Raw genomic sequence first — 106,058 nt, forward strand, 5'->3', positions numbered from 1 at the left:
AGATTTGCTGCTGTGCTTGGGATCATTGTCCTGTTGAATAAACCAATCTCAGCCAAGCTTTAACTGTTGAACAGATGGGCTCATAGATGGCCTTTGTGAGCCTCACATTTGTCTTTCGAATACTCTAGAATACTTTGGTACACAGGGGAGTTGCCAGGTCTTGTGGCCCCAAAACAAGCCCAAAGTATCACTCCTCCACCACTGGCTTGACAGCTGGTATGAAGTATTTGCGCTGATATACTGTGCTTGGTTTGTGGTGCTCTGCACTATAGCCAAACATCTCCATTTTGGTTTCGTCTATTCCAAAGCAGATTGTTCCAGAAGTCTTGTGGTTTATTCACATCCAACTTTGCAAACCTTAGCCATGCTGCCATGATCTTTTTACAGAGAAGAGGCATTTCTCCAGGCAGCCCTTTTCAAATCATATTTGTTTAGTCTATTTCTAATTGTGCACTCATGAACATTTAGCATGCTAACTGAAGTGCGTAGAGTCTGAGATGGTACTCTTACCTAGCTCTGACACAAACCCCCTTTTTTTTTTTTTTTGCAGTTTCTCTAAACACTGCAATATCTGACCTTGAGGTAATTTTGCTGGAACATCCATTCTGGGAAAGATCAGCAATTTTCTCAAATGTTTTCCACTTTTGGATAATCTTTCTCACTGTTATTTTTTTTTTTTTTTTTTTTTTTTTTTTTTTTTTTTTTTTTTTTTTTTTTTTTGCCTGTCCCGTTTGGTTCTTTTGCCATCAGAATTATTGTCTAAAGGCGAAGAAAGATGCCCAACGGATTTTCTTTACCAAATTGACCATCCCAGCTTTGCCGTAATGGTCCATTTGATTCACCTTTTATTCTTTATTTTATTTTCACTTGCTGAATACGGGACAGACTTGACTGGGGGAAAGAAAAGGGAGAAAGAAAGAGGGGAAGAAAAACAGTTGAGAAGAGGGACGGGGGAGAAGGGCAAAAAACAAAAACCAACAGAATAAGCAGAAGAAAAAAAAAAAAAAAAAAAATACATATATCGATCACCTGGATCACCTGTTGAGAAAGAAAAAAGAAAACAAGCAGAAGAAAACGAGAGTAATACAATAAACCACATCACAATGATATATGGGAATATGACAGTAAATACTAAATATTAAACATTATTGTGCAGCACGTAAGATCGACAGCACAGTGTGCATTGAGGTAGGAGCCAAAAAGGGTGTAGTTTGTGTGTGTGATCACCCGTGTGTACACCTGTGAGCATGGACGCGCTTGTTTTCTTAAAAGGTTCCCTCATGTAATGATCTGCTAGAGGGTGTGGGGGGCCACTGCCCCGTCCTCCAGGGCATGAAGCAGGTATGGAGGAGATCAAAACCCCAGACATCCAGAGGCCCCCAGAACACAAGAGACCAAGGAAGACCAACAGAGGGGCAGCCGCGCCACTGTCCCAGAAAGAGCTGAGGAGAGTCCCAGATGAGGGGTCACCCAGCAGCCACGGAGCAGAAGCCAGGGGGGGCTGCAGTGACGTGCCCGTGAGCTCCGCCGGCAGCCAGCTGTGCCTGAGTGACCGAGCCCCAGGCCGAGAGGCCGGGGGCACCCCACCTCCGAAGTGGCCCAAGCGAGCCCCAGGCTCCAGGCCCCGATAAGCAGCCGCCAAGGAGTGAGCCGGTGTGTACCCGGACGCCCACCCCCGGACACAAAGAACCACCAACGCACCGACGTCTGAGGGAGTCCGCCCCCGGCAGGGGAAGTGGTGGGGGGAGATAGGCCTCCAAACCTTGGAGGGCCTGAGCTGTCCTCAGAGAGGTGGCATCTGATACCCAACCTGACATACAGACACAGACATACAGGCACACACAGATACAAACATCCATTCCCACCCTCATGCTCTCATATGCACTTACTCCACACTCAACCAACGTGGAGACAGACATAAAGAGACGCTGTACACACAATCACACTCCCCAAGCGTACTCTACGAACCGGGTCTAGGTACCCTTGCCCCTGGAGGGGGGAACTGCACCCAGACCCAGGTTGTGTTACCCTTTTCCCTGCAGTGGGGAGAAGCAGACCGCCCCGACTCCGCAGCAGCAGGGAGGCCCCACACTCCGGACCCCAGTCGGACGGCCAACTCCTCCTCCTAGCCCCCCTGCTCCAGCAGAAAGCAGAGAACGAGGGTGAGAGAAGACTCCTAACCTCCCTCCACCCGCTCATTGTAGTGTTGATGTATGTGTGTTCTAAGGTGCGTTTAAAACCCAGGAGGGCATGGAGCTACCTGCCAGAGAGCAGCAGGTAAGCGCATAGTCCCTCCTGCTAGCCCTCAATGTCTACGTGTATTTAAAATTGAGAGGTGGGCAACGACGCCGGGGGTGAGGTGTACACCCTGATGGTAATTGGGATTCCGTGTAGCGTGCCCACCCCCAAGATCCTATATTTATGTGTAATGAGAATGTGAGTAATGTGAATGTCTAAGTTGCGGGATAAAATTGAGGCAGAGGCAGCCAGAAGGGGACAGAGGGGGGGGGGTTACCTCCTCTGCACCCTGGTGACACACCCCCACTCCAAGGCCCTGCATGTGTGGGTGGTTGTGGTGGAGCGGGAAGAGGGAGGCAGCTGGAGATGGGGAGGGAAGGAAGGGAGGAGCAAGTGACCCCTCCCTGGGGCCAGCTCCCCCGCTGACCCCAGTAGGCACCCCCATACTCCGCGACCCACCAGGGAAGGGGGGCCCAGGCCCATCCGAACCGGGGCCCAGCGCAGCGGCGCCGCCCGGCCCCACAGAGCCCGGGGCAGTCCACTCAACCCCACAACAGAGAAAACTGCACCCACCCCATCATCCACTCATCTTCCAGACTACATAAGACAATAGACGCCCAGGCTGAGATCTTCCTCCACCTCTCCTGTATCTCCCCCTCTTGCAGAGAGAGTTCCTGAGAGAGGAAAGCCCCTGCAAGATGTGACAACCCCCCCCCCACCAGTTGAAGAGCCCCCCAGCTGGCTCGGCGCACCGGCGGCACCCTGCGCCAGTGGCGGGCCCCCATATACCCACCAGCCCACAACCCCGGCAACACACCAACCAGGACCCAGGCCCCCGAGGCCCGGCCAGGGCCCCAGGCCAGAGCCGGAGCGCCCCCAGAACCTCACGCCCGTCCCGGACCCACCCAGGGGCAGCCAGGCTACCAGGTCAGTAACCCCCGTCCGTCAGCACAGACCCTCCCCTAGCCCCGCTGCACGTAGCCACGAGGAAGCCGTCACCTAAGAGCCAACAGAGCCCCTAATTGGCCATGACCGCTACCCCGGGTTGAGCCCCCCAAGGAAGATGCTCCTGGGGAACCCCCCGACGCCCCAAGCCTGACCCTACCCCCACACCAATCACAACAGTGAAGGCGAGACCAAAATATGACCCCCCACCCCCACTAGGTGATGGAGCCGATCAGAGGAGCCCAGAGCGATTGATCTGATGTGGTGGCAGAGGCTGTATCAAGACTAATGTAATCTAATAGATAATTTCTATATTGGTTAGAATTAAGATTGTTTTTATTTTTCCAGTTCATGAGGACTGTTTTCTTGGCTATGCATAGAGCAGTGAAAACCATATGGGCTATATTCTTTTCTGAAGTGACATTATCTAAGCTGCCCAACAAACACACTAAGGGGGAAGTTGGAATGTTACATTTCAGACACTTTGATAAGTCTTCACATATCTCGCGCCAAAACTTCTGAACTGGTGGACAGAACCAAAGAGCGTGGATATAATTGTCCGGTGAATTGGTTTGGCAGTGTGAGCAGTTGTTGGTAGATGCAAAGCCCATCTTGAACATCCGATGACCTGTATAGTGCACTCTATGTAGTATTTTGTATTGAATTAATTGAAGACTGGGATTTCTGATTAGATGAAAGGTTTTTAAGCAAATCTGAGACCAGAAGTTTTGGTCTAAGTTAACTGATAAATCCGCTTCCCATTTTGCAATAGGAAGTGATATTGATTCATCTGTTTTAGAAAGCATTCTGTATATTTTGGATAGTAATTTGGGGGTTTTAAGAGTAAAAAATTGAACCACACTTGGTGGTGTTTGTAGTTCAACTTGACCCAGTTTAAATTTCTTTTTTATTATGGATTTAATTTGTTGATATTCTAAAAATCTTTTCTTGTTGATCCCATATTGTGTAACTAGTCTGTCAAATGAAATAAATTCTGTTCCTTCTAGTATATGTTCTACATATTTGATTCCTTTACCATTCCAATCTGAAAAGTTTATCATATTATTGTTTTGTAATATGTCAGGGTTGTTCCAGATAGGTGTACGTTTGCATGGGATTAATGAAGACTCTGTCAACTTCAGAAACTCCCACCATGCTGTCAGAGAAGAGCTGATGTTGATGCTTTTGAAGCATTCATGTCGTTGGATGTTTGAGCTGATAAATGGTAGATCTGAAATCTCTAGATTATTGCAAAGTGCTTGTTCTACATCTAGCCAAGGTTCATCTAAGAGGGTATGTTTTAGCCATCCTGAGATAAACTGAAGCCTGTTGGCTAAGAAGTAGTGCTGAAAGTTAGGTAGTTCTAATCCTCCTTTATCCTTGGTCTTTTGTAGTGTTTTTAAGCTTATACGTGGGGGCTTATTTTTCCAAAGGAATTTGGACATATATGAATCTAGAGATCTGAACCAATCTTGCGGCGGTTTAGTTGGGATCATTGAGAATAAATAATTTATTTTTGGTAATACCATCATTTTTATAGCAGCAACCCTTCCCATGAGTGATATGGGTAGACATTTCCATCTAGCCAGATCACCTTCTACTTTCTTTAAAAGTGGGGTATGGTTTAATTTAGTTAGATCTGCAAGCTTGGGAGAAATATTAATACCTAAATATTTTATATTTCCCGATTGCAGTGGAGTAGAAGAGGAATTATGGAAGCAGCAATTAATAGGAAGGACTGTAGATTTTGACCAGTTAATTGAGTAATCTGATATTCTTGCAAAAGAGTTTATCAATTCAATCACCCCAGTGATATTGGTTTGTGAATTTTGGAGAAAGAGTAACACATCATCAGCATAAAGGCTGATTTTATGTTCTACGTTCTTGCATTTTATGCCCTTAATTGCTGAATTCTGTCTAATTGCTGCTGCTAGTGGTTCGATAAAAATTGCAAACAGTGAAGGGGAGAGTGGGCATCCCTGCCTGGTGCCCCTCAGGAGACATAAGCTGGAGGATGTCTGGTCATTTGTTCTGACACAAGCTGTTGGGGAATTATATAATATTTTTAACCAGTTGATGAAAGAAGATCCAAAACCAAATTTGTGTAAAGTTGCAAATAGAAATTTCCAGTTAACTCTGTCAAACGCTTTTTCTGCATCTAAGGAAAATATTGTAGTTTCAAGGTTTTTACTGTATGAGTAGTCTATCAAATTAAGTAATCTACGTGTATTTGTTGATGAGTGCCTACCTTTTATGAAACCAGTTTGGTCAGGATGAATTAAGAGGGGGGTTATTTTCTCTAGTCTCTTCGAGAGAGCTTTGCAGATTATTTTGAGGTCTACATTAATAAGGGATATTGGACGATAGCTTGAGGGATATACAGGGTCTTTGCCTGGTTTTAGCAGGAGATTAATGTTTGCAGAATTCATATTTGATGGAAGTCTGCCCTTTTCTTTGATTTCTAACAACGTTCTGTAAAAAACTGGTGCTAGAATCGTCCAGAATTCTTTGTAGAATTCTGCAGGAAAGCCGTCTGGACCTGGAGCCTTATTATTGGACATATTTATCAGGGCTTCCTGGAGTTCACCTGATGTCAGTGGCGAATCCAGTGCCATTGCTTGAGATTCTAATAATTTTGGGAGAGTTATGTTGTCTAAAAATTGATCAATTTCCTTTTTAGATGGGTTTATTTGTGGTGAATACAACGTTTTATAGAAATCCCTGAAAATGTTGTTTATTTGTTTCGGTTCATATATTGTGTTCCCAGATGAATCTTGAACAGCACATATAGTTGTTTTTTCTTTATTTATTTTTAACTGGTTTGCTAGAAATTTACCGGATTTATTACTATGTTCATAATTTTGTAAGCGTAGTCTTTGTACTAAGAATTTTGTTTTTCTATCAATTATCTCATTTAATTCTAGTTTTGTTTTGCGTATTTTGTTCAATGTTTCCTGATCTTGGTGGGACGCGTAGGCTTCTTCTAGTGATTTGATGTTTTTTTCTAATTCCTGAATATTTTTGTTTTCTTTTTTCTTTTTATGTGATGAGAAAGAAATTATTTTACCTCTCATCACAGCTTTCCCTGCTTCCCATAAAACAGAAGCTGATGTTCCGGGAGTGTCATTAAAGTCTAAATATGAAGTCCACTCTTTTTTAAAATATTTAATAAAGTCTTCATCATTAAGCAGTGATGTATTAAATCTCCAGTTTTTACTTGGCATAGTATTATTCTTGTGCATTAGTGTTAGAGATACAGGAGCATGATCGCTGACAGCTATAGGATGAATCTCAATGTCTGAAATGTCGCTCAGCAGTGAGCTGCTGACCAAAAAATAATCCAGACGAGAGTAGGAGTGATAAACATGTGAGAAAAAAGTATATTCCTTACTGGTGGGGTGAAGGGAGCGCCATGCATCGCAAAGACCAAAGTCGCTCATATACTGTTTGATTATATTTGTGGACTGCCAATTACGCTGAGTTCCTGCTGTATTGAGCCTATCCATTTCTTCATTCAGTCCAAGGTTGAGGTCGCCTCCAAGCACAAGTGTGCCATCTAAGTGTTCAGAGAGTGCACTGAAAAAACCGTGAAAGAATGAGGGATCATCAACATTTGGACCATATACACTTACAATACATAGATTTTTATCAAGTATAGATAGTTTAATGATTAAGAATCTGCCCTCTGGATCTATAACTGTATCGAGTACTGTGAAATTAATTTTTTTATGAATTAAAATTGCTACTCCCCTTTGTCTAGAATTATAACAGGCTGAGAACACATTAGGAAACTCAGGTGTTTTAAGTTCATTCGAACCTCTAAGAGGTCTGTGGGTCTCTTGTAAAAGGACAACATCTGCCTGTAGTTTTTTGAGTTGGTTAAATATTTTTAACCTCTTTTCTCTGGAGCCAGCTCCATTTACATTCCATGTAACGAATCTTAGTGCACCCATAGATGTCTGTGCATAACTAGGGGTGTACTCTGTGTGTGTCGCTTAGACAGGTGGAGAGAATATATCACTTGTTCATAAATAAGGAGAGGGAGAGAGAGAAAAAATGTGTGGCGAGATGCTCCCCGAGTCTGACTATGTGTTTGCATATTTACTAATATGAGTATGCTTGGCTTAAGTGTGTGTATCCTGTAGGTCTGTGTGCGCTGTCTGACTGATGTAAATGTGCTGCCGTTGAGCGCATGACTGTGCGTGATCGTGCAGTGAGTAAGTGTCGAAATAAATGATGTTGTTTGTGGAAGAGTGTGGAAGCAGGTGATCGAAGCAGTGAAAGAAATAAAGAAAGAAACCAAGGACGAGGGTGAGCAGCATAAAAACAAGAGGGGGAAAAGAGAGGAAAAAAAAAAAAAACGAGAAGAGAGAAAAGAAAACGTAAACATTCCAATTAAATCACTGACGGAGAGTGACGGTGTTAATATTGCTATGAAATCACACTTAAGATGTGATTTGATACCGGTAAGTTAAACAAATGTTAATCCAAGTTAGTGTGAGTGGATAGGGAAAGGGTGTAGCGGATTCTTATCTGGTCTGAAGTTAATACAGCCACGGAGTGATGTTGGGGTCGCGGTGGAGCTGTCCGTCCACGTACAGCCGGTCCACAGCGATGACAGCGCGGGAGCCTTTCTGGATGAAGCCGCGTCGAAGTGGGAAGAGGACCCTGCGTCGTTCCAGGATCTCTTTGGGGAACTGATCGTTCACGCTGAAGTCCGTTCCTTTTAATTCCCTGCCGCGGCTTTTCACATGTTGTTTTTGTTTGAAGTGGCCGAATTTGGCCACGATAGGACGTGGTCTCCCGGCCGTAGCCCGAATGGGGCCGAGGCGATGCACCCTATCGAAGACGATGTTCTTCACCATGTCCTCCGGCAGCTTCAGGTGGGTTTTGATGAAGCTTTTTACCGTGGTCTCCGCGTCCTCTCCAGCGGCTTCTGGAATACCAGAAAATACTAGATTATCACGCATGCTACGAGCTTGTAGATCAATAACCGTTTCTTTTATTTTTTTATTTTCTCTATTTAGCTGAGTAACATTTTCTGTGAGAGATTTCACCGACTCCCTTAGCGTGGCATTTTCAGCAGCGAGCGTTTCCACTTGCTGCTGGCTGAACTCCAGGGATTCTCGCAAGCATTTAAATTCCCGGTGAAGAATCTCCACCAGGGACAGCCTTGCGTCGAAACTGGACAATCGCTTGTCGATTGACTCCAGTATGTCGGCAATATCTTTGCCAGCTGGCGATGTTGTGCCGGGGGAATCTGCCGGGCGTTGTCTTTTCGACGACGGCGTCTCAGATTTGGCCGGGGAAGCTGTACTCTGGGCCTTCTTCATCACGAGATCCTGAAAGCACTGATCAATATAATCTTGGAGAGCGTCTAAACTCTCCCCGTTGTTCTCCAGGGTGTTGGAGATAATTTAGACAAATATTGTTAGTTATGAGACAATTGATAAGTGTATTTGGTAATACTGAAGCTTAAAGAAATTTGTTCAAATCTAAACTACCATTTGCTTTAATTTTCCGCCAAAATCTCCGGCGTCTGACGTCAGTTACAACATTAGTCGCTTACCTTGACTGTCACTTCCGCCTCTGACTGCCCTCTTTCTCACTGTTAAATGATGGTTCGGCTTTTTAAGCCGGCTGCTACTTTCCATCTTCATTCTTGTGGAATAAGTTACTTGGTTTTTGAGACACTGCTTTTGCATTCTAGCGTATGTAAAAATAAATAAATAAATAAATAAAGACACGGGGTAATAGGTCATGTGAACTTGTATTTACCCAATTTTAAGATCTGCCAAAGACCAGATTGTTTTTTTCTTATGTTCATATAGTACATAAAACCTCAGAATTAAAAGCAGGCATACTTTTCCACTCAGAGGAAGCAGAAGCATTCTTTAAAAACAACCCTGACAACCTTTTAAGGTTGTTGAGGCAAATTTTGCCATCGATCATTAATAAATCCAACAGTTATTAAGCAGCACATCATCAGTTTGAAGTGATATTTTTGGCCACCTCATTAGTGAAATATACTTTTTTGGGGGGGGGGGGGGGGGGGGGTAGCTCTGATTTTGGGTGGCATCAACTGCCAGGGGATATGTATGGTTGTCAACATTTTACTGCAGCTATTAAAGAAAGCCAAAAAAAAATTTTTTTCAGCAGTGCAAACACGAAAAAAACATTAATAGGAAAAAATGAATTTGCCCCACAGAGAGACGCTTCGACAGACAAGAATTGGATATGGTTTGATTTCAGATGAAATGGGAGGGAAAAGCAGCAGCACATAATCCGATAACTGTCAGAATGAATCAACTTTATAAAATGACAATGTAAATTTGCCACTCTGTAAAATGCTTGAAGTCTGAGCCCACTGTATGAATAATCTGACCAATATTAGAGTGAAGTATGAAGTGGAGGTGGTCATTCGGTTTATTTCTTGCATTTTTCCAAAGCCAAATTATTCATCTAAAGGCAAAAAAAAAAAGTTCAAAAGTATCGATTTTTCTTCTAACCTGATCTAAAACTCCAACTAGGCTTCCACTCAACTTGTTTTATTTAGCTATTTATTTCAGTTACATCCCTTTTACATGACTTGTTTACACTTCAGTTTCCCAGAGCATCGACTTCCTGCTGGTTCCATTTATTTGCACTCAGTAAAGAGAGAAGTGGGAGGGAAAGACAGGAGACAAGACTAACTATTAGGCTGGTCTTGTCGATGAGACAATTACCCTCATCCAACGGGAAGGTGTCTGGTTCGACCTTCAGTGCCACCTCCCCACCCACACGCCATCCTCGACTCCCTCATAGCCTTCCTCCAAATTGTGTCACCAAGGTAACGTAGGAAAGTAAAGTAAAAGGGAGCACATGCTGCTTTCCTTGATGATGTGGCAGGACCTGGGTGATCAACGGGTCACGTATATGTTTTTTCCTTCCCTTTCATTGTCTTCTGCTGTGAGCACAGACAGAAAAAGAACAAGTAGCTGACACACTGACTGCAGAGGAGTAATGAAATGGAGGCAAAGATAAATTAGGAGCCATTCATCAGCAACTGACACGAATGCACCGAGTTTGCTGGAGTTTCAGGTCTGGGTGTGGATCCATCAAGTTTGATGCTGGAGCCCAAATTGATCTGCTTAATTCTCTCCCCGGGAGTTTTTTTTTCTCCCTCTATTATTGAACCATTCTATCTCTGTTTGTTTCAGTTACCACCATGAGTAACCTCAATAAACAGTGTTGTGCAATGAATAAATAAATAAATAAATAAATACAATTTTATTTATATAGCACCTTTCAAGATAAAATCACAAAGTGCTTTACAGAGGCAGAAAACAGACATTAAAATCTAAAACAAAACAAAATAAACCAAAAGCGAATGCAGCTGGAGTATAGCATAACCTTCATTCTTCAGACATTCATGCTTTCAGATTTTAAAAAATGTACCTCTAGTCTTTTATTTTAGTGCTGCCAGCGTTAATCTCGTTACAATGCGTTAACGCGGGGCAGCCATATGCATGCCATTGCATGGGGCGATCTGCGTTAACTCACTAACGGAGATTTGCGGCGTTAACGTCATTTTAATGAGATTAACGCTGACAGCACTAGTTTATTTATTTATTCATTTTTGATGGATGGAGTTCTCTCATTGGACGTACAGGATGTAGTGTAAAATACATTGAGTTACATCCCTTTCTCAATCCCTGGGGTTTAATATGATCTTGTCCCACCCTTTGCAGCTAGAACAGCTTTAACTCTTCTAGGAAGGCTTTCCACAGGTTTAGGAGTGTTTATGAGAATTTTTGACCGTTCTCCTGGAAGCAAATTTGTGAGGTCGGACAGTGATTTCTGACTCGCAGTCTCCAGTCTAATCCATTCGAAAGGTGTTTTATTAGGGTTGAGGTCAGGACTCTGTGCAGGCCAGTCAAGTTCTTCCACACCAAACTCACTCATCCATATCTTTATGGACCTTGCTTTGCGCACTGTGTGATAGAAAATTTGTGCCTCACCTCATCTAACCTCTGTGTACTATTGATATGTATTTGTAACTTTCTTGTACAAAGTAAGCGTGTATGTAGATGGGGAAACAACGCACTGTAAACTTTGCTCAAGGCCATGACATGGTTCATTATCAGGCTGGTGCCCACATGATGGTGAGAATTTCACTCCCAACCGCTGAATAGACAAGATTGTATCCACACGATGGATGGATGGATGCAAAGGACATGTTGTAGTTCTGCCTTTTTGTAAGTTCTGGTATGAAGAACCCCTTTCGTGTTGTATTGATCCATCTCCAAATGTTTTAACTTTCTTTCAGTAAATCTCCGAGAATCTTTTTGGTTTTGAAGCTCAAATATTTTTTCCACAGCACACTGGTGTGCAGCCTTGCTGGAAAAGGAAGGGGCATCCCTAAACTGTTCCCACAAAGTTGGGTGCATGAGTTATCCAAAATGTCTTGATATGCTGAATGAAGCATTAAGAGTTTCTTTCACTGGAACTGAGGGGCCGAGTCCAACTCCTGAAAAACAACCTCCTCCTAAAAACCCCTGCTCCATCAAGCTTTACACACAATGCAGTCAACAACAAGTACCATTCTCATGGCAACCACCAAACTCAGACTTGTCCACTGATTTGCCAAACAGAGGAACATGATTCATCACTCCAGAGAACACATCTGCACTGCTCTAGAGTCCAGTAGCAGCATGCTTTACACCACCTCGTCTGACATTTTGCATTGCATTTGGTGATGCAAGGCTTGGATGCAGCTGCTCTGCCATTGAAACCCAGTCTATTAAGTGCTCTACGCACTTTTCTTGAGCTAATCTGAAAGCCACATGAAGTTTGGAGGTCTGTAGTGATTGACTGATTGCTTACTGATTGATTTTATGTGGCTCTGGCTGATTCTCAATCACTTCCACTTTGTTATAATACCAGTAACATTTACTCCTGAGAATCACACCCCTTGAGGGCAACCCATTCTTTCGCCAATCTTTGTAGAGGCGGTCTGCATGCCTAGGTGGTTTATTTTATACACCTGTGGCCATGGAAGTGATTGGAACGTATTTTGAATCATTTGGATGGCTAAGTGAATACTTGGGCAACACAGTGTATGTTTGTGTTGTGTCATATTTTCCACAGACCTATATGGCAACTTGCACAGCTCTGACTCCAATCACGTAATGCTGCTTTGTTTATCAAACCAGCATTTTGTTTTAACTCAAAACCACAGAGGAAGGTATTTTATAAAACCTGAATCTGTGGAGTACACTCACTCATGACATCCTTTACCAAATAGTTACCAAAGTATCTCTATGTATACAATTTTTATGTGGGACCTCTAAATGAAGGTTCGTGGGGAAACAAACAAACAAACAAACAAACAGGACATTCACTGGCCAATTTTTAAATTGCATTTTACCTCAGTTCTTCATGACATAGATTAAATAAGGTGTTGGAAATATTGCAAAGAGATCCCAAAAAGTTGATTCTGTTCATCGGGACGTAGCATTTTCAGTGGGAGAAACGTTTCATCACTCATCCAAGTTCTTCTTCTTCAGTCTCAGCTGACTGCAGGTTTCTCCAACCTTACGAAAATGATATTTGCATAATGACTGAAACTAGCGCCACTGACTCTGGGGTCAGTTTCTTGATTATTAATATGCAAATTGTCATACCTGTTAACCAACAACCGCCGATCAATGACCATTATTCAATTGCCATGAGTACTATTCACAGAGAGTTGGGGGATGGCTGCAATCACAGCATTGTAAGATGGTGAAAATGTACCCTTAGGCCCCTCCTCGATTCAGAGATGGTCTTTCCCTTTTCACATGATCAGTGGTTATTGGTCAGTGGCTTCCTCTCAGCTCAGTGCAGTTTAGCCACTCTCCTTTGACCTCTGATATCAACAAGGTATTTTCATCCAGAGACTTGCTTCTCGGATATTTTCTCTTTTCGACCAATTCTCTGTAAACTCTAGAGATGATTGCGTGGAACATCTGAGATGATCAGCAGCTTCTGAAATGCACCAACAATCATGCTACCTTCAAAGTCTCTTAAATCACCTTTCTTTCCTACTCTGATGCTCGGTTTGAAATTCAGCAGCTCTTCTTGACCATGTCTACATGCCTAAATGCCTCGGATTGCTGCCATGTGATTGATTTGCATTAAAAAGGGGTTGAATAAGTGCATTTAAGAAAGTGGGCAGTGAGTGCATAGCCTCACGTAAAAATAATCGATGTGAAAATTTAATCTGATGGGAAAAGAAATGTCTAAACTAACTTTTACCGCAGTCCAAATATTTCAAATATAGTCAGTCTTAAATTAAATTATGTCATCACCAGTGAGACTGGCCAGTGCTTGCATTGTGAAGGGTCTAAATAATAAACACAAATAGCATGACTGAGTATATTAATATGTTATGATGTCCCATAACACTCATGGTAATAGACTTGTTAATCAGCTGTCACTGTTTCAACCAAACGTGAAGATTTGGTGCTAATCCCGTATCACAGAGTGGTAATGTCAGACTGTTAGACTGTCAGACTAGCACTGTTGAGCTGCTGTAACTAGAATAGAAGGAAATAGCTGGATGTCCACCCTCTGGAACTAATCACAGTTAATGAGAACAGCCCAATAAAGCAACAAATTAAAAAAACAAAAAAAAAACATGTTCAAACCAGCTTCACTTTATGTGACAATATTATGTTGCTAAAAACAACATGAATGCTCTGCTTTATCCTATATTTGCTATGTGAAAATATAGACATCATGCTTAGCAAGAATCATTCTTACAAACTGTGTCTTCATTTCATCCTTAATTGCATTACTTTATGCAATTTTCTGGTTGCTTATTACACTTTCGAGTGTAGGGTGGAAGGTTTTTTGTTTGTTTTGTTTTTGTCAAAAATCGTTTTGTTTCCCAACCTAAAAAACTAAAATAAAGTAAATTATACCTGGATAGTAACTGTTGTCTGGATCAGCTGACAGTATTTTGGTCTGACTGCGTCAGATATTTGATATTGTCACTGCAGGCAGTGCAGACACTGTTGTCCAAATTCACCCTTGTCCCCAGATTATTTTGGACAATATATGTGCTCACTTACATCTGGACGAGAATTTCCCTAAAATTTGAACATTACATCAAAAATACCATCATATGCCGCATATTTATATTTGGTGTCCACAGCTGTAAGTTGTTTTGGTAGAGAATTCATGATCCCCTTAACTTCGTTTTTTTCCCCCAGAACCATCAATTATTCAATTATTTGTACTTTTTGCTAGTAAACTGGCCAGCATAGCTACATACATTCATTAATGAATTTGTACTTGCTGTTTCTTGTTTTGATTTCTATTATTATGTCTTATAGCTCATAAACAGCTTATAGCCACACTTTGTGTAAATATTTGAATATAGAATATATAAAAGTTTATCATTCTGAATTAAATGACCAAAAAAAACTTTTTTTCCCTATTTTTTGTGATGGCGTAGTACTTAATATACAGAGTGTATTAAAAAGAATGGTCTGATTTCAAAGTATAATTCAAAGTGTTTTACAAACAATGGCATTACCTGCTTAGAATTAACAACCATTTTATGTTCAGTCCTGGTTTTCAGTTAACTGGACATACATTTATTCCTCTGGCTGTGGTATGGGGCCTCTCTTCAAGTGTTCTTGGCTTCACTAGATGTTTATTAGAAGTTAATTTTCTTAACCATAGAAATCATTCTGAGATCATCAACTTTCAGGTCTTTTGGTCTTGCTGAGCTGGCCAGTGCATTTATTCTTTTTAAGAATTAACCAGTTAACCAAGAAGTTTGTTTCTATCTCTGTTTTTTTCAGCAAAATGATGGCCTCCTCTTAATTTCATACTGTATTTAGAGTGCCTCTGACATGATACCAAATACAAGTTAAACACTTGAACTCTACTCCAGATCTTTTACCTGATTAATTCATCACAGAATGATCAGGGAGCAGGCCTCGTCTGGTCAGAAAACTGCTGTCAGTCAATCATGCAATTAGTTTTGTGCCTCTGAAAATGGAGGACTGTGTAAAAAATGTCTCTAAAACAGTTAATCAGATAATTAGACCTTGCTTTACAGCTGAATTGCTTAATTGCTGGGACAAACTGTAGTGGTGCACAGAGACAAAATCACAACAACAAAAAATCATTAAAAAAAATGCACAGAAACATACAGCAGATGACATACTGTAAGTGGTTTCTCATAATTCAGTTAGATTTAGTGACATTTTCAAAAAAGAAAAATAATAAAAATAAAAAAACACACACAGGGACCACATTTAGATTTCATATATTTTAATTGATGATCACCAGGCTGTTTCCCTTTTACAATGAATCTGCAGTAGTTCTAGTTTTACCAGTTAGATTTAAAGAGACAGAGAGATATTGAATATTGCGCTGCGGAAGAAACCATAAATTTAATACAATGCAAAAAAATAAAAAAATAAAAATAAAATAAGAGAGAGAGACAGAAAGAGAGAGAGAGAGAATCAAACAGAACTACCAGTACAGTGTCTTTTTTACAACATGTTAATAGGGCAAGCAATAAAAGCACAGCCCAGTTTTATATTAGGTCAGTACCAGTTAAGACAATTAGCTTTTTTTTTTCAAATATACTTCTTTAAAATAGCATTGTATTTTTTTCATTATAATTATTATTGTTATTATTATTTCAATGTTAAACAAGTACATTCAGGATATAACTAAATAAATCACATGCAGAAAGATTAGATGGACAGATGACACCATACGCTGATTGCGATCATTTTAATGCAGGAGATGAAATCGAACTGAAAGATGCACTTTTTTTTTCTTTCCATATCTTATCAGCGTTTTGTGTAGCTTCAGCTGTTTTTGATCATCCCGTCACATAAAACTGCCTAAAATAAACAAGATTCGCTTCTTCATTGTATCTTTCAGATTTGCTCTTTCCAGAGCGATATGTACAAATCTGTGTACAGCACACAAGTGTGCGTGTAGCATTTTATTGAGTTTATCAATTTTATTAATGGTGTTTTGAGTCTGCATGTGTTTCAAGTCATTTTCAGGAAAAGGAAAAGTTGCAGCTGCAGTTAGTACTATGTTACTGTGTTACTGTTAATATGTTGCTTGTGGGATCTCAGTTACTTTCTTGAACCTTCCTCTTTCTTTGGAACAGAACTGAGACTGCAGTGTCTGCTCGCCTTCTGCACGCCGTTAAATTTATTTCTGTCTAAGTTGGTGTGAATGTTTTTTTTTTCTATTTGCATTTTTTCTTTGTTTTTGTCTATTGTTTTTGATCCAGCAGCATTCATATGGTAGTACCAACTCTACATTCAGAAAAATAGATCTCCTGTATAGTGCATTCAGCTTCTGTATAGCAATACAGTTCAGTATTAAGTGATTCACAGCGTTCTACTTAATGCCTCGGGAAAAAAATCTCAAGGCCGGGTATTTGGAATCTGCCAACTTAAAAACATTATTCAAAGACAGTACAACAAATCAGACCATCCATAAAATCTGATTCCCACATTTAATAAAAAGCTTTTTCCTGCTTTGATCCCAGCTCAGACAGCATCGAAAGGAGAAGTGAAAAGGACTTTTTGCTTGCTTGATCGGTTCACAGACATTTAAACATGTCTTCAGGGGAGTCATTTTAAAACCTTCATGCTAGGCTGGATATGTACTTGTGCGTACGCAGATGTTTGATATACAACCTGCATCAAACTCAGAGATTCTCTGCAGGTGTGATTTTTTTAAAAGAAAGGAAAAACACACAGAAGCCATGTCTGCCTCTGAAACAACACAAGCATGGGATGCATATCAAGGCTTGTACAGTGCATAATGGATGAGGGTTATGATGAAAAGAAAAGGAAAATAACATTCAGTGGCAGCCGTGTGAGTTCGCCATCTTTGATTTTAAAACTAAAGTAGAGCGGGCAGAACAGAGAGGCATTGGAAGATGAGGTATAAAGTAAGGAGTCTTATGAGCAGCAAGATATTGGCACTGGTCCCAGGCTAGCCCGAGGTGATGACGCGGTCTAGCCTTAGTTTCTTCCGTGTATTGAATCCAATTGAGGTAAAGGACTGACTAAAGTTTAGCTGTGAAAGCTTTTAATAGCAACATCCTGACAATAATGACTTTTTGGGAATCAAAACCAGCCATGCGTCCTCCATCCTGGCCCTCCTTTTTAGCTTTAAATCAGCCAACAAAAGAAACATAACAAAAAAAAAAAAAACATAAAATATTTCTTGATTTTATATCTCAAACAAAGAGCGAATTAACCTCTGAAAAATAAATCAGAATTGGATTTGCTTTGCAGCACAAAATTTAAAGGTTAAATTGTGAATATCTTTTAAAAAACGTGCATATAAATTAGGAAATGAAACATGGCCCAATGTGAATATGAGCTGCTCTCGAGTCTGGCTGTAAACAAGCAGAAAGACCTTTCACAGTGAACTCGCAGAAAACTCGCCTACAAAACCAAAACCATGCTGCAATTAAAAACAGCTACTCAGAGCGTACTGTATACTCAAGCACACAAAAAACTACTTCTAAAACATTCCTACAGTATATCTGGGACCATAATCCACATTCATGCTCATTCTCTCTATATATATATGTATATATATATATATAAATATATATATTACTGTGTGACTAACATCAGGCAATTGCTTCACGTTGATCTCGTCCCTCGCTATTAGCAAGCTCAGTCTGGAGGAACGTCCTGTACATAGTTTCATTCATATTATTGAAAACTTCCTCTCTGCTACTACACAAACTCTCTGTGCTTCGACTTCAAACAGTGCCCCATCCCTGCCTCAGAAAAGTGCATTGCTATTTGGTGCAACACGTTGCTCTCAGACATTCATATTGGTTAGAAAGTAGTATTTCGATATGAGGATTTAATGCTTGGCTTGAATTATACGGTTCCAAAGTGTGAGCAGTGGGAGAGTACTATATCGCAGTGCAATTTACAACTTTAGTGTATGAAGAGATTGGTCCTCAGTTTTAAAGTTTTCTACTTGGTTTCTTTCATTTTCTTTTTCTGACTCTGCTTCAAAATGGCTGACATGTCCATAAAACATCCTCCCCTCTCTAAAGGCACGTGAAAGAAACCTCCTGTAACATGTTTTTGTTGTGAAAAGTACCCCCCCCCCCCCCTTAATAAATAGAAATACTGCAGTTCCCGCTGACATATCGTTACCTCTGAAGGGACGAGCAGGCAAGCTTTCGTTGCTACATTTGCCACAGGTCACTGCTTGCTGTTGTTTTTTTTCTTTCCCATCCCTTTGTGATACTAACAGAGACGGTACATTGTAGCTAAACAGGAGGAAGTGACAAGAATTAAACCCTCTCGCTTAAAATGCTGCGTTCGCCTCAGGATCAAATCATCACAAAATATATCATTTATTCAACAGAAACTCTGTGTTGATATGAAACATTAATCTTATATGCATACTGGAGTACACAGAACCAACAAAGACTGTGATAAAGACTTAAAGAAGAACACCCAGCAGCGATGTGATTACTGTAGAAACGTCGTCCCTTTTGCCTGGCGCCTACTGAAATCACTTGAGCGCAGACAGCCAACAGTGTAGTAGTCTATCCACACTATACTGCATTTCACACTTGAAAGGCCGGCTAAAGAAAGGTTTAACCCTACGCAGTTCTCTCCAGAAGAGTCCGAGCTAAAACACAAGCAACATGCACCAGCTAAGCTGTGAGAGCCAGAAGAAGAAAGAGTTTTCCAGGCACCTCCTAAAACTTCACCACAAATCACAAGAAGGAACTTTTTTTGTTGTTTTGTTACATAACATCAATTTATGCCGTTATCGAGTTAATCAAAACACTACTGTAGCATGAGCTGAATTGCAAAGGATGCGTTTTGCTGTGTACGCCGAAGGAAAAGAAAGGTTCGGATTAAGAAACGAAAGCTTTTCTAGTCTTCTAAAAACACTTTGCGTATGATCTTAAGAAATAATTGATCACGGATTCGTTTAGACACCATTTTGGAGATGATGAGAATTCCTAGTTCAGTAGTGTTTTGGCACTTGTTTTGACCACTTGGAGGTCTAACTTTGCAATGCAATTTGAGTCACCTTTGTAAGAGCTACACGTGACTAATCTTGATCTTTAACTGTGGCATTATTATTCCTTTGTGGGACAATAATCTATGTTTATCTGTCAGGTGTAAATATGTTTTTGAAAAGTATTTAAATTTGTTCCACAACTGCTAGCGCCTGTATAAGAAATGTGTAAGGGCAGACATTAAACTCACAGAAGAAAACAAATATAAAAAGTACGGTATTATTTGCGAGATAGCCCCACTATCACAAAGCATATACCCAGAATTTTGACTAACAGAATCTAGTGTATTGAGGACTGCAGCAAATGGGTCTGAGACTGGTACCATGAGAGAATGAGAAGCTTTGAAGAAGCAGAGTACTGTTCGCTCTCGCTCTAACGTCATGATGAGGAGGAAGGGGTTGTTGGCGGTGGGAAAAGCGGAGCGGTGCCCTCGAAGCTCAGAACTCGATCTTGCAGGCAGGGAAGGACTCATCCTGCATGACTACGGTGCTGCTGGAGGCCAGAACCATGATGTTCAGGTCCTGCTGCCTCTCGTGCGTCTGCTGATACCATTCCCGGGTCACCTCTGTGTCATGGGTCGGGATCAGAGTAACCTGACAGAGATATAACAAAAGGAAATGAGAGGCGAGCTGGCAGGAAGGGAGTAGGACAGATTGATTTGGAGAGGACTCTGGATTCAGAATTTGTACAGATCCATTGGCTAGTGTTTTAACTAACAGTACATAGTCTCCAAACCATTCTCCAGACAGATCTACCTGCCAGAGATGTCTTATATCATCAATGCTGTTCATACGTGCCACAGGGCCACTGACTGTATAAGACAGCTTCCAAACCGAAAGTACTACTATTGATCCACTCAGTTATGCTCTGCACTCTTCTATTTTTGACTGACTGAGCCTCTACCTCTAAAACAGTTCTTATAATTCAATTCAATTTTAGTGATATAGCGCCAAATCACAACAACAGTCGCCTCAAGGTAGACTCTGAAATACAAAAAAGAACAACAGGAAACCCTTTTCTTAGAAATACAATAGACATGTGATATAAATTTTATTAGCATATTAAAGATACTCCCTCCATATCACCCTTCTGCCTCTTGTGGATGCATCATATAGTGCTTAGAATTTGGATGAGAAAAGGTGTCTAAAAAATGCAGACTTGTACATGGATAGTAATCTTCTGACAATTAACCAGTAATCTCAGATATATGAGTTTTGTCAAAAATATTTTCAAAAGCATGCAATTAAAACATCTGATATCATCAAAATATAGGCAATGTGAGCTGCCATGATCCCATCTTGGGGACTCTATTCTTCACAATAAGAACAGCCTTGTTTGTTGCATGGTGGTAAATCCAGTACTGACATGTGTGACAGAATACAGATGAAAAGGAGCGGGAACGGGTACGCTTAAAAACCAAATACTTAATCTATTCAAACTAGAACAAAACTGTTAACATACAAACTGCTGATGAGGAATTATATTGCACCAGTGAACATTTCTACACAATTAACTGTGTGAGATAAATAAGGTTTACTTTGAGCTGTGACTCACACAAAGCTACTCTAGTAGAGTATATAGGAATACAAAAAAGGAGTCGGAAATGAAAATAGCAAACCTTAAATTTTTTTATTACAATTTGATAATTGATATTGTGCTCACTTGAGCTATAGCTGTCTTTTCTTTAGAGACAAGAATGACGTTCTAGTTATATTTGCTGCTGTGGGCCACAAGGTCAAGTAAATGTACACATTAGGTGCTCTGTGGTATACAGTGAAGTCATCAGCCTTATTATGATTACTATCCTTTTAGCTCAGATATCTACCAACTTCTGTAATAAGAAAGTGTTGATTCCATGATTGACATGGTTTCCCAAAGTAATGAATCTATGCTGTGCACTTCATATATGTAATCCAGCGGTCCCCAATCTTTTTTGCGCCACAGACTGGTTTATGTCCGACAATATTTTCACGGGCCGGCCTTTAAGGTGTTGCGGGTAAATACAGCAAAATAAAACTAGTACTGGTACCAGAAAAAGAACATTTATTCATAACACATGGTAAAAGACCCAGGGAAACAGTTAATGATAAAAACGATTTAAAAAATAACGATAAAAACCCTGAAAACCATAAATTTCACACCCGAGCCTCAACTCTTGCTGATGTAATCTATCCATATATTATAGAGTACATATACTATAGTCATAGAAAACGTGAGAAAATATCAAAAGAGAACAAGATGCTGAAGCTAAGGCAGTGAGGCGGTAAATACCTGCAAATTGGAGCCCCACTGAGCTTTGCCTTCCAGCAGGGCATCCAGGACTCCACGGCTAGGCTCTCCACTGCTTGGGTCATTCCCACTCACAACGTAGTATGCAGCCCGCACTCTCTTGAAGAATTCCTGGTCCACATTCTTGGCACTGCAGTGGTTGGGCACATAGGCCAGGTCAACATAGACAGGTGGTCCAGGGGGGACAGTCGAACTGGATTTCTGGGCGTTATTACCTGGAAGTGATCAAGGATACAAAATAAGAATTCAAATATTAAAAATGACTCTCCTGAAAATGCACAAAGGAATAAGCGCTTTCATCAAGTGAGATAATTATCTAATTCATTCATATGATGAAATTTTTTTTGCAATATATGACTGTAAGGTGGCTCAGGGGGTTGGGAAGCGTATCTGTAACCGGAATGTCGCCGGTTTGATCCCTGGGCTCTCTGTCCTGGTTGTTGTGTCCTTGGGCAAGACACTTTACCCTACTGCCTACTGGTGTTGGCCAGAGGGGCCGATGGTGCGATATGGCAGCCTCGCTTCTGTCAGTCTGCCCCAGGGCAGCTGTGGCTACAACCGTAGCTTGCCTCCACCAGTGTGTGAATGCGAGAGTGAATGAATAGTGGCATTGTAAAGCGCTTTGGGTGCCTTGAAAAGTGCTATATAAATCCAATCCATTATTATTATTATTATTATCGCAACACAACAACTGTGTGCTGCATTTCCATCACTCTAATGTGCTCTTCCTTACCCACGCTTTGCTGTTAAATGTTTGATTGTAACTGAGCACAGTAATTTCCATCATTACTCCCTCACATAAAGATTAGTGTAACTATATTATATTCACAGACAGATGAAAAGAAGCAATACCAGTTTCATGCAAACACACACGCAAACAGAACATATCCACCTTTCCCAAATTATATCTTTTGAGGGCTATAACTGAAAGCTTTGAGATTTAAAATTGGAGAATGACATTTAAATCCACTTCTGCTTGTTCTGCTTCTGCTTAATTTTAAACTTAACAACTCTCTTTAGTCTTTTTATCAAATCCATTACAGAATATTTTGTTTGGATTTTTAAATGTGATCCGATTGGGACCTGAACATTCTCCATTTTCTTTGAAGTGCTAATGTTATCACCACCTGAGGAGTTATCGCTTGAAGTGATTTTTCTTAGAAAATCTTTGCAAGTAATGAGTTCTATTGTTATACAATCAACCTTGATGTCACTGTTTTGTGTGCAACAAACATAGACTTAAAATTCAAGACAAACATAGCCAATAATTTTTCAGCTGTGAAGCCTCAATTTGAGCATTTTTGCCATTGTCACTTTGGCTTTTTGAAAGCAGATGCTACAGGTCTGATGAAGCTTGCCCGGCTTAATCATTCTTTTTACTCTGATGAAGGCATACAAAATGAAAAATATGAACATCATGTTTCATGGACCCCTTCTGGCCATTATAAATAATACAGGTTAAAGGAACCTTTTCACTGGCATCACTTTTCAGACCCAGAAGCTATTTCCATCAAACAGTAATACAGCAGGTAAATAAGTATTAAAAAACTCATACATTTTCTAAGAAAAGAGGTGCAGAAAGGCATTGAAAGTCACGACACCCACTGAAATCTATCAGTAATTAGATAATGAGCTCTCTCAAGACCTTAACCTTATTGTTGCAAAACATACTGATGGCATTGGTTACAGAACAATTTCTAGACTACTGGATGTTCCAGTGAGCACTGTTGGGGCCATAATCTGGAAGTTGAAAGAACATCATTTCACCATAAAGTGGCCACAACCAGGTGCTCCCTGCAAGATTTCAGACAGAGGATTGAAAAGAATTATCAGAAGAGTTGTCCAAGAGCCAAGGAGTACTTGTGGAGCGTTACAGAAAGACCTGGAATCAGCAGGTACAATTGTTTCAAAGAAAACAATAAGTAATGTATTCAACCGCCATGGCTTGTATCATGGCAATGGAGTCACACAAGACTCCATTGCTGAAGAAATGTTAATGCATGTTAAAGCACATTTCAAGTTTGCTGAACAACATTTAGACAAGTCTGTGAAATACTGGAAGGATTCAGTCTGGCTAGATGAGACCAAAACTGAAGTCTTTAGATGCCATGATACGTTCCACGTTTGGAGATCAAAAGTCACTGCATTTCACCAAAAAACACCATACCAACAGTGACGTCTGGAGGTGGGAGGTGAAATCTGTTTTTCAGCATACAGTACTGCTTCATATAACAGATGGAAGGATAAATGGGAAAATGTACCAAGACATTCTAGGTATAAATCTGGTGCCATCTACCAGGAGGATGAAGATGAAACAAGTGAGAACATTTTAGCAAGACTGTGCGTGTGTGGATTGGATGGGCTGTTACTGACGTCTGGTGATAATTTTATGTCAACAGCACCTTTAGAAGTATATTTACTTGGAAAATTGGTGACTTGTTCGATGCTTATTTTCCCTGTTGTAAGTGTGCAAAGTTCTTAAAGTGCTCCTTCTGAATATGCATTACACAGTAAAGTGAAGGTCAAATATCTAGGGGCAATAATGATAATAACAGCTCTCCTGATTAAATTTAGTTTTCCAAAAGCTTAGTGTTACAGAATGTTAATGATTAACCTCACCTGAACTGCTCTTGATGCCATTGACCAAGCCTTTCCCAGGGTTGAGGATCTCGCTCCTTGAACCATGGGTTTCAGACATTTTGATGAGCCTGGAGCTTCTGTCTGTGTCCTTCCTCCTGAGGGAGGCTGATCGCGGCGAGGCAGAGTCCTTAGACTGTTTCACTGGAGTAGAAGACCTCTTCCTGACTTCCCCCTTTCGAGCAGGAGAGGCTGACTTGGGTTTCCCCTTTCTCAGGCCCTTGGTGGTCTTGTGCTCCTTCTTGAGAATTTTCTCTGTACTGCTGTGATCATTGAGAAGAGCCTCTGGATCCACCATGCACACATCTGGGTGAGGTGGGTGGGGTAGAGGGTCCTTCATCGGAGCGGGAAGGGGATCGTGAGTCTTCTGAGATGACCGTGGTGATGAAGGATGGTGGCCACCACCAGCTCCAGATAATTTGTCCACCGGCAGATGCTCAGCATCTTCGTCTGAGTCCAGATTTCCCTCTGCCGTTATTGATGGACACTCCTCAGTTTCTGGAGGGACATCAGAGTCGGACTGTGACGGCAATGACTCGCTCACTGATGTCGGTGGTGTCTCCTCACCAGCTAAAGTCACAGCCAAACCAGATGACATTGCACCAGGCAGCTGGCCTTGTCCCTGTCCGGCATCTCCATGGTGACTCTGAGCATGGTGGCGCCTCTGCTTGTGTGACCTCCTTTTCACAGAGTGCTGCTCTTGATCATCCTCACCCCCTTCCTGGGAGTGGCCACTGCCACAATCATCTTCACCCTCATCACTGGAGAGCTGGTGAGGGCTGGGGTTGATGAAGGATGGAGAAAGTTCACCTTTGCGATGTTTGTATTCACAGGAGGAGAATCCTGGCGGGGATTCAGAGGAGGAAGTTGCTCCAGTGTTCAAATCCGAAGGGCGATCAGTCTTTACATCTCCTTTGCTGGATGTTTCTGTGTGGTACGTGTCTTTTGAGGTACTGTGGGCACTTGCCATCCACTCCATTCCTTCCTCATCATCATCATCACCATAACCTGGAGGGGGGGCACTTGGAAAGTCGTCCGGCCTTTGTAGAAGCTCCCAATCAGATATACTGCTCTTTCTCCTTACCTCTAATCTCTCAGACGGCATCTCCAATAAGCTTTTCTCCTCCGCTATTTTGGCCTCCCTTTGTTTCCCATCTTCTACCTTTTCACTCAGTTTGGGATCAGAAGTTACTTTTTTCTCCTCTGTGATGTCTTTAATGCTCTTTTCCTCTGGTTTCTTTTCTTCTATTACCTGTTTGAATTCAGTGTCTTTCATTTTGTCTGCCTTTTCATCTTTTTCACTTGATTCTTTTTCTGACACCTTGGCATCATCCTTTAGTGGTGCAGTATCCCCAGCACTCTTTTCTTCTTTTACCTGCGATTGGTTCTCTTTCACCTCTTCTGATTTGGGCAGGTCTGTTACGGCACATGAGGTTTTGGTAGTGTCAGTGTCACTCACCGAAGTGACCGATGCTGCCTGTTGAGCTGTTTCCACCGTTGCATCAGGTTTAGACACAGCGGTTGCAGAGGTAATGGCGACTGTCTTTGTTTCTTCAGAGGATGTTGTACTCTGTGCAACACATGATTCAGTTATTAATGAGAACGTCTGTTTTTGCTCAGCTACTTGGATTTTTTGACATTCGATACGACACGGTAGGGTGCCATCCTCCATTTCAAGGGTATCAGGTTCTTGGGACTGTTTGTCAGAAGAGTCAGCCCTTTGGAGGGGAGAGACATCAAAGCATGCTTCTGATGTGGATGAACTCTCCTTAATGTCTCCTGTAGTTTGTAAAAATGGTGCTGTGGTGGATGCTTTTAACACAGGTTCAAACATATGAAAGCTGTCAGTAGAAGATTTTGCGTCTGGCTTTACAGAACGACTTTGATCTTCTGGCTGCTTGGCAGTAGTAGACAAGCCTGGAGATGATGGTTTGCTCTCTTCAAACTGACTGGGCAAGGACTCTTTTGTTTCAGGTTTTGTCATTACCTCCATGTACTCATCTCTTTGAAACCCTCCAAAGCAGGAACTTGTTGATGCTGCCGCAGTCGATGGTTCCTCTTTGGCCAAAGATACTTCAGAGGTTGATAATTTATAAGGTTCATCTTTGCCTCCCAGCTTTTGGCTCAGATGGGTAGACCCTGAATATGAATAACTGTACGATGTTGAGGAGTACGTCGAAGCGGAGTATGTTAAGCTTGTGTATGGGCAAGGTGATGAGGTAGAGTCCTCGTGTTTTTCTGTGATACCAGAAGTATGCCTCACATCTTGACTTCCTTCTTGGACATCTCTTTGGCTTAAATACTTATCCTCACTTAGCTGGGAGGCATCTGAGAGCACAAGGGTGTCTTTCCTGTCATCCTTCAATGCTACTCGATTCTCTTCATTGTAGTAACTCTCATACCTACTATGTCCAATATCAGCATAGCTACCTGTTAGCGGTGAGGATGGACTGGACGTAGGCTTTGACATAGAATCAGTTTGGTCTGTTGCCAAAGAGCTGCCAGTTAAGCTACTCGTGGATGTCGGGTGACAGGTTTCCTTTGTTGAAAGACTTGACTCTGGTGATGGAGACTCTTTATCTTCAACTCCTTTCTTTGATTCTAGTACATCAGATGAAGAAACACCCTCTGCTGACGACAACCTCCTCTTTGTGGATGGCTCAGGGGACAAATGCTTTTTGTCAGTATCCTCTAATTTTATTTCTTCAGTATGTTTGGGTGTAACTGTTGGAGCAACAGAGCTTTCATCTATTTTCTGTGCACACGTGTCTGTTGATGAAGTTGTTCTGCCTTCGTCTTTACTTGCTGCTTCAGGAGGTTTGGATGTGCTTGTATCTCTAGCAGTGTCCTCCTCTTTAATTGGTTTTGGTTCAGGTGCTTTTTTACTTACATCCTGGACTTCTTTATCCATGGCTTTAAAAGCTGAGGCATCATCAGGTGTCATCTTACATACAGTCTCCTCTTTAGTTGAGTCAGGGACCTGTGACTTTTTATTTGAGTCCTCTACCTCTGCTAACCCAGCACTGTCACCAGAGCTACGTCTGCACATTTCCTTCTCAGACTGTTCTCTCGCACCTTTTTCCATATCTATGTCACTTGACTCTTCCTCTTCTTCATCCTCCTCATCATCCTCATCTTCATCTTCGTCATCATCAACGTTAAAATCTTCTCCCTCAACAAGTAATCTTTTGTCTATCAGGCTCTCTTTTCCTTCAGCACAACTTAAGGATTTAGATGTAGCAGAACTGCTAACTTCGCTATAATCAGATGCCAAAACATTATCATCAATTTCATGTCCTATAAATGTGGCCGAAGAGGGACTCCTTGAATCACTTGATGCATCCTCTCTCTCTAACACCGATGGCTGCTGAGGTAAAATGTCTTTTTCTGCAGGCGAGTACCGACCAGACGGAGATCCCTCTCTATGGTCACAGGAGTCAGTTTTGTCTTTGAGTGACTCCTCAGATTTTACTTTGTCTTTTTCTGTTGCTTCCTTTTCTCTGAATTCTCCAAAAGGTGAAGCAGTACCTGATGCTTGTGCATCAAGATCTGTCTGGCTCCATGAGGGAGAGGGTATTTCTTGTCTTACGCCTGCTGATTGAAGAGCAGCACTGCTGGACTCTAAATCACTTTCTACAGGTGCCTGTGTTTGAAAGGCTGCTGCAGCACCTTCCTTTATGTCATCTTTCTCTTTTTCTGACCTCTCTGGTTTGTCTTCTTTTGGAGTGAAAGAATAGGCCTCAGCAGCTTGGGACATTTTGTTGTCTTGCACCTCTAAAGCTGAAAAGCTTTTGTCAACATATGGTGTGTCTGCCCTTTCTTCTCTCTCACTCTCTTCCTCTTGGCCTTTCTCACGGTCTTCATATCTCGGGGAGGCACTTCGACTGTGGTGGCTGCTTCGCTCGCTCTCTGTGAGGGAAACTGGGCTGTAGTCGACTCTGCTGAATGAGAGAGGTTCTTCTTTGTACTGCTCATCCAGGAGGAACATGGCTCCTCCAGCTTCTGCCTGGCTTGATCTTCTGTTATCATCAATACAGATGTCAGAAGCATGATCAAAACCAAGAGAAACTTCTCGTGAGTCCAAATCGTGATCTCCTGGAATAGGTTTTTCATATGGATCGTACTTAGAGGCGCCAAAGCTGTGCTTCTCGTCTTCAAGCCTTCCACTGACAGTCTCCTCTGTGCTCAGTTTTTCACTTTCCACTTTTGCTGGGCCAGCCGTGCGTCTGACATGTTCAGAATCTTTGTCCAGCATAAAATACGAACAAGGTTGTGATAATCCCGGAGACGCCACCTCTCGTTCTCCTTCCATCTCTCTCTCTGTTTCTTTTACTGGTTTCTCATCTAGTTTTGTCTTCTCTGGAGCACTCTGGATTCCTGAGCTCACCCCAGCTGGCATCTGTTTCTCTTGATGTGGCATTTCCTCCACGCTAGATTGGCTTTCAGTACTTGAAAGTGTGGAGCTCATAGGTTGGCTGTCTGTGCTTGATATTGCTGACAGTGCTGGCTTTTTCTCAGATGAGTCTGACACTGGTTCTGTTTTGGCAGAGGTTGTCTCCTTTGATGTGGGAATATCAAAGGATGGGTCGGGCTTGGCGAGTGGTGCAGGTGTAGCTTCTGTTTTTGCAATATTTTTGTCTGCTTCAAGGAAAAGCATGGACTCCTCTTTCCCAAACTCTTTGAAGTCCTCATCCATAGAGGGTTCCTGCATTGTAAGTGTAGGTATAATCACTGTGGGCTGTTGAGATGTAGGTGATTTTGTTTGATCACCCATCTGTACCGTTTGGGCTAAAGGCAAACCTGCAGAAGAGATGTCATGGTCAGATTTTCTAGGCTCCACTGACAAAGGTCTGGAACCTGCTCCTCCCATACAAATGTCTTCATCCTCTTCATCTTCTCTGTCTTCATCAGATGACTGAACCACAAATGCAGGTTTGTACTCTAACTTGGATGCCGATACTTCCTCTCCAGAGAGCACCAGAGCAGGTTGCTTAATGGTTTTGTCCATGTCCTTCTCCTGTAATTCCTCTTTCTCCCATTTCTCCTCTTTGGTGTGGTCTGCATCAGAGACATCTTGTTTTTCCTTCTCTGAGAGCTCATCGGTCTTTACGCTGGCAGAAACCTTTTCTTTAATCATCGTTTCGTCCTCTGCCATCTCTTTCTTTTCTTCTGTGATGCCTTCAGGTTCGTATGTGTATTCTTTTTCTTGCTCTTTTTCCATTTTCTGTTCTTTGCTCAGTTCCGCAACATGTGCATCATCTTTTTCTTTTCCCATCTTGTCTTCAACACCAATAATGATCCCTGATTCTATATCTTTTTCTTTTGTATCCTCTAAAATTTGGTCAGGAGATTTACAAATGTCATCTTTTACTGACGTTGCTGCCAAAGAGTCTGGCTGCTTTTTGACTGATGCAGCTCCAAAAATATCCTTCTTATCTGCTTCAGGAAGCTTATCAGAGGTCACTCCATGTTTATCACTAATATCAAAAACATAATCTTTCTTAGTCTTCTCCTCTTCCAAGATCCAGGTCTGTGAAAGACCTAGTTTTCCATCATCTTTCTTAGATTCTGGCTCAAGAGGGAAATAATCCTTCTCTTCTTTAGAAACTGTTGGAGTGTACACCTCCTTCTCCGGTTCCTGTTTGATAGATTCTGCATCACAAATGTGATGTTTGACCGTATCTATTGTTTCATCCTTAATGGTTTCAACTTTAGATGGTTCTGTTTTTTTTGCATCTGTGGGTTGCTCGTCAGTGGTGTCGGCTTCTTTCTCTTTTGTTGCATCAACCTTAACAGTTTCTTTATCCTTCAAATCTTCCAAAATAGCTTTGTGGTCATCAGTATCACTCTTCTCCTGCTCTTTAGGCTCCTGCTTTATTTTTTGTTTCTCAGAAATGTCACTTTTCCCCACAACTTTGTCATCCTCAGTGGGTTGAAAGTTGGTATCATCAGTGTCTTTTTCCTTCATCTCCTTCATGGGTGCCCCTTCAGAAATAATCTGTTCATCCTCCTTTTGAATATCTTTATCACAAGTTTCCTCCTTTGGTATTTCTTTTGCCTCTTCCTGGATGAGTTTTACATCTGATGGAGCATCTCTAAGTTCAGCATCCTTTACCTCGTCTGTGAGGGACTTGACACCAGCTGTGTCTTTGGTTTCCTCCACTATGGAGGGTTTTGCATCAGAAATTACATCTTTAATAGCATCTGTATCTTTTTCTTCTTTCTTGATGGGTTTGATAGCAACACTATGATCCTGGATTGTCTCTTCTTCCTTGGACAGTTTGACAGTCAGCATTTCTTCCTCACGTGTCGTCTTCCTTTTTCCTTCTTCTGTGGCTGATTCCACAGCACAAATATCTTTACCATTTTCTTTGTCTTTTTTGTCCTGCGCTGTTGGTGTAGCACCAGCTACAACAATCTCTGCACTTGTTTTGACAGGAGGAATCTCTTTGCTCATCATTACATCCTCTTCCTCCATCTTGGCAGATATGACAGAAGGAGTTACGTCTTTACTCAATACTTCGACAGTCTGAAGTGTTTTCTTTGTGTCTGCTTCAGTTGGTGTAGAAGAGAAAGTATCAACTTTAGACACGGTCAGGTGATCTTTTTCCATCTCGGTAGGTTTAATGGTGGCAGCATCTTTACTTTCCTCTTGTTGCTTTTCTTCTTCACCTGCTGGTTTAACACCAGAAATTTCATCTATACTAAGTTTATCTTTTTCTTCTGCCAAGGTAGGTTTAATAGCAGGAGGAGTCTCATCTTTACATATGCCCCCCTTCTTCTCCTCTTCTACAGTGGGTGTGAAGATGTAAGCGTCGTCCTTGTTTGTTGTTATATCTTTAGCCAGTTCCCTGGGAGATGTGGTGTCATCACTCTCTTTTTCGCTTTCTTTTTTGTCCTTTTCTAGCTTTTCTGTGGCTGGTTTAGGCACAGAGCCATCTCTACACACTGTTGCATCCTTTTCCTCTGACTTGGTAAGGCTTGGTGTAATATCCATACTAATCTCTTGCCCCTTTTCTTCTTTTATAGTAATGGCTGATTCATCTTTTTTGCTAATACTTTCTTCTTCTTTGCTGACTTTAGGAACAGTAATGTCAAAAACCTCTTTTTTCTCCTCTTTCTGCTCAACAGTAAAGGGCTTGGCAGCAAAAGAATCTATCTTATCGATCTCTTTTTCCTCTTTATTATCTTTGAAGACTTGACTAGTATCAAATGTTTCAGTCTCCTTTTTCTTCTCCATGAAAGGGAGATCTTCTTCCTTTCCCTCTTTCCCCATGTCTTCCTTCTCAGGCTTGATATCTGAAAGGTGGATTTCTTTGACTTCTTTTTCTTGAATCTTAAAAGTGCTACTATCAAGGGTGTCACTCTTTTCTGTCTCTTCCTTCTCCTCCATCAAAATCTTGCTATCAGACACATCCTCCCTTTTAACCTCTGTCTCCTTAACCTCACCTGTGGTTTTGAGGTCAAAATCATCTTTTTGTGTTTCGTCTTTCTGTTTCTGTTCATCTGTAAGTTTTTTGTTCTCAGGAGCACCAGTTTCTACCTCTACTTCTTGGGCCACTGGGGTGTAGTCTTTTTCTGGCTCCTTGTATTCATCTTTAATATCAACAGTCAATGTGTCCTTAGCCACTTCCTCTTTGACAGGTTTAGCATCAGAAGTATCATCTATCACTGCCTCTTTCTGTGTGTTCTCATCTGTGACAGATTTAATGGCTGAAATGTCTTCCTGAATGACAGATTCCTGCTTCTGTTCTTCCTTGATTTGTTCAGCATGTAAAGTATTGTCATTTTCCATTTCCTGTTCTGCCTTGATGGTTTTAACTGCAGGTTTATCATCATGATCGTCATCATCTTTCTTGTTATCATCATCATCGTCCAAGAAACGACTCTCCCTGTCTGGAAATTTACCTGTTTCAGGCACTTTAGGTTCTTTCTCTGTGAGCCTGTCTTCAGATTCCAGTGAATCGCTCCCTAAAACTGGTAGTTGTACATCTGTTACAGGTTCTGCAACAACAGGTAAAGTTTCTGTCTGTTTTCCTTCATCTTTTGGCACGAATGAAGCGTCTTTTTCTTGGTCTTTGATCACTGGAGCCTCTTTCATGTCTTTTTCAGATAATTTGTCCAAAGATTTTGCAGATTCTACTTCATGCTGATCTGCTTTCTGTTGATCAACCTCTTTCTGTGTCTCAGTTTTTGCATCATCTTTTGCGCCTTTTTTGTCCTCAGTTGTGGTCACTATATCGCCAAATTCCTCTTGCTTTTGCAGCTCCAAATCAGGGAGCTTCATCTTGTCTTCCACTGGTGACTGACGAAGTGGAGAGTGAGCTGCGCTTGAGGGTCCAGACTGCGGAGGAGAGGCCATTTTCACAGTGACATCATCCGGACTGAAGCAATGCTCCTCGCTCTCTGAAGTCACTGAGTCGGATCCGAAAGGTCTAGTAGGCACAACAGATGAAATGTCTTTAGGTGTAACTGCATCAATATTTTCCTCTTCAACTGGTAGATGGTCAGGTTTGAGGTCTTGTAGAGACTTTTCAGGTGACCCCGAGCTAGCAACTTTTTCAATGTCTTTCTCTTTACCCTGCAACAATTGGGTTGAAGCGTAGCCCTCTTGGAGTTTTTCAAGTGAAATTTCAACATTAGGAGTTTGGTCTTCTTCCTCCTCCTCCTCTTCCTGCTCCTCCTCCTCTTCCTGAGTATCTACAACCTTAGCTCCCATTTGCACTTCTGTAACAGGAAGTTGTAGATCATCAGATGGAGACTTGGACTGTTTGTCTTCTTCCAAAGAAGGTGGTGAAAGAGTTCCTGCAGAAAGTGGCTGCTCTTTGCCTTGAGTAGAGTCAGGCGGAGTGGACAGGGGACCTGGAGCTTTAGGCAGCTCTTCAGATTGAGGTGCTGCAACGGATGTCACCGACTGATCTTCAGCGATAGATGTAGGAAAGGAGGATATTTTGTCATACTCTGTTATGGACGTTGCAGAAGATACATGCTCTTCTTCTGCCAGAGGAGCAGTGATGATGTTGGTGAACACCGATACTTGCTCTTGCACACCTGGAATAAAACCTTTCTCTGTCATGGCTGCAGCTTGCATCTCCCTCATGCCATGGATGTTTACAAATGAACCCGTCTGATCTGGAACAGAGATGTCGTAGGCACCAACATCATACTGAAGATGTGGTATTCTCTCCTCTGCCTCCTCGTGAATCTCCTCATCAGAGATAGTCTGTTCTGTTTCAGAGTAACCAGGAATAGTTTCATCTTGGATGTAGGACATGGGTTCAGCTGCAGCAGCACCTTGAGCTACTGAGGTTATAGGAGCAGTAGCCCCTCCAACATGTGATAGGTAGCCTTCCTCCTCTTCTTCTTCTTCTTCCACTTTGACGTCAGTCAGAATTTCTGTGCTTTTGCTTTCATCCATATGTTCAGGTTTGATCTCTTCATCAGCTATTACATCTAAATCTTCCACCTCCTCCAGTTCAGCCTTCTCCACTGCCTCCTCCTCTTCCTCTTTCTCATCCCTTGATGGAATCATCTGTTGCCCCTCTTTAGTCACAACCTTGGCTAAGAGAGTTTCTGACTTCTCCATTTCCTCTATCTCGTGTTTTCTATCAAATGCTTCATCTTTTGCCTCCTTCCATTTTGACTCATCTTCCTCCTCACCTATTCCCATGTCTTCTTCCACCTCCTCCTGTATTTTCTTTACAGCAGCTGGGGGCTCTTCCTCTTCTTCCTCATCCTCATCCTGAGTTTGTGCTCCCTCATCTTCAAACTTTTGAGCGTCTTCTAGCTCTCGCTCCTGAGTCACTTCCTTGTCTTCGTCTTTAGCTTCAGCTTTGACTTCTGCGGCTGGTGATTCCTTTTCAGGGGACTTTGTTCCAGGTGGGATTTCAGACACTTCTTCGTGTTTTCTTTTCTCTTCTGTTCCTGCTTGTGGCTCAGGAGAGACCTTATTGCTGTCCACCAGCTCTGCTGAAACAGTTTTAACTTGAGTCTTTTTAAGTTCTTCAAACTCCTTGGTGAGGTCTTCAGGTGTGGAGGGAACAGATGTTCCCTCAACAGCTCCATTTTCTACCGGTTCAGGTTGTATAACTTCAGGTTTGGACACCTCTGCTTTGGGTTCAGCGGGTTCAACCTTCACCGTTTTGCTTTTGCCAGTTTTGGCTTTACTTGACACTTTAGCTTTATGTAATGTCTTCCTTACCTCTGGTGTAAGTGGTTTCAGGTCAGGCTTAGTAATTTTTCTCAGCTCAGGTTTGGATGAGTCCTTCTTCTTGTCATCCTTGAACTTTGCATCCTTCTTGTCATCTTTTTTGGCAGAGTCATCCTTCTTCACTTTCTTGATCTCCTTTTTTTCCTTGTCCTTTTTCTCATCCATCTTTGACACTCTTTCCTTGGAATGTTTTTTCAGTGATTTTTCTTTCATGATTTTTTTCTTCTCTGGCACTTCAGTTTTAGATTTTATAGTCTTAGTGGGCTTTTTCTCCTCTTTTTTCTCTGATATGTTTTCTTTCACAGAGTCACTCTTTGCCTCTGTGGTGGCTGACACATCATCCTGCCCCTCAACTTCTTTCTTTGGGGCCTTTGCAGTGGTCTTAGGAGAGGATTTGAGACTCTCTTTGCTATCCGTTCTTTGTTTTAACTTGGTTTGTTTTATAACAGAGGGAGGAGCTCCTGAAGCAATGTCCTTTTGTGTGGCGACAGGATAGCGCAAGAAGTCAAGGTGCTTTAATTTTTCGAGGCCCTCTAGGATCTTGTTTTGTGGCGCATTCCCGGGGAACAGCACCCTAACAATCTTTTCTGTAGGGCTGGCAGGAAGCCATACAACTAAGGCTGTGACTGATGTCAGGTAGGGCACAGATATTTCTCCTTCTTTCCCATTGGGCAGCACAATGCCAGTTTTGGCCTTGCTGTTGCCAGCCCACTTCTGCATTAAAAATTGCATCTCTTTACTGTCTTTGACGGGGTTGAGAATGTACATGTCTAACCGGCCCACTCCCATCTTGTGGAAAAGTGTAATGGGCTCAATGGTGTTGCTGACAACTCGAAAGAGAGGCTCCGGCTTGATACCGAGTTTGTTAAGGTACTGCAAAGTAAGCGAGGCCTCTTCGATGCTACGTTTCACTTTAAGATTAGATTCTGGCATGCGAAGCTTCTCTGGCACGTTGAAGAACACAACACCTAGTTCAGGAGAAATCAGGTTCTTCATCCAGTCACTATAGTTGGTGGAGCCTTGTGACTGCTCCTCTTCCTGTTCTGCTATTTTCCTTTGAAGAAGCCCATTGATGCCCGGGAGATTGTCAGCGCCGATGTGTGTGAGGAGTATTGAGTCGATGCGGTCTAAGTGGCGGACCAGCTTCCAGAAGCAGGACTTTCGATCGGAGCCTCCATCCACTAAGATGTTGAAGCCATTCACAGCAAACAGAGCAGAGTCTCCTCTTCCGCCCGGAAAGATGTAGCAGCATGGCTTGGACAGTTTCAGGAAGCCTCCAGAAGTGGGCGGCTCCAGGAGGTCAAAAGGTGAAGGGACATCGACGGTTTCAGAGACGTACTCTGTGAACTCTGTGACGCCCTCCATCTTGGGCAGAACAGGTTCAGGGTTTAGTTTGTATTCAAAGAACTCCCGCAGGGTCTGCTGCTGTCCCAGGGAGCTCCAGCCCACCTCCCCGCGGCAGGACACAGTAAGTGTAGCCTGCTGCTTGGGGGCTGATGTGCCCAGCAATTCACTGACCTGCAAGAAAAGCACACCCAGACATGTCTGAGTCAGTGATGATATGCATAGAAACAACACAAACTCTTATGTCAAGGGAAGAAATGACATATTTCAACTAAACGAACTACCAAAACTGCCTAAATAAATAAATAATACAGAAAATAAAAATAGGCAATTGGGGATTTCAGTTTTTAATTTGATTTTGTATTATTTTTGTGTTGTAATGAGATGCTTAGACAATGACTTGCTTGAAATTATTTAAAACTGAAGGTTCAGCCGTGTGTCCATGTATGCTGCTAATTGAAACAGACGGTAAGTCAGAGCATCCACACAAAAAAGTAAATAGTCCTGACTGACAGCACTATTTTCAGCTAGATTAGCTAAGCGCCTCAGCTCTTCAGCAATCTCCCGACTAAAGGAAGTCATTTCTGCTGTGAGCCTGGCATTGATCAACAAAGGTGACACCATGGCACACTTTGAATGACAAGCCCTCATTTCCATAATGCAGAAATGCAAAAAGTGTAAAAAGAAATAAATAAACATTCAAGGAAGCAAACAGGAAACAAAGTGAAGGGTAAATAATTAGCAAACAAATACATTATAAAATACTTTATAATTAAAGTGAACTTATGATAAAACAAAGGTAAATAAATATAGAAGTAAATTATACAGATCTTTTAAATATAAATTAATAGACGACTTTATTTATTTATAGTGCTTTTTATTTAATAATCGATTGACTTATTTCTTCTTCCTCTTCTTTCAGCTGTTCCCTTTACGGGTGTCCTGTCACACTGCATGTCCTCCTTCACTACATCCATGAAGCTCTTCTAAGGTCTTCCTCTTTTCCTTCTACCTGTAAACTTCATCTTCAACGTGCTTTGTCTGCACATGTCCAAACTACCTCAGCCTTGTGTCTCTAACTTTGTCTCCAAGCCGCTCAATCTGAAACGTCCCTCTGATGCACTCATTTCTAATCTTGTTCATCCAGGTACTACCCAATGAATATCTTAAGATTTTCAACTGCCACATCCAGCTTGGCCTCCTGTCTTTTTTTCAGTGTCACCATCTCCACACCATACTTCATAGCAGGTCCCACTATCATCTCAATAAACCTCCCCTCTCACTATTGCTGATATCCTTCTGGGACAAATCACCCCTGACACTCATTTCCACCCATCCAGTACCACAGTTCTTCTCTTGGCACCCTACCGTCTGCTTTCACTGGACCTCTAGTCCTTCTGTCTCTATCACCCTAACTTTCTGCACATCCTTTCCAAGTCCTTTTCCTCTTCCTTAACCTCCTAAGACCCGAACTCTTCCAGAGCATGCATTTTTAATTTCTCTTTGATATTTGGGCATATTGGGGCCCAATGAATGTAAAAACAAAGAATTACCAGATTTTTTTTTTTTTTTACCTTATTTTTGTTTTTAAGAATAATAAGAGCCACATATGAGCATATTCGTTTAAAATTTTGATAGAACAGAGGCAGTATAATGTTCTTGTAAGTGGATATCCGGCCCTTGTAGAGCAAAATTGAGTATTTTGGTCTAAATAACCCAAAATGTGATGTCCACATATGTGGACGCCAGGTCCTAGGAGGTTAATGTACAGCCTAACATACAACTCACGACAAGCCTTTCTTTTTGTCACTTCTTTACACCTAGTCTCACTACTTTCTCTTTCCCTCTCTCTACTTTCTTCATCTCCCTAACTATCCGACTTTGTTTTGTTTTTTTGCTAATCTTTTCCTTTAACTTACCTCCTCATTCCACCACCAAGTCTTCTTCCTCTGCCCAGAAGATCATACACATCAAACACCTTCTTCACCCCTACAGCTGTGTTTTCCCAGTCATCTGGTAACTCTTCCCTACTACCCAGAGCCTGTCTGAACTCCTCTCTGAACTCTGTGCAACACCCTTCTATCTCACTTAATTAACATATTTATTTGTTTAATTTAATTTTGCGAGCTTTGATCTTTTTTAAAACTGAACGTTTAGAAAGTTGGGACAGGAATACTTTCAATTCTCATCATCTTTTGTGAAATATACAGTTATACATATTGTTTGTCTTTGTAGTCATTTTACAACTGATAAAAATTTGCATTTGTCCTTTAAAAGTAAACAGTTTTTAACCACACACATAACTGTGAATGCAAAATCTGAATGTTGTTATTTGTTTCATTATTACCAAAGAACAGTAGATGGCTTACCCCAGGATCAGTAAAGACACGTGAAAAGGTCTGGGAGGTGAAAACACCAGTTTGAAGGAGGAGGGCACCGTGATCTGAGCTCTGCCCACTCAAGACCAGAAGCTTGTGTCCTGCTGAGTCTGTGACTAAAGACTGGATCTGGGACACACACAGAGGAAGAAAGGACAGAGAGGGACAGAGGACAGTTAAAGGGGAGCCAACACAGTCAAGATAGATAGAGAAATACCTGCATTAGTGATAAATAAAGATTCACTTAAACTGTGTCAAGGTTAACAACATTAAGCATTAATGGCCTGATTTTTTTCACCCTTCTTTCCTTTTAAAAGGACAAAAAGATAATGCCGACTACTTGACTTAAGCAACTGAAATCAGGCCTTTATTTTGTGTCATAGAAAGTCATAGAAACAACTCAAATTTGTGTGCAATAAAAAGATGAACGTAACTGTGAGGAAAATGACATGGAATAAAGAATTTGAATTAAGTGTATTTGTGGCCTCACCACTATGCTTTAGCTTTGCCCCAGAACCTTTGTACTTTTTGCCAATTCTACCAATTGGCAACTCTAAAGCAGTCATAACCTCGCCAATTCCACACTACATTTAGGTAAACATGTAATATGGCTTAACATCTGTGGAAAGGTCTGCCATTTTAAAAAGGACTTTTAAGAAGAAAGCAATCTCCATCTGTTAGCATAGTTTAATTTCAACATAGTTGTTAACATACATCTGCTCAAACATGTCTGAAAACCATCTGAGCACAATGAAAGCAGAAACCTCTGGAGCTGAAAACAAAATGTGACGCTGGTTCCAGAACATAGCTAATCCCCAAAGACTCCCGTGTTAAAATGTCAGACTTTACTGCAATAAAAAGCTGGCAAGGTTGAAATTTTTTTTAAGCGGAGTAAGGGGAGTGGTCATATTGACACGTGTCAGTAGAACAAGCACAAATGCAACTGTAGCTGATTGTGTGTCTGCTAAGCGTCATCTGGTGGTGGTCAGAGGGCCCGGTGGCGCCTGTGTCCGGCAGCTTCGCCTCTGTCAGTGCGCCCCAGGGCAGCTGTGGCTACAATGTGGCTTGCCATCGCCAGTGTGTGAATGTGTGTGTGAATGGGTGAATGACTGAATGTAGTGTAAAGCGCTTTGGGGTCCTTAAGGACTAGAAAAGCGCTATACAAATGCAGGCCATTTACCATCTCTGCTAAATGGTGTCGCTGAACTGGAACTCTACTGTTTTGTGCATTTTTGGAGCCTTTTTAATGGAATTATCAGACAAATAATGTGGCTTCATAGATGCTGACTGCTAACTAAGTTTGCTTGCACTGGCTGGTAGCTTAGGGCTTCATCTTCTCGTCCATATATGGTAACTTCTGCCTCCAAAAACATGGGGCAGCCAAACTAGTCGGTGAAATCGACCCCAGTGGGTACATCCATATTTTACATCACCTATGGTTCTGATAAACTATGGAAGGAATAGTAACAGCTAAAACCTAAACCAGAAGAAGTTAAAAAGTTCATGAATGTCATTATCCTCAAAGAGGTTTTCCATAAAGGAAAGTTAGGTAAAATAATTAGGTAAAATAGGGCTGCTAAACACAGATGAACTCACTGTAAGCATCTCCTTTTCTCACATCAATAAACGTAAACCAGCAAAGAACAGTAATTCAGAATATGCTGCTCTTACCTCTGATAAAACAGTGCCTTCTGAAGGGTTGACGAGCACTACGGTCTCTAAGACATCACTCCTGTGGTGGAGAGTCCTTTGTCCTGAAAGAGAAGATGGAAAACCTTTTAAATATTTTTTTAATGTAACAAATCTGAAGAAAGGTTATGGAGGCCGGAAAGGTCGAAGGAGGTAAACGACTTGATCGAAAATGCTGGCAGACATTCAGCCATCTGGTTTGAAGACATCCTGTTTGGATTGCATCCAGACTTGATCTGGAAAACCTCTTTGAGTCAGAGAGATTTACTATACTGCATTCTCTACTATATGTGGGGCAGTCCCTTTATAGAGACAGGCAACCCACTTGTGCATCAATGCAAGAGCAAAAGTTGGAATAAGAAAGAGGTCACAAATGTCTGTTGGGTGAAGTTTAAAATTAAACCCTCGAGATTTTATTTGTTGTTTCTCTGCACTCGTCTTTCCTCCCTTCGTTCTCTCCTCACCACAACCTGGTGAGGGAGATGCTCCCCTCCCTCAGGCTGGTTTTGCTGGAGGTTTATTCCCATTAAAAGGGAGATCTCCCCTTTCTGCTGCAAAGTTCTCGATTAAAGGGAACTGCTGGGCCATGAGCTTGCTGTATGCAAGTTGCGCTAGGATGGCTAACAGCATTTTATACAGTGCATTACAGAACTTGGGAACAATGTCTGTAAATTGGACATCATTTTTCTCTATTTTTTGACTGAATAGAAACAGTATTTGGACATGGATTGAAAGTAAACACTAACGCACTTATGCATAGAGGACATAAAACAAGCAAAACACAAGAAAATTTAAAACACTTCCTTACATTTACATTTTTGATATTATGTGTCTCCCCCAAAAGTACACCACAAATTAAAAGTTAGGTTTTATCTCACTTATTAACAGAGAAACAATCAACACTTTAAATTCAAAGATTTAAAACAGCAGCAGCACGTCAGAGTCATGTCATGTTTAGCTAGAAACAAGCCACTAGAACAGAGGCTGCTGTCCCATCTTAGAGAGCTCAGCCCAGAGTTTATATTTTAGTTAATGTGCAAATGTTACATATGGCAAAATTCCTATAGCTGCACAGGGAGTCTATGGAGATGCTGAGATCTCCGTTGCATTGAGGTTGATCACAGTCATCTTGACTATAGTATGAGTTACAAAATCTTTACATGGATGATGAGCAAAATATTGTTTTATATTCGTGCAGATCATTTCATCAAAAGTCTTTGAGTGAATGGGAATGAATGACACAGGGACAGTGGTCAGCTTCCCTGCGTTCTCGTCTAACGTGTTAGGCTGAGGTCTGGCATTTTGTTAGCAACTGACAGCTCTACTCACATGATTGGTAACCAATGTATTGTTTATGTAGTACCAGGTGACCAATCCAGGGCAGGGATTTTAGAAAGGTCTAGACAGGAGCTAAACGTACAGTATGTAAAAACAAAATGACATTTTAAACATTAACATTTAAAATAATAAAAAAACCACTTACTTACTAAATGAGCATAAAAATGGGAACTATCATATTTGTTATATTATGTACATTACTCATTTTAGAGGTGGTGTTAAGCTTTTAATTCCCCTTTGTTTCAGGGAAAATTAGATATCTCAGAGCTCTATTAATAGGAGGATCTCAGTGACTCCACCATCCGCTGGGATCTTCAGTGCATCCCCCGAGTTTGCAGTACTTTGCCTTCCTCTTTGCAATCTGTCACGTGTTTTCCATGAAAAGACTATAATGTAAATCACTGCCAGCTTAAGATACCATGCTGCAAAAAGAACAGCATTAAGAAAAAAAAGGACTGTTAAGATGCAGTGGAGTTTATATGAAACAAGTAATTTAATACATTAAAGAGAAGCTCTGAAATTATTCCACTTGAATATCAATAATGCAATCAGTGTGATATTAAGTCTAGATCATCTGTGATCACAGGGAGAAGCACTCAAATATTATATTGCACACAATAATCACAGACATATTATCTGTTTTCAGCTGATCTGATTCATCCATTTATATCCTTTTTTTTCGTACCAAATGACATTAGTACAATTTTGGAAAAACCAGAGTGAGCTGAACTGAATCATTTTGTATTCAACCACATTTTTCTCTTTTCTACACATCATCTGTGACATTTTCAGAAAATGTCAAGAGTTATTTTCTCTCCTCACAGTGATTCTACCTATTCTCAGATCACGAACTCATTCACACATGTGATCTTTTTGTGGTGCGTCATAAGAACTAAAAGCTGCATATCACATTTTCAATAGCAATAACAATGGTTCAACATAGAGTTAATAAACGTTTTATTCTAATTAAGCTCCCACAGTTTTAACACCAAAAACCACAGCATATATACTACTATTATCAAGGAGAAGACAGGTTATCTGGATATTTACATTAAATTACAGATGTTGGTTGTTACTTCAGGAACTGAACAATGAACTTTCAGACGGTCTAATTGCTTCTTTTTGATTCAAATGTTCTGGTTCATTAGGAGTTACACAGGGATATGGTTGATGGTTTTTGATATCACCATTTCATAAACACAATATCCTTTTTTATATTTGATTTATGTCATTTGAGAGTAATAATTGTGTTTAAATGACTGGCACACGTACGTCAGCTTAATCTCTCTTCTGAGTGGTCTTGGAAACAAAAGCTTTTGGACTTCTTTAAGTTTCTTGAAGATGTTTCATCTATCATCCGAGAAGCTTCTTCAGTTCAGCTCTGAGTGGATGTTGGAATGTCTGAGGTATTTTTTTTACATGTAATTTATGTGCATAATTTAATAAACGAGTACATGCCCATGCTACGATACTGGTTGACCTTTTCTTGGAACTGGATAAATGCAAAAACTGAGTCATTTTAGCCCATTGCTAGGTGGTTGCTAGGGAAAATGATGACATCATGCTATCTGATATAGATGAGACCCTTATAGTTGCTGCTGATTTTTAGCTATCATCTATTTCCATTTTTAGTCATGCTGATATATTAAATTGTGTCAGTGTCCTTATATAGAGCCCTTAAAACTGGCTAGTTTAAAGTAGCTATACAAATAAAAAAGACTTCTGCTTGCATTTAGCATTCATTATGTTTTGATTCGTTTTAGCATTTTAAGCTAATTGTTATTGTTCATTAAGCTCTCCTGTTACTGGTGCATTAAACTACAAACAGGAAATGTGAGCTAGCAATACATCTACCATAGTGAAAGACTATTTTCATCCAAAACCTCTTGCATCTTGACTGATTTATCACAACTAAGGAAGCAAACAGTTTAAATTATGAAACCCATGTGAACCTATAAAGTGGATTTATTTTCATATTGCAATGTATTCTTCATAAGGCAGCATTCAGCCAGCATCATTCAACCAAAGTAGAAGATGTGGCTCCTTCTGTTGATGTTACCATAGGAACACACTGCAGACCAATAGAAAGCAACTATTTCTAATCAACTGACAGCTTCATGGGGTGAGTGGCGATGAGAGGTCACTGAAGGATTTAACTGAAGAACGACACCCCTTGCTGGGACAGCAGTCAGAAGTTCTAACACTCCAGCAGATCTGCCCACAGACGCGTCCGATTTCACAGCGCGATGACTAAGCTGCGAGGGTGAGCCATGATTTGCAAGTTTGCTTTGATACTTTAATCCCTGGCAAGAGCAAAACGCAACACCGAGCAGCCTCATCGATATGGACAATAGAGACGCTGGAACCACACAGCTGCAGGATGAATTTGTTAATTTGCTCTCACAAGAACGAGGCCCATACACTTGGTGCTTTCCTTTCACCTCCAGGTGAAGCAGATGAGGAGAGACCCCATTAGCTGCTGCCGATGGCTGCCCACAAGCTGATTGTTCGCTGACACTGCAGACTGGTACGACAAGATACTACAACAACAAAGACACTCTCTGTCAGTGTGAAATGCTGATGTTTCTCCTCGGGGTCACAGCAAATCAACAAGCCTCTCAGAGGGCTCGTTGTCACTGCAGGATAAGGTTTCTCAGACCACGTCACCTTTACTCCTAATTACTGCTAATGGGGATAATTCTGTGTAGGTGACAGTGGTGCACTGGCAGGTTAAAAGGCCCTCCAACGCTCAACTTTTAGCATTTTGTTATTATATTTACTGTAATTCAGGTGAAGACCCCTCCCCTCTTATGTTTTAACCCTCTCAGGCCCAAATTAAGTTTTTTGTTGCTAATGCACAACCAAGTCCTGCAGTGGTACTTCTGAGTAAAAAAAACCTCATAAAATATGTATGTGGGGTAATCAGGTTGTTAGGTCTTAACTGTTGCAAATCTGCAACGTCTGCCTGGAGAGGGTTAAGGGGAGTTAATTAAAAGAAAATGAATTTCAAACAACATTTATAATCATTTCATATTTGGAGGTATTTTTTTTAAGATGATAAACGTTTTTTAAAGCTTTCCATATAAGAAAATGTGCAGCTATTTTTTGTTTTAACTATATAAAATATAAGATTTGGGTGGTATAAACTGGAAAACCTGTGAATGGGGTACAGCAGCAGAAGACACCAGGTCGCTCCTTTCCGCTGAGAACAAAAAACTGATGCTACAGTTCATAGAGGCTCACCGAAACTTGACAATAGACTGGAACTGGTGCCAGGTCTCATGAGTCTGATTTTTTTTTCTTTATGTTAGAATCAACAACATGAAAGTATAGATCCATCCTTCCTTGTGTCAACAGTTTATGCTGGAGGTGGTATAATGATGTGTGGGATGTTTTCCTGGAACACTGCCTCTTAGTACCAACTCAGTATTGTTTAAGATTACAGCCTGCCTGAGTATTGTCTTCCTTAGTCGTCTTTCAGTGACTGCCTCTGTCACAAAGCTCAAATCAGCTCAAACTAGTTTCTTGAACGTGACAGTGAGATCACTGCTTTAAAATGGCCTCCACTGCCACCAGATATCACTTCAGTAGAGCACCTTTGGGATGTGATGCTGGGAGATTTGGATCATAAATGTAGGGCCATCAAATCTGCAACAGATGTTATCATGTCAGCATGAATCAAAGTCTCTGAGGAATGTTTCCACATCATTGTTGAGTCTATGACATGAAGACATTAAGGTAATCTTAATGCGCTAGACTTAACATACAGACATGCACAAGGTAAAAAATGTGAAACGAGTAGCAGGCAGAGGAGTTTAGATGGTTGTAGGCAAGTGAAGGTTAGGGCACCGAGTTAGTCATCCCTCCTACTGAGGAGCTGGAACATCAGTAATGAAAATTTCTTGTCCTTTAAAAAGACAAGGTATTACTACTACTGCACTATACCAAGTCACTGTTTTATCATTATCTTTATTTATTTATGTTTTTACTTTTTAACCCAATGTATCCTAATACATGCTGTTTCTCTGTGAATTATAAAAATTCTCTTCACATACACAGTGAAACAACCGGGTCAGCATCATTATATTCCTGTCTCCAAAATAATGATGTAAGCTACATTATGAGCCAAGGACAAATGTCCTTGGCTCATAATTTATTTCCAGTGTCATCTATATCTGTCTGAACATGAGACACATCAATGCATCAGCAGGACTTCTTCAAATAAGATGAAACTGACCAATGGCAGTGGCCAATTTAGTAATGGATAAATGACTAAATCTGAATGAAACCGTTATAATAACGATTGTTTTGTTTCCCAGTAAAAAAAAGGGTAATACATAAAAACAAAATAAACACACAAAAAAAGAAATATTGTGAATAATGCTGTCCCAGCTTCCACAGCTATCCAGCCTGTAGTTCACTCCAAAACCACAAATACCAGCATGTTGCTGTACATTCAGGGCACACCATTTACCTTCAGGACAATGTTGGTGTTCTTCATCTAACTTCAGTTTTTCTTTGTACACAGGCAGGCTCACCTGCACACAAACACACCCAGACACCTCGACATTCAACACAAAATGTCAGCTTGCTCCTTTATTTTCTATCCTGTCCTAACTTTTAATTCATTGTCCTGTACTGATTGTTTTACTTTTGTTTCTCCTCTGTGTCCTTGTCCATGTCTCCTGTTTTGCAGTTTTAAAAACACCCAAAATGAAGCTTTCACGTTCAGTTGGGTAGGTGTGATCTCTTACATTATGTCTCTATTCCTCCTGGTGATTCAGGCTATTCCTGAAGCTCTATTTTCTCCCACACTTCTGATTTCCCACGCTGTCAGAATCACCTCATTCTCAATTTCAGCATCACAACTCTTGTCCAGCGAACTTTCTGCCCACGCTCTCCGAGCCAATCAGCACCCACTCCCTGTTCTTTAAATCCATTCTGCAGTAACTCTGCCTTTGATCTATTTTGTATCCATTCTCATCTCATCCAGGTTGTTCAGGACATCCATCATTGATTAATGAGCTCTTCTTATAGAAACTGTTGTTGTCAAAAAGACAAAAGTGTTACACTGATCGGCCACGTGGACTACGAATCTGCAGGACAGTGACAAATGACAAAGTCATGTGCAAGTCCTGCCAAAGTTTCTCACTTATCTAATGAACACGATCAGCATAAAGAAAGCTGTCAAATGCTGGTGGATTTTTCAGTGGTTTAAATTAACACACAATTAACACACACAAACACATATATAAATTTAAAAAAAAAGGTTAATGACAAACATCCATTGTTCATATCAGCCTTTTAACCCAGTGCCCTGTGATAAATTCCTATTGTAATAAATAATGAGACATTTACTGGAAATTACAGCCCGGTGATGTGAGTCAGCCTTGTGGGTCTCAGTGCACCGAGAACCAAACAGTGCGAAGCTAAAGGCTCCTCAGGCAGGCCAGCGTCTGCTCCACAGCTTAAATATGTTTGTTTAAAGAGCCCTATTGAAGACAGCAATGTTCAGCCAAGTTGCCCTCATCTATTCATCCCTGTGGCTTTCTTTTACTGGCATTGCAGCCAGCGAGGAGGCATCATCCTATCACATAAAGTGACGTCCAAGCAAAGGCAGTAAAATGAAGACTCGCGCTGTTCAGACTGGCTGATTTTCACTTTTTTTTTTATTTTTAAATAACTCATATCTCTGCAGAGGCTTTACTGCTTTTAGAAGGTCCCGGCTTTCCGTCTCAGCTGAATTTGTCTCAAGTACTAATGACATACTCGTATCAAATCAGCTCTCAGGCTTTGTGATATGTCTGCAATTTTAACATCAAAGCAGTGCATTAGAATATCATTGTCACAGATTTTACTAAGTCCACAACAAAGACTGCAGCCAAAGCTAAATCTTCCTATTTGTTAGCAGTCGCTTGGTGAGTGTCGAAACTGCAAAGCACAGTTATTTTTTTTTAAACAAGAGCAATTTTTTTTTTTTATCATATATAGTGTAACAACGATGGCCAAATGTAAAATAATAATAATAATAATGATAATGTCAAGTAATCCCCATTAACCAAAAGGTTCAGGCTTCAGGCTGCTCTAAACTCTCAGTTGGTTTTATATAATGATAATGAGAGTGGATACATGTTGTCACCTCTGGCACGCAGAAGCCCCGCCTAACACAGTGGATGAATTGAGGGACTGGTCCAGGGCTATAATTAAGGATTATTATGAACAGTGAGTCATGCAAAGCTACTCAGTCTGAGCATAAAACTATGGAGATGAAAATGAGCAGATATTGAAGGAAATATTCAAGGAAAACCTTTCTCCTTGGTATAGATGGGCGTTCTACTTAATCATCTGTTAAGCTTCTTTTTAGGTAGACAGTTTAGATGATGCCACCATTGTTAAAAAAAAAATCATCTTAATAATCATTTAAAACAATCAAATACAGATAGACTGACCGATGTTGTTTTTATTTCACATTTTACAATGTTACTATTTTACATTTGACTATTTTACTAAAACTGGCCTATTCTTTAAAACGATATATTAGAAATATAACCAATAATGAACAAGATTGTACATTTTATTGTATTTGGTGATTTTTTCGTGTTTTTTTTTTTAATTATACCTTATCTAGCATTGTCTTTTAACTTATTTTGTTTCTATATTTTAACTTTATTATTATTTGATTAAATGTATTTTACACACTAGGCTGCTTTATTTGATGTTTCATCTTTGATTGTTAACTGCTGCACATTATTTGTTTTGTTTCATTACATTTCGCTCCATCTGATTATCCAGTTGTCACCGTTAATTGCACTAACATGCAAGAAAGGTGTTAGACAAAGAGTTTGATTAACTAATTGAAACTCTGCTCTGAGTTGTTGTTTCTTTTGTGTTTTTTTGGTTCTTTTAAACAACAAATACCTCGCAGGGCCAAAGTATTCACAAATAAAGTTTCCTTTCTTATGAAAACTTTGTGATTACTTGCAGCATCTGGGTACAGTGGTTAATATTCAAATAGGAGCACATTAATTCAGCGGCTTCATATTTTTTGACAATGTGTGACAACAGTGTCTCTAAATAAACAATCCATTGAGTGGATTTTGCTTAGAGGGCTCACTGCAAGGTGCAAATCTGTTAAACTTCTGTTTTTACCAACTTTCTCCATGTTTGTTCCTTGTTTCACCGTGAACTTCAAAACTGTTACATATAAATTTCATCAGTTCAAAGAAGTACTCTGTAATCCATCAGAGACATTCATACTAACACGAAAAAAAATAACTCTGGCAGCAGGTTACATGCTGGGTGTCATCTGTCCTGCTTCCATCGGTTGACTTGGGGATCTTGGGAGATGTGAACTCTTCACTTCCCCTCAGTTCTTGCACGACTCTGCTCGTCAGGCCCCGAGGAAGGAAGGTCATTTGTTAGACAGGACTCAGTGTTTCAGCTCTCGACTCTCTCTTCTCAGCTGACCTGCTTGATATAAATATCCACGTCTGAACTCCCAAAATGAGAACGCTCCGTTTAAAGGCGACTAAAACGGAGCACTGATCGACCGAGGCCCAGCCACTGCACTGCTCCATATAACATGTTCCACATTTACAGCAGCGGGCTGGCGTGAGGGGGGGTTCAAGGAATTTAAAGACAACAGCTTAAAAAAAAAAAACCTTCTAGGGAGATCGGTCTAACAGAGCTTAGAATATTGGGTTTTATTTACAGTGGAAAACAAACTTGAAAAATGGACCACAGCATTGGATCAGAGGCTTTGAAGCATTCATGAGGAAAAGAGTTGAAAGTGATTCAGGAACAAGGATCACTACTTTTTTATATTTAAAAAATAAACATAAAATATCTACAGGGAGATGTTTTTGAATATAAAACCACTGAGTTTGAGAGCGTAGCTACAAACCTTGCTTCTGTACCACCCATGCAAATTTTTTACCTCGACCACGCACATTCTTTTAATCAATATGATGCATAATTTTTTACCAATTAAATTATTAAATTAACAACTTAATTTCTATTACTTAACATCTTTCATGCCTATGGCGTTCAAAGAAGTAGCCTCAGTTATTAAGAAATATAATAATGTTAATTTAAAAAGAAAGCCATTAGATCATGAGAGCCACTGCTGGAGTTATTTTACAGGATCTTTAACATCAGATCAAATGTATTTACCAAGCATGACTGGAGGTGACTAAGATACCGTAAATTTCAGAGCAGCCATCAGAAAGGTGTGTGAAAATCTAGGATATATATTTTATGTGACAAATTAAAATAAATTCAAAAACAGCACTTGAACCCTACAGTGAGGGGATATGGTGGCTCTGTTATGTGGTGTGTGGGGGGGGGGGGGGGGGGGGGTGTTGGCATGGTTTTGATGCCCTTGTTCCCTTAGCTCAGTGTTTCTCAAACTTTTTTTCTGGCATGCCCCAGTTTCCAAGCCTAAAAAAGGTTTATGCCCCACAACCCTCACTGTTTAAAATGAGTAACAATCAAAAAGGATCCACAATGAATTTCACTCTAATGCTTAGCACAGTAACACTTCATATTTTTCACCTGGTTGTTCCTGGTTGCTTAGAAATTGGTACTGCAAATCACTACAGTCACTGTTGGTTCTGAAGGATCACCTTTGTCATACAATCAAACACAGGAAGTGAGTAGACATTCAAAGTTCTTCTTTGGATGTTGGCTGGCTTCAATAATAATAAGGTCGGGGATCTGGGGAGGCCACTGATACTGCTCCATTGTGTGTTTTTCTATCCAGGTATGCTTTTGCTGCACTGACAGTATGTTTAGGATCACTGTCTTGCTCAAACATAAACCTTTCACCATCAGACACTTTCCAGATGGTATTGCCTGGTGGATCAAACTCTGTCGGCCGTTCACCGAGTTCATAATACAATTAATGTAGACAGGAGCCCCCAAACCACTCACTGAAATCCAGCCCCAAAGCATCACAGAGCATCTACAGTGTTTTACAGATGCCTGCAGATATCAGTGTTGTACCTCTCTCCTTACCTTCTCCATGCATATTTATGATGATTTCAACCAAAAAGTTCAAATTTGAATACATGAGTTCATAAGACCTGGGCTGAAATAAGAATTTTCATTCCAGGCCTACAGTAATGTGTAATGTGTCAGCTGTTTCTCTCTTTTCCCCTTCCTTAAGAATGGTTTTGTGACAGCCACCTTTCCACTAAGACCATTTCTGTGTTCAGTGAACAGTAGACGGATCATGTGAAGGACCGGATACATCGCTCAAGTCCTCTGTCAGATCTTTATTTGATTTTTCTTCTTAAGGACATGGCTTGTAGATATTGCTCATCTGCTGTAAATATTTTTCAGGCCAAACACCATTCTGAGATATACCAGGTTTTTAGGTAATAGCTCTTCGGGCATCACCTTGTTCGTACAGATATACTATTGTATGCCTCTTAGACTGTCCTCTTTGTAATTTTTGTAGATTCAACTATAGAAATATTAGACTGTTAGTAATAAAATGCCAAGAGACAAAACTTATAATTGGTTATTTGCTAATTTGTCTGTTATGTGGGGAAACAATACTGGTTCATGCTTTGAGAACTGGACAGAACAAATGAGTGAAATAACAGCCAATGTCCAAAGAAAAACTTCACAAAGACCTTCACAAAGCCTGAAGTTCTATTGCTTAACACCATTATTTTGGCTATAGCCAAAATGTATAGCCAAAATAATCGTGTGCTAGCTAGCTAGCTAGCAACCAGCCAGCCAGCCACATAGATTTCATACTCAAAAAGGTAAAGAACAAGCAGTGGTAGGAAGACTTCAAAATCTGTGACGTGTGTTCATGATTATTTGTACTCCATGAACATAGGCAGAGAGATGGGTCAAAAAACCAAGCACTGGCAAGAAAGCGGCTAGAGTCTCATTAGCTGAAAATGTTATGCAATTTAAGCAGCAACATTTTTGATTTTTCTGCTAGTTATTTTCTCCACAAACTATCGTTTTCATCTATGGAAAAAAGAAAGATCAGAATTAACAATTTTTCAAAGACCAAGATGACATCTTAAGATGCATGATTTTCTCAAGCCAACAGATAGAAGATACTGAGTTTATTATCGTGGAAGATGAAAGAAATCAGCAGAAATTAGCATTTAAAAAGAGTCAGTTCATTTTTGACACTTCTGATGAATAAACTTCTTAAATACTTTGTCATGACAGGCCGGGACTTCTTGCAGCTGTAGCCCTGGACATGATTTCTCCCGAGGAAAATAAAGTTAAAAAATCAGCGAGTTAATGAGGAAGAACCGATGCTTTGGGCTTCATCTTTATATCCCTGTCAGGACAGCAGAGGTTGACTGAAGCAACATCACAAAGTCATTACCCTGCTTTTAATCTCATTTGCCTAATGTGAGCTTATTCCTTCCCTAGGACCGAGTACTATTGTCTGTACTTATAGATAAAGAGGTGTGAAGTGGGCTGGAAAATTAAAGAAGTCAATACAGACATTGCTTTTTCCTGCTCATTTCAGGACTGTGTCGGCTTTGAGCAGTAAAGCCATGCATCAACACTACAAGGCCAATCGTCTGTTTGTATCTAAAAGCAACGAGTGACTGCTGAGTCAATGTTGCAGTCTGCAATCCACTGAAACAGAGCTGCTATAGCTGTTTAAGTTTTAGTAGGTTTTCATCATTTCTAAAGAGCGCTAACTGAATGGCAGAAATGAAAATTATGGGATGAATACTGATGAGAATAATTAGCTTCACACACAGAGATTTGTCCTGTTCTTTGAATCTAATAGCTCAAATCAATGTCATATTTCTACACTGCCGCTTACCGTGTTTAAGCTGACTGTGTAGTTATGACTGCCTCATCCACCTAACCAGCCATTACCCCTAACCTCAGCTGCTTTGGGTTGTTCTTGTTAATATTTTCAAGGATTTCCAGGCATCAAAGCTGAGGTATCAAACCAGCTCCTCGAACTATAGTCATTATCATCAGTTTACAACAGCCACAGTCTTTGTTTCTGATGCTAATCCAGGTTCTGTGATTTAACATCTGAATGTTTGGGATGATAAGCCAGATAAGTGTCTGTCAGTGACAGCTGGGTGTCAGTGTTGGGGATTCACTGTATTTAATTTGGACAAAATCATAGATATTTTCCACAACTTGCACATTAATGTCTTTAGGTCACTGGATTAGGTTCTGTTATAGTAATTGTTAATCTTCCTGGAGTCACCACTTTAAAAATGACTAAATAGAAAATAACAAATGAAAATATAGACAAAACTGAACTAACAAAAATTAAAGCTAAAGCTAATGTCATATAAAACACATAATATAAAATGCAATATTGTGTCCAGGGGCATAACAGTGTGCTTGAGCATCAGAGCTCAAACTGATGGCTGGACATTCTCCTTCAGGATTTTCTGGTACAGATCAGAATGGTTTCATCAGTTGAGACAAGTCATCCAGGTCCTGAAGCAGCAAAGCAGCCGCAGACCATCACACCACTACCACCATGTTTGACGGCTGGTCTGATGTTCTTTTATGAAATGAAAAACTTCCAGAAAGTTTTGCTTTTGTCTTGTCAGTCCACAAAATACGGGATCATGTGCATCATTTTTATGACTTTTGAGACTGTTTATTTTTAGTATTCAGACTATGTTTCATGTATGTGTCCTACACGTGGACTATAAACAGAAACCTAAAATGAACATTTAGCTCTTTGCCAGCAGATTCTTCTCTTGTAGAGAACAAAACTGCAAAAAACAGTACTACAGCACTTAGTAACGGATGGATAATGGTAATGGATACTCAACACAACAGAGTCCACTCAACTTTGACTTGTAATGCAGTAAATCCTTTGCAGCATCTTTTTCGAGTCAGCTGGTTTAATAAGCGGACCGTGTGTGAGCTACCAGATATCCAAATCCCTGCAAACTCTACAGATTTCCCCACAGGGATCCATTAAAGTGTATCTTGTCTTTAAAAAAACACTTAAGTCCCACTTGTCACAGCCTAAATATGTGCACAGAAGTGCCAGTATTGGATTGTCTCAAAAGTAATCTTCTACTGAACTCATACCAAGGCCCATTGTTGATGATAAATGGTCTATTATAAAAGTGCAAAGCCAGCGCAGTGATGGCTTCAGTAGACTTGGCTTGCTTAAGACTCCAGTCAAACAATAAGCCATGAATGTAGTAAAATGCACCTTTAACACTCTGAAAGTGGTCGAATGCATCACAAATCTGGTTAAAAAAAGGTTTTGTAACTTCACACGGGAACAATAAATGGCATATGATTACAACAAAATTTTAACTTCAGTTCAAAAGATTCACCTGCCTACTTTACCTGTTTTTTTCTAAATACCTGCAAATCATTATCACCATATGAGTCACTTCCAAGTCAATAAGGGAGATGAGAACATAGAACATTAGGCCACCAATTGCAAAGTGCTTCACTAACTTTCCCAGTGTTTCTGAAGTGGTGAAGCATTAGCTCACTGTCATTATGTCTGAAACAGTGAAAGGAAGAAATCAATGGGAAGAACAGGAGGAGACTGAACCATGAAGGAAAGAGACACAGCTCATTGGTGCTTCAGTATGTAAGTATTGCAGCGTTTTGAGTCTAAACGTCTTCAGAACTTAGTTTCATACCAGCCTTCCTTTCTGCGCCCTCCTTGAAGCGCCTCTGAGCTGCTTTTGGAAGCCTATCGTTCAGTCTTTGTTTCTGCAGACTGCCATGGTGATGCCTCGCAGCTCAAACATCCACACACAAACACACAGTACCTGCGCCACATGCCTTTATGTGAACACTGGAGTATGTATACTAAAAGTCTTTTTTTAACTGACATTGCAGATTCACTATCTACAAATACTGTTTTTTATTTAGTAGAATATTGATCATAACATTTGCTTCAAAACACAAGGCTATACTATTTTATTTACCCAGAATTTCACTTTTTATTCTTGTTACAGAGAAAAGCCTCTGAATGAGGCATTTATAACAATAATTAAATGATGGATCAAAATAGCAATAATAATAGCAAAGCCCCGAACAATCGCATGCCTATACAACATACTAAAAATAGCTATTCAGGGATTAAAGTAACATGTTTAAATTGTTTACGCAGCAGTGGCACAGCCTGCACAGGCACATGCCAACACAAACGCTTTAGATTTCAACCTTCAAAGTGAACTGTAGGAATGATGCAGATTATTTAAACCATTTTAATAAGTCTAGCTTGACAAAAGACCTTTAAGGCAGACTTTATAGGACTAACAGAGAGTGAGAAAAACAACCAGGCCAACACGCCGACTGACCACCCTGAAAGTGAGGAGTGGCGTGAAAAAGCTGCTGCTAGAAAAGGGCAGCAGGAGGATATTGGCAACGTGTCATCGTCTCTTAGAGTCCAGTCCACACTGTGCCAACTATGACATCATTGCTACCCCCGGTACTCAGACCATCTAAATGGTCCCAAATAGGTGCTCAAAACAGTAAAAGTTCAAACAACATACACACATAAAGAGACACAGACACACACACATGCTGCCAAAAACATCACACCAAAATGTGTCAGTCCATCCTTTTCAGGCCACCACAAACAGTTTCTGTTCAAACTGTGTCCAGCAGAGAGGAAGACCCATTCAAACATGTCAGTATTATTTGTCCTAAGTCAGCTTGTGTGGCAGTGTGTAGGTTGCAATGCCAAACTCTGGGAATTATAAAATCCAATTAAATCCAAGCAGCAATCCCAATGCTGAAGTGATAAAACTGCAGTTCCTATGAATGACCACTTGAGGCTGGCTCCAAAAGTGAGCCATCATTGACTCCTATGTTAAAAAGCCAGAATTTAATGCAAAAATAAAAATGTTTGTATCTTGCTACAAAAAGCAGTTCTGATCTGTACAGTGGGTGATATTTTTAGAACTTACTTTAAATTGTTTTAAGGTTTAATGCACTTTGAGTGATATATACCACAATGGGTGGTATATGTCAAAGTAGCATCCACATGGATGGCAGGACCCAAGGTTTCCTAGGAGAACATTGCCCAAAGCATCACTCTGCCTCCACAGGTTTGCCTTCTTCCCATAGTGCATCCTGGTGCCAGGTGTTCCCCAGGTAAGTGACGTAGATGCAGGCAGCCATCCACGTGATGTAAAAGAAGACATGATTCATCAGACCAGACCACCTTCTTCCATCGCTCTGTGGTCCAGTTCTGATGCTTACGTGCCCATTGTTGGAGGTTTGGAGGATGTTGGAGGCGGACGGGGTCAGCAAACTGTGATGCTCCATGCATTCTGACACCTTTCTATCAGAACCAGCGTTAAGGCTGGAAGGGTGGTCTGAGCTAAGTTGCTAAGTCTGAGTTAAGTAATTGAGAACACCTTTCACTCCCCTCAAGCATAAATGAGCCTTAGCTGCACAGTTTGGCCCTCAAACTCGCTCAAACCCTTAAACTTGTCCATTTTTCCTGCTTTAAGGGCAAAATGTTCACTTTCTCCCTAACATATCCTATCCACTAACAGGTGCCATGATGAAATCAGTGTTATTCCCTTCACCTGGCAGTGCCTGTCCAACAACTTAATAAACATTCATCTAATATCATATACTTTGTGATTACAGCAAACATCTGTATTTTTATCGTTTGTTAAAGATACATATTTGCACGGTACTTTCATTCTACTTCTTTCTCTTTGAGCATAGTTAATGGCAGCTTTGCATGTAGTAATTCTTACTACTTTGTATTTCTTTTCAGAACAAAGTGAAATATTTTAAAAACATTTCATTTTTCATCGTGGCATAAAAATATATGCACATTCATGCACAAGCTCACATGATTCTGGCTTGTTTTTTAAAAGGACACTGCTTATTTTTCTCGCTCAGGTGTCAGGAGGTGAGGCGCATTGATAATAAACTAGCTGTCAGCAATATATTGAGAAGATAAGGCATCTCATTCATCATGGAGCTGGCCACAGGACAGGCTCCCTGGGTCGCATACATCCAGGTGAGTGAGAAGGCAGTTTGTAAAAAAATGTGTGTCGATGCGACCTTACCTCACACAAGGACAGTGTATTTAATCCTCCAAGGTGGGGAAAGACAAAATGAAGGGCACGGGAATGACAAAGCATTCCTTGTCTGTTTGAGAAGACAGGCCTGAGAGAGAGTAAATGGGAATGGAGAGGTGGGAGAAAAAAGTGTCATTCAGAAGTCACAGGCTGTTAAATTGGCTGCAGATAGACTGCTATTTGTTTGGAGCTCTTTCTGCGGCAGCTCCTCTGTGAGAGGCTTTGGCCCTCAGGGATTTACTCTCAGCTTAAGGTGCTTTTCAAACCACCAGAGTGCAGGTTCAAGTTACTGGCTGGTTGCTTGGTAATAACTTGTCGAAAACAACAGCCCTGTGGATAGATGTCTCTGGGTGGAGGATGACTCACATGGTGATCCAGTCTAACACACGTAGAAGTTTCTCGAGCTAGAAGTATATACGATGACTCTGTATCTCAGAGCTTTGCCAGGAAAAGCTGATGGAGATCCAAACTAGATGAGCTTGAAAGAAAACTGGAGCACACAGCTTCTGCTTCCACTGTTATTTATTGCCTCCATTGATTTCAAAGTAATAACGAAAGAAAAAAGAGGTGTTCCAGTTTCTTTATCGACCCAGAAATTCATGCCTTGAGAGCCTATGAGGAGTAACGCTTGAAGCTCTTTTCTGAACTGTATTCTATCATATTTCAGGCTTGCTTATAGAACAAAATGACAGAGTATGCCTCAGACATTAGTGAGAGTGGTCTTTGCCTATGCAGCTACCCTTGGAAATCCCCAGAAACTATTCATCTTTACTGATATATGTTGAGGTGACAAAACTCGTCACTACAGGGGAGATTGTCAAATGTTGTGTTTATGGGGGGGAAAGAGTTAAGTCTGGAGAAACTTCAAGATTTAAATTAGAACTGTAGCTATTCAGTATTTGAAAAATTCAGTCTTCTAGTAAAGACTTAAAGACATCAATTACTCAAGGCCTGTGGACAAATCACCTTCAATTTCGAATGCAACAGAAGAGAAAAGTTTGTTTCTGAAGTGAGTATTTTTAATCCTCACCTTTTTTTTTTCAGGTTAGCTCAGCTTTCTTATGAAACATAATAAACCAGTCAAGCTATTTCACATTACAACAGGGTTAAGTGAAGGACAGGTTGCCATGGACACCTCATTAGTTATTGTCTCCCTCCTCATTTGCATCTCCTCGTTGCAAAGCACATTCAAACCTGCAATGTTCAGCAACATGAAGGTCCTGAGGTTAAGCTTCGTAATTTCTTACTTGCAGCGTTTCTTGTCCTTGTACAGTCTAATGACTCACTGTGTTCACTTCAAGTGCAGGAGCTTCATAAAAGAGAGGCGGTAAAACACTGCTCTTTGAACTGCTGCACATTTAGTCCAAATTTAAAGAAACAACCTTGGCCACAAATATAGCTCCTAACTAAACTTCTCAGTTTATTAAAAATGAATTTGCCAAGTGTGGTAATCTACTTCACTGCTTCTTCCAGCAGCCTGCATTTTGTACACCTACTTAAAACAGCATTTCCTCCAACTCCCAAAAACGCCCTTCAAAAACGTCCAGGAAAAAGCAGACACATTTGAGCTTAGGGTTATTACTACAGGTGGTAGGCAAAGGCTAAGGCCTGGGTGTGTGGGCACTCAGCATCATAGGAACCTGAGCTAGAGATGGAGTGCTATTGACTAGAGACAGACCTCGAACCCACTGGAGAGATTATCTCACTCATCTGGCCTGGAAATGCCTCAGGATCCCTCAGCACACAACAAACCCTACTGTTGTGTGCTACATATGAGAAAGGAAAACTGCAGACAAAATTAAGACCTGAATCTTCTAACTTTGTTAGAGTTAATTTATTAAAACTATAGATATAAAAGATGGACGTAGCCATAGTGATATCACTGTTTGGACTGTGCATTTTGAAGGCATAAGGTCATGACTGACCAACACTGTTGATTTTTTGGACATTGATGTGACCATATTTGGATGAGAGGGTGGATTGCTATGTTATTTGCTAAGAAATTCTATGGATGCACAGCAGAGACACACATTTCTGCTAATTAGTGCTAAGTAGCAGACTAATAAAATACTAGAATGGTACTCATAAACACGAAAGCCGAAACTATTTGGATGGGCTAGACCCAAAGACAGACATATTCATTTAAAATGAATAGTAACTACAACAAAGAGGTCCACTTCTGTGAGGTCTAAGCAGCAAGCAACTACACACCATACCTGCCAATCAAATGTTAATGGACTGGTTCTTATATTGTGCTTTTCTAACCTACTGGAGCACTCACAGTGCTTTATACAGCTTGCCTTATTCACCCATTCATACAAGTACTTTTCTCTACACCTAAGTGCTTTCCATCTAACATTCACACACAATCATTCTCCAGTACAGAAAGAGCAACTTGGGGTTCAGTATCTTGCCCAAGGATACTTTGGTCAGGTATTGAACCACCAACTTTTCAATTAATTAGTGGGTGACCTGCTCTACCTCCTGAGCGACAGCTACCACTAATTTTAAGCACAATCCAAATGTATGACCTATAAAAAATAATAACAACATATTATGAAGTCTGCAACTATCCTTAAAGCATTTTATCTTTGCAACATTTTAACTGTCTACAGAGATTAACTCACTTTGGAGCCGGCCACGAGTGACCACTGCAGGAAATGCAGCTTTTCGTACTTTTGTATTCACTAAATAGTTGCTTTAAAGTGACTTAATTATGGCTTAGTACAACTTTGCTCTTTTAGATGCCCGTCTTTTTTTTTTCTCAGAGCATGAGATGGAAAAGAGTAGACTGGACAGCACCTTCACTTCACAGCAAGAAGGACCAGTAGGTCCTTCCTATGTTCTTTCTGTTATATGGTTACTCCCACAGTCCAAAGACACACATGTTAACTTGTACAAATCTCATTTCAAGTTCAGTAAGAAAGATGTTTAATCAAACATCTGTCTACTACCTTTGATGTTTGGTGGCTAGTCTATGATTTTCATCACTTCCTCTTTCTCATTGCTGACATCATCTGTACCAATCCTCTTTCTGCCCGCCATCTTCAAATCAATTAGCCTCCACTCCACGTACTTTAAATCTCACTGCTCACAAGTCATTCTCCCTTTCAGACTCATTCGCCCAATCCACTTCCTCCCCATTTCCACCTCTTTTACATTCCTCAGAGCTCCATCTCAGCCTCCATCTTTATTAACACCACCAGCATCTACACTCTTGGGGGTCCTGTCTAATTCCTATCACCACTGGAATTTGTGGTGAAAACCCTGCGCTGTGGCCAATCGCCAAATAGCTTGACTGAATTCTGTTTATCAATAAATCGTGTTAAATCCATCCTAACAATCTCTCCTTATTAAACTGTTAGGGTGGACCTTCTTTTTTTCCCAATGCCACATTTTGCAGTGAAGTCTGATGAAGCACAAAGCAAATGTGGCTCATTGCAAACTTATCCTGCAACATCTTACATCTGCAATGCAGCTGCATCAAACTAAAAACACTTTTCCACAAAAGAAAATGAGCCAGACAACAAGAAGCACAAGAAAATTTCTTGTCTTGTTTAGAGGTGTGCTAAAACCCATGGTAAAAAAGGTAAAACAATTTATTCAGATTACACGGCTGAGAAAATGGGTGTGTCAGGTGCACTGCACACGTGGAAGCTCTGTCAGCAGTTCAGAGGGGACAAAGAGATGGAGGATGAGGCGAACAACTCCTGAAGGAGGAATCAATGTTTACTGCTGCTCTGCACCATCAAGAGGCAGGGGGAAGGCAGCAGACACCGTGGCATCACCAATATGGCTACCCTCAGCATGAACTGACTGTGGAGTGACAACTTTCCCTTACCCTGCCCTGTTTTTGTCATTCAGGTCATTCCCCGTCAGTCTGTTGTTGTCGTTGTTAGTCAGGCCATCTTTCTGTCAGTTTAGAACCATCTCCTTCTCTCTCTTTCTCTCTCTCTCTCTCTCTCTCTGTTGTGTCATATAATTATTTCTGTCCTCTTCTATGCTTTTGCTTCATCATTCACACTCTTCGGTCTTTGCAGCGTTTTAATGAACCTTCAAGTGACATAAGATTTTCCTATATCTGTTCCTCTCTATTTCTGCTCCACGACCCCCCAGGGTGCATGGAGAAAAAGATGAAAACACTTGGTTGTTAACCCTCTATGTGCCTGAGCTGCTGGCTAGTGGACTGCATGTTTCAGAATGTGGGATGAGGGTTGCACAGTTCCACAAGTATAAATATATATATATATATTTTTAAAAACAACAGATTTTTTTAATGTTGGTAAAAAGGCAGGTGGAAAGCTTCTGCAAAAATCTCGTCAAGCAGAACGAAGCAGAGGTAGAAAATGAACAGAGGGACAGAGACGGTGATCTACATTTCCTTCAGAGCAGAAGACATTTTTGTCTCAATGGGAGACATCGTGAAGGGTCAGTCGCATTGGTCTGAGCTGAGGGTCGAAACGGTCTCTTTTTAGACAAACGTAAGACAAACACAGCGAGGAAAATTTCTGCATAACTGTACATTGTCTCTCTGTTTCTGTGTGTGTGTCACACACTCCAGCAGCAGAGAGAACTGGCAAAAAAGCAGCAGAGCAAACAGGGAGGTGCAAAAACACTGCAAAGACTGCTCACTGCTGCATTTTCTGAGCCAGAGCCTCCCTTCTTTTCTCTCCATTGTTGTCGATGAGTCCCGAGACTCTTGCCTCAGTACCCCTTCTCTCCGTGCTCCTCCTTTTATATTACTGACACAGCGCAGTGTTTTCACAGGCAGAATAAGATACAGACTTTCATGTTTGCACGGATGGCCATTTGTGCTTGGCTGTCATTCAGGTACTGAGCTCTTCTATTTTGGACATGAATGTCATAAAGAGATAGAACTTGTATTTTTTGCTGTGAAAAACAAAGCAAGGCCATGCAGCAGTTTAAACAAGAGGAATTTTGACAGTCTTTTTAAAATTAACATGTTCTGCATGTTAATGGAAATTTCATGGCCCCAAAATAACAAGTACAGTACTTCATGTTCGTTCGTAGAGTGATTTTTCTAAGTCTCTGAAACTGGAAGATTGGAATATTAATCTTTCTCATTTGGTGTCTTGATGCTCCTGTACATGTAGGTATTCATCTGGATCTCAATCTGTGATTCACATCATTATCAACCCCGTCAAACAATCCCTTGGCACCGTACCCTTGTGCCTTATGGGTGGGGTTGTCGTCCTGAAAGAGACCACTTCTGTGAGGGAGTGTCACTTTGTACTGATTAGCAGTGACTGTTTCCCCCAAAGGAGACCATCAAAGTGTCCACCAACAGCATAACATAGCCACCAGATGCGTGCATACCTACTAAACAACCATGCATGAATAGAAATCTATGCCCTACTGGTTTAACATCACTCTGCACTAAACAGAATCCAAAGAAAATACTATATATGCAAATGCTGACAGCCAACATCACCGTCAGCAGTTTAAATTTGTTAACTGGTAATAAAACTTTCACAGACAGCTTCAGTGTGAATTATTAAACACCCTAATTTCATATTTATACAGCCATTCATTGGATCTTTGCTAGCCTTCAGACTTACTCTATGCCAAGCAATGTCCACCCAAATCAAAGCCAAACAATGGCTCTGTCACAACAGGACAAAGAGTCTACAGTCACACTAGCAGCGCTGTAAAGTTGTACTTGGGCACAGTGTTGCTTTCAGCTATATATTCACACCGGCATACTACTAAGACCATAGTAACAATAACACAGTGTTACAGATATTTTTTACTACATCCACAATGTTTGTTTAATGTCTGAACATGCTAGCATTCGAAAACTGGCACCAAGTGGCTGACAGAAATCTAGTTAATGGACCTGATCATGAAAAGTCAGAAACTCACCAGACATAATCATGGTCCCTTCAGGAACAAATTCTATACGATGACATGAATACACAATGTAATTCAATGGTAATTCATCATCAAATTGTAAATGGACTGCTACCAGTAGGCCATGTTTCTACTCTAATTGAGCACTCAAAGCACTTTTCACTAAAAGAATCATTCACCCAATCACACACATGTTCATTCAAGCACTTTTTCCAGACCTTAGCAACTTGTCTAATATTTGTGCTACACTCATACCTCAGGTCAACTCAGGGTTCAGTAACTTGTCCGAGGACATTTTGACATGCAGATTGGAATAGTCAGGGATCGAACGGCTCCCTCTATTACCTGAACCACAGCTGCCCCTCTAAAGTCAAATATTCCCAAAGAACAGTTCAACTGTTATCATCATTACTAAGATATTCCAGTGTTTTATCAAAGTCATGGACTCCCACAACACGCTACCATCCTTAGAGCTGCTACCAAGGCTACCTTTGGCGTTTGTCCTGTGTAGTTGCCCCACACAACTGGCACTACCAAACCTACTGTTTATAATTGAAATTTAGTTTATTTGAGGATAAAAGTTTCTATATAAAAGCCTTAAAGCATCTGTGAGGCCAATGAAAAAAATATCCTGACCCTTAAGTTTTTTAAATTAATCTCTGACATGTTGTGTTTCCATATAGCACCTGATTCCTCATGCATGCTTACAGGGAAACTGACACATCTGGTGTGGAGAAAAATAGGCAATGTATTCTATTTACATTTATTTTTAAATGACCTGCTGGAATATAAGCCAAAAATAACTCTAAAAATTGATTTTTGGACACATACTATAACCAATTTTGTAATGGCAGTGAGCCAGCAGCATAGTGATGCCAGTTTTCTGGACTGCCCTTTATGATGTCGACACACTTCATCTAACAATGCAACACAGTCCTGGTATTTCTGAACATACTGTTGAGGATAGTGAATGCTCTTATCTGAACTGAGCAGGTAGGGGCTCAGTGTCTGCAGAAATCATGGAAGCCGCCAACAAAGCTGGGACTTTCCTGCTAGACATCTGCCTCTCTAAGAAGTCAGCTGGGCCTGTGGAGAGCAGATAGTAGTAACTGGATTCCTCACTCTGTGAGACAGGAGAGAGGGGGAAACAGAGAAATGTAGAAGTAGAAGTAATAGTAGTGGTTGTAGTAGCCCAATTAGCAGATCAGTGGACTTCGTTGCATAACGAAATAAGTGTTTTGTTTTGGGGGGTTTTCTAAGAAACAACAGGTTCTTTCTACAACCCAAGAGGATTGCTCAAAGTCCAGTTAGTAAAAGAACAAAAACAAAACAGGTTCAAGCTGATTTCAGCTGCACTTACATAATCTGGTTGGTCACTAATTGGAAAGCTATCTAATGTTCCCAACCGAGCATTTACCCAGTGACATAAGACGGCTAATACTTTAATAAGATGGCCTAATGAAGTGTGTCAACGATCACAGTGGTCGCCATCTCGGGCTCTGCCAAGTGGTCCTGCGAGAGTCACAGGGGCTTCGGGGGCTTCATAATGGCCTGCAGTTAAGCCTTTTAGAGACATTAAATGGGATCAAGGTGGGTGGGTGTGTGCCACATATGCGTGAAGCTCATGTGTGGCACACACATGTATGTGTGGGTGTATGATTTTAATCAATAACATTTATATAAATGAGGTGTTTGCTCTATCATGTGATCTGCCCCAACCCCCCCCCCCCCCCCCCCCCCCCCCCGCATTTCCCTCCCCTCTGTGTTAAGCTGGCCAGCAGCTAATCCGTGAGCAAGCACAGCTCATTGTCTCCATCACAATCCCAAATCCTCACATTTTAACAAGCAGACACCTTCTCTTTCGGCTGAGAGTTAGTGATTTGAAAACATACAGTGAGGTAAGTTGTGTATAATAAGTAAATAAGCATAACTGCATTTGAATAAACAAAGATAAACTCGCATTCACAGCTTTGGTTACTTTAGAATCACCAGTTAACCTAACATGGGGGTCTGTGGACTGCAGGAGAAAGCCAGAGTACCCAGAGAGAAGCCACACAGGTGCAGGGAGAACATGCAAACTCCAAATCCAAAGGCCACAGCCAGCCGGTGGATTTCACCCCAAGCGTTCTTACTATGAGGGAACAATAGTAACCACTGCATTGACCTTGTGTAGCAACACAAGACTTAATCCCTTTACTTACAACAAATTCAGATAGAACTCTTAAGTCTATTTTTTATGCATGACTCTCAAGCATTCTCAAGCTCCAGCCAACTATGAGAAACTGTGAGAATTTCTGCTTTTCTTCAGCAACCTGAATATCTTTGGAGTTTTTGTCAGAGAAATCAAGTTTGTTGTGATGGACACTATCCCCCCCCCCCAAAAAAAAAAAAAACAGAATAAACAAATAATTGTTTTTCCTGGGCTATCGATGTCATTGCAAAGACTACTGAAGGTTAAAAAGACAAATTCCTACTTCCTACTTGTTGGTTGCAAATTTGCTTCTGTGATGGCTCAATATAAATAATGGGGAATTACAAAACATGCAATTTTGATCAAACAACTCTGAACAGCAAGATTATAGTTTTGTTATACTTAGTTTTTGACCCCTTTGCTCAGAAACAGCAGCAACTTCTTAAGTGTGTTGAGAAAGCCACACACATGAATAATTATGTGCCCGTGCGTCCTATCAGCAGCTCAGGTGAAGCAGTTGAGAAATGATTCACTTTATCAGAGGAAGCTGATGAAACGCACCAACTGCTGACTCATTAATTTTTCTTTCCCAACACAGATTAATATCATGCAGTCTGCTCCTCTAACCTGGCATAGCTCCAACATATTAAACCAGAAGACCAGATTCAGAGCTCTGAATATCGACTTTTTCTTTTACAATTAAAGATTCAAACAACCGACCAGCATCTAAGACATCATTTCATTTGACAGCTCATCTAATGGGTTTTTTTCCTTCACAGGTCATCACAGTTTTTAGAGTTCATGTAGAAGCTCTGAAATTATGTAGAGGCATGTGAAGACTGAATCATGTGAAACAAATGTCACAAAAAGTGATTCAGCACTCTCACCACCACTACTTACTGTTGATTCCCTGGTAGCCAAAGTAGCCAGGACTGTATGCTACTCCTGAACTTCACTGATCAGTGACTGAGAGAAGCTCTGAGGATTTAAACCATGCAGCTTTAAGCATATTTTTCATTGTCACCATTGTATAAGAACATGGATAGAACCAGCAGGAATGTTACTTTAATGTACATTTAACCAGGTACTTTCAGCTACTGAAATACAGGTTTACTGTGCAGTATTTTATTGAACTATTTCTATATTATGCTACTTTCTGATACTAAACAAAGAAAAAATGTAGAACCAGTGGGAAAAACGAACTAATATTCAGTAGCTTGTAGAACTACATATAGCATCAATAACTTTAAGTAATCATCTTCTGTATGTCTGTCACATTGTTATAGAGGAATTCTGGCCCACTCTTCTTCAGCCAAGCTGTCAGACAGGTGGTCCCACATTTTAGTCTGGTAAACAGAGGAATTCATGATCTACTCAATGATTGGAGATCCTGTGTCTGCAAAACAAGCCGCCACCGTGCTTTTACCATGACCGTAATTACAATTGCATCACTAACTGATAAATATAACCCATTCTTATTCATCATAATTAGTGTCTTTACTGTACTCTAACTTTTGCTCTATGAAGATACTTAATTAGGATTAGAAATTTGACTTAAGTGAAAAGTAAAAAGAAAATTTCCACTTTACAAAACAATTACTCAGCATAGAATGACGTTTAAACTCTTGTGGAGCACCACTTGTACACAGGGCTGTGCATAAACCTGAAAACCACGCCCAAAGTTTTGTAGATGATTTTCTACACAGATTTTACTCCTGATGAAAAGTTTTGACTTGCTGTTAGAACGTCCTTCCTCTTGCCCCCGCTGATGCGACCTTATTTAAAATCATGCATTATAAATCTCTCTCTTACTCCTCTGCACTACATAGTCTGTGGATTTTTGTATACTTGGAAAGTTAATCCATGTGCCTCCACTAGAAAGCACTTTGGTTCAACTCCAGATCTCTGCCAAGGAGTGTTATGTGATTGGGTCAGTCTGTCTGTTTGTTTTGTCTGTTAGCAGAATTACTCAAAAAGCTATGGATGGATTTGCATTAAACTTTTACCAGAGATGGGACTTGTTCCAACTTAGAAGTGATTAATTTTTGGAGTTGATCAGTATGTGCATTTTGATTCAGGAATTGCTTCCCATTGTAAGATGGACATAATTATATCTTTTGCATATTAAAGTAAGTAAAATCAGAGACATTTATTTGATGTTCCACAGAAAATACCACAAACTAATTAGGATGCAGATATCCAGGTGGATCCAGGGATTCATTTTAAGCACGGCATGGAGAGAACTTGGAGCTGCTCTGTTTAAATGTGGTATACATTTATAAAAGTGGCTTTACTTAACTTGGCCTGGTAACAGCTGATTGGTTTGGCAGTCACGGCTAAAAGTTTAGAGTAGCCTGGCGATCAAAGCAGTGCGACGGATTCCCAGAAAATTGCAGATTTCTAATTCTGCTTAAGAGAGCATCAAGGTGTCTCAGTGAAGATGTAAGTTTTGACACAAACTTTGACACACACACACACACACACTACTGCAGGACAGCAGCAGCTGTACGTCTAGCTACTCCGAGATAGCAGCTAGTTAACGTCAAGCAGAATATTGAGATATCATCTTCCTATGACTTCATAACTAATGCAAAAATAAAATATAAAGTAATGCTGCGTTTTACAAAGTCACTAGCTGATGGGCAGCTTGACCAACAAAAATCAAAGCTGCACATCAGAGGAAATGTTTCATGATACATGATTAGAGAATCTGATGGGTCAATTTTACCCGAAAATGAAAGTTGGGATTATTAAACTGCAAAGTAATTACAGACACAGCCATGCATGCAGACAATCACAGTTCAGATCGCAGAGTTAAAATCATCCTGCATGCAGACAGACACTCATTTAGATCAGTAACAAACACACACACACACACAAACACAGATACAGATACACACAAAGAGCCTGGGTCGAACCACCTTTGCTGAGTCACTGGAAACATTCAGTACCAAACCCGGTACAGGAAACTGGAGCAGACTATTACATGATGATAACTTAATAGCACAGGATGAAAACTGACTAATGGGGAAAAATAGGAGCTTTTCCATCTGTCATCGTCACAGACAGCCCACAACACACACGCAGACACCATAGAGGAGGATGGCTTCAGAGCAACGGCAGTGGCAAAACGCTCGGCATGAATGAATCATCAGAAACACAGTTATCTACCCTAGAGTACAAATGACTGGTTGGTTGTTTTGCCACCGCAACATATAACCCTTACACACACACACACACACACACACACACAGTCTCAATCTCCTTCTTTTGTGCTCTCAAGTTTGGTTTTGCATGGTCATTTGTCCCGTTCTGGACAAACACGCAGACAACATCAGTCTTCCCAGCATGCCAAATGGAAACCATAGCAATGTCTCAACTAACACAATACAGGCTCTTTGTTATGTTTTGATTTTTTTCCACCCCTCTGGGGGAGGGGGGAGGGGGCAATGGGTTCATCTGCATCACCTGCATGTAAGGTGTGTTTCAGATTTACGCACTTTAACTGGCAGTGACAACACAGGAGAAAGTCATTTCAGGGAATCAAACCTGTGTCCCTGCATATACAGGGCAGCTGCCACATCCACCACATCACCCTTTAAACTCTTACGTTTTGCCTACCGTTCTTTTGATTTGTATTTCACAAAGAAAAGTAGGTCGCTGTGTTGGCTTTTAATGATCTAGTGCCAAACAGACGGTGTATTTTTACGAACAGGTTAAAGGCTCGGCTCTCCTAAACACCTGCATTAATCCCGTCACTTGGATAAGGAAAGGACTTGCTTAAATCCCCGACTGAACCTTGCGTGCTTCTTCTTATGTCAAGGTAGGTAGAGGACCGGCTGGTTAACGAGTTTATGTGCTGTCTCATGCCCTAATTTCTTCCAGACATTTCTCTTTCCCCTGTTACGCACCACCAAAGGTAAAAAATAAAAAATAAAAAAAAGCACTGCGCATAAAAGTAAATATCTGGCTACCGGGTGATGTATGCTGGATCGGAATTATGCAACAAAACCAGACGAAACGAAAAACCAGCTCACAAGCAGTGGCTTGAGAAGAAACGTCACGTCTGTGCGGAAAAGAGGAAAAAATCTTAGTTGAGGACGGAGGGGAAAAAAACAAGCAACATATGCAGCAGTCGCTCCACAGCATCCCACTCAAGCAATCTGTCGCTGTAATCAACTCCGAGAAGAAGAAAACAAGGCAGAAAAACACACAGCATACATCGTTTTTTGGTTTTTCACAAACACTTTACGTACCGTTATGGGTGACGAGCCACTTTAGCGGAGTGTTGTGCGTCTAGAAACCGGAGAGGAGCGTCGGCGGTGCTTGCGTGTGTGTGTGTGTGTGTGTTTGTGTGCGTCAGGCGGAGACAGGAGGACAGAGGAGGAGATTTGGCACATTTGGAGAGGAACGCAGCCTGGTGGCGGAGCGCAGAGCACCGGGATGCGGCAACATCCGTCTGCAGACGACAGACCAGCGGCGTGCGCTCCTACCAGGGAGGGGCGCACCAGGCGCACACACACACACACACACACACTGCACCAGCAGTAACTCATTCACTGCCAGGGCGGTGTGGGTGGGTGGACTGCTTTTGCAGAGACAGAGAGAGAGAGCAGTTCGCCGTGTCTGTGTGTGAGTGTGTTCATATGCGCCATATGTCACAGCTCTTTATCAAAACACCAGCTCGGTTTAACACTTGTAAGGTGATATTCGCTGACAATTACAGAAAAAATACTTCTGGACGAAAAAGCAGCAAATATAAAGTATGACAGTAAAAATCTCATATCTGTAAGGAATAAAACAGGACAAGTTCGACATCAGGCCTACAAAAGTGATCTTTTGTTTCTGTAAAAGTTTAAAGTAAGGTTCTGGCTCTATACTTCTACGCAGTCTTTAACAAGTCGAGTGCTGTCTTTGAAAAATAAATGCTTTTTTTTTCGGTGCTACAGGAAAGATCTGAGTCACCCAAACTATTGTAAATCGGGAAAAGAAAAAGACTATGAAATCCAAATGCCATGCCCACAAGCACAAGAGGGTTACAAACAATTACCAAAAGGAAAAAAGCAGCTGAACACACAGAAGAGTTTGGAAACAAAAAGGGAGGCCCCATGCCCCTTCACATTTTTCCTACACTAAACACAGATTAATAGAGAACATGCAGTTTGTAGCACAAACGCCTCTAACTCAATGACTTACTTTGAGAGACTGGGTCTTGAGATTGCTTTGAAAGTCTATATAGTGTGTGATTAAACACACGAAATGGAAAGACATGTTGTTCCTGCCATTTAATCAAATCGCCACAGCTCAAAGCACTTTAAATTGTAAAGTACAACAATAGAGATATAACCCCAATGATAAAATGCCCCCTATGAGCAAGTACTTGGTGACAGTGGAGAGGAAAAACTCCCTTTCAACGGAAATAAATCTCTGGCAGAACCAGACTCAGGGAGGGGCAGCCGACTGGAGTGACGAGAGGGAGGAGGGACAAAAAGACACACTGTGGATCACATGACCGTTTTGGACAATGCTCAGCTGGCCAATCGTGTGCAAGTAGGAGTCGCAAAAGGAAGCTAACTGCACTTAAAGCCATGGATGTTTTCTGAAAGTTACACAGAACTCTAAACTTAACTTTGGGGAAAATTGCTTTTTAAAAAACTTAATAAAGTTGCTTATCAAATTAAATTGGTGATTCGATGTGGAGTTTATGTACTGGTGACCGTTTGAATTACAATTATGATTTCTCTCTATTTATTTAGAGGAGGCTTTTAAAAACCTGCCCTGGAGGCTTTAACATGATGGTTGTTGATGAGGGGAAGGAGAACTTTTGACAGATTCCAACATCTCATACAAGGACATGCTTTAGAATTAGCTATGAAAAAATGTAATGATTTGTAATGACTGTGTGGTCTGACCTAAACAGGCATAATCATAATCCTGCATGCATAATGTACACCCACAATACTGATGAGTCTATATTTAGTTGCTGAATACGTATCATGTTGTGTGACAAGCAGGACCAGCCTACCCTCGTGTCGTTCACGTTTGAGCTTTTACACCTTGCTCTGCCTCTGTGCTGTTTTATTCTTCGCTCCACTCTTCTATATAGCAAAAATATCTTATAGTTATTTATAAAAGTGATGACAATATTTACACTCCAGTAAAGGGGACTGCGAATGTGTTTGCTTTATAAGCTGGATGAATAATAATGTTTGGATCCTGTTTTAATGCATGCCAGTAGAAGCTGGCCGTTCTTCTGTGCACTCCTGTACTCTTGCCATAAAAACACGGCACAAACTGCAGTCCGGTTTTATCTCATACTTTAAAGACCCACATGCCATCCTTTTCCAGACCGTATATAAATTTATCACCAGAGTAAATTCTGTCAGTCGATCAGGTCATATTTCACAAAGCCCATTCTGGAGACGGTGAGACTGCGCCGCTTCACCCGGCATGCCCAGCCAATCGAAAGAAGCTGAGTGGCTGCTGGATACGTCCCTGAATACATATAGGGGAGCAGTTTTGAACAAAGTTTCTCCTTCCTGTTCTTGGCAAGAAAGCAGCTTAGTCATGCCCGTAGGTTTGCTGTAGCTCTTCCTAATACCCAAAAGGCTGTAGCCTGTAACTATAAATACACGTTAGCATTTTCATGATTGTTTTATTTTGTAAGAGGTTGTTTTGCAGTATTGCCACTGAGAAACTGAGAGCTCAAAAAACATAAACACCCAACAAACACACTTAAACGTCCCCCCCCCCCCCCCCCCCCACACACACACACACACACACACTCACACACACTGTTAGCTATGAGGTCACTATGAAGCTGCCTTTCAGTTAGTAACTTGTGAAACTTTGAGCAATTTCAAAGTTGCCATTTAAGCTTTTTAAAACAGACATCAGGGACACTGGCCTGCACACTAATTGGCTGATGACTTTTCAGTCACAAAACAAAGCCTGCTTTATCGTCCTTTTTGACTACCGACTTAAATTCATGCTGCTTTCAACAAGCCTTAAACCTAGTGACTAAGACCATAAAACTTGCCATGAAAATGTTTACTGAGGTCACAGAGCACACAAAGTGAGGGATATTTTCACAAAGGGTTCTGCACAGCTGGACAACTCTTTGCGCAAACAGAGGAGTCGCCCCCTGCTAGCCATTAGAAATTATAACACATAAGCAACTTCCACGCTGACCCAAAATTTACGTCCAATCACAAGTCAAGGAGTTAGGAGATGATACTTTTGTTTTGGGAGAAATTTCCAGATCATTTCTTAATAAATATTTTTGTGTTTTTTTTTTTAATTACCTAAGCATGTGTTTTTATTATTAGCCATTTGATTGTGTTTATGTGCAGCCACACAGCAAATTCAAAAGTGTTAAATGCTTTGGTGTTATTAGTCTTAGAGTTAATTTTACTCTAAGTAGAGTCACATTCTTTTAATGTAACTCTGAGGTGTAAAATGATAATAGTTAAAATCGAGTGTTAAAAATGAGTGTTTCTATTTCAAATCTGGAGGTGTTACAATGGAAACATTAACTCTTGACCTCTTAACTCTGAACTCCTACAGGGGTTATGACACTAATAGAGTAAATTCACAGACTCCGCCCCCAGCACCATATGCTCCAATCGAAGCTGAAGTGAAGCCGTTTCAGAACATTTTGCTCTACATATTTGAGTTGTTTGCCATGCTTGGTAAGTCATTTTTTTCAAAGATTGTTTCAATTATTATTATTAGCTTTTACTTCTGTGGCTCTTTGGAGTTGAGACAAAGCTGTGTGGAAGGCATTAGCCATGTTGCTCGGTGATAGCATAATATTCTGTTTTAGCTAGCTGAAAGGTATTGTTTGCAGGCAAATAGTACAGCCTTGAAAAAAGCTTGCAGGTGAATTTTCAGTCAAACCTTTGGTCAAATACACTTAAAACAATGTCTAGAATGTGAAATGTTGGTATAATGGTGCTACTTGAAGCCTGAAAACGATCTCCCATAAAAAAAAAAAACAACAACGAGCAAACAGCAGTAGCAGATGTCCCGACTGAGTTCTACGTTAGCATTTAGATCCCTCCAGAGTTTTGTGCACACGGTTTAGGTAAAAATGAAAAAGGTTGAGGTTTTACATTTAGTTCAGTATTACCTGTTGCCTGTGTCCTTGTCTTTTGGCAAAATATTTTACACAAGTAATGGCTCAAAAAGGATTCTTTTTTTTTTACTGTGCTGCAATTGATTTGTGCCATTAATTAGTGTCAACTAATTTTTATTCAATCTCCACATAGGATATGCTTGTGAAGATGGATTAAGGGGGAGAGCAGAAGTGCGTTGAAGTTCCACAAAGTGATGAATGAAGGACATGCATATTGTATTGAAGAAATAAGTGATGAGAATGCTGTTATTTGCATTTACCACCTATGTCAGACCTTTTGATAAACGAAATTCTAATGAAAGTGAGAACGTGTACACTGTTACATCTTTCAGAAAATGTTTTGAAATTGTGGTGCACAGTTCAGAATAAATGTTTTTCAAAAACCATTGCGTCTTTTTAATAAATGTTTATTTCCAAAATAAATTTCTAGAAGTTCAGAACAGTAAAATTCCCGCTTTTAGAATTAATTAGAAGATAACTCTTACGTAGTTAAACTAAAATACTCTTGGAGAGTTAATATATAAACTCTTAACACCAAGTGTTAAATTATCAACTCCAGACAGATTTGGTGTTTAACACTAAATCAGAGTTAATGTACCAACTCTCCAAAAAGAGTTAAATTAACACTCTCTGGTGTGGACCCATATAGACACTTTAATAGTGTTGAAATCAAATCTGACAGTGTTAATTTGGACATACTGGATTTGGTGTGCACCACTGAAGCAGTCTACATGGTAAATGGCCTGCATTTGTATAGCGCTTTACTCAGTCCCTAAGGACCCCAAAGCGCTTTACACTACATTCAGTCATTCACCCATTCTCACATACATTCACACACTGGTGATGGCAAGCTACATTGTAGCCACAGCTGCCCTGGGGCGCACTGACAGAGGCGAGGCTGCCGGACACTGGTGCCACCGGGCCCTCTGACCACCACCAGTCACCACCACATGACAAAAAGAGTGTGGAATAGGATAAAGGGCCCTCTTTAAAATATGATTCATGAGTTTAACTAGTTAACACTGGGTAACACTCTTCTTTATTTTGAATTTGTAGTACTTAAAATCATGCATTCTGCTGCCACAGCGCTAATTCCTTTTCACACTGAGGCAGTACTGCTCCTTTGATCAATCACTATGCAGAGTAAAGCATTAGGACAGCTGGTTGTTGTTCAACAGCGCATCCGTTTCTAATGTTTCAGTCTTTAAAGTTAGTGTTTCTCACTTGATGTGGTAAACCCCGACTGAATTTTCCCCCATGAACCCGTCAACCAGGAAAACAGTACTGTGGAGACTGACTCGATGTAGGAGTTGCTCTCTATAAAACCAATGCTGATATAAAAGACTCAGCATTTACAACATATTCTAAATGGATCATGTGCTAAGACCACCTTACTGTTGGCCCTGTAGGGACACCTTTCATGATACATGAAGTAAAAAGCTCTTCCCAGAGGGATAACATTTATCCTAAATATTTCTCTCTTTACCTTCTCTTCTAAAGCACTTTCTTTGTTCTCTTAACTTCAAAAGTAACTTTTCAACTTTAGGTCTTATCTCTGTTCTTCAAAGCAAACTTTCCCGGTGCTGTTCTCATGCACCATCTTTGTCTTATTTTGTTTTCAGCAGGTTCCCCCACTTTCACCAGTGCAATCTCTCTTACGATATGCACGTCTCTTTCACTACTGCTAATTTCCTTTAGTTACTTTTTCTCTCTCTTCTTCCCTCTCACTCACTTTCTCTCCATCCCACAGACTGCAGCGATGGCAAGCCCTGGGATCAATATCAAAGCTTTGCATAATTCAGCAGCTGCTTCAATAATGAATGACGCAACGAGCCACTTTGGAAGGAAGGCTCCCTCCCTCGCTCCCTCGTCCTGACTCTGTCAGTGTCTCCCTCTCTCTGTCTCGCCTGGCCTCCCTTAGCCAGATGAAGTCAACCTGCTTTACTGTCTTCATTAATGAAAAATAACGGGCATAGATCTGCTAATGAAAGCTGGAAGGCTGCACGTCTGACTTCCAGATTAAGGAGTTAAAATCTTAACAGTTAAAATTGTTCCTTCTCTTACTTAAATACCAATGACTCAACAAAATGTTATACAACTACAAAAAAAGTGGGTGACTCACTGAGATGTGAATCGTTGTGTTGAACGTTGCCTCAATGCTACAATTAGCAATTTTACAAAGATTATCTTTGAGGGAAAAGAAGGTTTAATTCCAGATTCAAGAGTGCGAAAAAGTTGTTAGATGAGCTGCAGCTAGGACAATACAGAATAGATGAGTACTTACGTTACCAAGGGTTCACAAATTTCACAAACTTCAAAGTAAAGAAACAATTTTGTTTAACCCGAAGAAAATCTTTATCTTCTTTAGGACGGAAATTTAAGTTGAAAAATACGCCGTATCAACCACACATGCTCATTTGCACCCATGTGGGAAGGGTCAGGCTGGTGGCTGAACCACCTAAAAGAGATTAGAGTAGAGCTGTCTCTGATGACGCTGCGCTCTAAGCACTGCTGGATTAGCATTAGTATAAACGCAGTTGTAGATTGACTCCATTCAGCACCCACGGGAGCAGCTTAAAATATATCCTCGAAGATCTGAGCTTTTTAAAAAAATAATTTTTCCTCCTCCTTCAAAGTGTGACCTGTTATCTGCATTTACTGTGAATCTGTGGATTCATTTGAGCCTGCCAGTCAAAAATCAACCACCACAGCGTGTTTAGAGAGCTACTACGCAGAAGGACTTTGATGCATCCATTAATCACAATGACTCATTTCAGACTGTAGCTTTTTATTACCAATGGTGAATAGCCTCTTACTTTATTCAATGCAATGTGAATTGATTTTTTGTTACAAGTGAAACTTGAGAAGTTTTTATCTTCCTTTAACTGTGGCTTCCAAGAACCTAATATAACCTAATAAGTAAAGACCCTGACTACCAGGAAGTCTGACAATATAGTTTCCATCTTATTCTGTGTTTATCCAAAGGTTCCAGGTTACAGAGAGGGAAATGCTGCAACAGTTCAAAAAGATGAGACTTTCTTGAGAAAACTTTAAAAAAGATGATTTCATTGCTTCCTGTTTCAAATTCTTCTCCTATACAATCTCTGATGCAGAATTTTGTCAGTTCAGGAAACAAGTGTGATGACCCAGTTGGCAGTCGGCGCATTATGTGGTGACCATGTGAAGGCAACATAACGTACAACACAGGTAGCAAAAAAAAAAAAAGAACGTTAAAAAAAGTATTAGAGAAAGTGTGACTATTCATTCATGCTGTTTGTCTATACAGAAAATGAACAACAGAGATTTTTGATTTACCAGTAAGTCACGTTCCCTAAAACAACCCCCTCCTCCCTCTTCATAGCTCATGTTCATAGACAGTGAAATGATTTGAAATGTTCCTCGACAGCACTCGTATGGGACTGCATCTGGTGAAATTATTCAGGCGAACCTGCCAAAAACACGAATACAAGAAATAAACATGAAATTTTCATGTTCCACTAAGCGACGGAAGCCTGTGGCACTTATGAACTTTTCACCCTCCTCACCGCCTCTGGTCGCTGGGGAGTGTCTTACTAGAAAGCACAAGACAAGACGATGTGCAGAGAGGCAGAAAGAAAAGAGTCGACTCGGCGCAAACAGCCTTTCCACACTGGTTCATCTCAGGGCCAGAGAAACAGAAACCGACAGCTCCTTGGATGCATTTACAGCGATATGGCTGACTCTGGGAGTATTTGTAGAGCAGATTGTCCTGCAAATGTAAGTGTGTGTGTTTGTGTGCCTGCATGAACATAAGCATATGGTACACACATTGGGACTGCTGCATGAGAAAGAAGCATCTATGTGAGAGTGTGTGTGTGTTCGTGTCTAGCTATCTTTGTGAGGACCAAAATCTGCATTCTACTATACTTGTGAGAACCAACAGTCTCTTGTGAGGACATACTCACTGGTCCTCACAAGCTTGAAGGCCTTTTTGAGGCTCAAAATGTGGTTTTAGTGTCAGTGTTACAATTAGGTTATGGTTAGGTGTAAAGAGAGTTTGATTTAGTTCTCTTTTGCTAAAGATTTTGATGCATGGTCCTAGGGGCTGCTGGATCATCCATACTCTCCTTTAAGGTTCCTGATAAACTTTTCTGCTCCTCTTCTCCTTCCCTCGACGGTCCTCTTTGGCGTATACTGTAGTTGATCCCTTCTGACCACGTATTAAGTTAATGCGGAAATATTCAGCTTTTGAGTAAACAGAAAGAGTGGTATCTTAGGCATTAATTTTTAATGGTTAGGGTTAGGGTAAGGGGCTAGGGAAACCATTATGTCAATGAAGGTCCTCACTAAGATAGCTGAACGGGCTTGTGTGTGTATGTGTGTGTGTGTGAGGTCTTTTTAGGAAGGTTAAAGTGTCCCGGAAGTGAGTCGGCATGCCGCTCTCCTATTAAAGCTGCGACAAGGTGAGAGGACAGAACTGCTGTATCACTGTCAGGACAATGTTACACAGCAGAACTCACTGAGTGTAATTAAAGCCAGCAACACAGCCGGGATATGATGATGAAAATGAAGATGATACTAAATATTATAAATCTTTTTATGTCAGGTTTTACCGGTGCAGCAGACTGCCCAATGACACCATCTGTGATAAAAAAAAAATAGAGCAATAGTATGTTAAAGTACCAAAAGGCAGCCAAAATGCAGATGTGACAACCTTCCCTGCTCCTGGGGGTAAAACCCTCTGTGCTTGCTAACCATAACTTCTTCTCTTACCACGCTCAATCGATTTCTTCAAGGGAATCTAGTAGAGTTGAGCAGTGATGAAAATGTCTCCTTTCCACCATCCAGTACACAAGATGAACACAGAGATGGACACAAGAAGAAATATTTCCCATACTGGAGGTGATAGGCGAGGAAAGAGCAATGGTGCCGTAAAATTTAGAAACAGCTACATTTTTACAAGGGTTAGACATCCTCTCACTGTCGTCCTTCAGAAATTGGTACAACATGATGAACATCACACATGTCACTGGCAGAATGAAAGCTCTGACTCCAACAAATCTCGGGACCAATAAGCCAGTGAGAAAACATGAACTGGATGAAGTTTGGATTGAACTGTAATTAGGCAGTCCACCTTTTCTTCCCTTCCAAGATTTTACCACATACCATAGTTGGCAAATTTAAAAACATAAAACAACCAATGCAACCTGAAATCCCATGCATCCCTGAATAATTGTGTATTTTTGTTTTTATCAAAATTGCATGGAGGTTTCAAATTTTAGTGCAGAGGTTGTTCTCCTTTTATGCTTCCCTCAAGTATGTAGGAGAAAAAGAACTTGACAGAAACATCAGTATTAGATAGTACAAGATTTCAAAAGCATGGCATGGTCCTTGGCGCAAGACAGGTTGCTGATCTACTGGCATTTTCTGGGATCAACTATCTATAGGGTTTACTGAGAATGGTCTGAAAAAAAGAGAAAATATCCGGTGAGCAGTCGAAGTCATGTCAGAGGTCATAGAGGAATGGCCAGGCTGCCTTAAGCTGATAGGAAAGCAACAAGGAAGAGCATCTCACAACAACGTGTATGCACAACACGTCAAACCTTAAAGCAGATGGACAACAGAAGACTAGAAAAAACCTCCTGGTCTAGCTGATTTCTGCAGCCTCATTCAGATGTTAGACTCAGAATTTGGTATAAACAACATGAAAGCATGAACGCACCCTGTCCCTAACAATATTTCAGGCTGGTGTTGTTGTTGTTAGTGGTGGTATAAGAATATGAGGGATATTGTCTTGGCACATTTTGGGCTTCCTGTCATGAACTGGACGGATGGCAGGCAGATAAACCAAAGTAGATTTTAATTCACAGCTTTGTTTACATTGAGAGCTGAACAGGAACTTGAGGCTCAGACACCATCAGGGAGGACACCACAGAGAACAGAGGGAGACACAGACAGTGTATACACAGGCAGAATGGACACATCTGGGTGCACAGCCGAACAGAATCTAATTAAGTAGACAGGGGACAGCACACACAAGACAAGTGACAATCAAAATAAAACACAAAGTAACAAACACACACAAGACAAAGGACTATCAAAATAAAACACAGAGATGACCACAAGACTGATGACCACAAGAGACACTGAGGGCAAGACACAAAGACAAAACTAGGACAGACAGGGCATGAAAGGCCAATAACATAATTATAAGAGCATAGAGAACAAAACTCAGAAGCACTGGGAAGCAGGGAACAATATAATACTTAACAAGGTAATCAGTTATTATTCAGTATGTAAGGGGGCTGGTTTACAGTACTACATTGTTCTGTGGAAACAAAGAAAATAGTAAAGCAGAGTGGGTGCAGTTGTAAGCTTAAGATATGTATGAAAAAAATGAAATAAAAACAAGGGAGTTGATTTGCTAACCTCTTTTTTACTAGAATTACTGCCAATTAACCTCTATTTTACCTTTAAGTTATTTCAAGTGTAGGTGTGACCTAATAAAGTGGTTACTTAAGATGTCTAGTTGCACATTGCACTTAGTCATTGACAGGAGGTAATAGCTTCCCAACCTTTTTATTTACCACTGCAGCAGGGAGTGAAACCACTGGGCCTCAACTCAAATCCTGCTGGATCACATTTTTCTCGTGTCTCCCCCTCACATATTTCCCCTACAGCTCCTGTCTATGAAAAGAAATAAAAAATATGGGCAGGCAAGCAATTTTCCCTTTAAAAAAAAGACATCAGAAATGATCAGCAAAACTGTTATTTGATGTTGAGATGTTATTGAGCTAAGAGGTCACGATGCTGACTTTTGGTCAGTGCAGGTTTTTAGTACGCACAAGTGTCAGAGGAAGATGAAAGCTGTGAAGTATGGGCCACAGCTCTGGTGTGATTACAGCTCTGAAATCTTTGTGGCTTTCCCTCTCACATCCACATTCAAAGTACCGTCTCCAGCATGAATGATCCTAAAGCTCCAACCTTACAAGCAACTAATACCGGACTGATTCTGAACCAAAAAGACCCAGAGCGATGGTATTAGAGGTTAGAGAGAGAAAGAAATAATATGGAAACTGAGGAAAGAGAAAAAGTCTTAATGACGCAGTTAAAGCCATCAGCTGCTTAGATTTTAGGTGTAAAACTATCAATTTAAATCTAAAAGGACAAAAATTTGATAAAAAAGGAAGCGAGAGCTCATAAGAGGGTCGCTTTTGCTTTCAGATAAGCATTTTTTAGAGCCGTTTAGATTTGAATTTGGAGTACATCACAATGGGACGTGAGATAATGCTTCCTAAAATTTAAAGCAGTAAGACTAATAAGACTAATGAAAGGCTGACCACATGATGAACTTTCACATTAGCTTAAAAAATGATGATTAAAAGCTCACAGCTCAAGCTAATACTTCAGAGCAGACTGAGCAATAGCAAAAGGTTAGCATTAATCAAAGTAAGAAGATTTTTTTGAATGAAATAATCAGAGATTCAGAAGGCAAAAAAACCTTTAATATCTTTGATTAAATATAGCATCGTTAGGAATAAATGACACACGTAACTGCCACATGACAGGGACAATTTTTTACTGCATAGCCTACTGCAGACCAGAAACAGCCCGACACAGAATCTAACCCACAGTGCGTAAAGAGGACTCTCCATTTACATCAACAAATTGAAGTCTATTAGATAGATATCATTCAAACCACTTCAGCGCATTACATTTAATACCTACAGCATGCTCTAATCACTTTAATAAATATAACGGTCAATGGTAGGCCTGCTTGATTATGGCAAAAATGATAATCATGATTATTTTCACTGAAATTGAAATCTCGATTATTTGACGATATTTATTTAACAATAACAATGTATTGAATAATGACTTTAAAGATTGTCAAAATATAGTATAAAATAGTGTGCAAATACTGATAACAGTGCAAATGTTTGCAATATAAAAAATAAATAAAAAATGTAAACATCTATGTTTAGTGAACTTTGCAGTGTTGCTCTGTGGTGCAGCTACGACACTGTAGCAAAGTTTACACACTGTGTCTACTTGATCCACGTCTGACTCCGCGAACCCATAATGTTTCCACACCACTGAAGTTTTTTTTTACCTCTCTTTTCAACCAACAGCAGTCACTCTCCTCTCCAAATAACTTCTGCTTAGCTTTCCGAGCTTCCCTCGGGTCCTCTTTGTTGTGACACGTGTTCGAAATGCAGAGAGTTGTGCTCGATTTGCCACACGGAGCAGCGCGAGAGTAAAGCACGAGGGAGGTGCTAATAATCGGCTCAGTCCTTTTTTAATGATCGTTGAAAGCCCAGATCATAATCGAGATTAAAATTCGATTAATTGAGCAGCCCTAGTCAACGGTATCAAATGCTACTGTTGCATGTGCAACAATATGTCTCAGTTTTTCCAGTTTTGCACAATATGTCCAGTATCCCTCCTCTGCATGTCGAAACCATCTCAACAGTGTCGCTTTACAGTGTTCAAGGAGGAGAGATGTTGAAGGTACACGAGTTTAAATAACTGGGGTCAACCATCCAAAGCAACAGAGAGGTGAAGAAGAGAGTGCAGGCAGGGTGGAGTGGGTGTCAGGGGTGATTTTTGACAGAAGCATAGCAGCAAAGTGAAAGCGACAATTTACAAGATGGACGAGACCTGCTATGATATATGGGTTTGGAGGAGGTGGCACTACCAAAATGACAGGAGGTGGAGCCGGAGACGGCAGAGCTGAAGATGTTACATTTTCAATGGAAGTGACCAGGATTGAAAAGATGAAAAAAAAGAAGAAGATTTAGTGTGAGTGTGGCCAAAGGTAAAGGGTTTGTCAGTAAGAATGCTGTAAATTGGTTGAATCCAACTACTGGCTCAGATGAGTCAGACTGATGACGTGAATAATTTCTAACACAATGCTCTCAAAAATTATGCTCTTCTTCTCTGAGATCTTTTCCCTCTACAAAGGCATCCAGTTCATCAGATGATGATGACGATGAAGCTCATCCAGTTACTATAAGCAACCGTTTTTTTCTCGTCTTCACAATGAAGATTTTTACATAATATGCAAGAATATGTAGAACAATATGTTGTAGATGATCATAAGCAAAAAACACCATGCACTTTTTTATATATGAATTCATGATTGCCCCAGGATAATTCTATTGACTTTGGTAATTCCCTGAACTGCCATCTTTAATAAATACCAAGTTAAATTTTCACTTACATGAAATATGACTGTAATAGTTTTTTAAGATTTTAAGGCAATAACATCCACTCTAGATTAATTTTTAACTTAACCCTTAAATTTTAATTTGGCATCTCTATCAGGTTAAAACAGAATTGCATCCACTTGGTTTGTGACCAATCCTCTTGACACCACCAGCAGCCTCAGTTGCTCTTTGTGTTTATTGGTAACTATAAAGCATTAGAAGACTAAACAAGCATTGTGATGCCAGCATTTTACATATACTATAGCTTTTGAATTAGTCTGTTTGACTGGAGCTCATTGTTCACATCTTAATTTAAAGGAACATACAGTCCAATGTTTTCCAGATTTGCACAAGTAGACATTAAACTCAAAAATATGCCTATCATTCACAGTGAGGCTTTAAAATGTTCGCACTCATTAATATCACGTTGTACCTGATTACACATTAGTGATTACACATTTTGGAGCTCTTTGAGCTGCAGATTGTATCATATTTCTCAAACCAATACCAGCTAAAGTGCATCCTCTTATGGAGCAAGGTCACACACAGTGCCTCCTTCTTGTGACCTTCAGCACGTGCTCTGCCCATCCTCCACCAGTTTGACTTTAGCCACAGTTAATCGATGAAGGTCATGCAAACCTCTTTAACATTTCATCTTTGACACCTTCAGGGTCATTAGAGCGTTATTCCACTCGGGCCCTGATGGTGAGGTTGCTACAGCAACAGTCATGAAAGGCACATTTCCCTGGGCGCCAGAGCTAATTGGCTCCACCATCAAATATGAATCTTTAATCACCCGCAGCTAACTCTCACCTCGACCACATCTACGTCACGCGCCACAGAGATGACGCTCCGCCGTGTGTGTGTGTGTGTGTCCATACATACACAGGTCACACACAGGTCGGGCTGAGGGAAACATGCCGGAGGAATTGAATTCTCGAATGATTATGTTTGATTTTTCTTTACTATATTCATCATAATCATGTTGAATTCATGTATGTATTTATGCATTTTTCATGCTAAGAGGTCACATTAAGATGCAGTCTAATTCCAGTAATATGACTACCTTCATGAATTAACTGCAGTAATTGTAAAATGACGTCTATCCTGCAGATCATTTTGGAAGCCTCTTATTGAGGATCGGATCAACTATGTAGTCTTTCATGAGCCCCCCTGCCTGGGTAAGCTATCTTACTGAGCTCACCCTGCCTCTGCGTGTATGAACGTGTGTGGGAGGGAGGATCCAGGCGTAACGACTGCATTGAGTTTATTCCCACCGATTCTTTCACTTTTCTCCTTTTTCTCCGCCCACACCTCCCTCAGCAAGATTGAGCAAAGGAGAGAGAGTCAGGAAGAAACAAGGAACGTGATGCTTCACATCTCACTTCAAAGCATCTCTGGACCTTTGGGACGTTCAAACACGTTTCTCGCTAACCCAACGCACAAATTCTCACTACCTTGTTCACTGTGTTTCAGATATGTTCCTGCGTTGATGGACTAAGAGCAGCAATACATGCCGTTAAAGCTGCTCTCATTTTAAGCTACCTTCTAAAGGTGTCTCCTAAGAGTTTTGATGTGCTATTGAAACAAATGTGCCTCTATTTAGACCCTGGGAGACGTACATGCTGCCAGCTAAATAATAAAAACCTGCTTTCAAAATGTTCTGATTTGTGATCTAGACACACTGTTCTTTTCCACAGTTTGACTGCGGGCATATCAAATAAGACTGAAATTAAATAATAAATAGACATACTAATCATTACTAGAGTCACATATCTCGCCTTTGCTTCACTTCACTTAGCCTAGCAGCTTTACACATGATTCCTGTTGCACAATGAAGAAAACACTTATTTCATAATCAGGCCCAAACATTAAAAAGATCAGACAGACGGAGCAGTTCAAATAATAAATCCAAGTAAGAGCTCTGATACTCGAAACTCAAACACTACAAATGACACGCACAAGTAAACTAATCAAATAAATTAGGGACACACGCAGAGATACTTGTTAATTCTAAATAGGGGGGTTAATCAGTATAAATCGCTCACACAGGATCCGCAGGCTCTCTCACCCGCTCCTCACCTGGGTATCTGTGTGGCAGACACTTCGTTGTGTGTCTGTGTGTGTTTGTGTGTATGTATACAAGCTACTGCTTCACAGAAAGTGCATCACTTAAGGGCTTTTTGATTTGTCATTGTTTAAAGAGTAGGACCAGAGAAGTAGGCAGCGTCTCTGTGCAGAAATATCAAGTCATCCCTGCAGTACTCCGTTTCAACACTGGGGGGCCACTGTGTAATATTAATAGGCTGCAGAGTGGATATCTTGAGTACAGCATGTGTTTTATAAACGTCAGCTTATAAAGTGAACCCTCAAACTCCTATCATCAAATACATTGCCCTCAGTTTCTGACACGTCGTTCTGCTTTTTCATCGTGACAGGCAGATGTTGTAAAGCAGACTCGAGCATCTTTTTAACTGGAAAGGTGATTGTGTTCCCTTAACTGTAAGGCTCTGTATTGAACAGCAGTGTCATCATGCTCCTACTGAATGCACCCATTAAATGAAAAGCGATCACCATGGAAAACCTGATGTAACATTTTATATGTTAGATCAATTTTCTATCTTCCATATTTAACCTCAACTGTATTACGGTAACACAAAACTTCCCAGTATGGCCCTTCAGTGATGTTTTTGAACTTCAAATACAAAAGCACAGCAGTGGGTGTTTCACTTATTTAGCAGTATAGTTGGCCTCTGCTTTCAGGAGATAAAAACAGACCTGAAACATATCTATAGACAAACAGCAGCTGTACTCTGGATACAGTAACTGTATCATGTTATCAGTGAGAATGGGTAAATCTCGTGGGTGAATCCCAGTGCATCCGTATTGTGATCTGACCTTAAGATCAAGATAAAAGGAAGCCACCCTCCTCATTTCACAAGAATGCACAGAGCTTCATAGATGTTTATTACAGAAAACAGAGTACTGTGAAGTGTGAAGACATAATTCCAGCTAGTTTTGAACAGCATGCTGTGTGATTCTAAATAATAATGGTGATTAGAAGTGCTGTACTCTTCCCATTTAATGACACACTAACAAGCAAAGCTTCCAATGCTTTTGTTAGTTCACACTTGGATATGGTTACTAATGCAACAAGGAGGCTATATATCTAATTGTTAACAGTGCAACCAACCTTGGTTGTGGTAGCACGACCTTGATAGTTAGCAGGATCTGAATAATCCTGCAATGTTTCCGTTTTCTCTGCAGTTACCATGAAGCTCAGAACTGGTTTTGAGGGCAGCTAATCTACGTCTGAAAATATAAATGACACCTCCATATACTGTTGTCCCAACTAGCTGACAACAGCCCCCTGGAGAAAACAGTGCTTTCATTACTGAGAAGAGACCAGCTGCTAGAGCGTTATAAGATAAGTGTCCCCTCACGGTGTTTTACCACCAGAGAGTTTGGATACAAAGAAGAAATCCACCAAAAAACATTGTGCATTTCAATGGGGCTGGCAGCACAAAGGCTTATCTGGAAAGGAAAAATTGTAGTAGAGCTGTAAGTTTCAGAAACAGGCTCACATTGGGCTGCTGACTTTTTAAATGTTCTCTTAATACTTCCTTTGCTCTAAATATTTCCTTAAAAATAAATCGACTTTACGCTATTTCAATTAAGTTCATTTCAATTTTATTTATATAATGCCAAATGACAACAGTCACTCCAAGACCCTTAATATTGTAAGGGTAACAACAATGCAGTAATACAAAAAAACCTCAAAAGACGATTCCCCATCAGCAAACACTTGGTGACAGTAGGAAAGAAAAACTGCCTTTTAACAGGAAGAAACCTCCAGCAGAACCAGGCTCAGGGAGGAGCAAAACAGGACGAAAGACACACTGTGGAAGACAGCCAGAGATTGATAATAACTAATGATTAAATACAGAGTGGTTTATAAACACATAGTATTTCAAAAGTCTTGAATCATCCCACATTCCATTATATTTTGAGTTATCTCGACTTATCTTGACTGGTCTTGATCAACACTTCTCCAGGCTTTCTGAAGGTCTTTCAGAGTTTTTTCTTTGGGCATTAACTTAACACTGACCTAAGAATCATTCAAGTATAAATTGGCACCTTTCTCAAGGGATGAGTCAGCGTTACTTCCAAACGTAACTAGAAAAAATGAAATTGGGTGGTTGTTACATTTACAAGAGTTTAACTTTTCATGTTTAACAATTTCATGTTTCTATGGTGAACATAATTAAATCATGTAGGATCTGCATGAAATTCAACAACTTAATTTGTTCTTGTTGAGATGACATGATACAATCTAGTAAGTGGTCAGTTGCCTGGACAAGATCACACGAGATTTCAAACCACAGGAAACTCTCCGGGGGAAAGACAACCATACACACACTACGTGTATGCTATTTCTATTTATTGTGGTTTAACTTGTCAAGGACAAAAACGTAAAGAAAAGTTTGCATCAAGCATTGTAATCATAGCTTTCCTACTTTATTTGTCCAAAAACTGGACAAGTGGAGGACAAAAGGAGAAGTGGCAGACCTAAAAAAATGGCCGGAGGCAGAGCTGGAGGAAATGACCTGGTCTGGACATCTCTGTAGAAACTACTGGAAAAGTGATGAACTGAAATTGAACTGTAAACAAAAACATATAAAACTGAATACAAATCAAAACAAAAACTACAAAACCAAACTGAACTATAATTTGTTTGTCCCTGGCACACCTGCAAACAGCAGTCTAATACTTTAACTTAAAAGGACTGCAAGATAACATCTTGACAAAGCAGAACATAATCAATGCACTCTGTTGACCTTCCTACATCTGATCAGAGAAGCGATTGGCCCTCCCTCGCCGTATCAGCTCATTTCCAAAATCAGCCCACAGGGTAGCACTACAGCCGATTTCCAACAAGGGAAATTTTCCATCAACCCAACGAAATGTGATCTCCACATCTATTTCTGCAGTGCAGCCATTGGATTGCTCTGCATCAAAGTGCTATTGATTTAGCTTGTTGTCCTGCACTAAGGAAAGAATGGTGGGATAATCAGGAGCAGTCAATAGTCCCAGTTTCCATCCTCCGCCCTCTGGTCTCAGTGGCCTCACAGTTTTCAAAAGGGATGAGGGACTTTCAGTGATCTCCCTTATCAGTTGTTTGAAAGCACGCCATTGCTTTTCAGCACAATGTACAGCATGTAAGAATGAATAAATGGTTCTTTTTATAAACGTAGCCCCTAAATACTAGAGACAGTCTCACAAGGATCCTGTAGTCAGAATTAAAAATACACTCCCTCTACACATGGTTAAGCATTGAGTTTTATCTGTTGATATCACAAACACATGAATTCATCAACAACAGGGAGTTCCACACTTCTCCTTCACCTCATCTCTTTTCCAAACAAGAAAAAACCCCAGCCATACACTCAGTGTGTTTACATTCTTTCATGCACCGTGTTAGTGATCAGTGCTCACTTTGAGCACAAGGTTTACACAGGAGATGGCTTTGCTAGATGTGTGTTATGATCTGTGAAAAGAAAAAGAAATAAGGAGCCTTTCCTCGGCTCCCTTAACAATGCCATTCCTATAAACAGTCTCTGCAGAGTCCTGAGATTTAGGAGACAGGAGAAAACACAATCTGAAGCTTAAAGGTACAATATGTATATTTAACAGCTAGATGCTTTGTCCACTGAAGAGATACCATATCACATACATTATTACATGGATTCTTTTTAAAGGAAACCAGGCAGCAATTCGTCTGGTAGGAAAGTCTGAGAAAAACACCATATTGCGAAAAGTATTTGTTCAACTACCTTGACACATATATGAACTTGAGTGCCATCCCATTCTTAATTAAATTAGTGTTTAATATGACCCTTTGCAGCTAGAACAGCTTTAGCTCTTCTGGGAAGGCTTTCCATACATTTAGGAATGTTTATGGGAATTTTTGATCATTCTTCTAAAAGCACATTTGTAAGGTCAGACACTGATGTTGGAAGAGAAGGCCTGGCTCATAGTCTCCATTTTAGTTCATCCCAAAGGTTTTTTATCAGGTTGAGGTCAGGACTCTGTGCAGGCCAGTCACGTTCTTCTACACCAAACTCACTCATTCAAATCTTTATCTTTAATCTCTGTGAACTGGTGTCATGTTTAAACAAGAAGGGGCCATCCCTAACCGGTTCCCAAAAATTTATTATTTAATATCCATGATATTGTCCAAAATGTCTTGCCTTTCCTTTCACTGGTACTAAGGGATCGAGCCCAACTCCTGAAAAACAATCCCACTCCATAACACCCCCCCCCCCTCCACCAAACTTTACACTTGGTACAATGCAATGAGACAAGTACTGTTCTCCTGGTAACCACCAAACCCACACTCGTTCTTGAGTAATACCACTTTGTGTATAGTACATTTATATCACTACCAAACTGTTCTCAGTCAAACATGAGAGAAAAAAAAGTCTTATGACTAAGACCTCTCAGTGAAGGACAGGTGGTCAATAAATTAAACAACCAATAAATAAAACAAGGATCAAACCTCCAACTGTACCTATGCTTCATCTCTCCTCTCAGAGAACTAGAGACCTGCTTGGGTTTTTGGGTTTTTTCTGGTCCATAAAAAAACTTTTTTTTTTCTATATAATATATTAGCAGTATATAATACTTTATATGTTGCAAGTTAGGATTCGGGGGGATTGGGGTCTTTCGTTTGTTCTGAGTCTAATCCATAATAATAAGTCATACTTTATTAATTTTAGAGAAGTATTAGTTTCTTTTTTTGTCTTCATAATAAAATTGAAGAATTGAAGTGACTGAAGTTTTGAAATAAAGCTACAAACTCAGGCGTGCTGAGGGTATCACTGTTAGAAAGAGCGCCGGAGCAGGTAGAAAGAATGCCTTCCTTCACATTTCTTTCAGTTTTATGCTAACATTTAAGCCACATCAGGCTCTGAGCAAAGGCATACTTTTATTTATTTTAATGTAAAAATACTGAATGTGAGAAAAAAAAATTCATTAGTGGGTTCATTTTATCCACTTTGCTTCACAGGTGGGCTCAAATGGTGAAAATGCCATCCATGCTGTATGTTTTTCATTTGAATTATATTAAAATCCCTTGTAAAAACCTAAAGTTTAAATAAAAGCATTTTGTTAAGTCAATGAACAGCCATATTAAATAATCGAGATTACACTTAATGACTAAAAATACTGGTGATTATGTTTTTTGATGTATTTGAGCACAACTTCTGCTGATTAGTTAGTTATGGTTTCTAAACTCTTCCACTTCCACTGATTTGTTGCTATGGCAGCATCCTATTACAGCACCACGATCAAATTAATAGAGCTCTTCAGAACGACCCATTGTTTCACAGTGTTTGGAAAAGCAGACTGCATAGCTAGGTGCTTAACTTTATATACCTGTGCCAATCAAACTGAAAACATTGAATTTAAAGATTAACAAGTGTGAACAAGTGTAGCATAGCAACAGCTGTTTTAACATAACTGACACATCACTAAGACTCAGAGCACAATAAGAGGATATTGAGGATATGCAGTGATAAGATAGTTCAGGTGCAAGGTTTGTGGACAAATTCTGACAATCTCCAAAGAAAACACAACTTACAAACATCCAGTGTGCACACAAAAGGATTCAGCAATGCATCCACGGGGACAATGTCTCTCAAATCAATGACAGTAAGAGTCATAAATCGATACTGCTTCTTTCAATACAATATGACTGCATTCAAGATGCATTCAGTGTCAAAGTAACACTGACATAAATATTTAAAAAATATATCCAAAAAAACAGGAACTTAAGCTTCATATGTACTTGTCATCCTGCGTTCAAAGCTGAAACACTGTTACACGTGCAGCAGTGGTATTAACAAACAGCAGCTTTAAGCACAAAAAGAAGGTGAATCACACCGATTCAAATGAGTGGAGGAGTCGTTCCTTAGAAGAGTAACCCTTTAAGACAGACTGGATAACAGATGGTATGAAAGACAGTAATAATGTTTACTGTTTCACAGGAATTCCAGTGTTTCCTTTGAATGTGTTCTCTTTGTTTAGCAGTTGTCTTGAAAAATGCTGTGTCACTTTCTGCTGACTGCAGCTCCTGCTTAGCATTTGCCATCTGTGCAGTCTTGCTGGTCTTTCTTCTGCATATTTGTATATGTTTGATCCCTTCAGGCTCTTACCTGGAAGATGATTGAAATAATTCCCAGTTTAGCATCCACTGCATGCTCAGCCTGGGCTCTGAGCCTAAAGTGCTGCATTATATAGATGGGTGAGCAAGCACTCTCTCTCACGCTAACACATGCACACATACATCTAACACCACAGGTCCACAGCTCTCTGCAGATTCGCTGTGGTGGTTATAGTCACCGCACAGCTTTGATGCAATGCAGATGAATTAAATGCCTAAACGATCAATAGCTCAAATGATTACAATAAAAATTGATTTCTGTGATAGTAGTAGTAGTTTGATGTGCTTTGTTATCATTTAAAATCCTAATAATAAACTAATCATGGTTAGCAGTAAGGTAAAAACTCTGAAATTATGTAAATTTTTGCCAAAAGATCTCAATATATCATTTTTTAATCAATGTAATTAAAAAAATACTGAAGTAAATAGGTTAGCCAGGCAAATAAAGTCATCCAATTAAACCTCAAATAAGCCTTAACCTAAATTAATTTTTATTAACAAATCTGAAGCAATATTAAAGTGGTCCTCTTATTCTTTTCCTTTTATGCTACACAGAGGGCTGTGAACCATATTCTTATATTGCTTCACATTATTTTTTAATTTTAGACAAGGATGACCTGAGAAAATATAAAATGCAGTTTTTAAATGATGACTTTATTCATTAAGGGAAAAAGCTAGGTCATCTCAATCTGATTTAAGTCCAGACTTTAACTAGGCAACTCCAAAACCTTTTGGGGGGTTTTAGCGATTCGGAGGCAGACTTGCTGGTGTGTTTAAGATCATCGTCCTGTTGCAGAACGTTTGCTTCAGTTTCAGGGCATTAACTGAGAGTTGTAGATTGTACTTCATGATTTTCTGGTAAAGAATTTATGTTTCCATCAATTATGGCAAGTGGTCCAGGTCCTGAAGCAGCAATGCAGCCCCACATCATCACACTACCTGTTGGTCTCTTTTCATGAAATGCTGTGTTAGTTTTACACCAGATGTAACGCGACTCAAACCATCCAATCTGTTCAACTTTTGTCTCGTCAGATCAAACCACCAACCTTCCAATTAGTAGATGACTTGCTCTACCACCTGAGCAATTCCAGTGAGCTCCTTAATGAGCCGACTGTGCGCTCTTGAAATAGTTTTCGTAGCCCACTCCTGGTAAGTTTCACCACTGTTCCAAGTTGCCTTTGGATAATGGCTCTCATTGTGTTTCACAGGAGTCCCAAAGCCTTAGAGATGGCCTTGTAATCCTTTCAGGACTGATAGATGCTAATGACTTGTTTCTCATCTGTTCGTGACATGATGTGTTGCTTTCTGAGATCTTTTAGCCTACTTCACTTTGTCACACAGGTTCTGTTTAAGTGATTTCTTGATTTAACAGGTCTGGCAATAATAAGGGCTGGGTGTGAAATTCAGTGCACTTTTAAAAAAAGATTTAATAAGGGGTAGCAATTACTTTTTTACTGCACTCATTGTATACTCTCAGTGTATACTGTCAGTAAGTGGACACTTAATGATTGTCCACTTACTGAAAAATAATGAGGTCTTCCCATTGTGATTATGATGATTGGGACGAGGCTTTCCATTATCTGCATGTCTGCTGGGGGCATGGAGCTAAAACAGCTCATTTCAAAAAATGACGGACAGGCCCAGCGTGAGATAAATAACATTATTTTGAAATGTGAATCGTCCAAGGTTACTCTAGCAAAGTCCAAGAATAAAAATATGGAGTTGTTATTAGTATAACAGACCCCCTTTAATGATCTAGGTGTGTTTGGCAGCTTTGAATAATAGCATCTATTGACCGGATAAAGACAAAAATCCATAAACTGAAAACTACCCACAGAATACTCAGTGGTGAACAAATAAACAAGCCTAACTAGCCTAAATCCACCCAGAAACACACAGAAACCAAAAAAGATCTTCACTTGATTAAACTGAGCACATCTACAAAATATCACACAGGTCGATAAAACACTAATGATTTATTCTGTATTTTATATCTACTTGCATTCAGTTCAATTCTTGCTAAATGTTGAATTTAAAGACTGGAGCTACACTGTCACGATAATGCAAAAATATACAAGATAATAAAAAAAAAAAGCTTCATTGTTTAGGATGTTATTCAGAATACGTTGCTGGTTTCTGTCAAGTCATTTCCAGGCTCATAAAGAGCCACATCACACTGACCTCTGACCTCGGAGGAGAAGTGGGCAGAGTGGCGAGTTATAAACAGCTGCAGCTGCTGATCAAGGTCGCAGCACTTGAGGTCGACGTCCCAGGATCGAATTCCTGCCAGGAAGAAAGACAAAGATTGTTAAAGGACAACGTGATGCAGTGAAGCACAGGCATTGGTGAAACTAAGCAAACTTTTCTGAGCCTTTCTTTTATCTGTGTACTTGAGGTAACCTTTTATCAGATGCTGCTGTCGTGTCTTGTCTTTCCTCAACTCGCTTTCTGAATTCTGTTTGGGTTTTGGGGAAGGTCAATGACCTGAAACCACTTCATATGTTCAAAATGTCCAGAAACTCAAAGCATCACATGCATTTCTCATTTCAGAAATACTAACCTTAAAAACCAGTGAAAGCACATTATATCCACAGCAGTATTACAGCCTCTGATGACTTTTAGTCAGCGAAAGGTTTCTGACATGACATCATGCACACATTGCTTGAAACTTGTCCACTATATTGGATGTTATACATTTTTTATGAGAGTGTGAACAGGGTCTTATTCACTTTACCCTAAAAGTGAATAAAATGTCATTGTGCCACATGTCCAAAATGGCAGATGAGTTAATGTCATATGGCTAGTGGTCAGTTCTGTGTGGTAAAGGTAGATGTTGGTTTTGGTGATTTTATGAAGTTCTTTTGAACAGTTTACACCCTGTTGTATGCTAATCTGCCTCATTTGTCTGGTGAACACTGTAAATTAGTTACACACAAGGTGAAAATAATTCAGAAATCCAATCCGTTCTTAGATTTCTTTAAAGCTCTGAGTGTTTGTAAAACCATCGGTGGACTTATTAATTGTAATTGGAAGCCACAGGACTTTGCCTAGAGTTGGATATCTGGCCAAACTGAGTAGAATAAGAAAAATCCCACGATCGCCAAGCTTTAGACGCCCTCTGAAAAGATAACAGAGAAATGAGCATCTCATCACACCTTTAGGCTTTCATAGCTGACTAGCTATGAAAGCCTACTTAAAATATGGTAAACTATCTTTAAAAGATTCTGAGAGTACAACAAGACAAATAATTGGTCTTCTTTTGTAACCCTTTCTAACTTTTGTTATGACATTTAAGAGTAAGCAGGAGTTCCTGTATTCTCTGGTCTTACAGGTCAAAAACTAAACTGTTCGGGCAGTTTTGTGTTTGTCAGCTATATGTCTGACAAACACAAAATACTCACCATTACCTGGCTAATCCCATTCCTACAGTATAGCTTGTGATAGTAGCAACATGTCATGGGTAGGCTAATCTAAACTAAATCTATATTTGGAAAGAAAGAGAGAGAAAAAAAATCCCATTACTCCAGCAATGCATGTGTAAGTCCTTCTTTGTAAGAGTACAAAAATCCGAAAGGGGCCACTTCCATGAGAAAAAAAACAGGATACTTAACATGTACATGTACTGCTTGTCCATTTTTTCCCCATATGGGCAGAGAGGTCCTTGAAGAAAACCTGCTGAGATTGATCCAGTTAAGTTCAAGACTGAATCTTATTGACTCTTCAGTCCTTTGAATTACAAGGCTCCAGTGCATCTGGCTACTAACCATGTGTTAGCTTGTTAATATGTGTAAATGGAGTGTTGATGGCTTACAACAAAAAAAGGCACGCTTCAACAGACAATAGATATCAAGAAGGTACTGCATTATTATTAGATAATCGGGGCAGTTTTCTCTCTCTCTCTCTCTCTCTCTCTCTCTCTCAAAGGGAACTTATGTCAGATCTCATCCAGCAGGACGGAAACCAATGCACATGCCTCTCTCATCTCACCCACTTCTGGATTCCTTTACTCACAGCAAGAAACTAGATTTTCATTTTTTTTTCCAAATCCATACCCCTCTGCTTAAATGCCCTTAACAGAGTAGAAAATGTTCCATGACTACAGACTGCAGTCTGTGCACAGAGATGCTGTATCACTCTCTTACTGTTCTGTTATTAATGCTTTTAGCATTCACTGCCAAGTGTCTTTCTTTGCACTACCAGATGCATAAAAATGATAAGCTTCTAGAGGCACAATATTACATTTTCATCACAATCCCCATGACAACATAACTGTTGGCATCGAGAGAAGACTAAAAGAAAGGGCAAATTATGATAATAACAAAGGCCTTCTTATTTTTGATCAACCCATCATAGAGGATGACATCTGTCAGCAAGTTAATAGAGTCAACATTTCAAACACTGTAATTAGTCTCACACATTAATGGCTGTTTATAGGCAAGAAAGGATTCATCAGTTTCTGCATATGCTTGCGTGAGGAGTTCCAGTCGAGTACATTTTTAGGCGTTTCTAAAGAAACCTCCTTTGTGTCTGTGCAAAAAACAGATGTCTGGATATGATGCTGCAAAAGGAATACAATCTCTGGTACTGGAAGCTTTCTGGGTTTGGCTTCAGTTTGTAGTTCACTTTTAGTTTGTATTTTACTGATCAGCCAGCTAACGTCTCGGCACTCCACCCTCTCTTCCAGTGTGAAGAGTTGCTGCTTGTATATCACAATAGATTTGATATTTTTGGGTTTTGGTTTCCCCACAACTTTGTAACAATAAAATAAATCATTAATTTAAAAACCTTATAAATATTTACTTATTTACATATCTATAAAAAGTAATTCGTTAACTGAACCCATTCACAAGTTCAAATAAGTCACCTAAACTAATGAGAAGCCTGGTTGGATTGACTTTATACATGCAGAAGAAAACCTCTGACTTCTGGTTGTCGGCATCTGCTCAAAGTGAGTCTCTCAGATCTGCATTTTGACAGCTCAGCTGTGGAGCTTCTCATACACTGCATCGAACACAGTCCACGTTAATTTCAAATAAATTACTTATTTTTAAAAACGGACAATGCTCTTCATCACATGGATTGTAAGTTAATCGTACGTGTAGTTCCTAATCTTACTGTCTGTAAGGTCTTCTTGTGAAACCTCTCCAAGTAAGGCATAGTTTTCATTCCCATGTTTAATGAGTGGCATTAAAATATCCTTAATGAGGCTAAAATTATGAATTAAACAGTTCAGCACACCACAAGAAATGTGAAATATAAAACAAAGTCATTTGGTTTAGTCTTGTCAATGTGCAGAGTCAGTAGTGGGTTTATGAAAAATTCATGTTCATCTGAATAAGACCTTAAGCAGAGCACGGCCAGTAAAGCTGGCCAACAACCACCCTGTGTACTCTGGGAATGTCCCTATAATACAGTGTTTGGAGCTGCAGCAGGACAGGAGAATGGGAAGGTTGTTAAAGGCTAATAATAGCATAAAAACAACATATAGTTTTTGAATGAGTCATTTACTACACTATGTGTAGAATATTTCCTCTTTCCCCACTTTGAGATACGGAGAAAGGATTATAACTGCTTAATGCTGCAGGCTGCCTACAGGTAGGCTTTATAGCAAAGTTTTTCAATAGTGTCTAAGTTAATCAAATCCAAAATATGAACTTGCAGTTTTTTTCCAGCTCGCGGCACATTTGAAGAAGAAATTATAGAAATGAAAGGATTAAAACAGAAAAGTCGGGCACTGATTCTGATGTAATAATCATCAAGCTGAGCGAGTGGTCAGCTTGTGTTCAATAACAAATACAAGTATGAAAGAGGTTTCATGAACTACTGAAAGCCTTAATACTTCACTATCACAGGATATATAATTTTTTTAAAAAGCCAGCCTCAGTGGTAACTTTCAAAGCACCCATGGGCAGACTGGGGGCCAATAACCATCACAATCATACCTAACTAAACACCCCCGCTAAACATTATATTAATAAATCTTACAGTAAATGGCAGTAATGAGTCTGTACTACTGTTGATTTTAAAAAAAAAGGCACTACACTTGTCATGACCCTCTGAAACAAACTGTAGATTAAGTATATAGGTGTATGCATTAGTCTATATGTATAACAGAATTTGCATGTAAGAAAATGAGTTAGATCTAGGTGATTGTAAAGGCTTATATGACATTTACACTAAGTGGATTGTTTTATCTAAGCAATCTTTTAATTTTTAACATCAGAAGGAGCCAGATACCCTGTAATCTGTAAAAGGGTGAATTTGGTCAATAGCCTCAACCCCAACTGGTGGTGACAGATGGCTGCCCCTCCCTGAGCCTGGTTGTGTTGGAGGTTTCTTCATGTTAAAAGTGAGTTTTTCTTTGCCACTCCTGCCAAGTGACCCCAACAATCAGACAACTCTTGTAGTTTTCTGATTGTCGGGGTTTTCTCTTTTTTATTGTAAGATCTTTATCATACAATACGAAGCGCCTTGAGGTGACTTTTGTTTTGATTTGATGCTACATAAATAAAATTGAATTGATTAGTAAAATAATCCAGTATGTCTGCTGCATTAATGGAGTTTTAGAAAAATGCTTTATCTATATCTATATATATTCCTCAGGAAAAATGTTGCCCATCCTTGTTTTAAAGCACAAATGTCACTTGCTACATGAGCACCATGTTTGCTGATAATATAAATCATAAATGACCAAAGTACTCAGGGGGGGAAATGGCATAAATGTGACATTTGTCAATAGTAGGGAGATGTAGATCTCAGTCATTCAGATTTCAGTCAACTGATTTCGCTGTCTTACCTCTCCCAATAATCCTAACTACAGTGGTTACTGTATATATAAAAACAAGTTTTTTCCATCATGGCTGGTCAGTGTGTTTTCTCCAATAGTTTGGACCAGATCCATATCCCCTGAGATCCCTATCGGTGGAAGACTGTTTACCTCAGCTGTCATTGCTGCATGAGAAGCATTCGCATCTGTTCACATCATTCTGGAAAAGGCTGTAAAATTTTGTGAAAAGAGTCCAGGTATGGAGTCAAAGAAGCTCCCTTCTGACTGATGACAACGATACTGAGGTGAGCTGTTAAGGATATCCTGAACTTTTCTGTCAGTAAGCGCAGCTGCTGTTAGCTGCTGTTAGCCAGTGTAAGTGAAAGTACCTTTGAAGCAAATGTAACTCATATGTTTGTGAGAATGTAATCAAACTCAGAGGGAAAATGTGATTTTTGAGGCAAATAAACCTAACATTAATTGGTATATTGTTAGTTCATAACCTGCTGTTGTTGTTGTTTACTCAGCTCTTGTTTTGTCAGCTGTCTGGAGAGGGGCAAATCTATCTCCCTTTGCATTTTTGCTTCTTTGATGAAGGGAACTCCTTTGATGATAAAACAGGTATGATGCTTCATATCTTAAATTCTGAAGGTGCAGACAGGAATTGAAATATCCCTCCACATGGGAATTTCTACAAACTGCAAACCCACTCCTCTGCATTTTAAATGGGTTCAGTGTAAGTTCATTGAAACACATCAATTTGTTGGAAGACATAATCATATACTACTCAATGTATATTTGTCAGTGTAATGTCCTTTTTCTATTAAATCACCATAAAAACATAAACCGGCTGTAACTTTAAGATCATTTAACTGTTTTTCTCATTATTTTCGTTCGATCTTTTTTAGTTATAGTTTAAAAAAAAAAAAAAAAAAAAAAAGAAACTTAAGGATGTAATAGTTTTTCAGTTCCTAACTTTTATTTTTCTTTAGAAAGGTGCCAAGTGCACTATGCACTTGCAAAACTAACCTAATAAAATGAGAATATAAAAGAACTTGTCATTATTTTTATTTTTTAGTGTTTTTCACATCAAATTCATTATCAGAACCTGTCTGATGAGGTTTTCAAGTTAACTGCCTTCATAAAGATCAGCACTGCAATGCCAGTTTCTCATTATATTCTGACCTTTTGTATAAGCATCAGCCTGTTGTTTCAAAAGACTTGGGGCACGTCATGTCAACCAAAGGATTAACCAAAATGTGGCCATTTAATCAGCAATGAAATGAACCATCAGCTGTAGCAAAATGAAGATTCTGGCCTTTTGTTTTGATGAAATTACAACACTGCAGTGAGGGTGACTTGTTGCAGGCCTACACAGGGACCCTGCAGCTGAGGTGTAATGTGAGTCGACAGCAGGTCTTTTACTTTGAGTCATGCTTAAAACACCGACCTGGGAAAATCGATGCAGTAATGAGCTAAGTGGGTGTGACACCGAGCTTGTGATCACAAGAGGAGGTCAGACGGGACACACAGGGGTTGATATGGCGTTGCAACGGGAACAGCTTAGATTGGCAACGGTGGCGCAGAAAATAGCTGACAGGCGTGCTTCCGAAACATCTTTCACACAACAAAGCATTTACTCTCTAAACTTCAGACAGCCCTCAGTGACGGGAACGACTGCAAGCTGCTGCAGTTCCACAGGAGAAGGAAGAGGAGGAGGGTTTCAACTCAGAGCAGCGCTGAGATATTCAGCCGAGTAATGATGGCAAAATAATCAGTCCAGCAGGAAACTGAAAACTCTTCCCTCATTGTGTCTGGGAAACAGTTGTGTTCTTGTTGCTGGGCAAAGCCTACAAAGTTTGTGTGTTTACTGATTTGATTTGACTTGACATCACGGCAACAAAGAAGGAAAAAAAAAACACTATAGTGACACTCCACCAAGCACAAAAACACACTCTGATGCCTGAAAATACAAACTGTTTTATTTTCTTTTTAACTAAAGACTTCCTGTGCAGATTGTGATCTGCTGACATGCTGATTTATGTCTCTTTATCTGGTAATTGGTGAGTGTTTGTAGGTGTTTAGTGCAGTATTTGGAGCTCCAAGAGAGATTTTGGCCAAACTACTGCACTATTAAATTCCATTCTGCCTCTATGAGTCTGCAGTTTCTTACAGCAACACTCTGTGGGTAAGGAAAATGCGTAGTGTCCCATGGTGCAATGCTGCAGTAACGGCTTCTGCCTATGGATACTATCCCATCATTGCGTCAAAACACGTCTCTCCTGTTGCTGTTCCATGTTTGCTGCACACTGAATCACGGAAGACACACGGGTAATAAAGCGGATGGACGTCCGTCACTCACCCCGCTCTATCTGCGCTCTGGCGGTGTCCAGCTGGTGCTCGGTGCCGATCTCCCCAATCACTATCAGCATGTAGTAGCTGCCCCGGTTGAACGGCACCCCTCGCCGGCGTCTCCCCGCGCCTCTGCGGTGCCCTAATCGCCCCTCGCACCCCGGCAGCGGCGCGCTGAAGTCCTCGTCTTCCTCCACCGCCGGGAGCGCACCTCGCACGGGGATCTCCATGGCAACAACCCCCGGAGCCGACGCCGGGGCTGACTCCATCGCCATGACAACTACCGGTGTGAACGAGGGGAAGAGCCTGGTAGGGTGGGGGCGGGAGTGTAGGATGAGGATGGAGGACGCTGAGAGGTGAGGAAGGGGAGGGAGGTGAAGACAGGTGATAGCAAACGGGCCAGAAATCCAAAAGAAATTTCCGCCTAGACTTTCAAAATAAGAGCGCTTTCGTGAAAGTGTTGTATTTATGCTGTTTTTATACATTTAGTAAGCCGGATCCAATCCGTTATTTTAGTTTTGTTACATTTGCGATGTTTTACTTATAAATCATATAAAATTATATTCAAAGTGCGATATGTGGGGGAGGGGGGGGGGGGAACAAATCCGAGTGACCCACAGTGGTCACTCGGAAGTCTGAGCTGCTGTCAGTGTAATGTTTATCAATTCTGCAAGTCTCAATTTAATTTTATTTATACAGCACCAAATCACAACAACAGTCGCCTCAAGGCGCTTTATGTTGTAAGGTAGACCCTACAATAATACATAAACTTGAACTATGAACTTGAACTAACGGCAGATGAAAAAGAGCAGATGATTCTCTGCTACAGAGTTACGGTGAAGGAAATAATAATTTGATGATTATGATGATTATTATGATTATTATGAATTTTCTCACCCTCAAAGAAATGAACAGTCTACAATGTTAGATTCATTTTAATAGAGGGAGACAAAGTATCAATCAAAAAAAATTCTCATTAAATAAAAGGTATTAACTGATTTGTGTGTCACTGAGTGAAATAAGTATTCCTTCCCCTACAATCCAACCAGAAGTCTGGCTCCCACAGATTGTAAACCTTATATCACATGGGCACACACCCAATCAATTAATCACAGATATATTACACTAAATTGATTTAAAATCTTGAAGCACCTGCAAGGTCCCACTGTTCAAGCAAGCAGCAGTACAGGTCCATCTTAAATCTACCAGTAAGTGCTAAATGATTCAGTGAAGGCTTGGGAGAAAGTGCTGTGGAGGAAAAAAAAAAAGTATAAATTGAGTTATTTTGCATAAACTAGACCCACAATGATTGGAGAAGACAAATGCTTAGTGTTGTAAAGGCTCACCTTTCAGCACATTCACTTCACTGGATGCACCTTGTTTCTTTTCCTCACCTTTGATTGGGTGTGGTGCTTTCCCTTAATTGCACTCACCTGCCACTCGTTATAAAAGGACTGCGCTCACCTACAGCTCACTCTTTCTTCACTCCCACATGGGGCGGCAGCTGAGGTCAGTTTCTGTATTATTTTGAGTTACTTAAAATCACACTATTTTCTTTCAGAGATAGCAGTCCATGTGTGTCTTTCTATTGCTCATTATTCAATAAAATGAAAACCCTGCAAGTGATTGCTGACTGTTCATTCTCATCCTGACCGGATGAGCCCCTGATGGTAACAATCTCCAACCTCCTCTGAACCTTCCTCCAAAACACTTAGTATGACCAAAGCTTTCAGTTACCAAGAAACTTAAATTTAAAGTTTCTAAAAATAGGAGTGAGCCAAAATCCCTCATGAGATGTGTACAAACCTGGTGGACTAACTACAAGAAACATCTCACTGCTGTGCTTGCCAAAAATGATTTCACCACCAAGTCATATTTTCACTCCGTTACATGCAAATCAGTTTTTATGTAATGTGCTTCTTCTGGCTCTTTAGTAATATTGTGTCTCTCACCATTAAAATAAAGCTACCATAAAAATCTGACAATGATCATTTCTTTGTGTGGTGGCGCGAATGAGGGATAACCAGGGACTGTGACAAAGGCTACGTTCACACTGCAGGTCTTAATGCTTAATTCCGATGTTTGTTTGTTTTTTTGACCCTATGCGACCCATATCCGATCATGGTATGACAGTGTGAACGGCACAAATCCGATATTTTCAAATCCGAGCTGGGTCACTTTCGTATGTGGTAGCTACTGAATCCGTTACATATCCGATGTTTTAGAAAGCGACTGCTGTTTGAACGGTCATGTCATATTAAATTCGTCTTTTACGTCACTGACACAAGACAGACGCTAATTATCAGCTCCGGAGAAGACATCGCAAACGCTTCCTGGCCAATAAGTGTAGATGTTAGTGAAACTGTTGGGAAGACAACGTTGGGGAAACGTGAACATTTTATTTGAACATTTTATTTGAACTGTATAATCTGCAGATTCTGACAGAAATCTGCAACTTTCCTTTGAAGCACCGCTCCTCTAAAACAGCAATAAGGATAATTATTAGGTTATCTACATTATGTAAATAACAAAACTTAAAGCAAAAATTGGGAAACGTAAAGTCCTAAGTCTTAAGAGCCATCAGTCAAACAATATTGTTTGCTCTGGGTGTACAGAGCGCGTTTTGTGTGAAGTCTTCTTTTGCGCATGCGGCCCGCTTCGAGCGTTCACACTAGAGCGCGTTTGCTGTCGTATTTTATTTGTAGTGTGAACAAGCAGACAAAAAAACAAAACAAAAAAAAAACAAAAGAAAACGGATTTGATCAAAAAATCGGAATTGAGCATTAACACCTGCAGTGTGAACGTAGCCTAAGGGATGTTGACAACGCAACCTGGGGAGAGAGTTACACCCCAGGAAAGATTTTTTTATAGCCAATGTAGATATTACACTAGCTACCAAAGCCCACAGGCTCGTTATTAACAGCAGAGGTGAGGCAGATCAGTTTTACAAATCAAAATTAACTACTAAAAGCATAGAACTGTAAGATCAGAGAAATTCTTAGGGTAGCAGGGCTGAGACTGCAAGACTGTTAATTAAAACACTTTATTAACAAACAGTGAATAAAACAGGCTCGCTACCACGGTGCTACCCTAGTAAAATAACTCAATAAAATAACTAAACAAAACGGTGGAGACCGACCACTTGAGGAGGCAACCAACAGAGAGCAGTGCCCAAGGGTGCCACCAATTACTCACCCGTGTAGTTCCACTGCAAACCTCACTGTCACTCACATTGAAATCTAAATGGTGCAATCTACCCATGCCCGGCGGTGTGTACACTCATGCATTGGGGAGGGGATTCCACCTCACGTGCCTAGCCCCTCAACAAGCGGCCGCACCTCCACTAAAGCAACAAAACAAAGCATAAAACGTTGAACAGATTAGTAAAAGATAAAACAAATACACCCTAAGTTACAGTTCTTTATAAAAGCATGATTAAAATGTATAAAACAATTCGGAGTAAAAGACCATAAAACCAGGAGTCAGGTGAGGCCAGTCCATAAACGTTTGTAAAATGACAACAGGCCACAACAAAACAGAGTAAAACTAAACAAGACAGCAGCAGTATGGAACAATCCTGTAACAAGAGAGGGAAACAGTCGTCAAGGTCCACTCTACTACACACAAACACAACACAAAAGTCCCACTGACCACTCTCTAAAGGGCAATACTCAAATGAGCAGCTTTCCTGAGGAGATCTGCAGTGCTTAGCTGCCTAACGCTCTCAGCCACCTTGGATGGGAAAAGACTGCCAAATGCCTCCACGTGGTTGTGAAGCACAGCTGTTTCTTATAAGGTTGCTAATTATTAGCTGGGAAGGTGTGGACGTTAGTGCTGCATTCGCGGACATTATGTAAAATCCTACCCCAAAATCTACTTCACTACATTTGTAAGTGTGCAATTTTACAGTCACCAGGGGATCAAACAATTACTTCCCCCGACTGTAAATCATATTGTAGAAGGTAACAGCAAGAATCAAAGATTAAAGATGTCTGTCTTTGTGGCATCAGTCTGTTAGAGAAAGTGCTCTACAGTAAGTGGTGAAGAGGATGGTCAGGATTATCCCTGATGGATAACAGTTTGTTCACAGCTCCAAATGTTTCCATTTTACAGCCAATCACAGAACCAGCCCTCCCAATCAGTTTTTTCAGTCTTTTGGTGTCACCAGCTTCAATGCTCATCAGACAAGAGCAAAGTGCCCTGTCTGCCACAACAGACTGACAGAAAATTCCCCGCATTTTGATTGAGAAGTTGAAGGATCTCAGCTTTCCTATGAAATAGTGCCCTGTGTTGGTTTCTTTGTACTCCTCCTACCCTGCACCTATACATCTAACTACTCCAGAGTATTTGTGTAGGTGGCATGGCCTAGACCCAGAGTTGTACTGGAAGTCTTAGATGAACAACAATGACGATTTCTGTAAATATTTGTAAAGTAAGGTGAGCTAATGACAGCCAATCACAAGTATTTGCCCTCAGTGTCAAAGTCACATCCACCACTCACTTTTCATGGACTGATTCTGTATATAGCACTTTTCTACTCTACCTGAGCACTCAAAGCACTTTATACAACTTACCTCATTCACCCATTCAAAGGGATTGAACGACAAACCTTCTGATTAGAATGTGACCTGCTCTACCTCCTGACCCATGCTTTCAAAACACCAAGATGCTAACACCAAAAACACATAGCTCCGAACTTCATAACACGACTTCACTAACCAGTGGATGTCATGTGACCATCTTCACTTTTTATACCATCTATGCAGCACTTACAACGGTTACACGTTTAATACAATATCAAAAGCATCGAGTGTGTCGTTCACAACATTAGTGTAGATTTTCTCCGGATAACCCTCTCCCCACCAGACACCTCCCTCCAATGGGAGCCTGACTCAGCAGAACACTGTGGCTCAACCAAGCCTCCAAATAAGATAACCTTTATTAGTCCCACTATACACAAATACTGACCCAGCCTTCCAGCTCCCCGTACTTCAGTCAGATTGAGCATCCATGAGAAGTATGAAGGTCCAGACTGGCAGCACACAAGTCACAAAGTCCTGGTGTCAGAAAGCACACGTTACCCACAATGTCCTGTATCCATGTCCCAACAGGTCAGAGCTTTTAACTGGCACAAAGGGGACCTTACACAGATGGGTTACGTGTAGCATGTTTATGCCCACATGTATCCTCTTACACTGTATGAATGTTCAATTAGGTTTGTTTTTTTTGTTTTGTTGTGGGTCTTTTTTTTTGGGCGGGGGGGGGGGGGGGGGTTAAAAGCAAAACTCTAGGCTCTAGGCAAGTGAGAGTTATAGAGGTAAAGCCTGATCAGACTGCTCTAAACATCAGTCAGGCACTAATTCTGCATCCCAGTCTTAACTCTGGATTCAGATGGTGTCTAGTAGAATGGATGCAGTGCAGAGGACTTATTCAAATAATCTGCAGAAAATTCAAGTTTCTTCAGACTTTAAATGTCTTTAGCACACAGTGAGCTGTCACTGATGAAGACACAAAAGAACGCAACATTAAAATGGGCTTCCTTCCTTCCTTCCTTCCTTCCTTCCTTCCTTCCTTCCTTCCTTCCTTCCTTCCTTCCTTTCTTTCTGCTCACACAAATGATCCTCATTCAGCTTTTTCCTGGTTGACCTTGAGCTTGGCACATTTTGGAGCGTAGCGGAGGGAATCTCAGCATAAACTGTCAGCACCACACTGAGAGGATAACACGAAGGTTTGCATCAACTACTGGCTTTTGTCTCCCTCTGCCTACAAACAACCTAATACATGGCAGGAGCTGGTGGTGACAGACTGAACATATATGACTGTTTATGCATTTTCATCTTTTTTGCTTTTGCTCAATAAGCATCTTTCGATGCCAGTCAGTGTTAAAAATAAAAGCAGCACTTGCGCTTCATCATGTTTGGTAAAGTTACTGGATATTACAGTTAGTTGTCTTTCCAGGAGCTCCAGTCAAAAAAGGCATAAATAAACTGTGTGTAGCATCCCACCCTGTGTGGATACCTCACCACAGGCTTTTGCTGCAAGTCTCTCTGACAGTGAGTCAGCACTTCTAACCACACAGCACCTAACCACAGCCATGCTTCCCTCTAGTGGTAAAACTACAGTCTTTTGTCTCACCACACTTTAGCAGATGATGTAATCCATGTGCAGTTGTATTATGTCAAGGCTGACTCACCTGAATGTACAGTGCTGGCTCTTTTTATAAACTGGAAAGCATTTCTTGGTGTATTTGTTTTTCTCCTCCGATGGAGGAGGAGAAACGCGTCTTTCTTTAAATAAATTGACAATTATTTTATTTACACTGACTTGCTGTTATTCACTTGGGTATCAGATATTCTGATCTGGTCAGTACTTCAGAAAAGTAGCAGAGAAGAACATTTTGATGCACAGTTAAGATTAAAGCAGCTAACGTATAGCAGGACTCTACCTCGCCATCTTTTGGACAAACTGTGTTTAAAAGCCATTGTTGTCAAACTGATGCTGAAACGCTGCATCTCTGTGACACAGCTGATTACTTTTTTATTCTACACACATCAACCTCAACCCCAGATTTATATGTGACTCAAATGTTGTGAAACAAGTTGCGAAAATATCAATTAAAGCTACATAAGAAGCCTTAAAAGTGCATTTAGTTAACTGTAAGTACATATATTTTAATAGTTGTGCAAATATTTTTTCTACCTTGGCTGAATTGACTCTTTTCATTGAGAGTACACTAGAATAGCTGCAGGATGTGCACAGCAGTTCCTAGTGGATTACTGTTTCCTTCCGCAGCTTTCACCTTGCGCTGCAGACGCTGATAAAGAGAATCTCTGTCTCCACCTTTAATAACATTAACAGTGCATGTCTGCTCGGGCAGCCATGCTGTCTGGTCCCATTGTCGATGGCTTTATTTGATGGAAAGTAGTTTCAGCTATTTTGAGCTCCAGATGGAGGCTGGAGAAAGCACACAGACAGGCAGGCAGATGGTCAAAGGAGAGCGGTCATGGTCTTAGCGCAGACTCTCCACAGACTGTCTGGGTCACTGCAGACCCAAACTGGTCATGTAGGTCTCCCTCTCCATCCACCGAGGAGGGGGATCTATTAAAGACCACTGTTGTCTACAGTAT

General features: G+C 40.5%; 1 protein-coding gene across 3 annotated transcripts; it reads right to left on the bottom strand.

Moving 5' to 3' along the window:
• Positions 1-15,475: 15,475 nt before the first annotated feature.
• On the bottom strand, positions 15,476-99,262 carry map1ab (microtubule-associated protein 1Ab). 3 transcript variants are annotated; one of them, XM_085168937.1, is made up of 7 exons: positions 98,942-99,262; positions 91,995-92,096; positions 39,800-39,882; positions 38,120-38,257; positions 24,179-35,924; positions 21,542-21,774; positions 15,476-19,863 (listed from the first exon to the last, which is right to left on the bottom strand). In XM_085168937.1, exons 1-7 carry the CDS (start codon positions 99,204-99,206, stop codon positions 19,708-19,710), a joined length of 12,723 nt encoding a protein of 4,240 aa, XP_085025063.1. In that variant the 5' UTR covers positions 99,207-99,262; the 3' UTR covers positions 15,476-19,707. The 3 variants fall into 3 exon arrangements, with proteins under 3 accessions (XP_085025063.1, XP_085025064.1, XP_085025065.1); XM_085168938.1 differs by lacking the exons at positions 91,995-92,096; positions 98,942-99,262 and adding an exon at positions 68,521-68,557; XM_085168939.1 differs by lacking the exons at positions 91,995-92,096; positions 98,942-99,262 and adding an exon at positions 63,029-63,052.
• Between the last annotated feature and the right edge of the window lie 6,796 nt (positions 99,263-106,058).

The sequence above is a fragment of the Neolamprologus multifasciatus genome, chromosome 7 (assembly GCF_963576455.1).
Source record: "Neolamprologus multifasciatus chromosome 7, fNeoMul1.2, whole genome shotgun sequence".
Classification (NCBI taxonomy): domain Eukaryota; kingdom Metazoa; phylum Chordata; class Actinopteri; order Cichliformes; family Cichlidae; genus Neolamprologus; species Neolamprologus multifasciatus.

What these genes read in the sequence shown, in the direction of transcription:
- map1ab (XM_085168937.1), bottom strand. Translation starts at nt 99,206, where the DNA reads ATGGCGATGGAGTCAGCCCCGGCGTCGGCTCCGGGGGTTGTTGCCATG. An exon ending in TGGCATCAAGAGCAGTTCAG is followed by an intron (nt 21,775 to 24,178) that starts GTGAGGTTAATC and finishes GATCACTTCCAG; the next exon opens with GTAATAACGCCCAGAAATCC. An exon ending in AGTGGGGCTCCAATTTGCAG is followed by an intron (nt 19,864 to 21,541) that starts GTATTTACCGCC and finishes TATCTCTGTCAG; the next exon opens with GTTACTCTGATCCCGACCCA.